The sequence below is a fragment of the Schistocerca cancellata genome, chromosome 4 (genome assembly GCF_023864275.1).
Source record: "Schistocerca cancellata isolate TAMUIC-IGC-003103 chromosome 4, iqSchCanc2.1, whole genome shotgun sequence".
NCBI lineage: Eukaryota > Metazoa > Arthropoda > Insecta > Orthoptera > Acrididae > Schistocerca > Schistocerca cancellata.
The window spans coordinates 96,755,735-96,899,913 of NC_064629.1; the positions used below are offsets into that span (position 1 = coordinate 96,755,735).

At 41.9% G+C, this 144,179-nt stretch overlaps 1 protein-coding gene across 1 annotated transcript; it reads left to right on the top strand.

Annotated features, from left to right (window-relative positions):
• The first annotated feature begins 20,001 nt into the window (after positions 1–20,001).
• LOC126183454 (uncharacterized) lies at positions 20,002–101,982 on the top strand. The gene is made up of 3 exons (XM_049925450.1): positions 20,002–20,198; positions 91,140–91,272; positions 101,423–101,982. Exons 1-3 carry the CDS (start codon positions 20,018–20,020, stop codon positions 101,595–101,597), a joined length of 489 nt encoding a protein of 162 aa, XP_049781407.1. The 5' UTR covers positions 20,002–20,017; the 3' UTR covers positions 101,598–101,982.
• Positions 101,983–144,179: the final 42,197 nt, after the last annotated feature.

Genomic DNA, 144,179 nt, shown 5'->3' on the forward strand with positions numbered 1-144,179 from the left:
GGCCAGCGATGCTTCCATCTCCCGATTTTCCACGAATACAGAGTTCGTAGCTAAGCTGGTCCTTTTTGAGGCAGGCCAAACTCAGGGCTCCATTAAACCAGTGCTGCTACCCTGAAACACAAATTAACAATAGCTTCTCCACCCAGACAAACGCACATACAGAAACACAAACTAATTACGGATTCAACTGAATGGTGCTACAAAATTTAAGTAATTGGCAACCCCTCTCATACAAAACGACACATTTTCCTAGTACTGCGATGGTCTTACACACACTTTAACCAGCCTACTACGCTGCTGAGTGGTAGGACTGCGCCAGCCAACAAGGAACAGCCTTCGCAGTTGGCAACAGCAGTATTATTTTATTCAATAGAACGTTAACACAAAAACTTTTATCACCTTCTACAAAACTTTTAAGCAGAAATATTTTCTCAAATTAACAAAACATGCCCTTTTAGTTATAAAACTTTGCCAATGACTTCAAAATCCCTTCGGTTCAATTTGGATACAACATTTAAATACTGCTATTAAAATTCACCACAAACTGGTAGTAGATACGCAACACATGCGTTACGACCTTTGGTGACATAGGTTTAGAATAAACGAAGATATTTGAATACAATTCAAACCCCGCCACAGGCGGCGATAATCCAACGGACGGGATGGCCGGTGCCGTCTCTCTAGTCACGGCCGTACTGGTAAATGGCCGAGTCTCATACGAGGTCAACTACAACCGACCAAAAACTAACTTTAAAAACTAATAACAGTGCGCTGTTTTTACAAAGGAAGGACACAACTTACAACCCTAATATAATTGATCAAAACATCTGCCCAATGACTACGTAAGTTGATAAACACACTAGCAGTACGTGCAACTCAGAATTGCAATGGCCTATACAATCCTTAACTGGGTAGCATCAGAATTACAGTAGTAGGTGTCGAGACAAGGATTCCGTATCCCAAAATTGTTTTACCAAATGCCTGTCCATAGTAATTGCACTGAAAAGGTTCAAATGCCTCTGAGCACTATGGGACTTAACATCTGAGGTCATCAGTCCCCTAGAACTTAGAACTACTTAAACCTAAATAACCTAAGGACATCACACACATCCATGCCCGAGGCAGGATTCGAACCTGCGGCCGTAGCGGTCTCGCGGTTCCAGACTGTAGCACTGAAAAGGATAGTTCTTATTATTTTCTGTTTGTAAATTCCAGGCAAGGCAAAATGTGAATCCCCAAAAATTGTTTTAGAAATAGTTGCCCATAATAATTGCATTGATAGGGGCAACTGTTATTAAAGAAACCTTCACCACTGAAATAAGCCTCACTTCTTTCGAAATGAATCTTGACAGTCAGGAAATACAGCAGTACGGTTGAGAGGAACCTGGTCGGAGTACCAGGCACATAGTTTACAGTAAGAAACTTATCAAAATATCTGATAAATCAGTAGCTAAGAGGCACTCAAGATTTCCACAAGCTCGGTCCAGGTGGCCGCGCGGGGTAGCTGCGCACTCCAATTCGCCTTGCCACGGTTCGCACGGCTACACCCATCGGAGGTTCGAGTCCTCCCTCGGGCATGTGTGTGTATGTTGTCCTTAGCGTAAGTTAGATTAAGTATTACGTAAGCCTAGGGACCGAATACCTCAGCAGTTTGGTCCCATAGGAACTTACCACAAACTTTCAAACTTCGACTCAGGCAGGTTTCCAGATTGTACCATCGCTCCACAACTGGCCAAAACATAGTCCTCGTACAGATTTCCATCTGCGGAGACAGAGTTTAATATGTCATGGCTGAAAAGCGGTAGAGCGTGGTCGCGCCCACAGCTACTGTTTCCGCCTTCGCTAACAGTTTCCAACTGGCTACCTATGTGCCGGCCAAAGCGCCTGGCGCTGCGTACGACCAAAGATTCCGCACGACTATCACGATCGAGCGATCGATCCGAGCTGGCACGGCTCAGGTATGACAATGGTAGCTTTTGTGTGCTTCAGGCTTCGCTCGTTTTACAGACGCACGAATCTCTACTATCTGTTGCCAGTTGTTAAGATTTCTGCATCAAACCGATGTCACGGGTAAGAGTAATGGCAGAGTCGCAAGGGGAAGACCATTGTGTGTCCTGATACTGATATATTCCAGGCGCTATAAAAGGAGTCGCTGGTGAATTCATGTCGGAATCAGTAAGCGTAGAAAAAGCAGGCTATTAAAGTGAAAACGCTTGATTTTAATTTCATTATGACGCCCCACAAAATTTAATTATGCTCGAATTTAAATAATTCTATCAGATGGGGCAATGCCCAGGGAACTGACCTAGATTAACCACTGCACTCCCGTAGTTACACTTTGTAAATTAGTTTACGGTTTTTACCAACTCAGTACTTGTAGTACACGTTTGTGTAGGTTGCATAGCTTCAGCATCTGCCGCTAGATCGAACCACGAACCTCCAATATCACATATATGCTCCCGCGGTCTGCAAAGGTTAGTATCTGGAAACAGATAATAAATCTTTTAATAAACTGGAGATTATACAGGGTGTTACAAAAAGTTACAGCCAAACTTTCAGGAAACATGCCTCACACACAAAGAAAGAAAATATGTTATGTGGACATGTGTCTGGAAACGCTTACTTTCCATGTTAGAGCTCATTTTATTACTTCTCTTCAAATCACATTAATCATGGAATGGAAACAACAGCAACAGAACGTACCAGCGTGACTTCACACACTTTGTTACAGGAAATGTTCAAAATGCCCTCCGTTAGCGAGGATACATGCATCCACCCTCCGTCGCATGGAATCCCTGATGCGCTGATGCGGCCCTGGAGAATGGCGTATTGTATCACAGCCGTCCACAATACGAGCACGAAGAGTCTCTACATTTGGTACCGGGGTTGCGTAGACAAGAGCTTTCAAATGCTCCCATAAATGAAAGTCAAGAGGGTTGAGGTCAGGAGAGCGTGAAGGCCATGGAATTGGGCCGCCTCTACCAATCCATCGGTCACCGAATCTTTTGTTGAGAAGCTTACGAACAATTCGACTGGAATGTGCAGGAGCTCCATCGTGCATGAACCACATGTTGTGTCGTACTTGTAAAGGCACATGTTCTAGCAGCACAGGTAGAGTATCCCGTATGAAATCATGGCGGTGAATCGAGGAAGTACAGTACATACTGACGAAACTAAAATGAGCTCTAACATGGAAATTAAACGTTTCCGGACACATGTCCACATAACATCTTTTCTTTATTTGTGTGTGAAGAATATTTCCTGAAAGTTTGGCCGTACCTTTTTGTAACACCCTGTATATTGTGCCGACGCGGAGCAAGTCCTGTTCCTGACGAGTGCTTGTAATATAAGGAGCAGTCAAACGAAAACCGAACATCCACCACAACGAGACCATCAAATGGTTTCATTCAAAAGTAATCACCACAGGCGTTAAGACATTTATCCCGGGAGACGAGGCGATCAATTCCTGTTTTGTAGAACACGGTACTCCTTCGTCCGATTGGAACAGACGTCCATGCAGGTCTATCTTCAGGTCGCCAAAGAAGTGCAAATCACATGGTGAAACATCCGAGCTGTTTGGAGCGTGTTACAGTGTTCCACAGCCTAATCGCTGAAGCATAGCCTTCGTCCGATTGGCAGTGTGGGGACGGGCAGTATCGTGAAGCGGGATGATTCCGTCCGACAGCATTCCGACAGCCCGAGAGCAAACGGCAAAGCCAGCAATGGAATCTCCTCACACCTCCGTCGCCAAAGAAATCCAAAGCCGTTCGCACAATTTCTGATTAGGTCATAATGATCTTCTTCGACTGCAGCGACTCTCGACTCGTTGAGTTCCTCGAACATGGAACAGCAATCGCAGTGCTTTCAAGACACTTTGCACAAACTACGACGCGCCATAAAGTCAAAACGCCCAGAAATCCTGTCGGACGAAGTTATCCTGTTGCATTATAACACCCGCCCCCACACTGTGAATCAAACGAAGCCTATGCTTCAGCGATTTGGTTGGGAAACATTGCAACATCCTCCAAACAGCCCGGATGTTTCACCGTGTGACTTTTAGATCTTTGGCAACCTGAAGAAACACATGCGTGGACTTTGGTTTCAGTTGGGCAAGGAGGTGCAAGAGTGGATTCTGTTATGGATCCATCAGCGGTCTACGAAATAGAAGTGATCTATTTCTTATTTGGTAACTACCTGCTACTAAATCGAAATTGCCAATAAATATGCAAATAATGGCAAGAATGATCCTTTTTCATTTTTCCTGAAAGTGAGGCTGACACCCAAACACAAATTAAAATTTGATATTTATATTAAAAAAGTCAATGTATGTTATGAATAGATATCTAGAAATTATATGTTCTGTACATTTTTGCATCTGATTAAAGACCTACGCACAGTCCAAATTTCGAGCTGTCTGTGTAACACCATTACAAGAAATTTTGTTTTCATCACTTCTCCATGTACAAACCCTTTCAGACTCTTACGTTTGGTGATTAAAATGGTTGAACTGAAGACTAACGATATTTGCCTTAGATTTTATTCTCAGACCTTTCTCGTTTCTTTTTCCTGAGCCTTTGAATTAAAACTGGTATTTTGAGAGCACTGACCGAGACAGTGCACCCGTTAAAGTACCTACTCGACTTACATCTGAGGGGACGAGTTCATATTTTCGTTATATTTTATGTGGTTTCCCTAAAATATTTGAGGCGTATACGAAGAAGGTGCGAACGATAAGGACACGGGCGACTTCCTGTCCCATTCTCACCCGTCCTGTTTTTATACTCCAGCTAAAGTGTCGTCATCGTCAATGGGATTTTAAACTCTACATTTCCATTCTTCGTATTTTAAGAGCAAATCGGAACCTGGAGGCAGGTCGTTAAATTCGATGCGGCGCATGTCGATGGACCTGGTTACAGAATTAATAAAAGATCGACAGAGACAGTCAGCTCTTAGGTGGTGGACTAAGTATACATATTTTATGTTAACACGTTGCAGATCAGACGAATGAATCGGATAACGAATGAATAGACACTAAATTAAATCGGAGAGTAAACAGTTTAACGGCACGACTTTATTAAAAAAAAGAGATAGGTTGATAGGACACAACTGAGGCATCAAGGAATAGTTGATATGCTAATTGACAATAAAAAGTGAAGAGAGAGACCAAGACTTGAATACTGTAAGCACTTTCGAATTGATGTAAATTTCAGTAGTCCAGTGGAAATGAAGGGACGTGCCCAGGATAGACCAGCATGGAGAGCTGCATCAAACGGGGCTTCGGAGTGAACACTACAGTACCAACAGATATGTAACTTCTTCTCATAGATGGCTACGAAATCTATGACACATCTGATGCTAAAACTACTTCCCTTTTTAAATTTACACTCATCAAAAAAAGTTTTGGATCACCCCGGTTCCTAGAACTCCTGAAGATAGACGTTGACTGTGGATATGCCGCGCGTGGATATGCCTCCCTCGGACATGGGCGTGTGTGTGTTTGTCCTTAGGATAATTTAGGTTAAGTAGTGTGTAAGCTTAGGGACTGATGACCTCAGCAGTTAAGTCCCATAGGATTTCACACACATTTGAACATTTGAACATTTGTTGACGGTGGATACTGTATCACAGACAAGTCCCTTTGATTGTTCAGAGACGTCACTAAACCCGCCGAAAGATATAAACAAACCATCCATGAGAAGCGCCTATTACACGGAGGGGGTCCGACAGCCGATCAGTTCTAGTCATTCCACCAGGAAGGAGGTACACGGCTCGTGTTGTCTGTAGTTCAACCATGCCTAGACCGTCAATACCGCGGTTTGATCGCTTTCGCGTTGTTACTTTGTGCCACGAAGGGCTCTAAACAAGGGAAGTGTCCAGGCGTCTCTGAGTGAACCAAAGCGATGTTGTTCGGGCATAGAGGAGATACAGAGAGATAGGAACTGTGGATGACATACCTCGCTCAGGCCGCCCAAAGGTTACTACTGCAGTGGATGACCTCTAGCTAAAGATTATGGCACGGAGGAACCCTGACAGCAACGCTACCATGTTGAATAATGCTTTTCGTGCAGCCACAGGACGTCGTATTACGTCTAAAACTGTGCGCAATAGGCTACATGATGCGCAACTTCACTCTCGACGTCCATGACGAGGTCTATCTTTGTAACCACGACACCATGCAGCGCGGCACAGATGGGCCCAACAACATGCCGAATGGACCGCCCAGGATTGGCATCACGTTCTCTTCACCGATGAGTGTCGCTTGTGCCTTCAACTAGACAAACATCGGAAACGTGTTTTGAGGCAACCCGGTCAGACTGAACGCGTTAGACACACCGCCCAGCGAGTGCAGCAAGTTGGAGGATCCCTGCTGTTTTAGGGTGGCATTATGTGGGGCTGACGTACGCCGCTGGTGGTCATGGAAGGCGCCATAAAGGCTGTACGATACGTGAATGTCATCCTCCGACCGATAGTGCAACCATATCGGCAGCATATTGGCGAGGCATTCGTCTTCACGGACGACAATTCGCGCCCCCATCGTGCACATGTTGTGAATGACTTCCTTCACGATAATGACATCGCTCGACTAGAGTGGCCAGCATGTTCTCCAGACATGAACTCTATCGAACATGGCTGGTATAGATTGAAAAGGGCTGTTTATGGATGACGTGACCTACCAACCACTCTGATGGATCTATGCAGAATCGCCGTTGAGCAGTGGGACAATCAGGATCAACAGTACCTTGATGAACTTGTGGACAGTATGCCACGAAGAATACAGTCATGTGTCAATACAAGAGGACGTGCTACTGGGTATTAGAGGTACCGGTGTGTACAGCAATCTGGGCCACCACCTCTGTAGGTCTCACTGTATAGTGGTACAACATACAATGTGTGGTTTCCATGAGCAATAAAAAGGGCGTAAATGATGTTTCTGTTGATCTCTATTCCAATTTTCTGTACGGGTTCTGAAACTCTCGGAATCGAGGTGATGCAAAACTTTTTTTGATGTGTGTATTTTGTCTTCTGACGTATAGCCGAACACCTGTCAGCACAATCTTGCCATCCCTCTTAATCCCCCCCTCCCCCCATATACACAAACTCATGTGTTGGGGACGGAGGGGGGATAGGGGTGAGTGTGTTCGTTTGTTGTTGCATGACAACAATGAGTTAATAGCTGCTGGGCTACATAGCGGAAGGCATTATATACGAGGAAATAGTTTTAACCTCAGTAGTTTTACAGACTGGGCAATAATTTCAGATTATGTGTCCTAAAAGAAAAATCCACGCATATCGACTGAAGCTTTCGCAAGATACGGGCCTACTGCCATGAACGCTGAAGAGTGGCTACCAGTGCAAAAGGGCATGGCTGTGTGTGATGTCCTTAGGTTAGTTAGGTTTAAGTAGTTATAAGTTCTAGGGGACTGATGACCCCAGAAGTTGAGTCCCATAGTGCTCAGAGCCATTTGAACCATTTTGAACCAGTGCAAAAAACTGCAGAGCTATATCTTTCGAGAAAGATACTTTTCGATTACACTATTAAAATGGTTCAAATGGCCCTAAGCACTATGGGACTTAACATCGGAGGTCATCAGTCCCCTAGACTTGGAACTACTTAAACCTAACTAACCTAAGGACTTCACACACATCCATGCCCTAGGCAGGATTCGAACCTGAGACCGTAGCAGCATCGCGGTTCAGGACTGAAGTGCCTAGAACCTCTCGCCCACAGCGGCCGGCGATTGCATTATATAAATTATCTGTGTGTAACATAGCGACGTGGAATGATCATGTAGTTTCTGTTTCGTTGCATTTACTATGCTTTTAATGGTAAGTACACTGTTCCTGTTGCATCACATAATCCACATAATACAGATGTATATGAAAACATGCAAAAGGTTTCACATTGACCAGATAAAACATAGGTGGTTGGATACATATTAGAAAAACGGCTTTTGTGGTAAATGAAGAATTGCTAGTCAGGACGTCGCTCGAAACAACTTTAGCGTCCTGACCGTCTGCTGTGGTGACGCTGGAACAGACTACATGACTGGCAGAATGCAAGAGCCAGGCTCAGCCGAAAGTGAAAGCGGCACAAGGTTGGACTAAGCTCGGCCAGCGCGGGTAACGGTGTGCAAGCTACGGAGCTTATACAGTGTGCTGGCTCATTCACATCCCAGCGTACCAAACAACAAGCAGGGCTGAGTGCCGCTGTTATTTCCCTGGCTACTTGTCAGAGGCTGAACAGAAACGTGAAAACGGGGCCATCGACTTAGCGTACTTTTCCTATTCGATCTTCAGTTCATACTGTTCCTGTAACACATTATACGGTCGTAAGATATATAAACGTATTACAAGTCAGTTTCAAAATTCATTAGTTTTTGTGTTTATGATCTCTCTACGTGCTCTGTAACTAATTATATCTTCCTGGATCTATCTTTTCTGGAACTTGTGATGGCATCACTTGACTCATTCGTTGCTGAAATAATGCAAATGACGATATGAAGGTACGGAGATAGCGGTGCAGGTAAGAAGTTAATTTTTTTCAGCACCTAACTCTAATCCACTGTGGAAATCAAATTCGGAGATATTTTCTCAAGGAGATGACAACTATCTGTTACACATGTTCGAGTTCTTATGGCAAATCTAGTAATCGCCACAATTGTAAAAAGCTTTGATCGAACTGAACATTTTAGCTACATAGTTATGGTTCATTTGCTTTCACTGTCACTCAGGACAATTGTGACGAATCATACTTCATAGTTGATTCTGGAGATCGCGTGTAAGAATATCTGAGACCACGAAAGTGGTACAAACGTATGTAGCTCATCTAAGAATGTTCCTCAGACACCAGATCAATCATTTTTTCCGTGTTCTAAATGCTACGTGAATTAAATTTTTAGTTAAATTTGTTTGGGAACACACTATTAAAAATTTTAGAAGACGAGTGAATATTTTGACATATGCGTTGTAACCAACAAGAATAAAGTTCTCTTCCACGAAGCATTCTTTGTCCTTGATGCTGTCCCAGGTAGACGTGTAATTGAAAGAACACTCGCGGTTTTCTTGCGGCGTCAAATTTGAATTTTAAAAGGTCAAACTCCTACTTATTTACTCAAAAATCTTCGTCTGGGGCAATTCAATGTCACAAACGCACATGACATCGGCGAAATGGAAGTGATTTACATTTCACGTGCTGATGAATAGGGACAGCTTCTTCCCATGCGTATGTTAATCACGTCGATACTCGCAACGCATGTTTGCTTGTTGCGTCACTTCAGACATCAGAATGTAAACTGCTGGGTGTGCTCTTGTCAGACCTCAGTTCACGCAGTCTCTCTTGAAGGTATTACTGCATTTACTATGCAGATGGCCTCTTTTACAACAAACTAGTTCTCAATAATTTGATATTACAGTCACAGTTGTCATTAGGTGTAATAATTAGTTAATCCGTAGTAAGGCTGATAATTTTTGTCTACATATAAGAACAAGTGAAAATCACATAACGCAGTTGACAAACGACTGTTTAATAAGCGTAATAGTTATTAGGACTTCCAAATGATCCACGAATGAACAAAAATTAAAGTCACGTTTCATTTTGTTTTTCCGTGGAGAGAGATACAACCACAACTGCCCCAATAAGGTGTTGCATGAATAAACTGTTATTTTAAATAAGGAGGAAACACTATGCTGTAATATATGCAGAGTTTGATCCAGTTTGTCGTCGAGATGACTTTCTCAATCTCTCCAGATAATTTTAGGTGGAATCCGTTCCTCTTTCCCACTCGACGGCTCAAATGCCTGTCGAGCTATCCAGATTTGGATATTCCGTGATATTCCTAAATCACGTAAGGCAAATGCCGAGATGACTCCTTTGAAAAAATACGGCCGATTTTCTTCTCTATCCTTCCCATATCCAAAGCTCCGTCTCCAATAACCTCGTTATGGATGGGAAGTTAAAAAATAATATTTTCCCCCCCAAGTAAGAAGCAGTAAACCTAAAAAAAGTATCAAGTTACTTTATGTGGATCAAGTGATTCCCATAAGGTCAAGGGTCAACCGAAGTCAGTTATGTTCGAAGTAGAGCGTAAGCCTATCATATTGATTTCTATACGTCTTTTGAAAAAAATACAGATACAAGAATAAGTCTGAAAAATGTAGGGCAATGTACGTGAAATTACAGTGAAGCTCCAAATTAATTATTCCACATATCTACCAATTGCAAAATAAGGATACTGTAAACCCACCAATCACCAATCGTCATTGGCTCACAGAATCAATAACGTGGCTGAGAATTCAGTGGAAGAAGAAGCTATGGGAATTAGGAAAGGAGAACACAGATGGCCAACGTGGGCTACTAACTTCTAATCATAATTTGACCGACGAAATGCAGTGCTGGTGGTCGGCGGAAAAGCGTTTGGGGGGGGGGGGGGCATGGAGGGCGTCGCTTCACGTTAGAGGCAGATGAAGCTACTGTGGTGTCCAGACGGCTAAATGCTGGCCCTTGTGCTGTTCATAGTTTATGGAAACACTTTCTGGCCGCAGGTTCGACATCCAGATGTTCCATCCAAAGCCGATAATGAGATACAATTTGTTACGATGATGATAAAATTGCTGAAAGGTTCAAAGAAAATTTGAGTTTAATTTCTAACACGTACCCGACTCATACAGTTATAGTTGGTGGTGACTTACGTTGGCGAAAATACGTGTTTAAATCCGGTAGTAAGCATGAAGCATCATCCGAAATTGTGCTAAACGCAATCTCAGAAAATTATTTCGAACATGCGAATAGTAAACGGTTGTGAAAACACACTTGACCTCTTGGCAACAAATAGTCCTCAGCTAATAACGAGGATCAAATCGGATACAGCGATTAATGAACACAAGGCTGCCGTAATGGGACTGAATATTGTAACCCCTACATCCTCCAAAAATAAACGAAAAACATACCTATTCAAAAAGGCACATAAAATTCACTTGACACCTTAATGACAGACACTCTCCACTCCTTCCAAATTAAAAATGTAAGTGTAGACCAGATGTGGCTTGAATTCAAAGAAATAGAGTCGACAGCAATTGAGAGATATATTCCAAATAAATTAACAAACGATGGAGCTGAGCTCCCATGGTACACAATATGGATCAGAACACTGTTGCAGAAATAACGAAAAAAGCATGCCAAATTTAAACGAACGCAAAATCTCAAAGACTGGCGATCTTTTACAGAAGCTCGAAATTTAGCCCTGACTTCAATGCAAGATGCTTCTAATAGTTTCCATAATGAAACTTTGTCTCGAAACCTAGCAGAAAATCCAAAGAGTTTCTGGTATTGTGTAAAGTATGCGAGAGGCAAGACGCAATCAAGCTCTTCTCTGCGCGATAGCAATGGAATTACTATCGTCTACAGTGCTGCCAAAGCAGAGTTATTTAACACATCCTTCCGAAATTTTTTCGCCAAAGAAGACGAAGTAAATTTTCCGAAATTCGAATCAAGAATAGCTGCCAACGTGAGTAACTTAGAAGTGGATATCCTCGGGATAGTGAAGCAACTTAAATTACTTAATCAAAACAAGTCTTCTGGTCCAAATTGTATACCAATTAGGTTGCTTTCAGAGTATGTTGGTGTGTTAGCTCCATAATTCACAATCATATACAACCGTTCGCTCGACCAAACATCCGTACCCAAACACTGGTCACACCAATATTCAAGAAAGGCAATATGAGTATTCCACCAAATTACAGGCCCATATCATTAAGGTCGATATGCAGCAGAATTTTGGAGCCTATATTGTGTTCGAACATTATGAATTACCTCGAAGAGGACGGTCTATTGAGTCATAGTCAACACGGATTTAGAGAACATCGTTCTTTTGAAACACAACTAGCTCTTTGCTCACACGAAGTTTTAAGTGCTATCGACAAGGAATTTCAAGCTGATTCCGTATTTCTAGATTTTCAGAGGGCTTCTGACACCGTACTTCAGTAGCAGCATGTAATCAAATTGTGTGCTTATGGAATATCGTTTCAGTTATACGACTGGATTTGTGATTTCCTGCAGAGAGGTTACAGTTTGTAGTAATTGACATAAAGTCATCTTGTCAAACAGAAGTGATTTCTGACGTTCCCTAAGGTAGTGTTACGTCCCCGCTAATGTTTCTTATGTATATAAACGATTTAGGCGACAATGTGAGCAGCCGTCTTCGGTTATTTGCAGATGATGGTGTCGTCAATAGTCTAGTAAAGTCGTCAGAAGATCGAAAGAAATAGTAAAACGATTTCGAAAACATATCCGTATGGTGCAAAAATCGGAAATTGACCCAAAATAATGAAAAGTATGAGATCATTCATACGACCACTAAAAGGAATCCGTTAAATTTCGGTTACACGACAAATCTGTCAAATCTAAAGGCCGTAAATTCAACTAAATACCTAGGAATTACAATTAAGAACAACTTAAATTGGAAATAACACGTATAAAATGTTTTGGGGAAGGTGAATCAAAAACTGCGTTTTATTGGTAGAACACTTAGAAGATGCAACAGGTCTACTGAAGAGACTGCTCACATTACACTTGTCCGTCCTCTTTCGGAGTACTGCTGCACGGTTTGGGATCCTTACCAAATCAGATTAACGGAGAACATCGACAAAGTTCAAAGAAGAGCAGTACGTTTTGTATTATCTCGAAATAGTGAAGAGAGTGTCACCGACATGATACAGGATTTGGGTGGACATCATTAAAACAAAGGCGTTTTTCGTAGCGGCGGAATCCTCTCACGAAATTTCAATCACCAACCTTCTCCTCCAAATGTGAAAGTACTTACTGACGACGATCTACATAGAGAGAAACGATCATAATAATAAAATAAGCGTAATCAGACCTCGCACAGAAGGATATAGTTGTTCGTTTTTTTCGCGTGCTGTTTGAGACTGGAATAATAGTGAATTATAATGAAGGTGGTTCGAAGAAACCTCTGCCAGACATTTAAGTGTGATTTGCGGAGTATTTATGTAATTGTGGATGTAGTTGTAGATGATAGCCATTATGCATTCGAAAAAATAGATTAAAACATCCTTTCATCCGCGTTCAGGCTATGCTGCAGCTACCGTAACGATGGTGTAATTGAGTGCGATGCATAGAAGTCTTAATGGACGTGATATATATGTAAGACTACAAACCACAACGGTATCTGTCGCCTTTCGAAATAGGTGACGGCATTTTCAATTGTCACTGGACTCTAGATCAACACAGGTGCATTCTCTTCACGAATGATTCCCGTTTTAGCTTGCAAACTAACAACACACATGCTTCTTCATTTGGCGAGAAGGCAGAATGCATGAAACATCTCTGAATGAGATATCCTAGGATGAAATAGTGTCTGCGTGTTTGTTGCTATATAGTGAGATGAGATTTTGAGAGTACAGGATTACAAGTATGATATCCTTTATGCTCAAGTTGGTTCCTTACCCGGTGATTAGGTACAACACTACCCTCTCTCGATTTTATCCAACAGAGCATGTTTGTGATACTGTCGGGGGCCGTGCTGCTGTTCCCAGTTATCTTCCCCAGATCCTCACATGCGACGAACAGTTTCCGAGAAGACCGGTAATCAAGTTCTACGAAGCTCACAGAATCCATCCACAGCAGGTTTTATTGCATTTCGTACTGTTTTGCCTGCTGGGTAGTTATCCTCTTTCATGGTATTGCTCGTGCTTTATCGAACTGAAAATTCGTCTAGAACATTTATTAAGTGTTCTGGGTTCGCATGTAAATGCTTTCTCTTGATTATGTTTCTATGTTTTATTTAAACCGTGTTATTGGTTTCACATATTGGCCAAGTTGCGACACTTCACCTACATCAAAGTTTAATTTGTTTGTAAATTAGATAAATTGTTTATGGAAGAAAGTGAAATTTCGGTACCCCCAACTATTCCATCGTGTGATATGGACATGTCACAAAACGAGCGGAAGTAAAAATGGAAGATTAGCGTTTAACGCCCCATTGACATCGAGGTCATTAGAGACGGAGCACAAGCTTGGATCACGGAACGATGGGGAAGGAAATCGAGCGTGTCCTATCCAAAAGAACAGTCCCGGAATTTGCCTCGAGCGATTTAGGGACCTCACGGAAAACTGAATCTGGATGGAAAGACGGAGATTTGAGATGTCGTCGACCCAAAAACGAGTCTAGTGTGCTAACTACTGCGCCATCTTGCTCTGTCAAAACGACCAGAGGTAAAAACTATGACATCCAACTCTATCTGAGAGGTGGTAAAGTGTCCAATACTCTGCAGTAAAACTATGCAATGGCGTATTTAATGGCCTTATTCAGCACAATGTTGTCGATTATGTTGCCACTAATTTGTGTTGCTCACACAGAAAATCGCTTTACCAGCTCATTACAATATAGATAGCATCTAACTGATGAGTCCCAGTACTCATTACTATTCTTGTAAGGAAACTGCAACATAATACAAGATCTTTGATTTCGAATGGCTCTCTTTCAAATTGCAGCACACATTCCGAAATTTTAAATGTCCCTGTCCACTTAAGTACCACATTACATATGATTACATCAAAAATTCCCAATGTTTTGCGTCATGTGAGATAAATGGTCCTTGGATGTTGGATCTTGTTTGAGTTTTTTCCATTTGGGAGATCAGATCCTAGCTGTGTGCTTCAGACAGGATAACCCCCGTTCAGTGGGCAGATGGCACCATCATGTGGTGGCAGTTGGCAGATCTAGTCATCCGCAGTTAAAACCCTGAGCGAGAAGCATGTGATATCAGGAACCGAACCAGGTATCAGTAATAAGTATATTGGTTAACTAGAGGTGCACAGCGATTGAAAAGTGGGAGGGAAGAGGAGGTGGTGCTAGAGGTCCATGCTAATGACTACCGTAAAAAGCCTGTGATAGTAATGGCTGCATCGCAGCTACGGGAATCCTTTGCTACACTCTTTGGATCTACAGCTACATCTATGTTCTGCAAACCACTATATGGTGTGTGGTGCTAAAATCACCCTCCTTCCCCTTCCCCCGACCCAAAACTTTCCTGTGTTAGCTAACGTCGTGTGCGAAGAACGATTATAGCTAAACCCAGTATTAGCTTTCATTTCTCTGATTTTCTCGATGTGGTCATTTCGAGAGGTATATGTGGAAGGAAGTAATATGTTGCGAGACTTACTGGAATGCAGGCTCTCAAGAATAAACGTCATGTAGAATCTGCCTCTGGCATTGTTTGAAAATCTCCGTATAGCTCTCGCTCCGATAAAGTCCCGCAACGAAAGGCACCGCTCTTCGTTGTGTAAGATGCATAACTTTACATGAACGTTGTTTATCCTCGTGTAAGTGTCAGGTTGTCAGTGCATCTCTCGACAGACAATATCTGGCTAACCAGCTTAATACTGGAAAAATAATAGTGGCTGGAAACGTGAAACACGAGTTCAGTAGCTACATTGCCGGGTTAAACAACAGCCCCGATGGAAGTTTTGGCAGTTGATATAATCGTTCAATTTGGGGTGGTATTCTGACAGACATATGAGAGAGGCGAAACACCCTCAGACTTCAAGAAGTATGTAATCAGCGAAGAAATGTTCCTATTAGAGCCCAAAAAGGGGATACGCTGCTGTTAAATGACTGACTGAAAAGTGGGGTACCAGCTGCCTCATTGTACCTTCTTAAGCAGTTCTACAGGTGTGATTACTATCTAATCATAAATTTAGTAAGTTATATTTACTAAATACTGACACTAATTATTTACAGAGGAATGGAAAAACTAATAGAATCTGGCATCAGAGAAGATTAGTTTTGGTTCCTGAGGAATGCAGGAATACGAGTGGCAATACTTACCTTGCAATTTATCTTATAAGATGCTTCGAAGAAAGGCAAACCTTCTTTTGTAGTATTAGTAGATTCAGAGAAAGCTTTTTACAATGTTGATTGAACTACACTTTTACAAACTTTGAAGATAACAGAGATTCATTTGCAGGGAACGAAAGGCTAGTTATAACTTGTGTTGAGATCAAGTCGTACTTACAAGAGCCGAAGCACATGGAAGGGAAGCTGTGGAGGAGAAGGGAGTGAGACAGTGTTGTAGCCTATCGGCTGTGTTATTGAATCTGTACATTACGGAAGGAATAAAGGAAACCAAGGTCGAATCTGAGAAGGGATTAATGTGCAGGGAGAAAAAATAAAATATTTCAAGTTTTCCGATGACACTGTAGTGGAGTTGAAAGAACAGCTGAACGGAAAGGGCAGTGTCTTGAAAAAAGGTTATAAGAGAAGCGTCAACAAAAATAAAACAAGGATATTCGAATGTAGCGAATTAAGTCAGGCGAGGAATTAGGTTGGGAACTAAGACGCTAAAACTAGTAGATTACTTTTGCTATTTGCCGACCGGGGTGGCCGAGCGGTTCTAGGTGCTACAGTCTGGAACCGCGCGACCGCTACGGTCGCAGGTTCGAATCCTGCCTCGGGCATGGATGTGTATGATGTCCTTCGGTCAGTTAGGTTTAGTTAGTTCTAAGTTCTAGGGGACTGATGACCTCAGAAGTTAAGTCCCATAGTGCTCAGAGCCATTTGAACCTTTTTTTTCCGCAGCTCGTGGTCGTGCGGTAGCGTTCTCGCTTCCCACGCCCGGGTTCCCGGGTTCGATTCCCGGCGGGGTCAGTGATTTTCTCTGCCTCGTGATGACTGGGTGTTGTGTGACGTCCTTAGGTTAGTTAGGTTTAAGTAGTTCTAAGTTCTAGGGGACTGATGACCATAGTTGTTAAGTCCCATAGTGCTCAGAGCCATTTGAATCATTTTTGAACCTTTTTTTTTTTTTGCTGTTTCTGGGGCAAAATAACTGATGATGGCTGAAACCTTGGAGTTGCGATGCTACAAAGGAATGCTGATGATTAGATAGGCAGATCTAATAAGTAATGTGGAGGTACTAAATCGAATGGTGGGAAAAAACTATGACACGACTTGACTAAGAGAACAGATCGGTCGACAGGACACACGTTGTGCATCATCGAACAGGCAGTTCGGTAACGCAGAGAAGTGTAGGGGTGTAAATATCGTAGAGAGACGTCTAGGCCTTTCGATGCTTCTATGTTTACGGCTTCTACATATTCTCATAACCGGTTCAAAGTCCTAACAGTCATCACTAACGCCGGTTGACCTCTCTCTTGGCCCAAGGATTAATGATCTCGCTGTTAGTCCCTTAACCGCAGTCAATAAACCAGTCAACAGACCAACCAGTAATTACTGAACAATATGAAAAAAAAATACATTTGTTACAAACTATGACGTGCACATGCTTTATTCAACATGTAAACATCACTACGGATATTTAACACAAATGTTCGATATGCTTGCCATCATTGGCGATGACGTGGTGCAGACGAATAACGAAATTCTGCGTGACCCACTGAAGTGTCGGAACATCGATGCCGTCGATTACGTCTTGAACAGCTGTTTTCAACTCAGCAATGCTTTGGGGTTATTGCTGTACGTCTTGTCTTTAATATAGCGCTAAAAAGCGGAGTCGCAAGTGCTCAAATCCGGAGACTATGGCGGCCAGTCGAGGACAATGGGAGTGGCCTCTAGGGAACCTCAGAGCCAGAATGCAGTCCCCAGACTGCTCCTCCAGGACATAAAATACTATCTTGTTTCGATGGGTACAAATGGCTCTGAGCACTATGGGACGTAACATCTGAGGTCATCAGTCCCCTAGAACTTAGAACTACTTAAACTTAACTAACCTAAAGACATCACACACATGCTTGCCCGAGGCAGAATTCGAACCTGCGACCGTAGCTGTCGCGCGGTTCCAGACTGAAGCGCCTAGAATCGCTCGGCCACAACGGCCGGCTTGTTTCGATGGGGTCGAGATCCGTCTTACATGAACCGTATCTTGTCAAAATCATGGTCACTTTGGATAATGGTGACGAAATCATCTTCCAAAACCTTCACATACCGTTCGTTAGTCACCGTGCCATCAAGGAATATCGCACCGATTATTCCGTGACTGGACATTGCACACCACACAGTAACCCGTTGAGCGTAAGAGACTTCTCGATTGCGAAATCCGGATTCTCAGTCACCCAGATGCACCAATTTCGATTACTGACGAGTCCTACCAAATGAAAGTGGGCTTCGTTGCTAAACCGAACCATGCATGCGCATACGAATTCCCGTCATACCCCGCTACCAGCCGTGCAGTTTGTACAACCGTTCAGAAGTTATAACAATTTTATTTCATATAGTTCAATAATTGTCACCCTGTATATTTTAATGACCGTTATTTGAGTTGTTATTCAGAGATAAAGCGGCCTACACAAGACAGATTGGCGTGGAGAGCATTGTCAAACCACTCTTCGGGCTGAAGAGCATTAGATTAGATTAGATTAGATTAGTTTTTCGTTCTATAGATCCGTGTTGAGGAGATCCTCGTGGATGTGGAACGTGTCAATTTTTTTAAGCTGAAATAACGATACTAATAGTATGAATATATACAATATATCATTTGTTTCTATTAAAAAATTCGTCAATGGAGTAGAAGGAGTTGGCCACTAGTAAGTCGTTCAGGCTCCTTTGAAACTGATATTTATTTGTAACTAAATTTTTTATGTTTGCTGGAAATTTATTGAAGATGAGTGTTCCTGAGTAGTGGACCCCTTTTTGAACTAAAGTAAGTGCTTTTAAGTCCTTGTGCAGATCATTTTTGTTCCTGGTATTGTATGTATGAACTGAGCTGTTTGTTGGAAAAAGAGATATATTATTTAGGACAAATTTCATTAAGGAGTAAGTATACTGAGAGGCAGTTCTTTGAAGAGGTTTCTACAACACGTCCGTGAGTTTACTCCACAAATAGTATGTATTACACGCCTTTGGACTCTGAAAACTTTTGTTTGACTTGAAGTGTTACTCCAAAATATTATACCATATGACATTATGGAATGAAAGTAGGCAAAGTATGCAAGCTTTTTCACTTTTATGTCGCCTATGTCTGCTAACACTCGAACTGCAAATACAGATTTGTTAAGGCGTTTCTGCAGTTCTGTGGTGTGCTCCTCCCAATTGAATTTATTATTAGGTTGTAATCCCAGGAATTTAAGACTGTCAACCTCTTCCATCTGCTCTTCTTCGTACTTTATGCATATGCTGGGTGGAAACCTCTTACAGGTTCTGAATTGCATATAGTGAGTCTTTTTGAAGTTTAATGTCAGTGAGTTGGCTTTAAACCATTTATTAATATCCACGAAAATATCATTAGCAGATCTTTTTAGAACTACACTCGACATACTATTTATTGCAATACTTGTGTCATCTGCAAACAAAACAAACTCTGCTTCTGGCAGGGTAACTGATGAGAGATCATTAATGTACACAAGAAAAAGCAATGGCTCTAAGATGGATCCTTGTGGGACACCACATGTAATTTCTTCCCATTCTGATGATGACAGATGACTTAATTCACTAGTCCCTTGCACTGACACACTTTGTTTCCTGTTAGCTAGGTATGACTTGAACCATTTTGCAGCACTGCCCCTGACACCATAGAATTCTAATTTATTTAAAAGGATGTTGTGGTTTACACAATCGAATGCCTTTGACAAATCACAGAAAATACCTGCTGCTTGTAACTCGTTATTTAATGAATTAAGTACATTTTCACTGTAGGTGTAAATAGCCTTTTCGATATCAGAACCCTTCAGAAATCCAAACTGTGTTCTTGATAATATGTTATTGGTGGTCAGATGGTTGAGAAGCTGCCTGAACATTACTTTTTCTAAAATTTTTGACAATGCTGGCAAAAGTGAAATCGGTCTGTAGTTAGCTACGTTTTGATGAGAAACGCAAATCTTGGGGCATCCCGTGGCAGGTGATGGGTCGAAAGGGAAGTGGTACAGCAGCAGTGGTTAGCGCGACGGCTTAAGCAGCAGAGCGCGAGAGGCGGGTGCGGGGCGGCGGCGGCGCGAGACGGCGGCCGGCGGCTTTCACCGCGCCGGGTAGTCGGTGTCCAGCGCTCAGCCATGGAGGCCGGCGTGCTGCGCGTCGTGGTGCTCGTCGCGCTCTTCCTGCTGCTGACGGCGGACTACTCGACGCTGCTGGCGCAGCTGCTCACCGTGCTCGGATCCCCCGCCGTGCCCGCCTTCGACACCAAGCCTGCCGAAACGGCGCTTGCCGCAGAACACGAGTCCTGGGAACTTTATCGTGAGTACAGCTCGCCAGCTGTCACAATGTCAGCAAACAGAAACCGTTCTCCCGAACAATCGCATTTTTCCCCCGTCGTTGACGTCGGGGATCAGGTAAATATGTCGAGAAAAGCTGACTCGTCCGAGACTTTTTCAAATCCTAAGGACCGAAAATCTCGCTTCATTATTAATACTTTTAGTACATTATTTTGGCGTTGGAAACTTCGCCTTTACAGCCGTCACTAAGTGGTCAACGCTATTACTGAACAGACTTTAAAGGAAAGTAATAAAAAATTTTCTTATTCCCTGTCGTGACCTTACGACACCGAGAACACACGGAAACTAATTTAGCTACTCTTCCCTACTTTTCACATCTAAGTGTTTATCGAGAAATGCTCAGCAGTCCATTATTTCTGTCCGACATATACGAGTCAGTAGCCTAAATAAAGTATCAGAACCGTCAGCCAACAAATATTTTGCTCTCATTATAATTTTGTTAAGAGCAAAAGCCACATTCGCGTTTTATATTTTCTCTTTCTGAGAGGAAAAAGTAAAGCGTTCCTAAAAACGCTCTCGGATGCGAACCTTTTCCGTTCTCAGCATTCAGTTGTAGTAGTTTACCTAAACTTTAAGTGAAGATCGCCCTACAAGAAACAATTGCATTGCCACTTCACACGACGAGCAAATTCTAGGTGTCGTTAATTTTTTCACATGTTTATTGCAGTAGAGATAACGCCTTTGTTATGCTCTTCCAGTGTCAAGCAATGGCACTACCCACTGACTCGATTTAATGCTAAACAGCAAAGCGAAACAATACTGTTGTCTTTGACAGTATGTACTTTAAAGACACTGAAGGCCGGACCACAGCGTTTATTAATGTTATATGACTTCAAAATGTTTCTGAAATAAATTCGTATAATTCAGTTTCACTATCGACAAATGTATTACAGGTAACTATTTTCGTCTTCTAGACACCGAAATGAGAGTAAGTGACGACATACTTAACATCTTCTCACCGCAATTACTAAAAATTAAAGTCATTTGTGCTAATCGAGGCCATGTTGTATTTGCGATCAGTAAATACAGCCTGCAGAAATATTTTTTTCAGATCGTCCTTCCAAACTTCACGAATACTCATAGACAAGACTCGAAAGTAACTAAGTAAAGTACCGAAATTATAATTTCTCTCGAAACGTGAGTGCCATATGCAATCGTAACGCATTCGCTGTTTTAAATAACCGATGTTCGCTGCTTCAGTCATCTAGTGACACTTGAAATACATCTCATAAATAAAACGAATTAGTTAGGGGGTGTTGTACTAAATTCTCTCTCAGGTGCTTCTGAATTTCAAACTGGGAAAATATATTTGTTGGTGCATCACCAGTCTATACGAAATATTACGATAGTTTTGTAATAAAATCCAAATAACTCTCAAAAATATCAAAACTAAACAGGAACTGTTTATGTGATGATGCAACACTAGGACTGTTTTAAGCTACAAGGTCTTTCTCTTTTTCTCTTAGTTTCACTTTACACTCAAATTCAGGACAAAAATGTACGAAGTTATCTAAGACATGCAATATAAAGATGCACGTAATAGATGTTTATACACAGTTTATGTCGGAGACACGCAGAGCTACAGACGGCAGTGGAGTGTCAGATAGATCTCACTGCCCAGTGACATTACTTTCTATTTTTTTGTGGCCACGATATACGAGACATGTGCAAAACAAAGTGAAGTTTCGATTTCAGTAAGAACATGGCCGCCTTATTGCTATTCCCCGGGAGTGGAATCGCCGACCTTGACGATGTTGTTGAACAGGATCAGGCAGTGGAAGGTCGGCATCGCAGGCTGTCTCAGCACACACTGAGTGGCCTGCTTGGCTTGCTGCGTATTCACTAACCAATCTTTCACCAACAGACCTACTTAACGAACGAAAAATTTGGATGGTACTAATTGCGGTATCGAAAATCAGTTTACTATATGTTTGGTACATAGCACACAGAAGAAACTCTGAGTTCAGCGGTGTGTATTACCATATGCCATAATACAAAAATTCACGAATAATTCATTTATTGTTCTCACATTAATTTAGAATAGCACTTTCAGCATACCAACAGTCAGCTAGTTAAATCATATGTGTGATTTTATTCTATCATAAAATGGAGCAAGAACCTTCTGTCCACAAACTAAGTGTTCAAATGTAACAACATTTATTTCTTCCAAATAAAGTAATCTCTATAATTTCAACATCTTCGTTTCTAAGACGTGTAACTGGATTTAGTAAACGAAATAAGACAGTTGTGTTGAGAACTTTTCCATACTAAAGTGAACAAATGCGTCGTCGTTTTGGAAGCTATAAGGAAAGTATCACTAACTATATTAACCGCGTTCGATGCAGCGCTCCAAAAATTTGGGTGATATATTTTTTGGCCACCTAAATTTTAAATTGAACATCAGTTGTTGCTTACCTGTATGTATATTTCATTTATTCTTGCTTTGCGTATTTGTTTAATCCACACAGACATTATAATTTCACGGAATTCCTGCGCTCTGTATTTTGGCACTGTACACCGTAAATTAATTATTAGCGTCCACAATAGCCATGGAATATATACTGGTAGTAGTAACACATGTAGTAGACAATTATAGAAATTTTGTTCTGGTCAAGCTTCATGAAGTAAAAATTTTGTCAGTAAGGCTTTAAAGGAAATTGTGGGCTCACTTCTAGCAACATTCTCCACTGATATATATTAATTACACGTTGTCTGGTACCTAACCACCGAATTCAGTGTCCCCTTAAATTTAAGTTACGACCACAGAATCTAGGAATCATCAGAATAAAAAAAAATATCATGTGCCAGTGGTTTCATTCAACTTTAAGGAAACAAAATTTTCTATTATACAAGGTGAGGCAGCTAAGTCATAAAACCCCTTGTATCTCCCTAACAGTAATAGATACAAAGATGCCGTTTGGAAAGTGAATTTCAGGGACAAGGGCTACCTTAATACATCACATTTCATGTTTGTGCTATTTTTTATTACAGAGATATGAGGCCATCTTTGGTGTCCTTAAATGGAACCTTATGTTAAATTTTAGCGTAACATGATGGGCTTAAAAAGACGGTTTCAAATATGTGTATATCATAATATTTTGGCGAACAGTTTTTGAGACACAGATATGTTCCCGTATCGTATTCGTCCTTCGAAGCGGCGTTGTCCAATGCGACCTTCCCTGTTGACCACCGAAGAACGTAACAGGGAAGGCGTCGTTTTCCTGCTTCTCGATAACGCCGCAAGGTGACGCACGAGGTAGCTGGAGAGAATGGTGTAAACGTGCTGCTGGGGTAATGAGAGATCGCATTTCTGTCACAGTTTCTTTGAGCAGGCATGTACACCAACGAAAAAAGGTTAGATATGCTTCTAGTGTATGATGAAAACCAGAAGAAATGCTATCAGAGTAATAAAGCGATATGAAGAGCTGTATCCTGATCGTGATCGTCCTACGCGCCAGCTTCTTGCACGTATTTGCAAGAAACTACTTGAATCGGGATCATGGAACGTCATACAGAGGACAAGGCAGGAAACAAACTGGCGAAGTACGTGAAGAGGGCGTTCTAGTCTCGACGTATCGCCTCGGAATGTGATATAAGTCAGAGAAGTGTTTTATTGCATCGGCCTAGATTTCACCCGTTTCACCTCTTATTACATCAAGCAGTCTTCGGTGTGGATTTCGAATGGCGCCTGGAATTTTGCCGGTTTGGTCTTCAGCGCGTACAAGATGATCCAACTTTTTTCAACGGGTACTTTTTACTGATGAAGCGACTTCCACTAACCACGGTAATGTGAATTTGCATAATATGCATTACTGGTCAGTAGACAACCCTCATTGGCTTCGACAGGTACAGTATCAGAAACCGTGGAGCGTTAACGTGTGGTGCGGCATCGTCGGAAATGTCATTGTGGGGCTGTACGTCATTCCGGGTATACTAAATGGCAATAACTATGCGCAGTTTCTGCGAAACGTTCTGCCCATTTTGCTGGAAGAGGTACCACTAACTACGCGTCAGTGCATGTGGTTCCAACATGACGGCTATCCTGCTCACTCTTCCCGTGTGGCTACAGAGCTGTTAAGTGAAAAGTTTCCGGATTGTTGGATAGGACGACGTGCTGAAGAGAAGTAGCCAGCCCGGTCTCCTGATTTGACCCCTCTTGATTTTACTCTGTGGGGAGCAATCAAACATAAAGTGTATGCTCAAATACCAACTACGCCAGACGATATGAAGCAACGTATCATCGAAGCGTGCGCTGATATCTCACGTGACACCCTGGCAGCCGTTCACGAGTCATTCGAACGGCGACTACAAATGTGCATTGCAGCAGAGGGGAAGCATTTTGAGCACATGCTTCAGTAAAGTTTTGCATCATGTACGGTATGTATTTTGCATCTTTGTGTGTATTTGCTTCGTATTGTGATCAATAGTAAATATTTTCAAGTAAATAACAAATACGTACTAAATAATTGTGACCAATAAGGGCCTCCTCATTTACATTTATATTTCAGTTACTTATAATGTATTAACATCTTTTAGCATTTAAATACTGTGTGTTGTTTACAATTTTGGTATCACAGTTGTCAAATAACTGAATAATATTTGCGTGACATCATCAGTTAATTTTTGCGCAAAATATCGCAGTATATATTAGTATTGTCAAGTAAATGGGCGTGTTTGTGTAAGGACGGACTCGCGACGTTTACCATGTACTCGACACAACAGGTAAGGTCGCATTGGACAACGCCACTTCGAAGGACGAACACGATACGAGAACATATCTGTGTCTCAAAAACTATTCGCCTAAATATTATGATATACACTTATTTGAAACCGTCTTTTTAAGCCCATCATGTTACGCTAAAATTTAACATAGGGTTCCATTAAAAAAAAAAAAACAAAGATGGCCTCAAATCTCTGCAATAAAAAATAGCACAAACGTGAAATGTGATGTATTCAAGTAGCCCCTGTCCCTGCAATTCAGTGTCCAAACGGCGTCTTTGTATCTATTACTGTTGGGGAGATACAAGGGGTGTTATAACTTAGCTGGCTCACCCTGTATGTTTGTCTTCACTATCACACTAGTCGACATATAAGCGATAATTCTGAGAAATCTGTGCACGATAGAAGCCAAATCCCTCGACCTAATATACTTTATTTGTATTAATTTCATTTATTGTAAGGGCAAGCGCTGTAACAGCAAAAAAATTATTCAGATCAGAAGTTGACGTATCTGTTAAATACTGTTTAGTGTCAATGGAATTTTGCCAGTGTTTTTCCAAAGAACACATCCATCCATGAACGGCGATTCTGGAAGTATTTCGTATCGATATTCGTCGTGCAAGTTCATCGCTAGTGCTCCCTTCGCAGTCATATATATCCACCACTTTATTCTGTACCGCTGTCTAGAAAGAGGATTCTCAGTAGTCTGTTCCTTTTTGCCTCCAAATTACTGGAACACACTATAGTGAAAGGCGGAAGCTCCAGTCTTTGTTAGCAACGGTTGCGGTCATATTTATCAATAGACGTTTCATTCTTCGTTTGAGATACTAAACTTTTAACCTATTTAGTGTTCCGTAACCTGTAGATGAGGATGTAATTTACCAATCCTAACTAATAAAGGCAAGAATGCATGAATCTACCGTAGTCCCGTTGATAAAGATTTGTTAAGGCAGACCTACCACCAGCTTTCTCCAGCCTTGCTGTACGTTACGTGAATTGCGTAAATAGTCTGATAAACTGAAACATTGTGACCACTGCCCACTGCCAGCTTGTATGCTGCCTGATGACGCTGAGGGAACGTGGCACGGTAAGAGAAGTGTATGAGTGGAGCAGAGACGAATGGGGAATCATTCTAGAGACGGTAAGTGGCGCAAATTCGGAAATCCGCCGGCTTAAGCGACTTTGACAAAAGCCAGATTCTTGTGGCCCTGCGCATGGGAGAGAGCATCTTATAAACAGCTAAGCTGGTTGCCTGTTCACGTGCTACTGTCGTGAGCATCTATGGAAAGTGGTTGAGGAATGCTGAAACCAGGAGTAGGCGACAAGAAGTCGAACGTCCATACCTCATCACAGAACATAGGGACCGCAGGCTTGCCCGCTCTCTAATGCAGGATAGACGCTGATCTGTGGCAGATTCTACGACACTGTACAGTGAAGGCGCGGGCACAAGCGTTTTGGAACACACCGTCCAGAGCACAGTGTTGAACATGGTGTTCGGCAGCCGAGGATCCCTACGTGTGTTCCCATAATGAGTCAGCAACATCGTCAGTTGTGATTACAGTGGGCAGGCGATCATCGAGATTAGACCGCGGATCAATCAAATCATGTACCCGGTCGCATGAAACCCGTTCATTGTTAAACCAGGTCGAGGTCCTGTCCAAATACGCTTTCATCCAGACAAACGGCTGCTCGAAATGTGCAGCGCGCCAGGGACGCAGGCCGGTGGGAGGAGTTTTACGTTATAAGGGACATTCACCTGGACTTCCATATCACCTGCGGTAGTAATCGAAGGTACCATGACAGGTGCGGACTACGTGAACATTATCAGGCACCACCTGTATCCACCTACGCTTAATGTCTTCCCCAACAGCGATGGAATTTTACTGCACGATAACTGTCCATCTCACAGGGCCATAATCGTGATGCAATAGTTTGAGGAGCATGATAGTGAACTGACGTTGATGTCTTGGGCATCAAATTCACCCTATCTGAATCCGATGAAACCCAAATGGGACGCTATCGGACGCCAGCTCGGCGCCCACAAACCAACCGCCAGTGAATTACTGGAGGTATGTGACCTGTGCGTAGGCATCTGGTGCCAAAAACCTCTGGAAACCTATCGAGAACTTGACGAATGCATGACACGCAGAATCACTGCTGAATTGCGTTACAGATGTGAACGAACACGCTTTTAAGTAGGTGTTCATAATGTTTTGGCTCGTCAGTGTATATTGTTTGGATAACTCTAAAGGGTAGCAGGTATAGTTTCAGTTGGAGTGTAGTCCTGTCTTACTATTACTACGTATGAGTTTGGAAACGAAAAGTATTGCTTGAAACCTACGTACCTTAATTCTCATAGAAAATACCGAAGGAGCCAAAAACTTTAACTTTATTCAGTAGATAGGGAACATTAGCCACTTCTTAATTACTCACTTCAGCGACAGCTGTGCAGTCCATAATATGGCCTTGACACTCACAAGGATCCCCTTGAGTGCGAGGTCACAAATTCAATCTTTAGTAAGGCTCATGTGAAAGTTTTGTGTTAACAATTATGACAAGAAAAATATTAGATGCTAATGGGCTTCAGGAGGGTGACAGAAACTGAGTGTCAGGGAGGCGCATAGATCAACCTTCTATGGGATGGATGTATAACACTTAACAAAATGGACATTGTCGATATTCAAGAAATGTTGAAAATAAACCATTAATTTGCACCATGAACACTGAATGAAAAGCGATGTGACACAGTGACCACGAAGGTTCGCTCCACCAAGATCTAAGACGAACTGCTTGGGAGTTACAAACCATGCAGAACGTTCAGCTAGGTATTCACTCTTAAATAATACATATAGAATCATATTCGTGTCGCATTGTGATGAAAACTGATGGGATGTGGTGGCTTGCAACCGAATGTGAAACAATCTGTCGCAGAGTTTGTCATGGAACTCTGTATGTCCATCATTTTAGCGATGGTTGCGGGACTCGGCTGTTCGATAGAGGATCTCAAATTGAACGCCTTCGAGCCATAAATTTTCAACCTTATTTTATTTGGCAACCAGTTTCAGCGTTTTACTACTCCATCTTCAGTCCTCTGACAGACGTGTAAGAATAATCTACCTCGATTGTGATCAAAACAGGGGCCAGCAATACTGGTATTATTAGATATTTGTTGCAGTGACCACTTTACCTTCACCTGACATTCCCGACGAAATGTCAACTTCAGCAACTATTGCTGCAGATGCAATGCAATCCTTGCTTTATTCATCGTTGCCATTTCTCTGTTCTGTGTTAACACCAGGGGTCAGCAATACTGGTATTATTAGATATTTGTTGCAGTGACCGCTTCAACATGGTGGTGGTTGAAGTGGTCACTGGAACAAATATCTAATAATACCAGTATTGCTGGCCCCTGCTTTGATCACAAGCGAGGTGGATTATTCCTAAACATCTGTCAGGGGCCTGAAGATGGCGTAGTAAAACACTGAAACTCGTCATCCAAAAAAATTAGGTTGAAATTCGACGGTTGAAAGCCGTTTAATTTGACATCCTCTATCGTGAAACTGGCTATACTTCAAGGCGTTGCTGCGGATACTGCGATAATATGTTTTATAGGCACAGAGGAAATAAACATCCAAAGGCTGAATTTGTTCAGTGGTTCCAGGTATTATGAATTGCAATATCACAAACTTTTCGTGAGTGATAGTTTGACTGATGGTGTATGATTTTTATTCGAAGACCAGTAGTCAAGCAAAATTATGTTATTTTGATCACCTATATGCCAAAAGCAGTGGTCATACCGTGGTTGTAGTTCTCTTAAGCCCATTTGCCCACTTTCCCTTGCTGGGCCGGTCGATCTGGCCGAGCGGTTCTAGGCGCTTCAGTCTGGAACCGCGCAGCTGCAACGGTCGCAGGTTCGAATCCTCCCCCGGGCATGGATATGTGTGATGTCCTTAGGTTAGTTAGGTTGAAGTAGTTCTAAGTTCTAGGGGACTGATGACCACAGGAGTTAAGTTTCGTAGTGCTCAGAGCCATTTGAACCATTTGAACAAATTTTCGGGCCTATTCCGCAGTTTGCTGCGCGTTGTCGAGTTGACGCTTTATTTGAAATTTCGTTATCTGACCTCTTCCAGTTCTGTAGCACTGTTTGAAGTTGTACAATCATCCACTGCTTCCCTTCAAATCTCTGTAATTTATGTCATGCGCAATGTCATGTGCATAACGTAGTAGGTCACTATCATACACATCCTGTAAATAGTACCGAGCATCCTTGAAATGCAAAAACACCACTTTTTGCAGCAAGTGCTCCTTGCTCTCCTTCGAAAATCTGTAGTTTTTCTTATGCACTACACGGTTGTATTGTTACGGACTTAGTTGAAATCTGTTCGTAATTGCGTTTTTATTATGCTGCGGATGATTTTCCACGTACGTAATTCTGTTTAGCACCCGCTCCTGGGACAGCAGTTGCACTTTACTGCGTTTCACTGGTGACGGAGAGTGATGAGCTGCATGTTTCAGTATCACTTTCACTTGTTAAGCGCGTATCGTCGTCATTGTACTCCTCGTGTACATTGTCCGCACAGTCGAGCGTATACTACACTGTACATTCCACTGACTCATCTTGCGGAAACGTTAATATTTCATCTGCCAGTTCTTTCTCACTTTACCAGATTCCATGGGTTCCTTTCTGATGAAATGTTGACTTCGGCAACTGTTGTTGCAAATATAATGCAATGTTTGCTTTGTTTGTCGTTGCTCTTTCTCTGTTTTGTGTTAACACCAATCACTAGCACTGTAGTACTGGTGTGAGTTACTCGTACTCGTCGACTAAGCAGTTCAACTACGCTCCGTCACCTCATACTGCGCTGACCACTGGATACGTCCAGCCCCGACACCTGTTGTCATTAGCATCCAATATTGTAGTTGTATGGTAGATAATATGTAGCCGTTGAATGCTGTAATCAACACTGCCCTTTTGTGACCTCGCACTGAAGGGGTTCATTGTCAGTGCATCGATCAGCAACTAAATGCAACATAACCTCCTCTTCTTTGAGACCTAATCCCACCAAATGGAACGTACTCTATTATCGAGATTCGACTTGATCGAATCGACTGGTATCGCGGTGTATAATTTTTCTACCTATTCACAGAGAAAGTACACGATCTCAATAACTTGGCTGAGATTCCCTTAATACCATCTGACTGGAAACCTGTTTACTTCCCCTCTCTTGTTACATTTATTTTTTACTGTATGTACGGCCTTGCACTTAGTGTTCAACTGCCGTCTCTACATCCTAAATAATCAATTACGCTGAGAGCATCACTGGCCTATATTCAGGGTTGTAGAGCAGCCTCTAGAATTGTCTGTCACCGACAACCGCCTTGTTCTTTTATTTTGGGCTATTTGTAGGTTAGTAATATTACTAAGACTTCTGTTTCGGCTCCACCCCGATGAAGCACAAACTTTTTAATTGTGTGGAGGTACGGGTCACAGATGCCTCTAAAGTTTATGCGGGTAATGAATGATATTTATGAAATAGTAGAGGGTTTGTTGGTGCAGCGTGTTAGCTGTTCAAAAATGGTTCAGATGGCTCTGAGCACTATGCGACTTAACTTCTGAGTTCATCAGTCACCTAGAACTTAGAACTAATTAAACCTAACTAACCTAAGGACATCAGACACATCCATGCCCGAGGCAGGATTCGAACCTGCGACCGTAGCGGTCGCTCGGCTCCAGACTGTAGCGCCTACAGCGCCTGTAGCGCCACTCCGGCCGGCTCTTAGCTGTTCTCAGGACCTTTGAGTCAAGGTTATTTAACTGCTTTCCTGCCTTACACTGGGTATTTCAACGCTTCATATGTGTCACGAAACGTGTGTCCTCACGAATCCATTTTTCATGGGACGAAATGCTGTCAGCGGCTTTTCTACCGCACGCTCCCAGAGTTAAGTTATACAGCATTAGTCATATACATCTACATCTACACTCCGCAAGCCACCTTCCGGTCTTTGGAGGATGGTCCTTCGTGCACCATTGTCACCTCCCCTTTCCCGGTTCGTCACGAAGGATTTGCGGTAAGAACAATTGCTGGTAAGCATCTGTGTGGGCTCAGATCTCTCTAATTATATCTTCGTGGTCTTTTCCGATATATACGTTGGAGGGAACAAAATACTGACTGACTCTCTTGTATACGTACGCTCTACAGCAGACTCTACAGACATGATGCAGAACTCGTCTCTTGCAGCGACTGACAACAGTGTTGGCTGAACATCTCCGTGACGATTTCTTGATTAGTAACTGAACCTGTAACGACACGTCCCGCTGTTCTTTGGATCTTCTGTATCTCCTCTATCACTTCAACCTGGTACGAATCCCAGATTTACGAACAATATTCAAGTATTGGTCGAACGAATGTTTTCAAAGCTACCTCTATTGTTGATGGACTACACTTCTTGAGGATCCTTCCATTGAATATGTCTGGCATCTGCCTTACCCGTGTTTAATTTTATGTGATCGTTCGACGCTCCGTACAAATATTCACAGAAAAAGAATGGAAATGAGCGTATGGCATCGTTGGCCGGGAGGCGCCTATTCGGGGTAGTTCGGCCGCCAAGTGCAAGTCTTATTTCATTCGACGCTACATTGTGCGACTTCCGCGTCGGGGATGGGGATTCAATGATGATGACGACAACGCAACACCCAGTCCACGAGCGGAGAAAATCTCCAACCGGGGCGGCAATCGAACACGGGCCCGCTTGCATGGGAGGCGAGCACGTTACCACCCAGCTAAGCAGGCGCACGTTTTCCTAGATATTCCGTGGAAGGGACAGCTTACAGTGTCTGGTCTGTAATGTGTTAATCATACAGTAGAGAGTCTTTCTGTCTGTGAATTCGCATTACGTTACACTTGTTTATGTTGTGCGTCAAGTGTCAGTCTCTGCACCAAGTGTCGATCCTCTGCAGGTGTCCTCAACTTCACTATAATATTCTAACATTGCGATAGCTCTGTACACAACGTCATCCGTGAAAAGTGAAAACAAAGTGCAAGAAAGACATGCAAACCTATGAAGAAAATCGAACTACTTGGGATCAGAAAAGCAAAACAGGAGTTCAACAGCATCAGTAGCACACCTATATACCATGTCCGTGTGGGAAGGCTTTATAGAAAAGATGATCCATCAACACAAGGGTTTTTAAGCGTAAACAGCATTCCTCGAAGGATGCACGAAGATATCTAGCGTGGATGAGTACGCACTATCAACGACCACAAGCATAATGTAATGAAGCTACAGTCAAATGCTTGCTAGAAGAGGAACTGTTACGCACATTTATTCAGACAAGGTATTGAGTTTTACAGGTAGCAAACTTTATGGACAGGTTCCTTATGCATAAATAAGTAAAAAATCTTTAATAAAGATGGGCTCCAAAATATATACCTTAAGATCTGTGAGCACTTGTTCATCTTCGCTCGTGTGAAACACATTTCTTCTACTGAACAAGTGCTCATATCTCATAAGATATGCGCTCTAGAGCCCTTAGCCCTTGTTTACTAAACATTGGTTCAAATGGCTCTGAGCACTATGGGACTCAACTGCTGTGGTCATAAGTCCCCTAGAACTTAGAACTACTTAAACCTAACTAACCTAAGGACATCACACACATCCATGCCCGAGGCAGGATTCGAACCTGCGACCGTAGCGTACTAAACATTCAAATGGTTCAAATGGCTCTGAGCACTATGGGACTCAACATCTGAGGTCATCAGCCCCCTAGAACTTACAACTACTTAAACCTAACTAACCTAAGGACATCACACACATCCATGCCCGAAGCAGGATTCGAACCTGCGACCGTAGTAGCACGCGGTTCCAGACTGTAGCGCCTAGAACCGCTCGGCCAACCCGGCCGGCTGTCCAGAGCAGTTGATACATTTAGCTAGAGACGAACAACCATATATTTCATGAGTGGCCTTACCACAGTTTCCACATGTCGCTTCTCCTTTACACCCCAGGGTTTTATGCCCATAACAGTGCATTGGGTTTGGGACATCAGGCCGTACGTTTAGACGAAGAAAGCCTACCTTGACGTGCTATGGGAGTTTGGGGGTGTTGAAGGTAAGAATGAATGAGTCAGGTGGTTGCTGCAGATGCAAAGAGCATTATTGTTGATTTTAATTAATCTTGCGGGTACACAGCAGATACGCCTAAATTTGAGAACGAAATGCAGACTACAACAACTTTCTCATTCAAAGGTGGAAAAACACGCAAAGATGACTCCAGGGTACATGTCTGCAACTACAAATTCACACACAATAATATCCATGATCGATATGGATGGTTCATTGTTATCTGTGTTCAAGAATCGACCGGAAACTTTGCGATTCGTGTGGAAAGAGCGTTTTTTTGTAGCACACACATCAAAGCCTGGAAAAATGGAGAATGAAAATTTTACATTTTGTAATCGTCACAATTTCTTCCATTTCATGAAAACAATTCCCTACTCCTTGTCGATTGTTGTTTAAATCTGAAAAATTCTGAATCATTATCAGCCACATTTTATCGAGCTCAGACTGACAAGTATGTACTGGTATGACTGATGTACTTCAGCTGGTTGAGAGAGAATTTTTTAATCAGCGGACTGCATTTAGCAGAACATTAACGAGGTAAATTATTATGGACAGATCACTACACTTTTAGTCTTGCAACATGAAAAAATTCTTAAGCTGCAATCACAAGCACATGTATTACATCCCTCTCCGCTTTCAAAATGTGATTAAATATGCAGAGCATTCTTCAAAATACGCTGACATTAGACAGAACTGATTTCAAATCGTGGCCCCGTTTCCTTTGAAAACGTTGAAGTCTGTCTGCTACTGAGAGGATTGTAAATTATCGTAATTAATTAATATTCATTTAGCACAAGAAAATGTATGTTTGGTGCACTTTATCGGTACCTCACATTCTCGCAGCAGAAGAAATAAAATTAACGGAGACGTGTTGAAAATTTCGTGATTATAGGCACGTTTCCCATAACAATGCAGTAAGGAAGTTATAGATAAAACATAGTTGTATTTCTCTAGAAATGGTTAGTTATCGTTCGATCGGTTTCAATTGCGAATCAGCACTAGCATCGCTTTGCCGAAGCCAGTGCGTAGTCCCTGGGTGGCGATGCCGTAGCGCAGCAATAAATTTGGGGGCTGTAAACCATGCAGTTTAAAGAGCAAAGACCAAGCGAAAAATGTCATATTTCATAATTAGTTTGACTGACGTCCAGTTCTTAGTGGCAGATAAAGTTTTGCTTACAGACTCTTTTCGAAGCTGAGCAACGGTGATGAAAGAAATCAACACATTTTTCGACATGAGTCTGATCATACCCTTGTTAAAAGTAGGAGATGTCAGCCAACCGGCGGATAAACTTTTTATTTTTATAAGGCGGTTTACTTGACCGAAGGAAGATGTCCAAGTAGTGAAGTGGAATTGATTTAAGTTCTCTTTCAAGGGATTTTTATAGTTATTGAGGTAATTTTGGTAGTGATAATTGTGGTTGTGCCGAAACAGGACTTTGTTTTCTGGGAGCATTCGAATTCATTAATAGTCTTTTCTGTATATATATTGTCACGTTCTTTCAGGTTTTCTCGGCGTGACTTTTTAATGCTGTACTTTCGTGTGTACGGCCTAGTTTTTGATTGCATTTATTCGCAATAATTCGATGACTGACCCTTTCGTTCTCCTCAGCTGCTGGCAGTTTATTGTTATCACTGCCTGGACAGAGTGTAATACGTAACAACATAACAACGTAGCACATGAAAAAAACTGGGTCGCTGGCGAAATATTGCGAATGAAATGTAAAATGGAATCGACAACTCTGCCCTAAACACGAAAACACGCCATTTATTTTCTGTCTTTTCGTGGCTTACGGCTACTATGGTACCTGACAGGCGTTTTGTCTTCTATCTGGCAGGTGTATAGGGCACTGGCTGACCTTCAGTGCCGCTAAAAGCTGAGCCTCGAGGCTTCATTCGAAGCGGTGGAATGCGCAGCAGCTGCCGGATTAGGGCGCGCCGAGCTCCAAGGCAGGCTTTCGCTCGTGACGCAACGCTTTCGTTTTCCGCCGCCATTGTGCTGTCGCAGGCAGCCACGCCGTCACCTTGAGACACTTCAGACGAGGCGGTAGCTCTGGCTGTAGGCTGCGAGCCGTTTCCTCCAGTGCTTATCGAGAACTCGTTTTCCAAACTCCCTCCGATTACAAGACGAAAGCGGCAGTTTGTTTGACCAATACTCATCACGCATAGTCGAATTGGTGTTACACACTATTTGCTTAAACCACATATGTATTAGTTTAGCTGGCTTACGTGCAAAGTACAGCAGAGTTTCGAGCGATCCATGATGCTGTGACCACAAGCTACACCCTCACCAGACTTAATATTAGTGACCCCGTTAAAAGTGCACACTGGAGCACTGCAATAGTGACATAGTAACGTCACTATACACAGCTGACACAAGTCGTGGCAGTCGATTGTATGGGATCAGCGCAACAAAATTGGCCAGTATGGAGACGTGGCAAAACGACAGGAAGGAGCCATCGCGTTCCGATGTGCTCACAACCACACCGACGATGCTCAATAATACGTGGTATACCACCAGACGCCATGTAACACGGAGTAAAAACAATGCTCATAAGATAGATTCCAACCGACAGAGACCAGAGACTGTGTCACACCTTGTGAGTGACAATCGGTTTCAAAACCCGTAGGAACTGATGCTGTTTCTGAAAACTGGTCCTTCTCAACAAATTTTCCAGGGAACGTAACGAAGAAAACTGCATGCACTGAACAATAGCAGTCGAGTACCTTGCGAAAGGCGATGTCTCAAAATGGCTCTTAAACCTGTACGTCTTCAGAGGACCAAACAAGTCATAAACTAGACAGTATCTGACTGGAGACATGGAGAACAGTCCGACGGTTACCGCTTTTCCTATTTTTCAATTAAGCAAGGCGCCAAGTGCACGGACGACCCGGTGAGGCCTTTACTTACAGTCTGTGGAAGGCTTACTTCTGATCGAAGGTGGTTATGTGATGTTTTCGGGGTGTTTTACGTAGCACGACGTGGGCAACAGTCTTTCATCTTACCGTGAACGTCCATCAGGTTGCTTATTTCGATACCCTGGAGGGGCCAAGTGTTGCCCTCCCTTCTACATTTGGCCGGCCGGAGTGGCCGTGCGGTTCTAGGCGCTACAGTCTTGGCCCGAGAGACCGCTACGGTCGCAGGTTCGAATCCTGCCTCGGGCATGGATGTGTGTGATGTGCTTAGGTTAGTTAGGTTTAATTAGTTCTAAGTTCTAGGTGACTGATGACCTCAGAAGTTAAGCCGCATAGTGCTCAGAGACATTTGAACTTTCTACATTTTCATGAAGAGTCACTGTGGACACTCGAATCCTCTAAGTTAACAGCCGTGTTGAAAGGTCTCAACGCATACGTTCCCGTACGTACTTCAGGCTTCCCGTCCTACCTCGACTGACTCATTAAATCGTCCAGTTTTAATACCATAGAAAATTCCTAGGACTATCTGGATCATCGGGTGAAACTTAGCAGTTAACGTCTCAGTAATCTGGTAATTCTATGGAACCCAATCATCAGTGTATAGGTTCAAGTACATATTACATGTGTTAAGGCTGGAGTGGGGGGGCGGGGAGTGGGAGGGGGCGTGTTACAGTGTATCAGTGTCATATCTTCTGGGTGTGACTACATTTTTTGTCTGTTGTGCTTAGTTGCTGGTGGTTGTCCCGGCCGCAAACACTATTCGTGTGCTATGAACGCTGTGATAAGTACCTATCACGATAGCATATTCGACTGTGAGCCTTCCCTAAATACTCCAAAAACGACAGCCTTTCTCATGGGTCAGGATAGGGGTTTATTAAACAAATAAATTGATTTAGACTTTATGGAGAATTGTCGAGTTTAGTTACCTGAACATTACAGTGCAGAAAGAGTTAATAAGACTATAACACTCCTAGCGAACCTCACCTAAGCGTATGGAGACCCCCAGTGTTGAAGCCCAAGACTGCACCAACCATTTTGCTGGTCTCTTGATAGTTTATCTACACCCCAGATCTATTTAGGACGACCCTACAGTTTTCAACACTGGCGTATGTCTACAAAATTGCAGACTAGCTAGTCACAAAACCAGATCGTGGAACTCCAGTCACCTTCATAAGTACCACGGTTACTCATCAACAATGGCAATTCAGTAAAGTTACTCACATTATTTAGTTTGTTATCTGTGAGCCTCACCAGGATATCTCGCAAGGAAATGCTTCCACTGATACTCACAGTTTCAATTACGTTTAGCATGCGTGGAGACCCGTGCCTCTCTCGTTAAGTTTCAAGCAGTGCAGAGAATGCCCTCATGAATGCTCATACCAAGTACAGGGAGTTCTGAACGGCATCCGCGCTATCTGTCAATTTAGGCGTACTTTAACACGATAAACATTTCCTGATGATACCTGTACACGATATTGTGCTGGCTCAGTCGTAGCACAGATTAAAACAATCTTACAAGAAGTCGTTCCACACTGAAGTGAATGAAGTAAAATAAGGCAGAAGTAACATCTGAATTCGCTTGTCACAGAATGCACTTTCTAATATTAGCGCATAAGGAGGCGGGACCGGAACTGTGGCTGTTTTTATTGTTGTTCTCAGAAGAGTTAAATGTTCATTTTTCCTGCGTGCTGTTGGAGAGTGGAACGGAACAGATGGAGCTTATAGGTGGTTCGATGAATCCTCTGCCAGGCGGTTAATAGTGAATTGCAGAGTAATCACGTATATGTAGACATTTGATTAACCACCAATTATTTTTATCATTTTCTTTGGCCCTTTGTCCCGCTTCAATGCGGGGCCGGCCGTGTTACTATGGATTTGGCGGTGTTAGTTGCAGAGGGTGGCGGGATGCCCTTCCTGTCGCCACTCCAAACCACCTGGACGGAATTAGTGTACCACAGCTGTCTGTGTCTAGCGTAAGCCATGAAATAGTGCGAGCGTGTTCAAATGTCTGCGAGTGGTGTAACTGAGGTGGAACGTGGGGACCAGCCCGTTATTCACCTAGAGGGATGTGGAAAACGGCGTAAAAAGCACATCCAGGCTGGCCAGCAGACCCGCCCTCGTCATTAGTCCACCGGGCGGATTCGATCTGGGGCCAGCGTGCCTACCCGAGTCCAGGAAGCAGTGCATGAGCGCCCTAGGTTACCCTGGCGGGTAACCGCCAGTTTTTTTTTATATTCAAACTAAAATCTTCATCGACTACTCACGTTTCTCTTGCTTTCCACATTACAGTGTTTTTGATATAGGATTCTTCGTCACTTTATTCGTCCTCTGAAGAAACCTTCAAAACAAAATTCCAATAAATTCCTTTGCCAAAGTTCCACATAATTCATATTTTCGTACGATCTAGATAACAAATAAATATAATGTTGGTGCACTAGAAAATGTACTAATGATATCAAATCTAGGTAGTAAAAAACTGAATTTTGAAAAAAATTGTCATAAAAAGTGTATACCAGTCTAAATTATTACAATGTTTCACCAAATACCCCTAATGATTTCAAATGAGAAAAGAATTTAAATCATTTCCTAGATCTTGAAGAAAATTAAAATAAATAACTATTCTTACAAGGCAGAGTTTATGGTTTCCTTGGCGCATTAACCGTTCATTCAGAATCTTCTCGGGTTTACAGCCAGTTGATGATCAAAAGAGTACTTGATGTTTCGCGGACAACCACTCGCTACGTGGCATTCCGAGGAATAACTACAATGAATATGAGATTACAATGTGACATTAGATGTAAAGCGATGATGAGCAATAGAATTTCAGTGCGAAGTTATTTTTAACGTTCCCTCTAAGGTTTCCTCGAAAAATATTGTGTGTTTTTTCTTTGTTATATCCCGTGATTCTTCAGATTTGATTACAGGATGCCAACGAGGAGGGACAACAACACTTAAAAATTAAAACGTTATTTTTCTTCTTTTCAAAATAAACCGACAGCCTGTTATTCGATCGTTTAGTTTTATACTAAAATGGGAGTACATAATGAAACGATAAGTAGAAAGCGATTTATCATAACTTCCTACTTGATGCTCGACCGTACTTGCTGGAAATAGCAGTTGTTCGAACTGGTTACTACAATACTGCTGTTTTTCTCATTACGGTACATAGGTAGGTGAGAATTGAACGTGTATTTAGTAACTGTTTGGCACGAATCAAAACTTCAGTTTATGCACGAAGCGACCGGGGTCTGTTGAGATATATGCCGCAGATGTATTCGAATAACGACTTAAATCTTAAACCAGGTTTGCTGGATGAGGATTAAAACTCAACTCTTCCTGACGACAAGTTCAAGGGCATAATTATATCACTGTACAGAAGCAGTGAAAATACTCGAAGGATGAAGAAAGGTAACAAAATGGCTCTGAGCACTATGGGACTTAACTTCTGAGGTCATCAGCCCCCTAGAACTTAGAACAACTTAAACTTAACCAACCTAAGGACATCACATACATCCATGCAGGATTCGAACCTGCGACCGTAGCGGTCGCGCGGCTCCAGACTGTAGCGCCTAGAACCTCTCGGCCACTCCGGCCGGCGAAGAAAGGTAACATTTAATTTTGTTGGGTAGTCGTCATACCCTATCCGCCAGAATGTCAAACGGCAAAGTTGCAACCGAGAGGTATAACATACTAAATGTCTTTAATACTTTGAACTGTTCAGCCAATGAAACGATAACACTATAAGACTTGCTGCGCAAGGGCATTGAAACATCTGACGTCCTCAGTTTCCACAGAACGGCCCATTCTGCTTTCTCAAGCTGTCGCATTGTGCCCATACGTGCTACGCTCATACAAATCCTCTCGACGCTTCTGGTGATTTCCTTTTGTTACCAAGAACTGTATTTCGATGAAATTCTATGTATATCGTGGAAAATATCATAGCATGTGTTCCCCACTGGTCATCCCTTGTTTTTAATCAGTCACATTCCATAAATGGCGTTGTTCATTCGATATGTCTGTACTCAATTTCTTTTCCTCGCCTTAGTCAAAGTTTTGAGGACCTCGAGTCCGAGGAAACGCTACGGGCTTTCAGGACGAATCTTATTCACTAAATATAAAAACGTAAGGAGCTGTCAAATGTAAATGACAATTTTCTAACACCGTTGTGTCACGTGCTGGCAGCCTGTGTTCTTTTTAGTAGGTCCTCACTCTTTCTGTTGTCCGATTGTTTCTGCGGTCATGTGTTTACGAACTGTCGCAATGAATCATCTTGAAGCCCGCCTCTAAGTTGCGCAGCTCTTGTTATTGGTTTTTAGACCTCGAATGTGTTAAACGTTTGCACAACTGTAGCGCACTGTTCGGTAGTGATTAGCACTACCTGCTTGAATGCTCAGGTGGTGAAGTCCCTGTCTTATACTGTCAAGGTCTACAAACTGTTAGGCACCCAGTTTTCCACACGAATGGCCGTTATTGCATATTAACGTGAACTACTCGGTTTCAAAAAAGGATATCGACGTAACTGAAGGTTGTATTACACAACATTTTACTGATTTTTATTCTTGTGTTTAAGTTAAAAAAAAAAACAGTGATAAGAAACTGGACTCGTATTCGGGAGGACGATGGTTCAAATCCTCGTCTGCGACCCAGATCTAGATTTTCAGCGATTTCACTAAATCGCTTAACACGAATGCTGGGATGGTTTCTCTGAAAGGCTACGTCAGTTCCATTGCCCAAGCTGACTTTTGCCTTGTCTCTAATGATATCGTCGTCGACGTGACGTAAATCCTAATCTTCGTTCTTTGTTTGGGCTAAATAAAATGGTATTACAAGATTTTCGCTTTAGTGAACCCAATCTGTTTCATGACCAGCACTGAAACTCTTATCTTTTAATCATTACGCTTTTCCAAACGAATCTCCCGAACTATCTTCATAATTGCTTTCATTATCTCAGGAATATTATTTGTAAAAGAATCTTAACATGAAAAGATGTTGGCAAGTAAACAGTGTTTAATAAGCTCTGAACTGAAATGTTGCCCCAGTTTTGCCCGAGGAATGCAAAGATTTCGTCTTGTACCGTCGTGGATAAGATAGATGCAATATCTCAGAATGCTTCAGTTGCTAAAATAATTTATATTTCTTCATTGAAACATAGCTCTGAGGTACTACAGGTTTTTCAGTACAACGATCTCCAACGGACGGCTTTCCTGACTGCGATTTACCCCCGGCGTGCAGTGGTTGATCCGTCTTACATTCATATCCACGCAGTGACACCAAAATTCGAGCGGACTATGCTTATTACCAAATGACTGTTTCAGAATCATCTGTGGTGATGTAGATCCACAAACGCGGTAACTGTAACGCATATTGTTTCTTCATATGCAGGACTTCATTCAGAATGTTATGAATCCGTGTATCCTTACCATCTCAACACGCTCTAGAATATTCGTTCATAGAGCTTCGGTGACTATGCCTTGATTTTTAGCAATCATTTCGTCAGAAAGATCCTGAATTGGGTGTCTGAAAAATGCAGTACCTACAGCACTTAACATACAGTGTTTAGGCACAGTTACTCAGGTGTAAACAGTATTGAGAGCTGGGCAAGAATGCCCGTGTGTTTCTCTCAGCCGTGCCATAGTCTTAGCTTTAAAGTCGAAATGTTTCATCATTGCAAGATACTGTTTTTTTCCCATTTCTGTGGTGCACGTGTCACCCATTATTTAAGATAGGTGTCACTTACCAACTACGGGTTGTTCCAGAATCTGAAAAACAGCTTAAGCTACTCACCACCCAATCAACCAGTCACACACTCCCAAACCACAATCCCAGTGATCACATTCATATCCACAAAAGAATTTCACAACAGAATTTTCATTGCAAAGTACTTTGTTTTCCTTATAAAATTGTAGCTATAGGTTCATATAACTTGTATATTTTACGTTCTTATTTACTATGTTCGATACTACCCATCTTGTAAATTGCAATTTAACACGGATGCTGCATAAAACGCGTGATGCGCACACGATCTGATATTTCTTACCTAACGTAATGAACAAAGTGTGTGTGTGTTTGTGTGTATGACGTAAACATTTACCAGAGATACGCCCGTCTTGCAATTTCAAAGCAATTATTCTTGATTTGCACTACGATATCTTACGATCGACCGTGAAATCCAAACTCGAGCTTCGACGGATAATGAGAAGGGATGCGTTACTTAATTTTGATGCAGTACTTCTTTTGTCATTTCAGTGCCGAAACAACTTCCTCATTTTTCTAAGAGCAGCATCTGGGATAAAGACGTACTCCAGAAAACAACAACCTGAAGTGATTTGTTTACATATTTTGAAGGAAAATTTTTACAGAATGAAGTGATGCAACTTTAAGACTTTATATTCACCCTCAGGATATAACCGATTCTGTAAGTGTTCTGGATTCTGTTTCAAAAAAGTTTGCTCTACGCTATGACCGGTTCATCAAAAACCAACTACACCGTCTTCACTTATTCCTTTCACTGTGACCACAAACACTCTTTGTGGATTAACATAACACTCGAAATGTAAAGGAAAGGTGCAGTTTTAAGTCTCATTTCTGCACGTACTTTCTAATTCTGATAAAAGTAATGTTTCCATTTACTATATAGATTAGCACAAGAGATGGTATTCGTCTCTTGACGCACAATATGACACTGTAGTTAGCACTTGATACGTAAACGCAAACTGGCTTCTGTGCCCAGAATCGGTAAGTCACCGTAATATGCTTACAGTCTTCCTTACTTGATCTTAATAGTGAGCTGCGCAGAATTGATAAACGGTAGGAGTATTGGCATGGCAGGTCTGTGATACGTACGCTATGCCACGCAGTACGATTGGAAAATTTGTCAGCTAACGAGATGCCAAAACGTTTAATAAATATCTAGTATTCAGGAGGATTTTCAGCGTTTCAGTGGTTACTCCGCAGTTCTCTTTTACGTTTACGGTAGTATCTCCGAATCACTTCAGATTATTTATGCGCTAGTTCCTTCTACAAGGTGTGGAATAGTTTGATCCCCCATCGCTATTCAACTGAACTAGTCCTCTGAATTTTTCTACACTTCGGCGACTCGTTAAACTCCATCCCTTCGAATCTTTTTCAAAACTCTGGCTGATAGTTATGAGTAAACTGGAACTTCATATACTTGAAACTTCCTGACAGTTATAGGCAATGGACAAAAATATGAAAACACCAAAAACAAAACACATTACCATACCTAATAACGAATATTAAAATCAAAAAATGGTTCAAATGGCTATGAGTACTATGGAACTTAACATCTGACGTCATCAGTCCCCTAGAACTTAGAACTACTTAAACATAGCCAACCTAAGAACATCACACACACCCATGCAGGATTCGAACCTGCAACCGTAGCGGTTGCGCGGTTCCAGACTGAAGCGCCTAGAACCGCTCGGCCACACCGGCCGGCTATAGTAAAATCGTTTGGATTCCAATCAACTCGCCAGTCACCAATGAAAGGACAAATACAGGTCCTGTATGGTTTTAAAGGACACCTTATACCATACTTCCTGCAAAGTAGTGACAAGTTCAGATAACGCTGATGGAGGATCTGGCGCCTTTTTCTCCAAAGCAGACCCCAAATGGTCCATAATATTGAGATCTGATGACTGTGGTGGTCAGGGCAGGTGTGGCAGTTCATCCTCCTGCTAAGAAAACCAGTTCTGTATAATGCGACCTGTGTGAAGAGGGCTCTGGCATCTTGGAACAGAGCATCATCACTGGAAAACACACATTGTAACATCTTATGTACAAGATCAGCCAAAATGATCACTTAATCATTAATGCGACCTTGCAGAGTAACCATGGAGCCCATTGAATACCACGATGTGGCTCCCAAATCATCACTGAACCCCTTCTTTCACTCTTGGGACGTAAACTCAGCCAGATGATGGAAATAATGTGAAGCAAGCCTCTTCTGACCAAATGAATTTCTTCGAGTGTCCCATAGTACATGTTTTTATGGCTTCGGCGTCACGTTTTCCTATCACAGGCATTTGCATCACTGTTGAGTGGTTTTGGAATTTCAGCTCGCCCCACAGTTTCCTGCTGCTGGAGCTCCCTCCATGTTTTTGTGCTGCCAGAGTTCGCGAAAGGGAGATTCAGCTCCACAGTGACTCTTGCAGCTGTCGCTCTGTTCTTTTCCATCGCAATCCTCTTCAATGACCGACTGTTACGATCACTCAACACACACTTTCTACTGCGTTGTGGATTAGCGGATCATGTTTCACAGTTTTATGTGTACGAGGTATAAATCTTCGAAGCACTTGTGCTCCTTTCGTTACTGAAAACTCCTCCTCCCGAACAGGCTATGAAGGCCCAACGGTACTGATCGGCCGCCGTGTCACCCTCAGCTCAGAGACGTCACTGGATGCGGATATGGAAGGGCATGTGGTCAGCACACCGCTCTCCCGACCGTATGTCAGTTTGCGAGACTGGAGCCGCTACTTCTCTATCAAGTAGCTACTCAGTTTGCCTCGCAAGGGCTGAGTGTACCCCGCTTGCCAACAGTGTTCGGCAGCCCGGATGGTCACCAATCCAAGTGCCAGCCCAGCCCGACAGCCCTTAGCTTCGGTGATTTGACGGGAACCGGTTTTACCACTGCGGAAAGGTCATTGGCCTTGGTTACGGAAGCACCCACCAAAAGAGCACCAACAACTTTTCCGACATAATGCACTCACAAGTACACAGACCACTGTTCTGATCAAGACTGACACTTAAACGTATAGAGGACATTGCACAGTTTCCCTTCGTAGTGAAAGACAGCAGCGTAAACTGCAGGCTTGGATATCATTTGCATTTACGTTCAAGGATGCATTTCTTTCTGTGCATCCATTTTTTTGTCAAGTCCTTGCGCATACTGCTGCCAGAACGAGACATCAGCCTAGACTCCCGCTTTTCACAATTGGTCGATCTGTGTAATGGCCCGACTCACAACTCTCCTTTACAACTTCAAATCTATGATTACCTTTCTTCTTCGCCTCTACCCCGTTCAAGCTGAAAAAGCACTCCAGGAAGAAATGACAAAAGAGAGAAATACCTTAGCTACGGTGTGGGAATAGTTTCCTTTCTTCTTTAGGGGAAAAATTCTTTTTCAGTATATTTTCTTGAAATGCGACATCTCGTAAAAAAAAAGAAAAAATAGCTTTCATACTGCCTAAAATGTGTATCCATCACTTCATTATTGACATATTGACAAAGGGAACTTTTTTGCGGGATCAGGGCTCTACAATGAATTTCCCGATGTTATTGAGTAGCAGCCTCAGCATTTTCGTTATTCGGTAGTACCTTCTTGCTTGACTGGAAATATCATTGTCTGATGATATAACTTGCTGGAGAGATTATGAGTTTTAAAATTCGTTGTTATAGGTACTGATGCCGTAACCTGCAGAACTTTGCTGGGGGTTACCGATGCTAATGACAGCCGCATGAGTTCATGTACAATGGCTACCTGAGGGCTTCTTCGCAGCCATGCGGTTTTCACGCACCTGCATTCGCTTGCACATAGGTTGCGAATTTGCTGTGTGCGCATGCGCGATGCTCTTCACTTAGCTCCAGACTTGGCGAAATTTGTGCGAATGGCGAATAACAAATAAAGATATAAATCACTATTAGTTATTCGTGACACCGTCATAAATCATCTGAATTAAAAGTGCTAAGAAAAATAGATAAATTTGAAATCTAATTGTATTTATTGCTCCAATTCATTGGCATTTATTAAACGAGTGTAATTTTCGTTTCTTTTAAGTTAGTTTTCAGGACTACATTTTTTTAACGCCTCATAACAACCTTTATTTGAAGTACGGAGATCTACCATTGTAACACCAAGGAAAATACGTTCTTCTCGTGAAATGCACTCATGAATTCGTCTTTGATCATGACTTCGAGCATGACTTTCAGCTCACAACCTAGTTCAGCAAAAATTGAGAAATCATCAGTTGGACTGTAATTTTTGGCAAATAATTTGATTTTATGCCACTTTAACTTCACTTCTCAAATCACATTAAAAAAAATATTTTTACGTTATGATGACATTTGAAACTTGCGACCCGATTTTTCTGACATTTCTTTGGCTGTTATATGTCTGAAGTTTGTTGTAAGCCTCCCTTGGTCATGGACAGCAATAGAAATGAACTGCTTGGGTTTAAAGAGTAGGTAAGACTTTGCTGCAAGTGTCTCTTGACACTTTCACGATACACAAGTTGTACGTGTGCTAAAATATTACGAACTCTTTTATATACTCGAAACTAGTTTCTCTTCCGAAATTTTTGACTCTCAGAGTTCTACGTAATTGCATAGACGAATGTCGGTTAGTAAAAATATTCCATATTCTAACGGCAAGCTTATTCAGAGTTAATCTGAAGCACTTTGGATGTCCAGCAGCATTTCAGTAACGTGTTACGAGACTTTAGATTAAAAGTCTGGTGATGTTAATAGTTAGTAACCACAGAGTTCTTACTTCGTTCACTCATTTTGTAGCACTACAACCACGTATTGCGTAATTATATTAAAACAGAAGGAAAGAAAATTGTGTTAAACATACCGTCGACATCTAGGTCATTAGCAACGGAGCAAAGGAACTACTTCGGCATTTGCCTAGAGCGATTTTGGGAACACACGAGAAACCTAAATCTGCATTGCCGGACGCGGGTATGAACTGTCGTCCTCCCGAATGTGAGTCCAGTGTGCTAACGACTGCTCGACCTCGCTCGGTGCCAAATTATATTACGGGGATACGCATATCCGATAGTGTTAGCAATGTAAGGAAGGTACTGAAGAATAAGAGTTTTTGTGAACTCGAGCGGTTCTAGGCGCTTCAGCCCGGAACCGCGCTGCTGCTACGGTCGCAGGTTCGACTCCTGCCTCGGGCATGGATGTGTGTGATGGCCTTAAGTTAGTTAGGTTTAAGTAGTTCTAAGTCTAGGGGACTGGTGACCTTGGATGTCAAGTCCCATAATGCTTAGAGCCTTTTTTTTTTGTGAACTGTGTTCTCATCGTTGACTACTTAGCTAGAGTTCTTGCGCAATGTTAGTAGTGGGAGGGGAAAAGTATTGGCAGGTACAGAGACAGTTGAAGGGGTACGAGTCAGTGGTAACGTCTGTTAAGCATTAGGCAGGCCGCCTGCGACATTCAATTAAAAAATGACTTGCATTGTAGCCCGCGCACTGGGCCTCTGCTGCATACAGCTGGCTCCGAGTTGCCAGATGTGAGCAGACTGTCTCGTGCAGACCGCATGTGGCTGCCTAAGTCTCCGTGCACTTCTCGAAGCAGGCAGACCTTGTTTGCATCTTGAAACAAATTTCATAACGACTTTCGACAGATTTTCGGATCTGTGGGAATTTCCAATGCTAGAGGGACGTACAATATGTCTTCAAATTTGTAGTCATGGTTGTGGCACATTGTTTTGTAAAACACAGCATGCATTTGTTATGGCAATTGTAAATTCTTCTCGAACATCCACTGGGCTGTGAAAAATTCTCCGTTCTCTATTTATTGTCCATAATCCCAAAAGCACATTAATAAACCGCGTAGTCCTAGACAGTAGGTTTTTAATGGTTCGTTTATTGTTTGCTATACGCCTTCCTCCATAAGGACTCATTAAATTTTCAGATATACCAAATGCCTCGTCTCCGATTATGACGTATAGCTTCCGTACTCCCTCTTTTGAGATGTGGCTTTCTTTCGATATTCGTAAATTTTTACTACCGAAATTCTCATGCAAAATTGATTGCATAAAAATAGATCAGTCACTATATTATTCGTTTGCTCCAACTTCTGTGTAAGCGAACATATTATCGGCAGAGCTTAAAGCAAGTAAAACGACGGAAAAATATTTTTTATAATTATAGTAATGTAAGTCTGTTATGAGAAAAAAAGGCATAACATATATCATGTCCGTCTCGCTCTGCTGATCGGTCACCACTGACCGTAGGCTGGCTGACTGAATTTGCTGCTGAACATTCCGGCTGCCTAGTGCGTTATAGTCCAAATTGCTGAAGCCGTCCGCCTATAAGCATTTTATGTTTTCATTGGTTACGCTGCAGATCAAGTAAAGCTGTGCTCAATTTGAAGGACGGTTTTAAGAGCTGCAGAGCTTTACTACGCATACTAGGCATGGCGGTGTGCCCTTTACTTCCTCCGAACTCTGAACAGACTTACACAGCCAGTTAGAGGAGGATCTACATTTCAACACGTACTCCGAAATGCCGTGCACCTTGACTTGGCATTACTGTCAAGCGATTGCAACAGAGAAAATCGTAGGAGCAACCAGGGATGAACCTTTAACCTAATTTTTTGGAGTCTGGAGCTTAAGCTGCAGAGCCACAAACATTTCTGGTCAAACCATTAATACAAGTAAGGTATTTATGAAACAGAAAATGCACTGAGGCAAGGGAACAAATACTAATTCTGGACAACAAGTAAACAAAGAAAATACGGAGGCATTATATGTTATTCGTTCTGTAATTTACACATAATTTATTGGTGAACAAATTTGGCTGATTACTCTACTTATAATAATACCAATCTCTATCCACCGCTACACCTTACGCTTCCTTTCTCATCCTGTTCATATTATCAAATTGATGAGTCCTAGTACTTCATTTGCTGGATTGATTCACGAAAGCCTACGGTGTATATGAAGTTTTTTTGTTAATTTTAAACGAACATCTACATCTACCTGATCTACGTATAATCGAAATTTAGCGGATTTCTTTTAGTACTAATGTGAATAACTTCACACCTTTCACCGGCCAGAGTGGCCGAGCGATTCTAGGCGCTTCAGTCTGGAACCGTGCGACCGCTACGGTCGCAGTTTCGAATCCTGCCTCGGGAATGGATGTGTGTGATGTCCTTAGGTTAGTTAGGTTTAAGTAGTTCTGAGTTCTAGGGGACTGATAACCTCAGATGTTAAGTCCCATACGCCTCAGAGCCCTTTGAACCATTTCACACCTTTCTTTATTCAGGGAGAATTGCCACTTTTCGCACCATACAGATATCTTATCTAAATCATTTCTCAGTTCGTTTTGGTCATCTGATGACTTTTAAAGAAGGTAAATAACAGTAGCATCTGCAAACAATCGAAGACGGCTACTCAGATTTTCTCCTATGTCGTTAATATGGATCTGGAAGAATAGAGGGCCTATAACACTTCCTTTGAGAACGCCGGATATTACTTCTCGATGACGTTCCGTCTATTACTACGAACTGTGACCTTTCTGACAGGAAATCACAATCCAGTCGCACACCAGAGGCGATATTCCATAGGCATGCAATTTGGTTAGAAGACGCTTTTGAGGAACAGTGTCGAAAGCCTTGGGAAATCCAAAAATATGGAATCAATTTGACATCCCTTGTCGATAACATTCATTACTTCATGAGTATAAAAAGCTAGTTGTGTTTCGCGAGAACGATATTTACTGAATCCGAACTGACTATGTGTCAATAAATTGTTTTCTTCCAGGTACTTCATAATGTTCGAATACAGTGTATGTTCCAACCCTAGTGAAAATTGACGTAGTGACATGGGCCTGTAATTCAGTGGTTTAGTCCTACTTCCCTTTTTGGGTATTGGTGTGACTTGAGCAATTTTGCAGTCTTTAGGCACGGATCTTTCTGTGAGCGAGCGGTTGTATATAACTGCTAAATATGGAGCTATTGCATCAGCATACTCTGAGAGGAACCTGACTGGTATACAATCTGGACCGGAGGCAATTGTAGACTGTTGTCATACTCTTCGACAGAAATCTTTTTAATTTATTGTGTTAAAAATACAGGGTGTCCCATAATAATGTATGCACTCTCTTGAGCTGAATACCTGTTTGATTTCAACAGATATGAATGAAAAGTTTTTGATGTTGCCTACATTAAGGCGTACCTTATGGGGCCTGCTTCAAGTGATCATCCTCTACCGCAACGCATCGTCGACAGCGAATTGGAATACAGCGATACACCAGTTGTATAGTTTCTAATTGATTAGCATCGTAGGCTTGCTCAATTTGCTCTTTTTCACCATACAATGTTTGTGGGTTTGCGGCGTGCACTGTGTTGTTGGGAGTATCCCAAAGATAGAAGTCAAGAAGATCGAGATCGATACTCCATAACACTTCCTTTAGTCCTACCCATCTCGAAGGGAAAATGTGACTGACAACTTCCCTCACATAAAGTTGAAAGTGTGATTCCGCCAATCATGAGAAAGTAATAATCTTCATGTCAAAAATGTCGGTGAGGCCTGGAGTTATCAAGAGCAATAATTCTGGTAAGAATCACCTGCGACGGCCCCTTCGAAGAAGTACACCACCATTAGCTCTCAAGACGACAGAGTACACCAAACAGATACTTCTGTCAGATTAACATGTGTTTCATTAGCGGAGTACACACAATTGCGGCTGGTAATTGTTCCGTTAAGTTTAAAAGTCGCTTCATCCGACCGAAGAATTAGATTTTGGGAACATTATCTTCCTCACACATGTTGATTAACAAATTACAAAAATCAGTTCGCATATGGGGATCATCTTGGTTCAGGGCAAGGAGAAGTATTTGAATTTAATGCTTCCATATCTCATTCCGCGAAAGCCTGTAAACCGGTGGTTTTCTGAGCGCAGTCTCACACGCGCATGCCTCGCATTCTTTTTCGGGACTGCCTGAACACTGCATCAAGCCTTTTGTTGTCTGTCGAACAACTCTTTCTTCCACTACGCCTCTTCTCCACATCATGCATATAGCATCAACTACAAAAAGTCTCAGAGTCTTTTAATTGTTAATTGTGAAGGTGGAGATGTTCTTAATTAGTCACTTCAACGTCGTCGAATCTTATCGACATTCTCTTTTTTTCCTGCAACACTTTAGCACTCGCTTCCGTTCTTCAAACGATAACGCCATGTTTATTTCCAATTCTGCAGCAAATTGAAGCATTGTCAAGCTTCTGAACTACTACCTACAAAAAGTTATTTCTGTCTGCTCTAATTAAAGACAAATTCAGTTTCGAACAATGTATACTACATTATTTTGGGACACACCGTATAGCTAAATGTCAGTGCGATTTTAGCAGCTGAAAGCGAGCGCTAATTCATCAGTTATTATTTCATGGAAATGTACAGTTCCACAACTAGAACTACATTCAATATTCGGTTATCACTTTTTTTCTTTCTACTGTGGTAACACTTGATGAATTTCAGGTATTTAGCACACATTTTCACCACAGAAAACGGAAGGTCGACAGATAAAACGAAATTCTAATTCGAAATACATTTTAACGCTTGCCGCGCCTATTAATGCTGCTACGATGTGTCGAAGTTGTACATGCAGAATCTGTGTTTCCTTACCCGCGGCCGACCGGTGTGGCCGTGCGGTTCTAGGCGCTTCAGTCTGGAACCGCGTGACCGCTACGGTCGCAGGTTCGAATCCTGCTTGGGGCATGGATGTATGTGATGTCCTTAGGTTAGTTAGGTTTAAGTAGTTCTAAGTTCTAGGGGACTGATGACCACAGATGTTAAGTCCCATAGTGCTCAGAGCCATTTGAACCATTTGAACCTTACCCGCGTGGCTGTGGTTCAAATGGCTCTGAGCACTATGGGACTTAACATCTGAGGTCATCAGTCCCCTAGAACTTAGAACTACTTAAACATAACCAACCTAAGGACATCACACACATCCATGCCCGAGGCAGGATTCGAACCTGCGACCGTAGCAGCAGCGCGGTTCCAGACTGATGCGCCTAGAACCGCTCGGCCACACAGGCCGGCCCCGCGTGGCAATGACATGCGACTGTTGCTCGTCACTCCGTGAGTGAGCACCACGTGGTACCGAGTGAGCAAACAGCCAGCCTCCTGGTTCCACGTGTGAGTGCATAACGAGTGATGTAGACGGGCACTACTGACGCGGATGTACCACGCGCGTGCAGTGCTCTAACGGATCCACTCAAAACTCTGCATACAGCATATGAAATGGCAAGATTGCCACCGGTTCCCAACCCAGAATGGACAAAGCTAAGTCAGGATGAGACTGCTGTTTATTACAATTGTTTCACAACCAACGACATTAAATTACTGATCTACTTTTCAGAAGCACTTTTTACATCTTGTGATGATTATTTACACTAAAATGGGTAGGCCACGAATGGTTCGTGGTTAGCGAAAAACGAATAGTGGAGGAAGGTAGATAATCCCCATCATATTACTAATGTTGTGCACCACTATAGTCAACCCATCCGCCAGCTCAGGCGTGTCGATGAAGTCTTGCGCTTCCACCACTCAAGAGCACCTAGGACGAGGTGTCCTTTTAGAGTGGTATCGTCTCTATACTGATGTGTCCAACAAATGTTTGAGTCAGCCAATCAGGAGCCGGTATATCACTTCAAGCTACTTAGCTTTTAACGTCATTTTATGATATCTACAGTTTTAAAGAAGTAATTATTCTTTCCAGACAATTTGGTTTGAAACTAACCCTCTTTGCCTTTTTGTCTTGAATTTAGTAATTGTTTTCACAGAAGAGAGGGCAAACACAAGTTAAAATGATTGGCTGTGATTTGTTGGCTTCACTTTGTGGCAGACACCAGAATGTTTTAGCGGAGCAAGGTTGGCTGGATCGCTGACGTCTACCCCCAGTCAGACAACGGCTTCGCATGGCGCCCTCCCGTCTGTGAAGTTCGAGGGACCGCATTCCACCTGCCCAATTACAAAGAGCCCTTGAGTATATTCAAACAACCGACAAGACTGGCTAGCCGCTTTCCTGTCCGACATATGCCCTAGCTTCATTTCGTAGTAAACTACAGCACCTGATAATTAAGTTGCTGTATCATTATAGCCTATATGTACTCCGCTCCATAACAGTTGTCACTCGATTGTTCTCTCCCAACTTCTGAATTGTTGTTGTTGTGGTCTTCAGTCCTGAGACTGGTTTGATGCAGCTCTCCATGCTACTCTATCCTGTGCAAGCTGCTTCATCTCCCAGTATCTACTGCAACCTACATCCTTCTGAATCTGCTTAGTGTATTCATCTCTTGGTCTCCCTCTACGATTTTTACCCTCCACACTGCCCTCCAATGCTAAATTTGTGATCCCTTGATGCCTCAAAACATGTCCTACCAACCGATCCCTTCTTCTAGTCAAGTTGTGCCACAAACTTCTCTTCTCCCCAATCCTATTCAATACCTCCTCATTAGTTACGTGATCTACCCATCTAATCTTCAGCATTCTTCTGTAGCACCACATTTCGAAAGCTTCTATTCTCTTCTTGTCCAAACTAGTTATCGTCCATGTTTCACTTCCATACATGGCTACACTCCATACAAATACTTTCAGAAACGACTTCCTGACACTTAAATCTATACTCGATATTAACAAATTCCTCTTCTTGAGAAACGCTTTCCTTGCCATTGCCAGTCTATATTTTATATCCTCTCTACTTCGACCATCATCGGTTATTTTACTCCCTAAATAGCAAAACTCCTTTACTACTTTAAGTGTCTCATTTCCTAATCTAATTCCCTCAGCATCACCCGACTTAATTTGACTACATTCCATTATCCTCGTTTTGCTTTTGTTGATGTTCATCTTATATCCTCCTTTCAAGACACTGTCCATTCCGTTCAACTGCTCTTCCAAGTCCTTTGCTGTCTCCGACAGAATTACAATGTCATCGGCGAACCTCAAAGTTTTTACTTCTTCTCCATGAATTTTAATACCTACTCCGAATTTTTCTTTTGTTTCCTTTACTGCTTGCTCAATATACAGATTGAATAACATCGGGGAGAGGCTACAACCCTGTCTTACTCCTTTCCCAACCACTGCTTCCCTTTCATGCCCCTCGACTCTTATAACTGCCATCTGGTTTCTGTACAAACTGTAAATAGCCTTTCGCTCCCTGTATTTTACCCCTGTCACCTTCAGAATTTGAAAGAGAGTATTCCAGTTAACATTGTCAAAAGCTTTCTCTAAGTCTACAAATGCTAGAAACGTAGGTTTGCCTTTTCTTAATCTTTCTTCTAAGATAAGTCGTAAGGTCAGTATTGCCTCACGTGTTCCAACATTTCTACGGAATCCAAACTGATCTTCCCCGAGGTCGGCTTCTACCAGTTTTTCCAATTATTGCATGCAAATAATCTCCCATCATGAGAATAGTACCACTGTAAGGTAATTGGACGGTAGGTCTTTTATCCCATGTAATAAGGATATGTTGTGTATGGACATTCAGTAAAAATTCCGTGAATAAATGAGCCATTGACTGCCAATGCAAATTTTTTTTGTCCTGGAAACATGCTTGAATTAGCTACTAGTTATCTGGCTGTTCGTAAAAAGCAGGAAATCCGGTTTCGAGCCTTGATGGTGACACAGTTCTCAGGTGCCAGTTTAGATGTAATCAACGCGGTTGCTGCGATAAGTGGCGGAACAAGTACCCTTCAGACAATTAGGACATCAACTTTGCGCAGGCCACGCATAAAGCTTTCTTATAGTCAGATTTCCGTTTACCAACCAGCCGTATAGCGATGGAATGTCACTTCCTTGACAGGTAACGATAACAGTTCTTCACATTGTTGTGTCAAGAATTCACAGTGGACTGTGATTCGTTGTCTGTTCACGTCTCTCATTGGCTGCTTGTTAGCGCGTCCCTGCGATACCTACTCAGTGTTTTGACTTTCGCCTTTAAAGCCGTCTAGTAAAGAAATAACAGGAATTTTATAATTGCCATCGGTGTGGTCATTAGAAACGTAAAACATATTCAGTTTAACAAGAGTAGAGAAATCAATCGAGTGTTGCGTTTCCAAAAGAACCATTTGCCAGATGTGTTTTTGTGATTTATAAAAACTACAGAAAATTTAACTTAATTGACATGACGAGGAATTTATCCGACCAAATACGAGTACAATACCTTAATTATTGCCCAACTCGCTTCAGCTTAGCGTAAAAGAAGATGTCATCTGTTTTCTTTGAGTCTCAATACAATATTTAATTTTTTTTGTCTCAAAGATAGTGCAGACTCTCTCTTGATTTGTCAGCTGCGATTGTATATGTTATTGAATTAGTTGTGTCCAGGAGTATCGTAGAGATAATTTGCTCTTACTTATCCTGTGTATAGTTCCTTCAAAAGTACATTACTATAATTTATTCTGAAAGTGGGACAGTTAGTGATAACGATCTCCTGTCATGAGCGTATCTTGGCTTCTTCACTTGCTGATAAGAGTCTCGTTGTCACGACTAAACAACTTTAAGTTTTACGGAGATTAGGTGCTTTGTGCAGCTCCTGAGGACTGATCACAGTTACTGGTGGATAACTCATCTCAGCAGTGAAACAGATACCTCCTGAAGATTTGGTGACCCTTGCATCAACCTTTGGGGATATTTCACTGTACCTCATTTTCTGGCTGACTTGCAAACTCTTTATTGCCCAACATGATACACACTAAGTAGCAGCATAACCACGAAAGTATCTGTTGCTGTAAGAATCCCTTTTAAGAATTTAATATGGGAAGTCCATGTAAAATAACAAATTAACCACTAGTGACTCACGTATAAATTCAAAAGGCACCCGTTCGAAAGGCCAGATCTGAAACAGAGGCTAATAAATGAACAGTGACGCGTTAGAGGCGGGGCAATGTCACATGGCGTCTGATTTAGGTTACATATTCTCAGAAACACAGATCTTAAATTCCGCATTTGATTTCAAGTAAGACCAGTTGTCAGTGAAAGGTTGAAATATTTTCGTAAAATTCAGATTAACTTCCGCAAAACTGCAAATGAATCCCTCGCAGCAATGTTCCCACATGAATTAAGATATATTCACATATTACATAGGTTGTTTGGCGTTCGGTTGTAATCAAAGCGTCGTACACCGAGGTACTGTTTGTCTTGGTCAGTAATGACAGTATCCTATATAGTCACCTCTAACTATAAACAGTTCTGCGTTAGTGCATAGACGATCGCAGTCATGTCGAGTGTTATCATGGGAGATTGTTCCATGGTATTTCCGTCTGTTGTCCCAAGTTAATCAAGAGGCGTTGCTGCTAATGCAGACTAGACCAGACTATACACTAACTCATTTTATTCCATACATCCACAATTTGGAGGAGGGGGAGAACAGTACTGATAATGAAAAGGCAAGAGCTGATTAACAACTCGAAGAGTTCGTGGCTAAGGCGAGAAATTGATCCAACTGAACCTACAAATACCGAATATCTGCTCCGTCCCATGACTAATGATATGGCGCGTAGTGCCAACATGTGCACATTCACTATCCTACTCGAAGAGCAAATGTCCCTGGAAATGTAATAACGACAACAAAATGGATAGGGTGTTACTTTGGCTCTGTCCTACACGGTTCGAAATGTCTTCATTGAACACTTGTGGTTTAAAGTTGTTGACAGTTATGCCTCCCCAAAACATAATGCTCAGAAGTGTACATATGCGTGGCAGCCTGACACACTGGTAATTTCAGCTATGCTGACCGACGCCACATTCTGAAAGACCGTATCTGACACCAAGCAAACAATCCAGTCATCTCTACCTACAATTTTACACTATCTTTTCCGTCAGTGTTTTCTTTCGCTAAATAGGACGCGAAATTTCTAGCTGACACCTTGTGTTCAGCAACGTCTCAATTTGTGATGTTAGCTTTGGTTATATCAGTATCTGCTATTTTTATGATGTGAAAATCCAGTCCCGATTCTGTTTACCCGCGCAGTCTGGGACCAGGGCGAGGAGGATTTAAACCTTTCTCTGTCCGCCAGCACCGACACTGGTACACAGTTGCCACTCAACGTACAACTCCCAAGGGTCTCACCACTCGTTGGTGAGTACGCGCTTGGGTGCCACTTGGCCCCAGCCTTTGCACCGCTACTTCCGTGCTGCTCGTCTATCCTGCTGCTTTTCTTTTTCCCTCTTGGCTAAACCAAAGTTGTTGGTAAAACTGTGCATGGATTTGTCCTGTCCTCTCATTTCTCTTTCCCTGCCCTTCCTTTCCTTATCCTTCCTCCGCTTTGGCGTTTAAGGTCTCTCTTTATCCATTTGTTCTTCTTCATCATCTCTGTGCTTCCCTGAGAACCAGACCACGTGTTTGACGAAATAAAGGTGACCGGGTAACATGTAATTTCCGGACCCAGACAAGTAGGCCTCATATGTACCCTCTGGTAAAGACCACGCCCAAAAAAATGGTTCAAAAGGCTCTGAGCACTATGGGACTTAACACCTGAGGTCATCAGTCCCTTAGAACTGAGATTTACTTAAACCTAACTAACGTAAGGACAACACACACATCCATGCTCGAGGCAGGGTTCGAACCTGCGACCGCAGCGGTCGCGCGGTTCCAGACTGAAGCGCCTAGAACCGCTCGACCACAATGGCCGGCGACGACGCCCAGGTAGCGGTGACTGCCTTAGCTGGTACCTTTCTCTATGCCGATTGATCTCTCTGGAATCCGGAAGATGTGACCTGAGATGTGGATAATTACCTAAGGTGGGTGACCCCCCCCCCCCTGAGGAGGGGACCCTAGCAATTCCTTCCAGCTACCGCGCGATCTCCCTAATCAGTAGAATCTGCCAGCTGACACTACACATGATTAATGCTCACCTGGTGTACTGGCTCGTGTCTCGGAATCTCCTCCCTAACGCCCATTGTGGATTCCGTAGGCACCTTTCTGCAGTTGATTATCTCGTCATCTTGTCAACTCATATTATGAACAATTTTTTGCGGAAGTGCCAGACTGTGACCATGGTGAAGAAAGTGTATGACACCTGCTGGAGGACTGGCATCCTCTGTATTATGTAAGAGTTGGGCTTCCAGGCTAGCCTGCTCCTTTTTATCTGGGAATTTTTAAAAGACCATATTATTAAAGTACGTGTGGGGTCAGCTCTGTTGGATACTTCTATTCAAGAGAACGGGGTACCTCAAGCCATTTACCTTATTATGGATTGTCTCCCGCCAGGTACGCTGGGGGCCCCTCCTGAGGGGGGGGGGGGGAGGGCTCACCAACCTTAGGTGATTGTCCACATCTCAGGTCACATCATCATTGCTTATGAATTTCTAAAATACACACAATTGAATTGACTTCCTTCTCGACCGACAGAGCGAGGTGGCGCAGCGGTAAAACCCCGGACTTGTTTCCAGGAGGACGTTGGTTCAAATCCCCCTCCAATCATCCAGATTTAGATTCACACTGACTTGACATCATCATGTATGGTTAATGCCGGAATGGTTCCTCTGAAGTGGCACAGCATATTTCCATCCCCATACTTCCCCAATTCGAACTTGTGCTTGCGTCTAATGACATCGTCGTTGATGGGAAAGCAAACTATAATCAAACCTTTTTCCTTTGACATTGAAAGTGAAGAGTTTCCTATCTGACTCTAAGGACTCCCTTTCATTAAACGTACTTAGGACTGTTTTCGTATGACATTATTGGACACTGTTTTGTATGTACACTACTTCTTCTTCTTCCTCTTCTTCTTCTTCTTCGGCCCTGCAGTGCTTGATGGGCATTGATCTCCTCAACAATCTGTCTCTTCCATACGACTCTGTTCTTTGCTTCTCTCTATCCATCTTGGTAATGTGAGTCAACACATTGTCCAGCCACGTAGCTCTTGGTCGGCCCTTCTTTCTGGTGGAATACATTCTACCTTTCATTATTCGTTTGGGCATCCTGTCATATGCCATTCTCTCCATATATTCTAAGATGAGAATTCTTTGATGCATAATAAATATTATTATGTATTTATTTTGTATAAGCTGTTGTATTTCGTGACTTTGCCTTATTCTCCAACCCTCTGCTACTCACAAGCCCATTAATATTTCACAGAATATTTCTTTCAAATGCCTGAAGGTTACTGTTACCCGCTTCTTTCATTGTCCGCATTTCTGCCCATATGTCACAACTGCTCATAGAAACGAATAATATACTCTTAACTTCGGTTTTCTGGAAATAGCAGAATCCTTAAATACAAAAATTTTCTAACGTGGCTATCTAGGGCTGTTAAGTATTTTGAAGAAATCATATTTGTACCAGCAGTTGTACAATTGTATATTTATTCTCTACCGATTTCAATTATAGCGACCATCTTGACAGGAGAAAAACAGTATATATCAATAGATCAAAAACGCTTTTTTGTCAAATACGCACAACCAAATGTATAACATACACTGAGGTGAAAAAAGTCATGGGATCCTCCTAACAACGTGTCGGACGTCCTTTTGCCCGGCATAGTGCTGCCAGTGCACGATTTTGTGCTCGAATTGATCTCTCGATTACGTCCTATAAATGTTCAATATGATTAATGTTGGGAAGTCGGTGTCGCCAAATAATGTGATCGAACCGACCAGAATGTTATTCAAACCAATCGCGAACACTTGCGGCCCGGTGATATGTCGCATTGTCATACATAAAAACTCCATCGTTGTTTGGCAACATGACGTCCATGAATGGCTACAAATGGTCACCAAGTACCGATCATAACCATGTCCAGTCAATGATTGGTTCGGTTGGACCAGAGAACCCAGTCCATTCCAGGTAAACACAGCTCAAACCATTATGGAGCCACCACCAGCATGAACAATGCCTTGTTTAGAACTCGGTCCACGGCTTCGTGGGGTCTGCGCCACACCCAAACCCTGCCATCTGTTCTTACCAACAGAAATCGAGACTTGTCTGGCCACGGTTTTCCGGTCACGAGCCCATGAGAGGCAATTTAGGCGATGTCGTGCTGTTAGCAAAGGCACGCGTGTAGGTCGTTTGCTGCCATAGCCCATTAATTCCAAATATCGCCGCACTATCCTTACTTTCGTTGTGCGCTACACGTTGATTTCTGAGTTTATTTCAAGGAGTGCTGCATGTCTGTTAACACTGACAACTAATCGAAAAGGCCGCTGACCTCGGTCGTTAAGTGAAGTCCGTTGACTGCTTCGTTGTCAGTGGTGATAGATAATGCCTGAAATTTGGTATTCGGCACACTCTTGACCCTGTCGATCTCGGAGTATTGTATTCTCTAACGATTTCAGAAACGAAATGTGCCATGCGTGTAGCTCCAGTTACCATTCCGCGTTCAAAGTCTGTTAATTACTGTCGTGCTGCCATAATCACGTCGGAAACTTTTTCAAATGAATCACTTGAGTACAAATGACGGCATCACCAATGCACTGCCGTTTTATACCTTATGTCCACGATACTAACGCCATCTTATATGTGCGTGTCGCTACCTCTTAACTTTTGTTACATCAGTATTCGTAACTGTCCCCAGAGTCTGTCTGAATCATAATGCACATAAACGAACTGTGCATTGCCAGTTACAACACGTTCATATGGTTTATGTTTTGACACTCTCTTGTGACAGTTATGTATGCTCTACATATGGTTGTGTCATATTTGACGAAAATGTATTCTTGATCCAATTATATATACACTATTTTCCTCCTGCGAAGATGATTGTTGTAACTGAAACCAGTAGACATTAAATATACAATTGTGCAGTTGAAAGTATCTATGATTTGAAGGCTCTGATAACTTTTCTGTCTTATAATTCCAGAAAATCTGTGACAATTTATCATCAACATAAACAAATGGGATGTATTGTGTATACACAGTAAGACCGATTATTGTATGATTTCACGACTGCAGAACAGTCACTGGAAAAGTTACTTCCATAAAATATGTGTGTATGCGTATTGAGCGATTTAAACTAATCGCAGGAAATGCAGATTCCCAGCTGTGATTCATTGGAACTAACCTCAGGAAATGTAGTCCGTCAACAAAAGAGGTAGATGACACAACCTTCGTTCAACCAATACTTAAATATTCCCCGTCTGTATGAGATTCGTAGCCGATAGGATTGATAAAAGAAATAGAGAAGATCAGCATGTTTCGTTAGGGGTTCATTTAGTGAGCGTGAAACCATCACGAAAATATTAATGCAATTCCAGTGGCATATGCTGGAAAAGAGGGTTCTGCATCACAGTGTGGTTTACTGTTGAAGTTCCAAGAGCGTACGTTCCTAGAAGTGTCAACGAATTACTGCTTCCTCCTACGTATATCTCGCGAAAATATAATGAAGAGAGATATTCGAGCACACATGAAGGCTAACCAGCAATTGTCCATTCTGCGAACCATTCATGACTGGAACAGGAATACGGTAATGTGGCAGTGGTACACAAAACGCCCTGCGCCACATACCTCAAGGTGACTTGCACAGTACAGATGTAGACCTATTCATTTTCCTTCTAATACCGTCGGTTGTTACAATACATTTGTGTGTAGTAAATCGCGTGTCGTTCCAAATTCTAATTCATAAGTAGACAAAGCGGATGTGCTGCATGCAGGGAGTATCATAGTTAATAGACTAAAGGCATACAGATGAAAGTATACGACACTACAAGCAAAATTCAGAGCAAACATAGCTCTGCAAGAAAACTGTTTGGAAGATAACTGTGACTTTGTGGTTACCACCCAACAGTGACTTGTTTTTGTGCAAAGACCCCAGCTAGGAAAAGTCATTAGACATACTTTGATAGAAATACAGTTGTTTTAAAAGAACATGCCAATAGTTACATGACTGTACTCTTAGTTAAACGAGATGTTCAAAGAGTCATCCTAGGACCTAGATGCTAGCCTGTACCAGCCGCCTAAATGAGTTTGGAATCCTTACAAACACGACTGGAATATTTCGAAAATTTTGACAATCACTGAGAAGTCTCTGCTCCACTTCCTCAAGGGTGTTAACTGGAGTGGCGTTCACTACACGTTTAAGATTCCACCAAACACAAAAGTTCATAAAGTTCAGATAAGGTGACTGGAGGCCACGGTAGATGTCCTCCCCTCCCAGTCCATCTTTGGCCATATCGGCGCGTTAGATGTCGTCTCATTATAGCAGCAGAAGGTGCCGGTGTTCCATTCTGCATGTAGCACAGCCTCTTAAGTTCCACGGTGTCAAAAAACTCGATGCAACAGATACACCCCACCAGGCGGAGGAGGTCATGGCCATCTCACGAACATTTAACGACTCTATCAGCTTCATTTTCATAAATGATCAATGTTGCCTACAATTGTGTCCTTTCCGAGTTATAAGGGAAAATTCCAAAAAAATTCTCATTTTTCCCGTTTTTCCCATTTTGACCTATTTTGATGAGACTTAGAAAATTTAGGATTCAGCATCCCCGACAACATACAGAAAATCTGGCAAAAAAAGAAAAATTGGACTAGACTATATCAGCCAAACGGCGTAGCTTGTGCAGAACTGGCAGAGGTCGTTGCAGCGGGTAGTGACTAAATAGTAAAAAGTTCTTAATGGTTTTGAACCACAGTCATTCAATACTTTTCAAAGGTTAAACCACGATTTGACTATGTGTTACTATATTAATCTTCTGTACAATCCAGATTTCGGTTTTTATGATACTGTATCACCAAGTACAATGCTAAAAGCTGTTAGACCATTAAAAAATTAAGTCATATCTGTTAAGGCAGCCGAAGCAGGTAAAAAAGGCTATAAGACGTTACTTTCAAAGCTTAAGCCATGTGTTACCCTTGTTTACTTGCTTTGGACTGCGTCAAGAGATAGGACTTTATAACTGTCTAACAACTTTTAGCATTATACTTCATAATGGCGTAAAAGCCGAAATCTGAAGAGTACAAAAGATGAATATAATAATACGCAGTCAAATGGCTGTTTACTCTTTTAAAAAGACTGCTTTAGTGAAGATATAAAGCGATGGCTACTGAGATCTGTGCAAACCATGGCTACTTTATTTCCTTGAACCTCAGCTACCTAGCGTAATTTACACTAATTTCTTCTGGAGTAAACGGGAAATTTGTACATTTGAACTAAACCTGGGACTTGTCGAATGTACCTGTTGTGAGGCAAGCACCTGTTGAGACTAGCTTTCTGGCTCACATGTGGGAATATATCATGGACATTTGTATTACTGCCTCAAACATCTGAGATGTGAACTACCCTATAACGAGGAGAGAATTTTGTGTCAATAGCAATTTTAGCATAGCGCACGAATAGTTGCTCAAAAGTCTCGCTGATGGTGCAGCGTCAAGCAGTGATGGGCCATTGAGTCGTGGTTTTGAGTTTTGGATTGTACATCCCAGAGGGTTAGTGAAACCTGAAAATCATCTGACGGTGTGAGATGAGAAGTCTGGAGTCGCTTGTTAGAACAGGATAAAAACTGTAGAGGAAAACAGAGACTGGAATACATCCAGCAGGTAAATGAGGACGTAGGTAGCAAGTGCTACTGTGAGATGGAGAGGTTGGCACGGGAGAGTAATTCGTGGCGGGCCGCGTCAAACCAGTCACAAGACTGATCACTCACAAGACTGATCACTCAAAAAAATAAAAGTTGTAACTGAGTTACACTTCGAATTCATAAGGAAGAATGAAGTGCTCAGATGAAATGTAAAAGAATGTTGCGTAAGTGTGCGGCACTAATTGTTTGCATCGTAATGAAAATAGAGAGAGCTGACAATTAATGAAGATGGTGATTAATACTTCTGAAAGAAATCGCTCTGTTTCACTTACAACAATTTCTGAGAGGCGTAGAATCTCAGATTGCAAGGAAAGGAAGTGGACCAAACCTAGAAGCACAACATAAAAGCAAGTTAATGTATGATCCCATATAGAACAGAATATACAACGTACATGATTTACGAACCATTGATGTGCTTCCAAATTGAGATGACGTCCTGGTATCAGAGAAGGCACGCGACAGCAGAAGCAAATAGCAGGTCCTCCAGTGGACGGATAATTCCACGGAAAAATTGAATTCGTTTCTAAAAGCTGACGTTGTATCTCCTCAAGTAGCGGGGTTAACGCAGCTTCTGAAAATATAATGGTGTCAGTAAGTATTGCAGAATTAATAACGTAGGGCAGTTAAGTGCTACCAGTTGTTAGATGTTAGTGCTTTTCTCTTAAGTTTTGTCTTCCATGATATGGAGACATCAAATAATTATTTTAACGTGGTGCAGTAAAATGTGGAATCTGCAGTTAAGTTGTCAGACACATATAGAACAGACACGTATGGGGCTGTGAATGATAGTAATAATATTTGCGTATCTAAATGTCAATAATGAGAGGGGATTGCTTTGTGAGCAACAGCAAGGCCGAGTGCCATTATGAACGACAGACTCGTAGCGAGGTGAAGGAGACGGATTTGGCGCTAACGTGTACTTCCTCTCAGTTACGCGCCACTGCGTGTTACCCTGTCCTAACAAAGAGGCGACCTTGCAGACATTGCAGTGAACCCTAGAACTTGCCGACTGGGATCAACAGCCGGAATTGCAACGAAGCAATTTGCTCACAACTTTATACGTAATTGCACGGTGAGAGTATAAAAACAATTCAACAAGCGTTTTACACTTCCTGCATATTTGCAAACGTGTTTGGTCTCAGATTCAAGAGGAGCAATGAATGAAATAATAGGCCTTATGAGACAAAAAATAAGTATAAAAAAATGTCGTCTGTTTGAAAGTGCACATCTGCGAAATCAAAAAGTGCATCTGTGTAACAGTCAGTTCCATGTTCCTCTACTCGGTGAATTGTAACATGCCTGAACTGTCACTGGCATTCTTTACACAACCTGGCTGACAGGTAGCTGTTAGTCTGTCCCGCCCTTCGACGACATTCCACATGAGATCATGAGTGCGAGTGGGAGTCTCTGTGACGACGCGATACAGCTTTCAAATACTCCCAACAATTCTCAATCTGATTCATGTTAGCATTCAGAGTAGGCCATTCTGTTCGGTTGCGTCATGCTTTCTGGGGGAAGATGTTCACAAATTGGACGCGGTGTGCTCGCGTATTATTATCTTCAAATACAAAGACGTCGCCGAAATATAGACCGTAAAGGTGAGCAGTGGGCAGGAGAATCAAGTCCAAATATTGCGCAGCCCGCAGATTACCCTTGACAGCAAGGAGTGAAACGTCCGACATCCGTACATCATGCCGGCACTGAGTATACTGGGCCCACGAGCCTGTTGAGTACGTGGATTGCATGCACACCTAAGCTATGATTTGATACCTAGGCGCCTTAACACTGTTAGACATAAATTTTGGATTCGTCGGTGATGATAACCTGATGACATTGATATAGATTTCACAGGTTTCAATTCGGGTGTTCCCACATTCTTCGGGCTTGGGGTGTTAGTCCTGTTGTCTGCAAAGGATGACTAGAGGTTACTTTGAGTATGTGAAGACGGTTGCGTGCTGTTTGCATGGGTACAGCCCTCCAGTCTGCCTCCAGTTAGGCGTTGCATTGTCCTAATGCTACTTACGGGCCACAATTCTTACAGGTCAGTCAACTGCAATTTTTGGTAATGAGAAAACACTATGAGGCGGATCTTCACTGTTGTGTGTCTCGCGATAGGAGTCGATTGTTCGAAAGATGTCGCTGTGGTGTACTTAATTTGGCACGCTACTTCCTTTTCTGAGAACCCTTCTTGTCGCGCCGGCCAGAGTGGCCGTGCGGTTCTAGGCGCTACAATCTGGAACCGCGAGACCGTTACGGTCGCAGGTTCGAATCCGGCCTCGGGCATGGATGTGTGTGATGTCCTTAGGTTAGTTAGGTTTAAGTAGTTACATGTTCTAGTGGACTGATGACCTGAGAAGTTGAGTCCCATAGTGCTCAGAGCCATTTGAACCATTTTTGAACCTTCTTGTCGCAAAGTGACAACGTGTGCATCGTCCAGGCTTAAAATGATCCTCCGAAGTAAGTTGAGAGATGAACAGAGTACTTCCGTTCACGATTGTAGACGCTGTGTTGAATGACACTTAGGTAGTAGGGTTATTGTCAGTTCCATTATGCAGCTGGCTGTACGCAGCGGATTCCTATGGTCGAACGAGTATTGAACAAGAGAATTATGATCGAAAAAACATAAAAAATGCATTTAATTCGGGTGATGCGAAATTTGCATTTTCTTTAGTAGAATAAGATCAAAATTACAGCTACGAATTTCGATACAACATGCGCCTATGAAAATACACTTTGTTCTACACTAGAACAGTAACTACTGACATACAGTATTCATTACACTAATAACATAACACCTTGCTGGTTCACGTTATTGGCCCATAGGCACAAAACCTGAACAGCAAATGGTCTTTGACGGCCACCGCTATTTTGGGTAAAATGCAGGTTAAAATTCAAAATGTTGTCGGCTGAAATGTCATTAACCACTTAGCACTGGGTCGTTAGGATATCGGTTGGGAGAGCTGTCAACTGTGACCTGTTGGAGTAAACGTCCTGATATTGGCCAGACAGAAATTAGAAAGCCCACCTCTCTGGACACGAATCTGATGTGTAAAACATTATCTCAGTTTTGGTCAGTGCAGTAAATGTAACACAGAATGTTAAGGTTCAAATGGTTCAAATGGCTCTGAGCACTATGGGACTTAACATCTATGGTCATCAGTCCCCTAGAACTTACAACTACTTAAACCTAACTAACCTAAGGACAGCACACAACACCCAGCCATCACGAGGCAGAGAAAATCCCTGACCCCGCCGGGAATCGAACCCGGGAACCCGGGCGTGGGAAGCGAGAACGCTACGGCACGACCACGAGATGCGGGCAGAATGTTAAGGATATCAGTGCTCCTGTGTACATGGTGTGGAAACAGCTACGAAATTCTTCCTGTGTCAGTATACTGACATACAGTCATTAGGCTTCCACATTGTTACCGTCATTTCAATGCACTAGAATTTATGTGGGCCTAAATTAAAGGTGACATTGTCAGCAATACAACTAATACTAATACTTCTATATACTAATACTATACTTCTATATTCTTCTCCTTTTCAGAGTGAAGAAAATATCATTCGCTATTCTCTGAAGTTACCTAGGGAAACCACGACAAAACTGTCAGAAAGATGGGATGGGAAATTGAGGCAGAATCTAATACTATTGTCTGTTGCGTGACAGTGCAAAATGTTCGTCATATGTTATTAAGTGCAAATGTTAGACGTCGCATCCTTGGCCAGTGAATTGAGATGCGAGGTCAGTCGAGGTCAATGGTTTGCGAATTACGTGACTAAGCCGTCAACAATTGTTCTTGATAACGCGCGCAACATTTCTGCTGCTGTTCACAAGACCCTCTACCAACTAAAAGTAAAGGGAGGATATGACTAGCTTCAGTGTTAAAATGTCGAAGTAAGTGGTAAATTTAAAAAGGTGGAGCTTAGCGACCTATCTCCATAAACCGCAGTACCTCACATACGAAATCGACGAGCTGGAAAAAGTATACTGACATACAGTCATTAGGCTTCCACATTGTTACCGTCATTTCAATGCACTAGAATTTATGTGGGCCTAAATTAAAGGTGACATTGTCAGCAATACAACTAATACTAACAATACCAATAATAATACAAGGTTTGGTCGGAAGGTAAGGAACGATCAGTCGCGAAATGGAAACCACAGTGAAAATCAAAACAGTTTTCTTTGCACAATTAGCTACACCTTCCAGTAACTTCTCTCCATAGTAGCCGCTCCTACTTAGGCATTTGTCAGAGAGTTATACCACATTTCCAACGCCACTGTCATAGAAGGCAGCCGCCTGTACTTTCCGATAATTCTCTACGCTGGTCTATAGCGCGTAGCCTGCGCCCAAGTGGTTCAAATGGCTCTGCGGACTATGGTACTTAACATCTATGGTCATCAGTCCCCTAGAACTTAGAACTACTTAAACCTAACTAACCTAAGGACAGCACACAACACCCAGCCATCACGAGGCAGAGAAAATCCCTGACCCCGCCGGGAATCGAACCCGGGAACCCGGGCGTGGGAAGCGAGAACGCTACCGCACGACCACGAGATGCGGGCTGCGCCCAAGTGTTGTCTTCGTATCCAGCGTTTCATGTGAATGGAGATGATACTCAGGAAAAGCTGGTTAGGGCTGTGTTGTGGGTGGTCGAACACTTCCCATCGAAAAAGCTGCAGGAGCGTCTTCACTGCCCCTGCAGAGTGCGGCTGAGAATCGCCATAAAGAAGGAAATGGGTGGCAGTTGTGTCAGGTGGGCTGCATTCATTAAGGCGAAGCCTCTCAGCAGGCCCTCATACGTGGCGGGAGGCATTGTTGTTCTAGGCACCTTTACTCGCTCACATTGCGCTCACAACTGAAAAGAGCGTCTTGATGCGATCGAATGGCATACTAGAGACACTGCCCTAAACGTCTGTGAAAAGCCTCGTTGGGTTTTCACAGTGGTTTCTATTTCGCGACCGATCGTTCCGCACTTTCCGAATAGTCCTCTATACGCTCTCTGCAGTAGAGGCGCTCTACAGCGAAGCTGTTAGGAAAGTCATTTCTGAGAACTGAAAGAATGCCCTCAATTATAGCAGTGCCTCATCGAAAAACCATGGGAGAATGAAACTATTTAAAAATTTAGTTACAGGAAAAGACAATGTCATTAAATATTGGCAGTGAGAGCCACTTCAGTTATTTGTGATAGCTACGAGAGTAATTTTGATAGAGTTTTTCTCCGTTTTCACCACAAAAAGGAGCACAGATGTATTCAGCTGGACGTATGGTGTGTACAGTTTAAGTACACGCAGAGTTAAAATAATAAATCATTGTAAATTTTGACGATTAAAAAGAAGACCCTTATCAATAACCAAGCCCGAATGAAGTTAATCTCACTTCAATATTAATCACACAAAAGAAATCCCTCGTATTGTTTCAAATACTGAGGCTGAGTATTTTGTATCACTATTTCTCTATCTCCTAAACCGATAGTTCCCTCACCACCGTTAACAGGACGAATTTTTTTGTTTTTTACATATAATTAGAAAGTTTCACCAGAGGATGTAATAACTGGTTAATTTAAACCTAATTCTGTTTCTCGAATTAACCTGATGGGCAGGTGCTGAGGTTTTCAGGTGAGAGTGCTGCATCATAGGTCACAATTAACTCAAATTGTGTCGAGTTCGAGATCTCCGACATAGTGCTGGTTTGGAACAAGAACCAAAAGTTTCCGTCATTTATAAAATTTGTATAACTTTGTTTCTTAAGCTTTTGGCTTAAAAAATTGGTACCACAAATAAAATAAAAACGTGCTGCAGCTCTTACAGTAGACAGTTATGCCAGTCCAATATTTGTACATCGAATAGTTTGCGAGTTGAATGAACTGCAAGATCACGAGTGTCTTGTGTGTAGGACGTGCAACTCAATTGGTTTATTTAGAAATAACTTCTCTGCCAATAATCACAATTTTCTTCTATTTCTACTTCGCACGGCAGGTTTCAGGAAATGATTCCCATTTTCCAGCGCGTTCTTCTCTGTCTGCTATGCTATTTTTGCATAATGTTTTGATGTGTACGTTCTGCTTTGTTCTGTTAACTTCAATGCAACATTAAAAAAAAAAAACAGTTTTTAGTTGATTATCGACCTTTATACGTAGTTAGTGGTGAAATTTGAAACAGCAAGTTATTGTTTGTTCTCCTATTCTTTGGAAGAACTTATCCTTAAAATTTCGCCGCTCACTTCATATAAAGATCGATAATCAACTAACAATTGAGGATTTTTTATGTATTGCAGTAAAGTCAACCGAACAAACCAGAACCTGACACTTAAACAACAGTACGTAAAGATGGCACGGTACACAGAGAAAAATGCACTAGAAAATGAGAATCATTTCCCGAAAGGCGTCGTGTAAAATTTAAATAAAGGAAAATTGTGACTGGTAGTAGAAAACGGATCAAATCAGACGTGCAACTCAGTTCGATGCCTCCAGATTTTCCTACCCAAGTGTGAATCCTATAAAGTAATTTTGAACAGGCCATAATTTCTTACATAAATTAGACGCTAACTTAATGCGTGAAAAAGATTACCGTGGCCTTAGATTACATCAGGATTCCTCCAGCCTTCTCAGGGACAACGGTAGTATTCCTATCGTCAAAAATTCGCTGTTGAGACACTACATCCAGTAAAATTTCACAACCCTGAGAGCCTCCCTCCACAAGAAAATACCGTCGTTCCCTCCGCTGTAGGAACGCAGTGAAGAGGCAGATACGTTCGAATCTCGCCAGCGCGCCAGCCAACTTGAGGCGGAGGCCGTTACTTACGGCGGCCTTGTCTTACTTTCGTAGCACAGCTGGACGTGACGGTCTGCCGGCCACGTCCGACTTTGCGTGCGCCTGTTGTGAAACGCCGCCACAATGAAACTGCCTCTCTCAGCTGATCGTTACGCATGCCAGACGCCTACAGCTATCGCTTTCTACTGAGACGACTGTGACACTTGGAAAGAAGAGTATTATACCCCTGCCTCCCGTGTTTTTAGTACACGAGACTAGCAATAAATTTGCTGTTTAACGATTTCGCGTACCATTTGGCGACAGTGCAGTAGAAAGTTTCCTGCGGTAAAGAGTAACTGCAGATGTGTGTCTGCTACATAAGATATCGGCCTTTCACGCAAATAAAACGAAGAGTCGAAAGTTCCCCGTTGGGACATCGTTTCCAGTAAAATTTATCAGACCGGACTATCGCGGCTTTTACAGGATGTTCTCAAACGCATCCTGTCGACAAAAATGGTTAAAATGGCTCTGAGCACTATGGGACTTAACTTCTGAGGTCATCAGACCCCTAGAACGTAGAACTACTTAAACCTAACTAACCTAAGGACATCACACACATCCATGCCCGAGGCAGGATTCGAATTTGCGACCGTAGCGGCCGCGTGGTTCCAGACTGTAGCGCCTAGAACCTCTCGGCCATCCCGGCTGGCATCATCCTGTCCACAGGTTTCATTTTTATCTCCATATGTATATTATGTTTTCTGGCTTACATATGTTATTGATGCACTTTCCTATAAACTTGTTAAGTGTATGGTGAAGAATGCTGCGTTCCTTCTGGCCCGTACACCGAACGCCGTGCTGCTCGGCTGTCTCCCGACCAGTACCTACTCCCACTCAGACTTCACTGAGAGCAGTTGCGGCGACAGATCTTGGCTGTACTGCGTACTACGCAGTCTCGCTTGCGCGATTCAATTTACTGACGATCGGCTTCGAATGGCAAGCATGCGTTATAAAGTTTCCTAACAAAAGACAAAATCTAAGGTTATTAATAATGTTCAGAACAAAGAGAAAGCTACTTCCAAAATCGATTTCGTAAACTGCCTAAATTAGTGACGAATCTATCATTTTTTCACAGATATTTCACAAAAAAAATTGAGAGGTTGTCTCGCTAGTTACTTATGTGATCTTCTTGTGGCTCATATTTGCGAACTGAATCCTAAGGCCTACTTACTCCTGCTTCTTTAATAAACTTTGAAATGCGGAATAAAAGCCAATTCATTTGGTACTCGTACTGTTAATTGAGTAGTTATTCCGGTTCCCTCCTTTTTGGCAGCAAAGATTTTTGTCTGCCCAGTTGCATCATCTAGTTCACCTTTTCCTACTCTGTGCCGTACTTTTAAACCATTCTGCACGCTTTCACTGCCGTGACATAGGTTTTGGAGATGCATACCATAGTGCATCTTTCACCTTTAGTACACTCTGTGTACTCGTTATATCGTATATATTTCTAAATCTCCTTCCTGTTAGGCCAATACTCATTCATCAATACCTTCAGTTCTACACTATACACACCTGTTTGTTGAAAAGGATCCTCATTTCTTCTCCTCACAGCATTCCTTAAAACGGCACTTAATTAATCTGATGAGAAAAACACAATCTTCACATCTATATTTCTCGAGATTTTGGCTATATTATTGGATACTTAGCCTTTCTAGGCCAGCTTTACATAACTGTCTTCCACTCTACTTTATCTGCACATCTGCGACTGCGCAGTTTTCAACGTTATTCTAGCAACAGACATTTGTTTAATGATCTGAATCTCTCTCTGTTTCTGAGAATCCAAATAGATAAATTTTAAATCTATTCAGGGCAGTACTGAAGGCGTCTTCATATTGGAATGAACGTTGTAATGCGTTACCATACTTTGTCCGAGGTAGTTGTTAGCTTGCGGAAGAGACGAATCTTGTGTTCACCACTTCTTATAACGCACAGTTCTAGAAAATTTATGGTATTTTCAAGTTCATATTTTGCTTTGACGCATGATTTGTGAATGAATGCTGCTCATCATTTTAACCATCTGCTGCATCTCGGATTTTCTTTTTCTTTATGAGACCATAACGTTGTCCACGTACTTTGAACACTGTGTCTCTCAATAATGAAAGACTACTTTTTAATTATGTAAGTACACATTTCACATCCGGTTCAATGCCAAATTTTTCAGATAACAATGTTCGACTATGTAACATACAGCAGAGTGAGGCTCAAGTAGTAAATAACAGTTATAAATTAGAAAAAGAAAGTAATCCGAAACATGTTTATCATTGGTGATGAGAAACAACAATGTTAATGACGGGCACAAAAGCACTCCACTCTGATAAATGCAGGCAGTTACGAAGATTTTCGTCACTAATGCTCGATCGAAACCTTGATTTATTCATTCTCATTTTGGGGAAAAATCTGTCACACGCATTAGTAGATCCGAACGTGGACATAACTCTTTCACCTTCGTGATGCAGGCGTGGAAATTCATGCTATGGGAAGTTTTCGTAGAATTATTTTGTTCTTCTTACTGCAAAGAACTTGTGCTTTAGCAGTGTATCGCTCTGCAGGTCGATCAGTTATATCTATAGATGATTTGGAGCATGTTCAAATGATGCTGAAAACGACCGTGCAAAGCCACGAGTGATAGGAGACACACACGTAGCATCTTCATATCGTGCTAGAAATTGCTCCTTGATTTTTATGATTATTGACACGTATTCTTCAAATCTAGCACTTTCGTGGACCAAACCAAGACAATAGTTGGCTCTCCCAAAGAGCAAACTTCGTTTCAAAATCATTTACTTCTTTCAACATGTCAGAAATTAAATCATTTTTCCCTTACAAACTGACGTTCAGGCTGTTTATGTGAGACGTAATGTCAACGAGAAACGCGTGGTCTGATATCTAGCAAGGGTCTTTTAATTTCGGTTCACTCTCCCTTCTCATGTCTGAAATGTACTACGGCCAAACATAAATCAAAAAAACTTTTCAACATTTTACCTTGACTAAACCAGCGTACTTCGGTATAGTACGAAATGTCGCCGTACTGCTCTCTTGAATCCTCCAGCAACTGCTGAAACTGACTACGCGTAAGCCCATGTGTTTTCTGATAGTTTGCAGTGCGCACAACAATTTACATGACATTTCTAACGTTACTGATTTTGCACAAAGCGCCTCTCGATGCAGAATGCTGTGAATTCCATACAGCGTCTGTTCTGTGCGTCCAACCATTTTGCACATCAGTGTTATGCGTCCTCTCTGATGGCCTCGCATTGCTGGTGCTCCATCCGTGGTCACTGAGATTAACCGATTCCAATCCATACAATTCATTGCTTGCTCGACAGCTTGGAATAAGTCTACACCTGTCGTAATCCCCTTCAAAGGAACTAAGTCCAAAACGTCCTCTGTTACACACGGAGCGTTATCGACACCTCGTAAGTATATCACTACCTGAGCTGTATCTGGAAGAGCTGTTGCTTCCTCTCACGCAATAGAGAAAGCAACAAAGTCCTTAGCCTCATTTACACTACTCGCCATTAAAATTGTTACACCACGAAGATGACATGCTACAGATGCGAAATTTAACCGACAGGAAGAAGATGCTGTAATATACAGATGATTAGCTTTTCAGACCATTCACACAAGGTTGGCGCCGGTGGCGACACCTACAACGTGCTGACATGAGGAAAGTTTCCAACCGATTTCTCATACACAAACAGCAGTTGACCGGCGTTGCCTGGTGAAACGTTGTTGTGATGCCTCGTGTAAGGAGGAGAAATGCGTGCTATCACGTTTCCGACTTTGATAACGGTCGGATTGTAGCCTATCGCGATTGCGGTTTATCGTATCGCGACACAGCTGCTCGAGTTGGTCGAGATCCAATGACTGTTAGCAGAACATGGTGGGTCCAGGAGGGTAATACGGAACGCCGTGCTGGATCCCAACGGCCTCGTATCACCAGCAGTCGAGATGACAGGCATCTTATCCGCATGGCTGTAACTGATCGTGCAGCCACGTCTCGATCCTTGATTCAACAGATGGGGACGTTTGCAAGACAACAACCATCTGCACGAACAGTTCGACGAGGTTTGCAGCATTATGAACTACCAGCTCGGAGACCATGGCTGCCGTTACCCTTGACGCTGCATCACAGACAGGAGCGCCTGCGATGGTGTACTCAATGACGAACCTGGGTGCTCGAATGGCAAAACGTCATTTTTTCGGATGAATCCAGGTTCTGTTTACAGCATCATGATGGTCGCATCCGTGTTTGGCTACATCGCGGTGAACGCACATTGGAAGCGTGTATTCGTCATCGCCATACTGGCGTATCACCCGGCGTGATGTTATGGGGTGCCACTGGTTACACGTCTCGGTCACCTCTTGTTCGCATTGACGGAACTTTGAACAGTGGACGTTACATTTCAGATGTGCTACGATCCGTGGCTCTACCCTTCATTCGATCCGTGCGAAACCCTACATTTCAGCAGGATAATGCAGGACCGCATGTTGCAGGTCCTGTTCGGGCCCTTCTGGATACAGAAAATGTTCGACTGCTGCCCTGGCCAGCACATTCTCCAGATCTCTCACCAACTGAAAACGTCTGGTCAATGGTGGCCGAGCAATTGGCTCGTCACAATACGCCAGTCACTACTCTTAATGAACTGTGGTATCGTGTTGACACTGCATGTGCAGCTGTAGCTGTACACGTCATCCAAGCTCTGTTTGACTCAATGCCCTGGCGTATCAATGCCGTTATTATGGCCAGAGGTGGTTGTTCTGGGTACTGATTTCTCATGATCTAAGCATCCAAATTGCGTGAAAACGTAATCACTTGTCAGTTCTAGTACAATATATTTGTCCAATGAATATCCGTTTATCATCTGCATTTCATCTTGGTGTAGCAATTTTAATGGCCAGTTGTGTATTAAGCCGGCTGCTGTGGCCGAACGGTTCTAGGCCATTCAGTCCGGAACCGTGCTTCTGCTACGGTCGCAGGTTCGAATCCTGCGTCGGGTATGGATGTGTGTGATGTCCATAGGTTAGTTAGGTTTAAGTAGTTCTAAGTCTAGGGGACTGATGACCTCAGATGTTAAGTCCCATAGTGCTTAGAGCCTTATTTATTAACTGTCTGTGCACATCGCTTTCCATTACACCCACACGATGTTTCTAAAATTAGTTCTCTTGAAACTTGCTAACGTTAGTGGGAGACAGAAGCTCTGCAGCATCAGTGAAAAAGGCTTTTACAAACTCCCTTTCGGAAAACGGTTTGCCGAATCTTGCTATTCGTCATACAATTTCGAAACTTGCTCGCAGCGCAGATGTATTGTGATTGTCAGTACAGAAGACTGAAAACACTATGTTGTGTAGTAAAATTGATGGAAATGTAACACAAGAAATGAAGAGTTCAAGAGGTATCAATTATTATGACTTACAGTAAAAACTTGTTGATGGGCCTCATTCATTTTCTCAACCGTGCTTAATTTGGCTTGTCGTTCTTCAGTGTTCAGTTTAGGTTAGGTTAGGTTAGGTTAGGTTAAATCCACACTCGTTCTCCCCTCAGGGGCTCAGCATTCATTTGCTGAGTACGGGCTTGGCGACCGCGCTGTTTCTGAGCTGAGGACTGGTAAGCGCCGCCAGTCCCCTGTCACTGTTAGCTCTGGGTGCTACACCGACCACTGCACGGCACGGCGGTGGAATATTGTTGCCTCGTGAACGGGGAGCTTGGCCTGACCGCTCGGATCGCGAGGTTGGAATAAACCTCTATAAAAACCCGCAAGCTCAAGGAGTGATATCCGCTGGCGCTAATGAGGTGTTTGGCTGCTAAGATGAACAGTCGTTATCAGGCAACCTCTAGGGAACCTGGCGCACCTCAGCTGTGTAAAGCTTACTCAGGCCCAGGAGGCTCTGTTTGAGTGGACCCTCCTTTCCCTAGCTGGTCGTGGGACCGAAAGGGATCCTCCGAAACTTTCTTTTCCCAACCCAGCAGTAAGGGTGTACCGCTGGAAGTTAACAATATCTAGTCTATCAAGAGGGCTCGTGTAACCAGTCCTGATTCAGTCAGTAGTAACAGAATGTTTGCTGTTTCGCAGACTGTGTTTCTTATAGTTAAAAGAACAGAGAGTGGTTTTGAGAAACTTTCGCCTTTTTACACACGGAAAGGCTTAGAAGACATTACTAGCACCTTAAAATCTGCTAAGCGCTTGCACAATGGCACTCTGTTGGTTGAAACATCTAGCCCCCAACAAGTAAAGGACCTTCAGAAAGCTCAATGCGTGGTGGAGTATGAGATAGAAACTCAATTGCACAACACCTTGAACTACAGCAAAGGTGTTGTGACCTGCAGGGATCTAGTTTACATTCCCTGAGAAGAACTGAAAGGCGGGTAGCCCCGGGAAGGCAATGTCGAAGCGCAAACCGTTCTGAAACGGGTAGATGGTCATCTTGTAAAACCAGAATCTTTTATCCTCACTTCTCTCTAACATTGTTGTAACTACTGTTAAATCTCTTTCTGACACTGCAACAGATGAACTGACAAGTTTCATCTCTTGCAAAATGCGCTAAGTCTCTACCATATGGCAATAACTGAACTGTAATGTAGAGACATCTCCTCATATCAAGAACAGCTCTACTATATATACCGTGGGTGGAGAAATATTGACTTAAACTTGAGCTACAGTTCTTCTGCATGTTTCTGCCCATAGGAAAATGAACTGACTAGTTTCATCTCACGTAAAATGCGCTAAGTCTCTTCGATATAGCAATAACTGGACTTTAAAGTAGACACACCTCCTCATATCAAAAACTGCTCTACTATATATACCGTGGATGGAGAAATACTTAAAACGTGAGCTACAGTTCTTCTGCATGTTTCTGTCCATAGGTCCTCCTTGCTTAATAACTCTGGACTGCCTCTTTGTTTAGATAACCGAATATGTAAACAATTTTTTTGTCATTTGCACTTCAGTCATACACTGCCGGAAAGAGAGTACATCTGGAAAGACTATGTAGATTTTGATCCGATGATGGCATATGCCACCTGAGGAATAGTAGACGTATTGATAATGGTTTCTGCGCCGTCCGCCAACAGGTAGTGTATTGGCATACTTACCAGAGCGCCATGTATGTCTACCCTGTAATAGAGAATGCCCAGTGCTTGAAGGCTCACTGTGGTGCAAACGTGTGAAGCAAGCAGGCAATTGTGCCACTGAGACGCACTCGTGCTTCCTACAGCCAACTGTGCGAGTTTGAAAGGGTGAAATTGTGACCTTCTGAGTGGCAGGACGGTCCTCTCGGAGAATTGTCGCACAAGTTTGACGTGCTGCGTCAGTTGGGCAACGGTGCTGGTATCAGTGGTCACTTGAACATTCTCACACCCTTAGACGAGATTCAGGACGTCGACGCAGCACAGACGCCAGCCCGGATCGTCGTATCGTAAGGGCAACAGTGGCAGATCGTATAGCTGCCACAGCACAGATTAAAGTGCTTGTGAACCCAGAGGTGTCAACACGAACTGCTGCGAACTGGTTAATAGCAGTGGACCTATGAGCGTGCACACCTCTAGCCACAGCATCGACGTGCACGCCTCAATTGGTGTCTTCAGAGGGTCGTTGGAAAATGAAATGGCCCAGTCTGGACTTCACCAGTAAGAGCAGATACGGCATGCATGCAAGTGATGGTCGTAGACCTGTTGGGCGCTGTCTCGTAGAGTGCATTCCTCCAAGACACAATAGCCCCGCCCGAGGCCTTTGGGTCAGGGATGCGGTAAGCTACAACCCTCGTTCACCTTTGGTATTTCTGGAGGGGGTGCTAACCAGCACTCGGTAAGTGCAGGATGTTGATATACCTGTTCTGGCAACAGAGAGACGATGTGGTTTTCCAACGGGATAATACTCGCCCACACACTGCCCGTGAAACTCAATGTGGTCTGCAAGCACGTTCTCTGGACTTGTCTCCAATCGAGGACGTGTGCGAGAAGTGACTTGTGAGACTGGTCAACCTGCAATTCTTACAGAACGACGTAACTATGTCGAGCAGTCTTGGATTAACATATCCCAGGACAGTATTCGCCATCTATACGACGGACTGGATGCCAGAGTCAGCGCCTGCATTTCCACCCGTGGACGCTACACCACGTACTAATATGGATGCTTCAGCATGGGTCGATACTTGGTAACTTAGAACTGTTTGTGCTATTGATCTGTAAATGTAATCATTTCATGCAGTCCATATGCACTGTTCCACAATGTGTCTTAAGTGGATTGTAGACCTGTAAAAGGATGTGCCATTTTTTTCCGGCAGTGTATTAACTATATATTCTGTTCATCATGTTTGAAGTTTATTAATGAAATGAAACATGGTAAAGAGTGACAAATACTCATTTATTTTCAATTTTTTAAAATGTGGTTTAAAATAGTAGAGTACAGGTATAAACATAAATATCCACGTGATTCCCTAGGAACGTCAGGTAGTGATGATGATCGTACATACTGCGGACTGAAGCACAGCAACGAAATTCGTAGCGAAGGTTTCCTCTGAAGTGTTCCGTTGAATAAGCTCTGTAAGCGCATGCCAGACATTTCCAAAATATCGATATACACATGGGCAACATTTGCCACCCTCACACACTACACTCTGGATGGCTGAAATAGTTAACATCAAGTTTCTGAACGTAGATTCCTGAAACTGAAAGCACAGTGTGGTATTCTCGTCGTTGTATATTTTCACTGCTGTTGTATAGTCCCCTACACATATTGTATGGAAATCTGGTAACACTGCAGGTGTTCGAGCATTGAACGTAGCAGTTATTTTCGTTGAATTCTGACATAACTGATACCGTTCACAGTCTGAAGGCTCTACATTCATGTCAGTAAATCGTGGAATCTCAAAAACTACCATTACGTTTAACTCATGATATGAGGTAATGGTTACAGTTAAGCGTTTACTGTCACTAGCATTGAATTTCTATGTCGCAGCGAATAATACCGTTTTCATAGCAGCACTAGACAGTGTTTGACGCACGTCATGTGGTTCGGACCATGGTGATAGTGAACACTGGAAGACTGGAAACATTTCTGCATGCTGTCGTGATTTCCACCCCAGCAAGTCGGGAGCTGCTCAAATGGCTCTGAGCACTATGCGACTTAACTTCTCAGGTCTTCAGTCGCCTAGAACTTAGAACAAATTAAACCTAACTAACCTAAGAAGGGTACCTCCCCATCGCACCCCCCTCAGATTTAGTTATAAGTTGGCACAGTGGATAGGCCTTGAAAAACTGAACACAGATCAATCGAGAAAACAGGAAGAAGTTGTGTGGAACTATGAAAAAAATATGCAAAATATACTGAGTAGTCCATGAGGCAGATAGGCAACATCACAGGTAGTTCTGGGTCCAGGAGCGCCGTGGTCTCGTGGTTAGCGTGAGTAGCGGCAAAATGAGAGGTCCTTACTTCAAATCTTCCTTCGCGTGAAAAGTTTAATTTTTTATTTTCAGACAATTATCAAAGTTCAGGCACTCACACATAATCAACTTTGCTCTCCAAAATTCCAGGACATGTTCAGATTTGCTTGGACATATGCAGGATTTGACGGTCTACACACGGAAAAATTTGAAAGCGTTAAAAACATATATTTTGGCAGAACACAGGGAAAACTGTGCGACTGTGAAACTGTTGCATTCATTTGTTGCAGTTTATGTGACAAACTCTTATGTTTTCATCACTTTTTTGGAAGTGATTATCACATCCACAAGAAAACCTGAATCGGGCAAGGTAGAACAATCTTTTTACCCATTCGCCAAGTGTACAAGTTAGGTGGGTCGACAACATATTCCTGTCATGTGACGCACATGCTGTCACCAGTGTCGTATAGAATATATCCGACGTGTTTTCCCGTGGAGAAATCGGTTGACCTATGAACCTGCGATCAAATGTTTTCGATTCCCATTGGAGAGGCACGTCCTTTCGTCTACTAATCGCACGGTTTTGCGGTGCGGTCGCAAAGCACAGACACTAAACTTATTCCAGTGAACAGAGACGTCAATGAACGAACGGACAGATCATAACTTTGCGAAAATAAAGAAAGAAAAATTTTTCACTCGAGGGAAAACTTGAACCAAGGGCCTCTCGCTGCGGAGCTGCTCACGCTAACCACGAGACCACGGCGCTCCTGGACTAATAATAACCTGTGATGTTGCCTATGTTGCGCATGGACTACTCAGTTTGTATATTTTGCTTATTTTTTTCATAGTTCCACACAACTTCTTCCTGTTTTCTCGATTGATCTGTGTTCATTTTTTCAAGGCCTATCCACTGTGCCAATTTATAACTAAATCTGAGGGGAGTGCGATGGGGAGGTTCCCTTGTAAGTACATCACACATCCATGCTCGAGGCAGGATTCGAACCTGCGACCGTAGCGGTCGCTCGGCTCCAGACTGTAGCGCCTAGAACCACACGGCCACTCCGGCCGGCTCGGGAGCTGCATCAGGGAGCATGCCTGCATGATGATTTCATTTCTGCTGCTTTTCAGATATAATTGATTTCCAATACAGCGTGTTGGGAAGTGCATGCTGGCTTGATAGCTCCTGCTGCTGGTCCAATAATGTATCAGACACTGCAACGTCTGCATCAGGGAGCTCTTGAAATGGGGGGGGGGGGGGGGGGAAATAAAAGAAGATTATGAAATACACACACAAGTAATAAACTTGGAGAGAGAGGAATGGTTTAATACTTACTGTCCACTGTGCAAGTCAGTTTCATCTGTGTAGAGGTGGTAGATCCCGCGCCCGGGTTCCCGGGTTCGATTCCCGGCGGGGTCAGGGATTTTCTCTGCCTCGTGATGACTAGGTGTTGTGTGATGTCTTTAGGTTAGTTAGGTTTAAGTACTTCTAAGTTCTAGGGGACTGATGACCATAGATGTTAAGTCCCATAGTGCTCAGAGAAATTTAAAAATTAGAGGTGGTAGATCTCTGATGACGCTTTATGACGAAGAAGATCGGTCTTTCAATATGGGGTACAAAGCACAAGTGGTGTGTTCGCTTTGTGGCTAGTAAGCCTCCACTGAGGATGAATGGTGCGGGTAGACAACCGCAGTGTCATTCGATTTGGAACAAGTATTTTAGACTGCATTCACATTACTTGGTCAGACATCTTGGACTCTGACGTCATCGAAGACGTAATGGATGCTAAACTTAGGACCTTGCAAGTTAGAACCTGCAGGTTTACATCATAGATATAGTGTTATTCTTCTGTGTGGTTTCCTTTGTTAAAATATCAGATGTGAATAACATGCTGAAGATTTGTAGCATGAACTTCTTTATTAATGGGTAGTCTGCCTGGACGCTAAAGGTGAGTAGTGAATAGAAATCTGCTGGAAATCTTAGATGTGCTATGTGAAAAGTAAAGCTCTTATAATTTATGTGAGCTATCACTTAAAATGCGGTGCCAACGCAGACATTAGATCACATTCTGTTAAGGATGGCTGGAGTTGAACATTTCATCAACATCGATATCAAATTTGCAACACACCAAGGCGTGTTCACAGCAAAAATCGACGTTAGTTACACTGCCACCCATCTAAAGATCGTTTGGGTCTCTACGGTGCAGCTGGCTGAGAATCCTGCAATTTGTTTGGAACCTATTATGAATGGAATTCCTTGTTGTGCCTGCTGTTTAAATCTATTGAATCGATTACTACAAATGCTAGTATGGTGCTAATCGAAAGTGGAAGCGAAAGCAACCCACACGTCTGTATGAATTATTACAGCGCATTATTCTGTACAGTGCCAGCATTTTAGAACTTGGATTTATGACCTCATAGATCCTGTCTCAGGATTCAGAATCTGAGATTTCCTCCACAAGTACTCCAGGTCGGCCATCTTGCATTGTCATCTTGTATTCGGACCTCACAGACAGATGCACCAGTATTCGAAGTCTTTATTGTGATGTCATCTTAAAAGTAAAACATAATTCCAGCTTGGCCATCTTCTGTCGCCCATATTTTATTCAGGTCAGCCTTCTTGCATAACCACCTTGTGTTCTGACGTCACAGAGCCTGTCCCAGTATTCTAATCGTCAGATTCCCTGTGTCAGTATTCAAAGTCAACCAGTATGATAATGCACCGTTTTTAATTTCCCGCCAAGTTATGCTTAAGACAAAAGTCCTACTTCAATAGGAAAAATAGAACCACAATTTTGCTATTTTTGAATTTCCTGTCAAAATTTGAACTCCCGCAATATTATACATAGTGCAGTTCTTTTAATCCTGATCTTAATTGTATGTTGTAATCTTCAGGTGTCACTTAAATTTCGACTATGCTTGGGCGACGTGAACAGTAGGACAAATCTCGCGTGGTGCCAGTCCTGTTAAGCAGTGGCATTCCAGAGAGTAAATTTGCAGCTTGGCTCACCACAGCAGCGTCATTTTATTGAGGAGTTTTCTGCTGCGGGCTACATGCAGAGCCCCGCCCGTAGAAACCGGTTTGGAAACGGCACCAGACGTCGAGTGGCCTTCACCACCATCCTTGTGACTCTGCCCGCCGCGCCAGCACAAATAGAAAGCGATACTCCTCAAACAGGCTGCCTGGCCAAGATCAAACAAGCATGTGCCTTTCACGACAAACTACGAAAGCACTTTTGTTTATTCAGAGATAAGGGAGACAAATTAAGCCACTGGCATCATTCTACACAGCTTTGTGATAACGAATTCTGTGTGTTTCGTCTCCTTTAATATCCTACGTAACATAAAACATTATTGTTTCTTCTATAATCGCTTTCCCTGTCATTCGGATAGTAGGAAAATAAATTAGATCATCTCGTCATATGCGCCACAAATCACTTAACGTTATTTTCTGAAGTATCGTATTTTGTTAATCAACTGTGAAACCCTCAGGAAATACAAACAGTACTTACAATGATAACATAGATCGCTTGATCACTTTCCACAGTAGTGATTACTTCTGTGCATTTTATTTTAAACATGTGTAAGTTGTTTGCATGTAGTAAATAATGGTGATACATTTTACAAGTTAACTGCAACACGTATAAAGAACTATGAAACATGTAGGACTGTCAACAAAGAAAATGAATTTTTTTTTTGTCGCCTGGGTTATGACACTCCTACCGGTGTTTCCTCGTTATCAACTGTTATAGTCCAATGGGTGAACTGAGTAGATGAGAAATGATATGAGGAAATGTAGGTTGTGTCGAAGTGGAGAGTCCGCAGCTCGTGGTCACTTTCTCGTTTCCCGAGCACACGGTCCCGAGTTCGATTCCCTGCGGGGTCAGGTATTTTCATCTGCCTCGAGACGACTAGGCGTTTGTGTTGTCCTCATCAGTTCATCATCATTCATGAAAGTGGTGAGGTTGGACTGAGCAAAGGTTGGAAATTAGTACGGGCGCTGATAACCGCGCCCCACAAACCAAACATCATCATCATCATCGAAGCGGAGAGAGGAAAAAATAAAAAAGAGCTCGAATTCAAAGAAAAGGTGAAACATTTCCTGCGGTGCGGAGCAATCAACTAGCTTGAGTTTAGTAGCAACAATGCACGATCACACCTGACAGAGCCTAAAACAGAGGTTCGACTGAGAGCATTAAAATGCTCTTGAGATAATACATATTTGATCCAAACACACGGTGCGTGCGGTATTACGTCCCATCCACTCTAAGCATCCTTTCCAGGTTTTTCTATGTGTCATACACATTACGATAGCTGTCCATCAGTTTCGACTCTATTAGTCGAAGCACTACCCATAATAAATTGCCAATAAACCAACCGGTAGAACAAGCAGAGGATATCATTACATATCTCAGGTGAATCTACGTTAATTCATGTGAAATTACACCACTGTTGAAGGGCGTTAATATTAATTTTAAAAAGTGGTAAAAAATTTTCTGAATGTATTTGTGTAAGCGTGAGAAATAAAATAGATCAGAGAAAGAGTTGACGCGCCTTTGGATGCTCGACAGCATGAACAACAAATGCGGTGCCGAGTGAGAATTTGAAATACAACTTTTAACTTAAAGTTTGTAAGGGTGCTAGAGGCTATTTGTCTGGTGGATTATGTAGAATGTGCGGTCTGTTGTTGTGTGGCCTTGACACACTATTTCTACGTGAAGTCAAGCAAAATAAGTATTTCACAAGTTGAGATAGTGTTGCTATGCAAAGTGTAGTGGTTAACTAATTTACCAACAGTTACTATTGCTATGCAAATAGTTAGGAGCTTAGATGTTCATACGATACGTCGTAAGGAGACCACTGGATGAAATTCGGCAAAGGATTCTAATCGCTGTCTGGTCGAAGGTTCCACTTTCATTCCATTTTTTTCAATTAACCTTCGTCTACTGATAAACGTTAGTGAGCAAGAATAATGTTGTCAGACTGCAGTGGGCAGTGACGCACTACTTCATTCACCACAGGCAGCCTTTTTTCTAATATTTGTTTGGTTCTCTAGTGAAAAATTTTTCAGGCTGTAATATAGTTGAAGCTTTTACATCTATAGCTACATGTTTCAGGAATATGTCATAGCCACACAGCAGCACTGAGAATTGCGCGCAATATTCACCAGGAAAATATTTCCTAGACCCCTTGAAAATTTCTGTTCAAACATGAAAAAAAATGTGTTTGAAATTGCTACACAAAATCAAATATTTTAATGTTTAAGAACAAGGAAAGTTAATGGTAGCAGCTGGAAAACTTACACTTTAGTGACGTAGAAAGAGTACTAAGTAGAATCCGCAGTTCGATTATAACTGTTTACAGTTCCAGTTTTATTGAATGTCTCATTTATTTTTTATCGGGAATAGTGAATGAACAAGTTCAGTGATGTCGACAGCATTTGTAAGAAATACATAACGTCCTGCATCACATGCATTCTCCCTCCTGATATCTGAAAGATTCTCTAAAACCAACTTCGTGAGACTGAAAAATTGTTGTAAGTTTACTACACTTTGGGGCATAGATAATAGAAATACGAGTATGTCAAGTGCACGCTACAGCAGACAGAGGGATCTGTGTAATCCACCAGACAAATATCCTCCAGTACGTCCTAAAACTCTAAGTTCAACACTGAACTTTGAATTCTCAATTGACATCTCATTTGCTGTTCATGATTTAGAGCGTCATTCAAAGGCAAGTAAGATGTTTTTCTAATCGATTTTATTTCTTACTATTTCGCAAGTCTGTTCACAAAACATTTGACGGTTTTTCTTCTTTCAAATTTTTTGTTTTATGTTCAAGTTATGCTCAGAAAACATGAAATATGTATTTGAATATCGATCGTGTTTTTTATCATTATTAAGAGGATATAGATAAAGAGAAAGCATAGCTATCAGCAAGTGTTAATGAAATGTTCAGGTTTTCCCTCAGATCACTAAGTTTTCCTTACTTACCATGATTATTCGGAAGTAAATTAAATGTTTGTAAAGCTAGACCTCATGATAGTCCACTTTATACCCCATCTGTCCATATCCCACTCATCGGACAAAAATACGTTATGTAATTACTAGGGAGTCTTGTTTCTGCTCTGCTCAAACATTTGATCAAAAAGGTAATGTGCGACACATGAAATAATAATGAGTCAGTATAACAACTAATGTCTGCAACGGACGTACGTGCTGTTTATAAAATATAGTACAGATTGACAATAGTTGTCATTTCCTTCTTTTAATGACTCGAAAAAAGAATTCCTTCACTTTTTCTTCCACCCTACTAAACTTCATCTGCTGCACTGACCAGTCGTTGTAATACAGGACTGTACTGAGGTGGCGCATTGGATAAAATGCATGACTCATTTTTAGAAGGATCAGTCTTAAGGCCATACATGGTTATCCAGATTTACAGTTATCTTGAATAGGTCACAATCAACTTTCTCAAATTCGATTTTCTGCTACCTTCCTGATAACGTCGAAGTCGACAGGACGTTAAAGTGTGTCTTCCTTTTCAGAATACAACGCCTTCTCTGAGAATGAGTGTATCGAAAAATTTACCATCGTTAGTAGTACTTTTCGCTGCACATAGAACCCATAAATTTTCCATCTAAACTTCTTGGGAGTATCTTCCGCTAGAGATTACCCTTGATGAAATAAAAACTCAATTACATCGCAAAAGCTCTCACTTTCTTTGTGTTGTGCTGGCACGACGATCGTTTGTTTGGTTGGCTCCAGGAGGATAATAAATGGAACTGCAGCACACGAAATAGTAGTTCACTTTATTACAATATGGATATGAAGTTTTATTTAAATGTGTACAGTCCATTTCCACAGGAAGGTTCTGAGTATTTACAACTGTCCCTGAATACTAATGTATGACTTTATACAGAGAGATTTACAAGACTCTTCAATTGAAGAACATCTGACATAATGTTCAACTAACAATGAACCCCATTAGTGCGACGCCTCAAGTTCAATCTTCAGTAAGGCTCATTAGAAAGTGGTGTGTTAACAATATTATGGACAGGAAATATATTAGCTGCTAATGACACATGTGCATCAAGAGGGCGACACAAATGAGTACCCGGTAGGTACAATGATCAACACTACAGAAAATGGACATCGTCGACTTTCAAGAAATGTTCAAAACAAACTATTAACTTGCACCACGAACACCGATTGAAAAATGGCGCGCCACAATGATCACAGAAGTTCGCACCATCAGCTGCTTGGGAGTTACAAAGCATGCAGGATGTTGCGCTAGGTACCCACACTTGTAGAATGCATAGACAATCGTATTGGTGTAACGAGATAATTAGAATTGATGGAATGTGATGGCATGCAACCGAATACAAAGAATTTGTCGTAATCGTGAAATTAGCTAACCTTTAAGGCACAGCTGCAGATAGCGCGATAATATGTTTTAGAGGCACGGAGAAACCAAACATCCAAAGGCTGAATTTGTCCAATGGTTCCAGGTGGTATGAACTGCAATATCACACACTTTTCAGGAGGGATAATTTGCTCTAAAGGAGCATGATTTTTATACGCAGACCAGGAATCAAGCAAAAGCATGTTATTTTGACCAGCTACTGGCCAGGGGCAGTGCTCATACCACATTTGTAGTTCTGTTACGCCCATTTCCCCACCCTTTCTTGCTGTGACGTAAATATTCCTTACTGCCCTTGCAAGGTCACGCGGACGAGAAAGAACCGTAAGGGGGCAGAGCATCTCCAACTTCTCGCAGCGCAGTAAATAACTTTTCAGTCTATTTACCATCCAGATTCACTTCGTCTCCAAACTCCGGTTAGTCGGAGTTGATAAAAAATTCCTTTTTGAACGATGGGACAAGTTTGTTTACTTCATCTACAAATTTTCGGGCCGAATCTGCAGTTTGCTGTGCATCGTCTAGTTGACACTTTGTATGAAATTTCGTTATCTTACGTCTTCCAATTCTGCAGCACTGTCTGAAGTTGTACAACCGTCCACTATTGTCATTGATATCACAGTAAGTCATACCACGCTCAGTTTGATGTGCATAACGTAGTAGGTCACTAGCATGCACGTCCTGTAAATTGTATCGAGCATCCTTGAAAAGCGTTAACACCAGTTTTTATAACAGGTATTCTCCTTTGAATACTCGCAGTTTTCCTTATACACTGCATTGTCATATTGGTGCAGACTTATTCGAAATCTGTTCATAATTGCTTTTACTACGTTGTGGATGGTCTTCAATGTACGTAATTATGTTCAGTACCCGCTACTTGGTCAACGATTGTCCTTTACTTCGTTTCACTGATGAAGGAATTTGTGGCTCCCTGTCCGAAAAGGATGATGAACCACATGGATCGGCAACTGTTTCAACATCGCTTTAACATGTTAAGTGCGTATTTACTCCTTATGTACTTTGTCCGCACAGTCGAACGTATACGGCACTAAACATTCTACTGACTCATCTTGCGGATACGCTAATGTTTCATATGTCACTTCATTCTCACTATGCGAAATTGCTTGCGTTCCTTTCCGACGAAATGTCAATTTCGGCAACTGTTGTTGAAGATGTACAGGGCTATTACAAATGATTGAAGCGATTTCATAAATTCACTGTAGCTCCATTCATTGACATATGGTCATGACACACTACAGATACGTAGAAGAACTCATAAAGTTTTGTTCGGCTGAAGCCGCACTTCAGGTTTCTGCTGTCAGAGCGCTCGAGAGCGCAGTGAGACAAAATGGCGACAGGAGCCGAGAAAGCGTATGTCGTGCTTGAAATGCACTCACATCAGTCAGTCATAACAGTGCAACGACACTTCAGGACGAAGTTCAACAAAGATCCACCAACTGCTAACTCCATTCGGCGATGGTATGCACAGTTTAAAGCTTCTGGATGCCTCTGTAAGGGGAAATCAACAGGTCGGCCTGCAGTGAGCGAAGAAACGATTGAACGCGTGCGGGCAAGTTTCACGCGTAGCCCGCGGAAAATTGGCTCATGCCAGAACTGGAGACCGACAGCGCCGACTTCATCTTTCAACAGGATGGTGCTCCACCGCACTTCCATCATGATGTTCGGCATTTCTTAAACAGGAGATTGGAAAACCGATGGATCGATCGTGGTGGAGATCATGATCAGCAATTCATGTCATGGCCTCCACGCTCTCCCGACTTAACCCCATGCGATTTCTTTCTGTGGGGTTATGTGAAAGATTCAGTGTTTAAACCTCCTTTACCAAGAAACGTGCCAGAAGTGCGAGCTCGCATCAACGATGCTTTCGAACTCATTGATGAGGACATGCTGCGCCGAGTGTGGGAGGAACTTGATTATCGGCTTGATGTCTGCCGAATCACTAAAGGAGCACATATCGAACATTTGTGAATGCCTAAAAAAACTTTTACAGTTTTTGTATGTGTGTGCAAAGCATTGTGAAAATATCTCAAATAATAAAGTTATTGTAGAGCTGTGAAATCGCTTCAATCATTTGTGATAACCCTGTAAGGCAATGTTGGCTTTGTTCATCGTTGTCATTGCTGTGCGTTGTATCAACACTACTAGCATCTTAGCGCTGTTGTGGAAATGAAATGAGCGTTTGGCGTCATTGGTCTGGAGGCCCATTGCGGGGAAGGTCCGGCCGCCTTGGTGCAGGTCTTATTACATTCGACGTCACATTGGGCGACCTGCTCGTCGTATGGAGATGAAATGATGATGAAGACAACACAACACCCAGTCCCTGAGTGGAGAAAACTTCCGACCCAACCGGGAATCTAACCCGGGTCCGTAGGACGGCAATCCGTCACGCTGACCACTCAGCTATCGGAGCGGACATAGCGCTGTTGTGAGATATTCGGACTGGACTACCATTTGGCCGGAAATCGGCAGCGGCATCTTCCTTCGCATGAAGGGATTTAGTGATGCCATAAAAATGATAATGCGAGTCATTTGCCTCAATTACTGAACAACTTGACTCAGCAGCATTTTTCGTCGTCGTAATAAGCAATCACACTCCATTTTCATCAGCCTCGTCCAATTGGTGATTACCCTTATGTCCTCGCTATCCTCACTATTGGATACATCCAGTCCCACCCCCTGTTGCCCTTAGCGGCCAATATTGTGGTTGCATCATAGACAACAGGTGGGGCGTCGGATGCCGTAAACATCATTGGCCCTATGCACATCGTACTAAAGGAATTCCTTGTAAGACATTTAACACGCTGGTGGACTACCCAAGACGATGTTGCCGTTTTGATCGTTGAGTGCGAACTGGTCCGAGTGTTCCTCTGCTCAGCCGGAAGTGGACCATCGATTACGGCGGCTATAAAATCCTAGAGCTGTCTCTTCCTTTTCTTTCTTCAGTGTTTTTGGTAGTTTTTTCGAAGCGCTTGTGTCGTTCGGTCCGTAGGTCTTCAGTTCTTCACTGAAGATAGATTTCTCCCGTCTCTCAAGTCTTACATATCGTTTGTTTCTGGTAGCTTTGTAATGCAACGTATACAGTGCTAGGCTCTTGCTGGACTCAGATTTTGTGGAAACCTTTGGGCCCCACCAATGACTTTCGACTTGTTCCTGTGCTGGTAGGGCAATGGCTGCAGCACAGTTCTTGCAATAGATGCATACATGTTCAACCAGCGAAACTTATTAGTGACCCATTATTTCGATGCAGAGGTGAGCGGGGTTACTGTTTGCTCTTTTAATTATAACACAATCGTGAAAAGCGTTACCACAGTAGCCCACAGCAAAGTTAAGCTTTGGCAATATTTTCCGGTCTTTCCATTTGCGTGATGTTGTCTACCAAGATATGTTAATGATCATATAACAAAGTCGTTATACCAGTGAGTTTTCCTTTCGTGGAAAAAGAACGATTAATGTGTAAGTCTCGATGATGATGGAGTCATTAAAGACCGGATATAATTACACACGGACTGGACTACCATTTGGCCGGAAATCGGCACCGGCGTCTTTCTTCGCATGAAGGGATTTAATGATGCCATAGAAATGATAATGCGAGTCCTTTGCCTCAATTATAGAAAATCTTGGATTAGCAGCGCATTTTTTGTCGTCGTAATAAGTAATCACACTACATTTTCATCAGCCTCGGCCAATTAGTGATTACCCTTATGTTCTGAGTACAAATCTCAAACGATCATCCTTTCCTTTCTGATCATTTACTGTAACAACCGTTTTAATTCTCTATATTTTAACTGAAAAATCTGCTCTAATAATTTCTTATATATTCATGTCTAATTTTGTGTCATTTCGATACATAATTTATGGCATATCGTGCAGTTCATGGATTTCGAACATTCTGTATCATAGTTGTAGTTAAATTTAATTCTCGCCAGAAGTTTACTTACAGAAGTATGTTTATCATACATTTTCCTTCTTTTTTTAATCTGATTCACTTGCTAATAACAATCAACTCACAATATTTCACCACAGGCTACACCAGCTATCTGCGACAGAAACTACTTTTTAGTAATGGGCTACTTAAATGAGGCTTAAGTATAATACTGAACGAAACTAATATAGAATTATAACTACAATAATTGCTTCTAACGTGCAAGTGCCACTAATAACTATATGCTGAGGTTTTGTTTATAGTCTAAGGTTCTGCTTGATTCAAGCACAAATACTTTATTTGTTCGCAAATTTATGCCCACAGCAAGCTCTACACGCGCCAAACTGCTGTCAACGATCAAAAACTCGTGTCTTCCGAAGCTGATATGTGAAATGAATGCCATGCCGTCCAAGGAGAAACTTACTGAGTCCGAGAAAGCCCTCTTAAATCTTATCCGGTAAGTACAGTGAAGCTGTATTAGCTGAAAGCATACACATTTCGTACAGATAAGTACTGAAGAGTATCAACACAGTTTTCTAAGAGATCATTTCTTTTGTGAGTTATGTTACATTACGACTACTGTGACACTGTTCATTCACGGTAAATGTAATGTTTACATGCCTGTTTCACTGAGAAATCAAAATAAAGCTTCATATGAGATTTCCTTTCATCACTATAACTGAAAATCTTGTGATGAGAGAGAAGATAATTTTCATTCAGATGAATCAGGTAGATAGTGATGCGTTAGTAAATAATGACGTTGTACATGGTGGCTATGTAGTATAATAGGAGAATGCAAGGATCAGCGTTAATACTCTCCTCACACTGTCTCATAATTATCAAGCATACAAATAGGGCTGTACACTCAAGTCAACTGATGACCTATACTACAATTACTTATATAGAAACAAAAACGCAATTAGCGAAGGAAAAGATGTACAGTTCCCGGAGAAAGAAACTTTTTCCAATTGAGTATTGGAACTGTCCTTCGGAATCTCACAACAAATAACACCACACGACTGTACGTTAGATTAACCAGAGAAATTCCAAAGATTAAAGGACTGACGTGAAGCTATAGCTGTGCCATCTCGCGCAGTTTATTTCTACCGAAAATCACCAGAAACGAAACTTTGTTCTTTAAGTGTTAGACTGAAATTCAGTACTATATTTTTATCGAATTTACAAGACTCTTTCCCAGCTCGCCAACATAAATGTCTACTTAGTGTTTACGTACATGTGCTTTTAAGAAAAGATTACCCCTATTACACACCATATTGTCTAGTACACTACAGAAATAAAACCTTGTGTCAGAACGAGACACGGATATTTTCCTTTCAATGTCAAATGTCTTCCATCTGCACTAGTCTCATGCCCCGAATAAGAAGTTCAAGCAAACCCAGCTCGGCAAGCATCGATGGCCTTCATGTAGCCTAGGACTAGGTCCCACATAAAAATTTCACACTACAACGGTGAGAACTCCAAAATGAATCTTTCTCGAAGTTGAAAATGGCGCAGTACACTAGATAACTTACCATTAAGGCTCATTACAGAACGTACTCCTCATCGCCAAGGCAGCGATTACGTCATTATTTACCCTAATTGCTGCACCAGTTGCAGGAGCCCGTATGATAAGCAAGGAACATGTTCAGACTTATGAGAAGCAAGAGAGCAGTTAAGGCTGTCTAAAACTTTACGCGATTATGGCAGTATATTTTGAATCTACCAATCGTACTGTACACATTTTAAATTAATTTCAGTACTTTCTCCACTGCACTTTGAAAATTTATTTCTAGAAAACGTAAAACAGTTCGTTTCCTCCTTCTTCCTCGGAAATCCGTGTTTGTGTGACTTACCTCATACCAACACGGTTTTGTAAATTTGGTGTCCTAATTCCTTTAGGTAATTTTAAGCTTATTTGTGTCAATCGGTTATGGTAATATTTTCTTCGAGAAAAAAAGGGCAAGATACAATAGGCAAACACTTACTCGTTACTCATGAAAGAATACCGGACGAAAAGGAAGGCAAAAAATGATTATTTCGCCTAGTCGTAAGTGACTTATTTGCGAAAAAAGAAATTAATTTCCATTACTCCCAAGAAATTCATGTGAAACTGCTAGTTGAGTGGACATTGGCAAGACACATTAAGGATATCTAAACGTGTGAAACTCTCTAAGGTATTAAAACTTTTAGTTTGTACTTCCTCACAAGAGATGAGTTTATCTTTGTACTGTCTTTGGTTCTGGGTATGTCCATAATGCCATCAATAAGAGGGTAATTACCATCCCACAGTTGCTTTTCATTCATAAATGTTCAAAGCTTCTTTGCTCAGAACTTTGTTACACAACTACTTCAAACTTCTGTTATTCTTTATTTAAATCTAAAATTTACATTTTCTGATAGTCGGTTCGGCAAGTGCAACCGCCTTCAGATCTGTTGAGTTTGTATTGCATTGTTTATGTATTTAACTCGTCAGTTTCTGTCACATATGTAAGAAATTATGAGCAACTACGAAGGCACACTATCAATCAACGTTTGGTGAAAGTATTATAACTGCCCACTGTAGTATTCGACAGGCATTATATCAATGTTGACGAAGCTAAACATTCTGTGCATTGGTCCTGCGGTTACTACTTTTCGTATTTAAAGTAACTTTTACCTCTGGAAATGTTTTACATTGTCATTAGCCAAGTATTATGGTCTTCACACAAGTCTTAGCGTTTGACGCCTGGCTTTTGTTTATGTTTTTCATAAATTCCTTACAGCTATTTATCTTTCCTACTACACGCTCTGAACGAGGGAGATTTGTCATAGCACGGAAGAGCAAGAAATGTTCTGGTGAGCACGTATATCCGTTGACGGGTTACACGAAACTGAAAAATTGCCACGAGCTTACAGGAAATTAAATACGAATTACTTAATGTTAGTAAATTGTTCATCGAACTAAAGCTTCGTTTGAACACCATGGTGTTTTCTTGGGGAAATCCCTATTGGAGATTATGTGCATTGCCTTCCTCTGAGCCGGCCGAAGTGGCCGTGCGGTTAAAGGCGCTGCAGTCTGGAACCGCAAGACCGCTACGGTCGCAGGTTCGAATCCTGCCTCGGGCATGGATGTTTGTGATGTCCTTAGGTTAGTTAGGTTTAACTAGTTCTAAGTTCTAGGGGACTAATGACCTCAGCAGTTGAGTCCCATAGTGCTCAGAGCCATTTGAACCATTTGAACCTTCCTCTGACCTGTGAACTGGGTACCAGCCCTTTATAAGGATATCTGTGGTTCAAAGTGCAATACGAAGCATGGTGCGTCCGCTCTCACATAAACAAAATGTTGGATTAATCAGAAAACGTCCTAGGATGAACAGCAGCATGTTTTAACTGTGGGAAAATGTAAGTTAATGAAGATCAGTATGAAAAACAATCCTGTTCTATTCGAATACGGTATAATTGGTGTGCTGCTTGACAGTCACTCCTATTAAATATCTAAGCATGACAAAGTGACTTGAAATGGAACGAGCGTATAAAGTAGGTTGTAGGGGAGGCGAACGATCAAATTCGATTTATTGGGAGAATTCTACGAAACTGCATTCATTTATAAAGAAGATCGCATATGCTCACAAGTGCGACCCGTTCTTGGGCACTGATCGAGTGTTCGTGATCACCACCATGTCGGATTGAAGGAAAGACATCGAAGCAGTTCAGGGGCATACTGTAAGATTTGTTACCAATAGATTCGATCGAAAACAAGCGAAAAATACCGAAATGCTCCGCTAACTCCAACTGGAATCCGTGGAGGCAAGAAAAGTTCATTTACGAAACACTACTGACAATGTTTTGAGAGTCGATATTTGTGACAGACTGGAGAACGTAGCTACTGCTAACACTATATGTTGTATAGCTAGAGAAGGCCGAAATGCACGCGTTAAAACCAAGCAGGCTGGCGTGAGGTCTGAAACAGGATACATAATGAATGCTATAAAGAAAAGTACGTAGCTTCTGGAATACTTAACTTTAATCCACATTTGTAGAACATTGCTCTTGATGATACAGAAGTATTATAGCAATTGAATACGGCGCCTTGCTAGGTCGTAGCAACTGTAGCTGAAGGCTATGTTAACTATCGTCTCGGCAAATGAGAGCGTAATTCTCAGTGAACCATGGCTAGCAACGTCGGCTGTACAACTGGGGCGAGTGCTAGTACGTCTCTCTAGACCTGCCGTGTGGTGGCGCTCGATCTGCGATCACTGACAGTGGCGACACGCGGGTCCGACATGTACTAATGGACCGCGGCCGATTTAAAGCTACCACCTAGCAAGTGTGGTGTCTGGCGGTGACACCACACTATACATCTCGCGTAAAGGCCACGATCACCGGAAAGAGAAATCAGTTCTCCCATGGAACCACACAGATGGTCGATTTTCCCTCGCTACCTTTGCGAGTGGAACAGGAAACGGTGTAACTCATACTGAGACAAGGTACTAATACATTTAATTAAGTCTGATTGATGAGATGTTATGAGATGATGCCTTACTGACACTGAAGTACTGTTCTTTCACTATGTATGAATGATAGACTAACTGCCACTGTTATTAACCAACATATGAACAACTACCTCAACAATTGCTACTATTTTATCGAAATAAATCAGAACCAATACCTACACTTGAACTGACAAGTGGAAGCATCTCACGTCTAGACTTGCAAAACCTACGTACACGCACGCACACACGCACAGACAATTGTAACATTACAATAGTTATTAATATTTAAATAGGTAAAGTTGATTACTTGTCGTCTCATGCAAAGCTTCACAGAATTAATGTCAGTAATGCAGATTTCCCTTCGCGAAGTTATAAATGTTTGATCTACTGTGACTCCTTTGAAGTTATATTAAGCAGTCGGTGCGTAATTAATCACAACGAACAGAAATTGTATGAGAAATAGCTAAAGAAATGTTACTACTGATTTGTACGTAATTTTGCGCGGTTATTCTAAGTGATGGAACTACTTTCAAAACTTCAAAATGAACAAGCTTTGTACCAATGAAAAGAGGAAGTTTGAAAATTTTTTTCGTAATGTTTGACATCAATTTAATTAATTTAATAATTTTAAATAATTTGTAATTTATTAGTTTTTAATAATTATTTAATAATTGGAAGTGTGATAAATGTTATAAATGTTCTATGTTGTCACCGTTGGCTGCACGGCAAACATCGACGCTGTAGACAAACTCGCCCCACACACACGAAAGCATAACTGCTGTTACTGAGTGCGCAGCAGCAGTGATCCTTTCCGCAGATCGTTCAGAGTGAGAGTGGTTCGTAGAGGCGGGACGTAAACAGCTTCCTTCACATAACCCCATAAGAAACAGTCGCAGGGCGTGAGATCAGGTGATCTCGGTGGTCAGAAGTGCAGAGCCAGGTCCTCAAGTCCCTTGCGTCGACCCAGTGCTGAGTAAGGGAGTAATTCAAAAAGCCTCGTACATCACGGTGACCATGGCGCGGAGTTCCATTCTGTTGGAAAATGAAGTCCTAGGAATCTTCCACATCTTGAGAGAACAGCCATTGTTCCTACATGTCCCGTAATGAGTGCTGTCGACAAGGGATCTCAGATCGATTCCATATTCCTAGATTTCAAGGAGGCTTTTGATACCGTTCCTCACAAGTGACTATTAATCAAATTGCGTGCATATGGAGTATCGTATCAGTTGTCTGACTGGATTCGTGGTATCCTCTCAGAGAGGTCACAGTTCGTAGTGATAGACGGTAAATCATCGAGTAGAACAGAAGTGATATCTGGCGTTCCGTAAGGTAGTGTCATAGGCCCTGTGCTGTTCCTGATTTACATAAATGATCTAGCCGGCCGTGGTGGCTGAGCGGTTCTAGGCGCTTCAGCCCGGAACCGCGCGACTGCTACGGTCGCAGGTTCGAATCCTGCCTCGGCACGGATGTGTGTGATGTCCTTAGGCTAGTTAGGTTTAAGTATTTCTAAGTTCTAGGGTACTGATGATCTCAGATGTTAAGTCCCATAGTGCTCAGAGCCATTTCAACCATAAATGATCTAGGTGATAATCTGAGCAGCCCCCTTAGATTGTTTGCACATGATGCTGCAATTTACGGTGCAGTAAAATCGTCAGACGATCAGTTCCAATTAAAAAATGATCTAGAGAGAATTTCTGTATGTTGCGAAAAGTGGCAATTGGCACTGAACAAAGAAATGTGCGAGGTGATCCACATTGGTACTAAAAGAAATCTGATAAATTTTGGGTATACGATAAATCGCACAAATCTAAGGGCTGTTAATTTGACTAAATACCTGGGACTCACAATTACGAACAACTTAAATTGGAAAGACCACATAGATAATATTGTAGGGAAGGCGAAACAAAGACTGCGCTTTGTTGGCAGAACACTTAGAAGATGCGACAAACCCACTAAAGAGACAGCCTACATTACACTTGTCCGTCCTCTACTGGAATATTGCTGCTCGGTATGGGATCATTACTAGGGAGGATTGACGGAGGACATCGAAAAAGTGCAAAGAAGGGCAGCTCGTTTCGTGTTATCGCGCAATAGGGGTGAGAGTGTCACTGATATGATACGCGAGTTGGGGTGGCAGTCACGGAAACAAAGGCGGTTTTCTTTGCAACGAGATCTATTTACGAAATTTCAATCATCAACTTTCTCTTCTGAATGCGAAAATATTTTGTTGACACCCACCTACGTAGGGAGAAATTATCATCATAATAAAATAAGAGAAATCAGAGCTGGAACGGAAAGATTTAGGTGTTTCTTTTACCCACACGCCATTCGAGAGTGGAATGGTAGAGAAGTAGTAGGAAAATGGTTCGATGAACTCTCTGCCAGGCATTTACGTGTGAATTGCAGAGTAATCATGTAGATGTAGATGTAGGTACGTGATTCCCGTTACAGTTCTTTCCGTAAAGAAAAGTGGTCCATAAACCTTTGTACGGGATACGGCACAGAACACGTTGATCTTCGGTGAGTCTCTTTCGTGTTGCAATGGTGAATATGGATTTTCCAAAACCCATGTGCGAACATTGTGGCTGTTGACTTTTCCACTAAGAGGTGGAACGTCGCTTCATCGTTAAAAATTACACGCTGTAGAAATGCGCCATCTTCCATCTTTACTAGCACATAACCACAAGTTTTTGTCAGGGGTTGAAAGCCTGCACCAGTTGTAATCGCTAGGGCTTATACAGCAAACGCCGTCTCAGAACTTTCCATACAGTTGGTTGGGGTATTTCAAGTTCTCAACTGGCTCTGTTGGTAGACTTACTGAGGCTGCGCATAGATATTTCTAGAATCCGTCGGACACTATCCTCTGACACACGCGATCGGTCTGTGCTAATTTTCCTTTGCCCACACTCTCAGTTTAAATTGCTTAAACCAACGACTAAAGCTTTTACGAGTTGGTGGTTAAATACCGAATTTGATACTAAATACCCGCTGCACTACAGTTTGCGACTCACATTTCGCGAGCTAAAAATCGCAGAAAACCTTGTGCTTCACAGTCGCCGTCTGAGTCACAACTGACAGTGAAACGGAATGACGGCCCTATTGCGGCACCAATTCTACCGGCCACTTCTGAAACCATCACTTCCCGTCAAAAACTTTGAAACTTCCTCTTTCCATTGGTATAAAGCTTTTTCATTTTGGATTTGTACTTGAATACATACGATTTTTTGAAAATGGGTCCATCATTTAGAATAACCCTGTGTATGCGAAGTGTGGTATTATATTAATGTATCAATGTTGGGCTACAATCGTGCACGTCCCAAAACAAAGTTATGTTGTCAGATAACTGAATTTTTTTCAAATGTTTTAACACTTCAAGTCAACAAGGCTCTCTTACAAAGGCTATATAGCGATGCAAATTTCCCAACTGCGAGTAGAATCTTAACTGCCAGATTTTGTAATGCGCCTGATTGTTACTGATATTAAAATACTCTGAGTGTTATGTTGCAGAGTTCACGTGCACACACCCGTCTGTTTGATATAAAAACCGTGTCACCAGAGTGTACAGCTTGCTTTATTCCTCAACTGAGATTGTAGTGATGGCGGCGGCCGAAGATGGCTGTTAATCTGGGCTGCTGCAGGTGTGTCCACTGACCTCGGAAGCTGACAGTGTGGCTGCCGACAATTTCATATTTGAATAAATTACCTGAGGAATTGTAACGACTCATACTATGGCTTCTCCACACTGTCTCGCTGATATATCATTACCAATACGTTTAAATAGCACAAAAGATTGCTTAAGACACACTTGATTTTGTATTGTCAGCTGTCGCTATAGTTTGCCATGTCTCTCCTCCTCTTGATGGAAGGAAATGGCCATTATTTTCCCAGACTCAGTCACTTTTATTGTTCCCTACACTCGAGCTTCTTTGATGAGGACCCACAAAATTCTCATTCGTCCGATATCTTGAATTCTTCAGTCTTCTGCCGACTTCTGTGTCGATCTTCTTGATGAATCTTCTGTCTGCTGCTATTCACTCTCGATTCTTCTGTCTTCTCCTTTCCGCCTTCTACCTCGTTAGCCCTACCTTTACGTCGAAACTTAAAAACCTTTACGTTCAGTCTTAATGTTTATTAATTCATTACAATAATAACGCAGTCACACATCTCTGGCAATTTCTTCATTCTGCTCGTCATCGAACTTCGAACAAGCGCTTCCTCTGTCTCAATGGTTCAAACCTGCTTTCGACTCTGTTCCATCCTACCGCTGCCACGTAGAAACTACTTCCCTTTCAGAAATTACATTTCTTACACCACTAACAAACTGCCATGTTCTCTCCGTCTATCGTCCTATTTCTAACTCCCATCGGCAACTCTCTTCCTTCTCGATAATATTACAGAGGTCAGTTTTTGCCTACTGGACCAAAGTACTTCCTATTAAACGTGCCTGGAATTTATGTTTGTATGTGCAGGAAATATAGTAAACTTACACACTGACAGTAAAGGAATCGGAACACCAAGAAGGAGTTGTGTAACATAAACGAAAGTTTACGATGTCTATTTCAGTTTCGTTCCAGTCGCGTAAGAATGGCGCTAGTAGTGCCACTATCAGGATGCAAATCAGGTTTGCTATAAGTACACGCAGTAACGGTCGTGAGCTTTAAGTATCTTCGAGATTGGACGTGATGAGTCGATGTTAGTCAAAAATGCCTTTAAGGCGACAAAGACGCCATTATCAACACCTCGCTGAGTTTGAACTAGATCGTGTAGCAGGGCTAAGAGAAGCAGGATTTTCTTTCTGCGCTATTGCAGGAAGACGAAGACTGACATCCGGCACCTGTACAACACAATACATGTACGTTTGCATGCTTACATTCAACGCTCTGGCGTATACATCGGTTATTAATGTACCAGCGTTTCACTTTTGCAATGGCTCATCCCGCTCTTACATTATCATCGCCGCGCGGGATTAGCCGAGCGGTCTGAGACGCTGCAGTCATGGACTGTGCGGCTGGTCCCGGCGGAGGTTCGAGTCCTCCCTCGGGCATGGGTGTGTGTGTTTGTCCTTAGGATAATTTAGGTTAAGTAGTGTGTAAGCTCAGGGACTGATGACCTTAGCAGTTAAGTCCCATAAGATTTCTACATCTACATCTACATCTACATCCATACTCCGCAAGCCACCTGACGGTTGTTGTGTTGTTTGGTTTGTGGGGCGCTCAACTGCGTGGTTATCAGCGCCCGTACAATTATCCAATCTTTGCTCAGTCCAATTTCGCCACTTTCCCGGATGATGATGAAATGATGAGGACAACACAAACACCCAGTCATCTCGAGGCAGGTGAAAATCCCTGACCCCGCCGGGAATCGAACCCGGGACCCCGGGCTCGGGAAGCGAGAACGCTACCGCGAGACCACGAGCGGCGGACGACACCTGACGGTGTGTGGCGGAGGGTACCTTGAGTACCTCTATCGGTTCGCCCTTCTATTCCAGTCTCGTATTGTTCGTGGAAGGAAGGACTGTCGGTATGCCTCTGTGTGGGCTCTTATCTCTCTGATTTTATCCTCATGGTCTCTTCGCGAGATATACGTAGGAGGGAGCAATATACTGCTTGACTCCTCGGTGAAGGTATGTTCTCCAAACTCACACACATTTGAACATTTTTTGAACATTATCATCTGGTCTTGCAATGGTGACCTCTTAAATATGTTACCTAGGCAAGTATATTCCCGAAATTTCATTACATGAATTATTATTTTTTTTTTTTTTGTATTGCGACTTTTTTCCGTCAGTGTTTTTAGATGTAACATTGAACTCTTGTACAATTACGTTTATGCTATAATTTGGAATTTGGGTAGAAATATGTGAAAAGAATCAGTAAAGTATAAATTATATTAAATCTGTGTTAAATGCATAGCCCATGACTGAAAATCTGTTGTGCTAACTTACAGTAGAGAAACTGTCACAATACTCTCCGCCATGCACCGCAAGGTGGCTTGTGGTTTACGTATGTAGACATAGACGGACTGGAGATCTGATCTCGATCCTTATGATGTGAAGAATTAGGTTTTGCTTGTCTAGCCTTTAGTGATTTTAGCTATGACAGTGAGGGTGAGTTCCTGATGTGTGCTGTGTTTCAGCGACACGAGCATCAGCGTGACGGCCGAGGTGACGTCGCGGTACCACTTCGCGGCGCACATGGGACAGCTGATTGCGGGGGTGGACGGCGCGGGCTGCCACAACTTCTACCCCAACTGCCCGTTCCCTGGGCTCACTGCGCTCCAAATGATCAAGAGCGCTCGCGCCAAGCGGTAGTCGCTGCTCCCCGCACCTTTTAGTTTTGTGCACCGACACGGCTTGTGGCTAGTGCCGCCAAACTGCTGCCACTTCACGTAAGACGTACTAGTGGTACAATTCAGAATAGTGCACAAGCGTGGCCAAAAGATAACTCTATTACGAGCTGTGATGTGCTTTCGTGTTCCATGTTTTCTTACTTTTATACTGACGATTTTCGAGGAAGCCACTAAGACAGAATAGCTCATTTTATCTATACACAGTGAATAATTATAAGGCTTGTGCAGTAGTGGAAATGGATACTAATGTTCCTCATCTGTAACAAATTTAATGAAACTGAAGACCTGTGACGTTTATGTTCACAATTATTTCACATGAAATACAAGTGTATCGGCGAACTGATGAATCTGGAGTACACTAAATCAATTTCCAACTTATTGAACTTCCAGATATCGAAACATGTTAGAGTATCCCGGTGATGTGTAGTTCTCTAAACAGGGTGTTGCCAAGTTTTTGGACGTAAGTTGCCAACAGAGTTTGCTTGACAACCTTTTTCGCAACTGACCGTTTGAATAACATAGTAACATCAACAAACATCGCTTTTTGGCAATCTTGACTTGTTTACGGTGCCATTTCTAACATGAAGCCGTAGATCGCTGAGCACATTTTATGGGAAGCTCTGTGTCTTTCAGTACTACTTTAAACTGCTAAGCCGGGGGTATTCCCCCTCTGTGGCTGAGCACTCAGCATGTCTGGGCGACACACAGAGGAACGAAAATCGAGCTCAGTTATTTTTCCTTAGTGAGAGGACTGTAACGTGGCCTGTTCAGTCTGGTCAGAAACAGTGGTTTCACTTTTGAAACCCGTCATTAATTATTTGAAGCACAAGGTGCTGACCACATGCTCTTCCAATAAAGCCAATGTTTCACACGACTACAGCTCTATGGTGTTCAAAAAAAAAATTACATGGTATTTATCCGTCATTTTGGTGTACGATGTTGTGAAAAAGTGAATTAAGCTGTAACGGAAATTATTTCAACACTATAAGAATGAACTACTTAGGGATGGGATTATTGTGTAAATTACTCTAGCTGAACTTGGCTCGTAAACTGGCATAAAAGTTCAAACATTCTATGGTGTCACACATTTCCTTTGTCGGAGGAGCAACTGACTGTCACTGAGATGGCGGGAATTCAGAGGTATAGATGACGTGAGGTGTCTCAGCGACCGCTGATTCTTGCCACGACAAATATGGATCAAAAACTTCTGTAGTGTGTCGGCATCAAATGCTGGCTTCTTTGCACTGTGTAGGGCGTAGCCTGTACGTCTATTAAAAGCTATTAATGCACTTCATTTCCCTGATTATCTTGATCACTGAATCCTAGTAATTTGAAGCGCGTCCCAGAATCAGAGTATACACGAAAATGTCTTGTTCTTAATGGATAACTTTATTTTTGCCTGCCACTAGGTTTCCCAGATATCTGTCCTTCGTCTTCCGCTGATGTTCGGTGCTGCATTGCTAATTATTTCGAACTGACAGTCCCACGTAGCTAATCTCACATCCACACATCCTGTTACAAATCGTCGGGATATAAGAACATGATAATCCTTCACAGGGTAGATCATATGTTAGATTTTCTTACGCGCTCGAAAAACTGTTTTAATCCAATTACTGTTTAAAATTAATCTCATTTTTCTTTAAATCGCTGTACATAGGAAGAAACGCAAGGTACTGATTGTGTTGTTGATTGACTGGGTGTACGTTTCGCGTTTGTCTGAAAGCCGTAATTTGTCACATAGCTGTTTCGTTTCAACGTATGTCTTTTGCTTTATTTCAGCACCTTGATGCTTACTGTCAGATATTATTTCAGCTCTGGCTATCATCATTGTGCATAGCTCTCTTTCTGACAGGATGATATGTCTGTTGGTTAAATGCCAAATTACTATTCCAAAGTCTAATCATAATTATCGATGAACTAGGTATACGTTTAAGTTATTGTAACTTCATCCTCTGTCAAACATTGATGAATCTGAAAAACTGTTAGTAGTGGAATATTATGGTTGTAAGCCAAATGCAGGTTCATTATTATATTACATGTGAACTAGTTCGCAGGGTTCAGAAAAAAAAGACATGCCTCCTCCGGGAAATCTATTCAAGTCGATGACTGATTTAGGTCGGTAATCTTCGTACAGTTTATCGTAATAGCTTCCAAGCTACGAAATAACGTTTACGTGGTTTCCAATGTTTCTCTGTAAAAAGGAAACACCGTGATGCATATCCTTTCGATGATCGACTTCTGTAGCAGTTCACATCCGAAGCTAGTAGTTGCAATTTCTTTTTCGCTTTCTACAGTCCAATTTGAATTTTAATAGTCGCCAGTATACAGTCCCGTCACTTCAGTGCAACACAACAGTACTCCATGTGAACTTACCAACAAGGATCCTTAAGTAATTTTACTAACGTTGAGTATAGTTGTTGACGAAATAACGTGATGAGCACTTACGTGGACTTGATATCGACTATGATGAGGAGTAGCTACGATTAACGTTGTACTTGATATGTGCAACGAATATGAAATAGATTCATTGCTTATGGATACAACACTGTATAGTTTGGTTCATCATTTAATTATTGTTTCCCTTTGCTTCTTTGTTAGAAATGCGACAACGGTAGAAATCAGAAAGCCTCGGATTTATTCTATTTCCCTTCTAACTAGGCTGTAGACATTCTCCAATCACATACTGATTAGAACGGAGAGAACTTTTTGTTAATCCGTTAAACGCTTAAGAGAGTATCGCAGATATTAATAAACAGACGGTTAGTGATTACTGACTTCATATCACCCAACGTTCATCTTGTATTTAAGCAGAGAAGCTACTTCACATCACTTTTGGTTTGATCTGGGAAATACAGTTTTAAAACTATAAGTCAGTAACATAAAATAGAGTGTTCTCTAGCATAATAGCTGGCGCAATAACGATATAGACAGCTCTGCGTTTCGTACTGTGCAGAAGTTACACATGAAACGTATCGGTGCTCTTTAGCATCCCTTAAATAAATCCGTATGGAGCAACTTATTTCAGTCTGTATTAATGTTTCCATTAAGTTTGTCTGTTTTATAGCCTAGTGGAAAAGTATTTATGGTAATTAACACACAATACTTGAATCCAAATTTATAGTGCTAATGCAACCTGCGAAGGCTCACACAATCCGATTTATGTGATTACTGTTTATTGTGATAATGGATATTATGTTTATTTTCCATGTGTTCAATAAAATCAGCAAATACTTAAAAATATTAAAATATTAAATCATTATTGCTTTATAAGCAGAAAGGTGTTGCGCATTCCATATGCCTCCTAAATCTAAAAATCTAACTATTTGCGTACGGGGGGGGGGGGGGGGGGGGTGGAATGTGCGTTTGTGGCAGAAGAATATGCTGTGTCTTTGAGAAAAACAAAATTTATGGTCGGAATCCATGTAGTTCAGGTCGACAGATCAGCATACAAAAATGCAAGTCTTGAGGAGACTGCTGAGGAATTTTCTGGCGCTGGGAAGAACACAAGCATGACAATGCACTAGTCCTTACCCATGTTACTGAAAACCTAACTTGTACTACAGTATCAGTGTAACTGAAGACAGAATATATTCATAAGGAATCGATTTTTATTATCCAGAATGAGATTTTCACTCTGCAGCGGAGTGTGCGCTGATATGAAGCTTCCTGGCAGATTAAAACTGTGTGCCCGACCGAGACTCGAACTCGGGACCTTTGCCTTTCGCGGGCAACTGCTCTACCATCTGAGCTACCGAAGCACGACTCACGACCGGTACTCACAGCCTTACTTCTGCCAGTACCTCCTCTCCTACCTTCCAAACTTTACAGAAGCTCTCCTGCGAAACTTGCAGAACTAGCACTCCTGAAAGAAAGGATATTGCGGAGACATGACTTAGCCACAGCCTCGGGATGTTTCCAGAATGAGAGTTTCACTCTGCAGCGGAGTGTGCGCTGATATGAAAATTCCTGGTAGATTAAAACTGTGTGCCCGACCGAGACTCGAACTCGGGACCTTTGCCTTCCGTGGGCAACTGCTCTACTGGTAGAGCAGTTGCCCGCGAAAGGCAAAGGTCCCGAGTTCGAGTCTCGGTCGGGCACACAGTCTTAATCTGCCAGGAAGTTTCGATTTTTGTTATTGTTGTTACTCTCATGCTTAAGGAACCTTCATCTACATCGACATTCCGCAATACACGTCACAGCGCGTGGCGGAGGGTACCCCGTACCAGTACTAGTCATTGCGTTTCCTGTTCCACGCGCAAACAGAACGAGGTAAAAACGAATATCTATATACATCCTTATGAGCCCTAATTTCTCGTTTCTTATTTTAGTGATCTTACGTGTAATGTATGTTGGAGGCAACAGAATAGTTCTGCAATCAGCTTCAAATGCCGGTTCTCTAAATTTTCTCAATACTATTCCTCGAAAAGAATGTCGCCTTCCTTCAGAGATTTACCATTTGAGTTCCGGAAGCATCTTCGTAAGACCTGCGGGTTATTCGAACCTCCGAATAACAAATCTAGTAGCCCGCCTCTAAATTGCTTCGATGTCTTCCTTTAATCAAACCTGTTACGGATCCCAAATACTCGAGCAGTACTCAAGAATAGGCCGCACTAGCATCCTATAAGCAGTATCCTTCACAGATGAACCACACTTTCCTAGAATTCTCTCAATAAACTGAAGTCGACCATACCTCTCCTACCATAATCCTGACATGCTCGTTGCATTCCACACCGCTTTGCAGAGTTACGTCCATGTATTTAAACCACCTGATTGTGTCAAACAGGACACTACTAATTATGTATTCGAATATTACGGGGTTGTTTTTCCTACTCATCCGCATTAACATACATTTTTCTACATTTAGAGCCAGTTGCCATTCATCCCACCAACTAGAAATGTTGTGTAAGTCATGTTGTATCCTCCTACAATCACTCAACGAAGACACCTTACCGTACACCACAGCATCATCAGCAAACAACCGCCGATTGCTGCCCATCCAGTTCGCCAAATCATTTATCTATATAGACAGTGATCCTATCACACTTCCCTGTGACAACCTTGTCAACGATCATACAGAAATGTAGGAAAATTGTGCACGTCTATTTTCTCATTTTATAAATATGAATGACAGTGATTCCAGATCTCAATCATTGAACATGTCCGTATAATATGAAAAAAAACTCCCCTCTCTTTCTCAATTTATAAGACTCTACAGTGTGATCTGTTCACTTCCAATTATAATCCACATCTGTACAACTAACTGTTCAGTACATGGCCAAAGGGAAACTGATTCTTGTGGTTTTATGTACAGTTTTATCGATATATGTCATCTGTCTTCAAAAGTTTCCAGTTTTATGTTTATCAAAATTTTAAAGTAGATATTTCGCAAAACATATCTCAACTTCTCAGACATTATAGGCATAGCTTTCTAAACAAGACTGAGAACTTTTGACTTTCAAATCTAACTAAACATAAAGGTGAATTTGTGCAATGCCTAAATTGTATCAGTAATCTGGAATGACAGATTCATCTTCTGGGCGTAATATAATCAGTCAGAGAGCGTCACTAGGATGAAAACACGGTGGAATGATGTAAATAAAGGTTATAGTAGTTTTAAATGGATAAATATGAAAAAAATGACATAACTGATAGCGAATATTTTAAACTCCTCAGGTATTCTTAAACGGTACTGCTTCCTTGCAAGTGACTTAGCGATGTAGTTTCTTCCTCACTTACTCTGCAGCCATGCTGTTACATAAACATAGATAGGAAACATGACATAATAAATATCAGGAAAACTAGAATGTGACTATCCGTGCTCAAAGATTACAAAACAACATACACGAGACCCAATTCATTCCATATTCAAAACAAATTTACAAATGATTATACTTAATGGTTTTCTGTGGTTAAATTTTAGCTCATATTGCTTGTCACTCGACCTTTAATATCCAGATATTGAGTATTAATTGTCAAAAACGTATATATAATACAGAACAATTACCATTCTGCTTGGAGGATTATATAGTAATGTGTTCGTGAACACTATAATACGTAATGGGTACAGGGTAGTCATTGGCAGAATAAGGTTATAGAGTAGTCACAGACACAGGAATAGAGAGAGATGGAGGTCAAGAAGAGAAGAAAGTAAAAGAGTAGGACGACATCTGTAAGAAAGTGTGGTGTGTTGTTGTTGTTGTTGATGTGCCGCCGAATTTTTACAGTCTTTTCATTCAAAATGAACTGAAGTGCGACATGCTTATATAGTTAAATGATTTTTGGAATCTATAACCTGTGTGTCTTTTTCTGGCATACATTACCTTTCAGATACAGTGCGGTCCACTTTATGACCAGTTTGGAGAAGATGGAAAGCTACTGCAGACTTAGTATTTTGATTTGGATGGAATGCCACAACGTGTTCCACAATGGCATACGTAAAAGGAGTCACAATTGTGCGAGTTGATTTTTTTCAGTTCAGGCTTTAGTCATAGTAATTTGCTTCATGCTTCATATGTAAAACATTTTTTTGGTGTAGAAAATTAATTGATTTTGTATAGTTTTAAATTATTTACTGTTTTATAAGAAAGTGTACTGACAAATCTAGAACTATAATACTTACCCGTTTCACTGTTTGAGTCACGTACAAGTGTGCTGCAACAATTTGCTCGTTATGTATTTCTTGAAATGACAGTTCCTCAACTAAATTTCTTTTCAATTTCCTTGTTCCCTGCTATTTTCGCTTTTCCAGACCACGTCTCTACATTCATTCTCATTCATACCAGCCAAATTTTCAAGCTGCTACCTGGCATCATCACTACACACAATTACTAGGGCGAGCTAGAAAGTAATGCCTCCAAATTTTTAATGTGAAAACGCTTAATCTTTTGAAAGAAAAAAAGTTTATGACCTTAGAAAGTAACAGTAACAGTATAGATCGCAATGCACATGTATTCAAACGTGACCGGGTTTGATCATTACATGATTATCTTCAGACCTAGCCATTTTGATGGACAATGGCGATGTATGGAGCAGGAACCGATGAGTGACGGTAGTCATCTGCAGTAGTCAACTGAGCAGCTGACTGTCGTCATTCCGCAGTTGCTGCTCCATACACAGCCATTGTCCATCAGAATGGCTAAATCTGAAGATTATATAATCATCGAGACGGGTCACCTATATATACACTCCTGGAAATTGAAATAAGAACACCGTGAATTCATTGTCCCAGGAAGGGGAAACTTTATTGACACATTCCTGGGGTCAGATACATCACATGATCACACTGACAGAACCACAGGCACATAAACACAGGCAACAGAGCATGCACAATGTCGGCACTAGTACAGTGTATATCCACCTTTCGCAGCAATGCAGGCTGCTATTCTCCCATGGAGACGATCGTAGAGATGCTGGATGTAGTCCTGTGGAACGGCTTGCCATGCCATTTCCACCTGGCGCCTCAGTTGGACCAGCGTTCGTGCTGGACGTGCAGACCGCGTGAGACGACGCTTCATCCAGTCCCAAACATGCTCAATGGGGGACAGATCCGGAGATCTTGCTGGCCAGGGTAGTTGACTTACACCTTCTAGAGCACGTTGGGTGGCACGGGATACATGCGGACGTGCATTGTCCTGTTGGAACAGCAAGTTCCCTTGCCGGTCTAGGAATGGTAGAACGATGGGTTCGATGACGGTTTGGATGTACCGTGCACTATTCAGTGTCCCCTCGACGATCACCAGTGGTGTACGGCCAGTGTAGGAGATCACTCCCCACACCATGATGCCGGGTGTTGGCCCTGTGTGCCTCGGTCGTATGCAGTCCTGATTGTGGCGCTCACCTGCACGGCGCCAAACACGCATACGACCATCATTGGCACCAAGACAGAAGCGACTCTCATCGCTGAAGACGACACGTCTCCATTCGTCCCTCCATTCACGCCTGTCGCGACACCACTGGAGGCGGGCTGCACGATGTTGGGGCGTGAGCGGAAGACGGCCTAACGGTGTGCGGGACCATAGCCCAGCTTCATGGAGACGGTTGCGAATGGTCCTCGCCGATACCCCAGGAGCAACAGTGTCCCTAATTTGCTGGGAAGTGGCGGTGCGGTCCCCTACGGCACTGCGTAGGATCCTACGGTCTTGGCGTGCATCCGTGCGTCGCTGCGGTCCGGTCCCAGGTCGACGGGCACGTGCACCTTCCGCCGACCACTGGCGACAACATCGATGTACTGTGGAGACCTCACGCCCCACGTGTTGAGCAATTCGGCGGTACGTCCACCCGGCCTCCCGCATGCCCACTATACGCCCTCGCTCAAAGTCCGTCAACTGCACATACGGTTCACGTCCACGCTGTCGCGGCATGCTACCAGTGTTAAAGACTGCGATGGAGCTCCGTATGCCACGGCAAACTGGCTGACACTGACGGCGGCGGTGCACAAATGCTGCGCAGCTAGCGTCATTCGACGGCCAACACCGCGGTTCCTGGTGTGTCCGCTGTGCCGTGCGTGTGTACAGCCCTCTCGCAGTGTCCGGAGCAAGTATGGTGGGTCTGACACACCGGTGTCAATGTGTTCTTTTTTCCATTTCCAGGAGTGTATATATGTGCCTTGCGATCTAGACTGTTAATATTATTTTCAAAGATTATAATTGGATCGCTGATACCTCCAATAATGTTTTCAAGATATACTTTATTAACAATCTAAATTTTTATTTTGTATATCTACATACTCGTATGTATTTCTCCACATAGTCATCTTGGCGACGAACTCATTTCCCTCAACATTTATAAATGTTAACATCTTCTGACGGAAGAAATTTAAGTTTCATGATAGATAGATATTTTTGTCTACAAGCAGTTATTACCTACTGTGTTCTGAGAACAGTTGAACATTAACTCCTGTAATTACGTTTTAAAGTACGTATTTAGTTGACATATAACCTGTGATGCAATCATTGAGCAAGGAACATGTGCGCGCACATCACTATGTTCTCGAACTTACAATATAATTTGTGGAATCAATGTGTACAACACATTTTTCCTGTTGTGTAAATAACAACAGGAAGAAACTAATATGCGATGAAAGGCTTCAGCAAGGAAGCTGTACCATACACTCATATGTTTAATTTAAAAATTCCCTTTATCTATAGCATAGATTTCTTGCATCTGTCTATTTAAATTCATAATAACCTCCTGCAGATATGCTTCACCACTAAGTTTGCATTGAAATTAAAGTCTTCCAGTAGCTGTATGAATCCATGAACACAAAACAGTGGTCTGTAATGTGCGTTTACTTCATAATTATTTTATAATTATTCTTTTGTGAAAAAGTACAAGGAGTATAACCTTTATCTCAATATTTACTTCAGTGTCTTGAGTTGTCAAGCAAAGACCCTACAGATACTGTAACTTACTCTTCCTGTGCTAATACTCCATAGGTTTCCTATTTGTTTAAGACGAGAAATAGGGCCAGGAGTTTGCCCCATGTACTTTTTGAAGTGTACTAACTTAAGTTTGGTTTGGTTTCTTCAGCTTTATTGTTAGTGTCAGGAAACAGTGATTTATACATCTATTACAATGAATTTTATTCAATTGACATACATCCATTAGGAGATCAAACTCAATGTAAATTTCTTCCGTGTTTACAACGAAATAGATTCCCTTTTCATCAGAAGTAACGGTGACAAAGATAGAGCATAAGGTCAATTTTTATACTGCTGATAGATTAGGTGGAAGATCCGTTGTGTTAACATACTGACTGACAACTTCAGAATCCGAAATTCTGGTGAAAGCGTTGGGACTGCAGCCCGTTTCCTCGTGAATACCACACCAACACTTTTACATTGATCATGAGGTATTTCGGTTTCTGAAGGTTCCGAACAAAACTGTTGCAGTACTTTGTTGACCTGCCAACACAACATTTTAATTAAAAATACCCGTGTACCTACTGTACCAAATGGAATCAAGGACATTGTTAGGCTACTGCATGGTGTTTGCCACTTCCCTATTTTGTTAATATGTTATTTCTAGAACGATATAATTATAATTGTGTGAAATAACAGTGTTGTATACAGACAAATTTAATAAAATGGATGATGTGTTGTGAGAACCTGGATTCTCATTTTCATGTACACACTCCATATATAGCTGATATACACAACTATACTCATAAAAACACGGTTATTTTATTGATACGTGATATGAAAGTTAGTTATCATTATCATCATCATCCAATTCGATCACTTCAAGATGCGTCCTATTTGAGTCGACGGACAACATACACGGGATCCCAGCAGGTTCTTTTATTTCTGCCGATCTTGAGCTTCCCCTTTCCAATTCAATCCGGCTGTCTACTTTAAGCCTCTGTCCCATCTAGCACCTAGTTTTCCGCTTTGTCTTTCTTAGTAAAGTGGGCTCCAAACTAGCAACTGTCTTTTTTAGGGCTACGTGACCATCCCACTGCTATTTCAAAGTATACTCCTCCCCGTATGTCACTGACATTTCTTGCCCATCTGATATCTACGGGCTGTTTTCTTTCTTTCATTCGTTCTTTCTTTCTTTCTGTCTGTCTTTCTTTGTGCAGCACATCATCGATCTTTGTATTCCTCTTTGGTTTACCATTCGTTTTCAAAAATAAATTCATTTAATGTCCAAGTCTCACAGCCATAAGTTACTACTGAGAGTATACATCAGTCGGAAATGTTTTCTTCAGCTCAGCCGACATCTTAGACTTCAAAAAACTGAAGAGTATCTTACACTTTACCCTGATACACGTATTCTGTGAGCGTCTGCAGTTGTGTACCTTTTACAGATATTGCACTCCAGTCTCAGTTCATTCATTATGATGTTGATTGTATAATATTTCACTTTTGGACAAACTTCACAGCAGACTAATGCAGATTCGCTAACCAGTATCTGAAGTTTTTATATATTGTTTGCAAACAGAACAACTCTTTGTTTATTTAATTTCTTTCCCAGAACGTGGATTACTTTTGTTTTCCAATTAAATTTAGACATTGCGTTTTCTAGGACTGCTGTAAATTATTTTGGACATACATAGTCACCTAGTTTCTTCAACAACTGTCGCAGGCTCTATGTGGATTTGTATCTGTTATATATGGACCCGTCCTACTCCTTGTTTTGTTAGAGCCTCAATCACAGCTGGGTGACTGATGGAACTGAATGCCTAGTCTAAATCTATGAAACAAAAGCAAAGAGGTAGATAGTACTCATTTTTTCTACTAATTGTTTCGTTTAGAGTGAGGATATGATGAACTGCACTAAATCCTTTGCGGAACCCAACCTGTACAGTGGTTTGAGCCAGGTAAAGTGTAGTGGTCAATGTTGTAGTGAAAATTCTAGTAAACATTTTGTACTTTATGGACAGAAGGGTGATACAGCAATAGTTCTTTACGTCTTTAGCACTACTTTTATCATGTATTAGGATTATTTTGGCTTTATTCCAGTCACTTGCTAATTTTACATTGTGCAAACAACTGTAAAACATCTTAGGTAAAAACTTTATAGATTCCTCGTCCATCAGCTTTAAAATATCGATTGAGAGATCAAGCAGTTTTACCTCCGAGGGGGATTATTTCTGGGATTTGGGAAACAGAAGCTACTAATTAATCTAGGATTAATATATCGTCGTTGACGTTACTGTATACAGGTTACTATAAAAATTCCAAATATATTTGAGTATTTTTTTCTTGTCTATAATTTGGCCTTGATCTGTGTTCAACACTATTAGCTGATTCTTTCGAACCATTATCTTCGTCTTCGCCATCTTTAAACTAGATTTATTTTCAAGACTGATTTTTATCATATCTTCTTCATATTTCTTCAGGCCTTCTTTCATACTCTTTTCCATCTTTTCCATACCGTTCGGTAGTTATGTACTTTGCATATTACCTTAGATTGTTTCTCCTGTCATATTTCTTCTTTTGTCCATCAGACTCATCGTTTCATTTGTCAGCTTCTTTGATTGGTTTTGAGATTTGTAATTCTATCTTGAAATTCGTCTTTCTGTTCTTCTAATTTTATTAAATAAACATTTTATTTTTCCTTTAATTAATTTTAATCTTTCATGGTGTGCATTTAGTTTTAATCTTGCACTTATTCATGGATGACCACTGATTTATTTAACCCGTTCAGCACAGAGATATCTAACGTTTTTAGATCTCTTGCTAAGAATGAAGTTTATTTCATTTTTCACATTAATCTTAGGGCCCCACAAAGTCCAATTGTGACTAACTTGCTTCTAGAAGAGCGTATTCATAATGGATGTCAATATAAATTCTGCAAACTTAACCCATCTCTCACCTGAGTCGTTTCTTTCAGCTATTTCACATTTGCCAATAACTGAATAACCTTTTTACGTTCCAACTTTGGCACTAAAGTTAGCAATTATTATTTTATAATTGCAGGAGTATATGATGACAAACTGAACAAATGAAACACATGTCACAGGTAAGTGCGCCCAAACAATCCCATCAGTACACAGTGTACCCTACTCTGACAATAACGCAGAAGTGTATTCTTGCATGCAAACGATTGTAAAGGTGCCATATAGGCTCATGCAGTAGTGGGCCCCAAGCATCTTGCATCCTCTGTTGCAGTTCGGCATGATTCCTGTAGCTTCAGTAGGGCGACTAAGTTCCCACCTCATCACGTCGCAGATATCGTCAATAGGCGAGAGATCTGGTGCTCTTTTTGGCTAGGGCTGTTGTTGTACACCTCAAAGATCACACTACGTTGCAGCAGCCATATGTGATCTGCTGAAAAAAGAAACATTACCCTCCTGTCGAAAAAATGGCAGTAGCACTGGGTAACAACCTGTGCAGTGTAATGGCCATTGATTATTTTACCCAGCAGAAACATCAGATGTGTCCGTGAGCTGTAACTGATGGCTCCCCAGGCCATGAATCATGGGGTATGGGAGCTGTGTGTGGTGGCCGAATGCACTCCAGAGTAGGCTACTCACCAAGTCTACGCCATGGACATGTACGCCAATCACTCTCATATATACCCAACCTAGTCGTCACTGAAGACGACAAATCGCAATTCCTTACACCAGTCGACTCTTTCATGACACCATAGTAGCCATGCTTTGAGGTGTCGTGATGTCAGTAGCTGCTTGATCACAGGAACACGTGACCTTAATTCTGCTGCAAGCAGACAGTTCCTAATGGTCCTCGGTGACATAGAGTATGGAAATGTGCCCGAATTTCTTCCCGGGATGATGTTTGGTCGGCCATTGCTGCTTGAACAACGCATCGATCTTGGCGGATGTCTATTCTACGTGGTCGTTCAGAACACGGTTTACGGATCTGGAAACGTTGCACTGACCACTACTGAAAGCAGTGACTCACCACCGATACACTTTGCCCAAGGCGCACAGGAATAAGTCGATGCCTACAAGCCATCCATTCAAATGGCTGCAGTTGCTCAACAGGAATATGCACTCGTCAGTGGGACACGGATGTACACTGGAATGAATACTTCAGTCATTGTTTTCCCCTAAACTCAGTACAGCTACTGTCTGCAGAGAAAAAATAGAGGATGCACTGACAAAGCTCCTGAGCCCTAGCTGATCGTTGATGGAGGTAGAAATGAAACACAAACACTACAACCCTTAAGTTCGCAAATGTTATACGCTGGTGCCGCTGAACACAGACTAAGTGTGTTGCATTTTTACCGACAGCGTATACCAGAAGTTACACAGCTTCGGGCATTGACGTAATATATTTTCAATAGCAACATCCATACATCAAAAATGTTTTGCATCACCTCTGTTCCGAGAGTTCCCAAACCTGTACAGAAAATTGGAATAGAGATCAACATAAACATCATTTCCGCCCTTTTTATTGCTCATGAAAACCACACATTGCGTGTTGTACCACCATACAGCGAGTCCTTCAGAGGTGGTGGTCCAGATTGCTGTACACAACCGTACCTCTAATACCCAGTAAAACGTCCTCTTGGATTGATGCAAGCCTGCATTCGTCGTGGAATACTATCCACAAGTTCACTGTTGGTCCAGATTGTCCAACTCCTCAACGGTGATCCCTCAGAGTGGTTGGTGGGTCACGTCGTCCATAAATAGCCCTTTTCAATCTAGCTGGCGAATGTTCGATAGGGTTCATGTCTGGAGAACATGCTGGCAACTCTAGTTGAGCGATGTCGTTAACGTGAAGGAAGTCATTCTAAAGATGTGCACGATGGGAGCGCGAATTGCCGTCCATGAAGGCGAATGCCTCGCCAATATGCTGCCGATATGGTTGCAGTATCGGTCACAGGATGGCATTCATGTGTCGTACAGCCATTACGGCGCCTTCCATGACCACCAGCGGCGTACGTCGGCCCCACATCATGCCACCCCATAACAGTAGGGAACGTCCCCTTGCTGCACTCTCTGGGTGGTGTGTCTAAGGCGTTCAGCCTGACCGGGTTGCCTCCAGACACGTCATCGACGATTGTCTGGTTTAAGGCATGTGCGACACTCATCGGTGAAGAGAACGTGATGCTAATCCTGAGCGGTCCATTCGGCATGTTCTTGGTCCCATTCATATAGCGCTGCATGGTGTCGTGGCGGCAAAGATGGACCTCGCCATGGACGTCGGGAATGAAGTTGCGCATCATGCAGCCTATTGCGAACAGTTTGAGTCGTAACATGACGTCATGTGGTTGCACGAAAAGCATTATTAAACATGATGACGTTGCTGTCAGGGTTCCTCCGAGCCACAATCCGTAGGTAGCGGCCATCCACTGCGGTAGTAGCCCTTGGGCGGCCTGAGCGAGGCATGTCATCGACGGTTCCTGTCTCTCTGTGTCCATGTCCGAACAACATCGCTTTGATTCTCTCCGAGACGCCTGGACACTTCCCCTCTTGAGAGCCCTTCATGACACAAAATAACAATGCGGACGCGATCAAACCGCGGTATTGACCGTCTAGGCATGGGTGAACTACAGACAACACGACTAGTGTACCTCCTTCCTGGTGGAATGACTGGAACTGATCGACTGTCGGACCCCCTCCTTCTAATAGGCGCTGCTCATGCATGGTTGTTTACATATTTCGGCGAGTTTAGTGACATCTCTGAGCAGTCAAAGGGATTGTGTCTGTGATACAACATCCTCAGTCAACGTCTATCTACAGGAGTTCTGGGAACTGGGGTGATGCAAAACATTTTTTAATGTTTGTGGTTGGTGTTCCACTGTTACCACTGTTACCCTCCTGGAAACCTAGTTCACGGCATCAGTGTCTTTGCAGATAGATAGTAAGTAGGATCTTACTGATATAACAGTACTAGCATTCTTACAGAAACAAGTTAAATAAGTATATGTATCACTAGAAAGAAGATGGCACTTGATCCACTTGTACCGATTTCACTATGCCATTTACAACAGTGATGTTCGGCAGCTTGCTGAGTATCCTATTTTACTCGAACCAGGCGAAGGACAAAATGTAGAAACTTTTCTGTATAAAAAGTCGTCGTGAACGCTTACGCACTCTATATACCCTTATTAATAATTATATACATAATACTTAGAATAGTAGGTATTTTAATGGCTAAAGCCCAGAAAATATTATTTACTGCGTAAGTATGGACAGTACATGACTAAATACCAATTCAGTTCTTTTTCTGGGTGTGGTTGTCTTTTCTGTGTATCTTATTTTAATTTGCATAAAATAAATAAATAGGCATTTACAAAACCTGTTCCAACTAATTTAGGCCTATCAACATAGTGAAACTACAAGAAAATGGAGAGATGTCTATCTGATTGTTTTCAAAAATAGGTATAGTTTATTTTTATAATCAAGTAGCTTCATATTCATGTCAAGAGGGGACAGCTCCTAACATTTCTTTCTGCAGTGTTGTATCACAGACAATTGCACTGTGCACCTGATAGCCTTCTTCCGTATTTTCACTGTTCATCTTTTATCTACTTGGGCTTCATCTTTATATATTATGGTGTAGTATGATAAATGAGCGGACATTAGGCTCTAGTAAAGTTTTAATCATGTACATACATTTTGCTGTCAAACATATTAATTAGTATAGTGTACTACCAGCTCATTTTTGAAAAAGTTTGTTGATTACTGTTTTGCTCGGTTGAACAAGTAATGGGATGAAGGGGAATGCAAATAAGTTTGTAGATGATGTCATAAACTGCTCGTGCGCAATATTTTACTCATAACACCATTGTTTTCCTTGTAGATTCTGGAAATGTCATAAAAATTATGAAGCCAGTATTTCAGGACTGTGATAGTACAGTAATGTAATTTTAGACGATCTGTGATATCAAATAAACATAATGGCTCTATCTGCTTGTCTCTCCACCACTGCAGTATTGTGTTAGAAGAAAACTGGTTTTGTCAACAGAAAATTCATATTACTTTCTACATCTTTAGCATTACGTGGAACAGCAACTGCCTACAATGAGAGTCAGTTTCCTGTTCCACATCATTTTTAAATGTCTGAGTGTGTTATTATAGTGATTTCTCAGTGCATTATAATGCAGTATTTCAAGTATGGCTCCCAATAATAGTAATAGAAAATCTTTCCTATAATATTGTTGGAAATGAATTCTGTTTGTTGGTTGCAAAATTTTTTTTTATTAATAAATATTTGTTTTAAAAGCTTAGTGTTATAATTCTGTGTTCTTTTTCTCCATGAATAAAAATCTAGTTTCAAGTCTGTATTACAATTAAAGTTGATTCTTTTATTCAAACAAGTTTACCTGTATGATCTATTTTGCACATTCTTTTGGAAACAGGTTGTGGCCAGAATCACTGATGACACAGTAATTATGTTAGGGGTAATATTACAGTGTACCATACACAATTCTTGTCAAGTCTTTGATGTTGGGATAATGTGGGATTTTAAAATTTATGTGTTGTTTACCATGAAAAAAATTGAAATACATGACCATGAGACATTTCAGAAGTTACTGATTCACTGATATATTATATACTGTTGAGGAATATATTTGTCATATCAGCAGGAGGACATCCGTTTAGACTTTTAATATCTCTTAGTTGGCCATCCTAAATTTTTTTATTTGGCAAGCTGTTTAATCACACTTTCTATCTGAAATAGAAAGGATAACAAAACAGAGATGGAATTGTCAGAGCATGTGCTTCGATAAGTGCCCAAGTGATAAGGAATACCTCTCACTCCATGATAAGAAGATTGCAGCACCTTATTGATACCAATGGTCATCACTTCGAACACCTTCTGTGAATGGACATTCATGCCACCTTTTTGACCTTCGTTGACCTTCAAAGGCCTTACTGTTACACATCATTGGATTCGTCCCGATAGCTGCTATCAGAAATAAGTACCCAACTATAGCAACCCACTTAAAAAAACAAAGTTGACCTTCGTATGTCTGACGGGACCTCACCTAGCAACAAAAAACCAACGTTATATTATGGCCCCCGTTGTCCCATGCAACATTTGTCTCTCAAACTTTTCAGCTACTATCATACTTTCGGAGTTGTTCTAGGCGGCAATAGTTAGTAACTCACCCTGTATTTAGTGTTAGAAGTGTACGAAATTTAATTCTGTTTTTATGCCCAAGAAAGGCAAGGTTGAAATAATTATTAATTTATTACTGTAGCATTTTTATGTTACATGAAATGTCACTATCATTTGTACTGAGGAAGAGAATATTGTTAATGTAATACATTTTAGAAAGGAAAGTTCACTGTATCTGCTTTTTTTTATTTTATGGGTGTTAAGCTTAACTCCTGTTAGAAATTAAGTGTAATGACTCCCTATTAAGCGAAAGTGTCACAGAGCAACAGTTAAAACGACTTGGTTTTGATTCAGCAAGGTTACGCGTTAAACATCTCACGGTTATTGTAGGTGAAAGCATTTGTCTCCCAAATGGAGGAAATAGGGTCATTGCATATGCAGAGTCCAGCTGAATGGTGGATTTAGGTTACATCTAGCATTTTCATATTCGCACAAGGTCATGGTGGTATTGGTTACATAATTCTGTTCCTGTACTTGGATAACCGTCAGCTACAGACTTTGCCAGCTCGTGGTGGCTTTTGTCCCTCAGTGATACAGATAGCTGTATCGTAAGTTAAACCACAATCTGTGGAGAGATCAGATTAACCCATGGATCCCTAAGAGTGGCAGCAGCTTTTTCAGTAAGTGCAGGGGCAACATTCTGTATGATTGACTGATGTGGCCTTCTAATACCAGCAAAATATCATTGGTCTGCAGTTACAGTGAAGCTGCTGTTGACAGCTGAAAGCATGGGAAAACTACAGCTGTTACTTTTCCCTAGGTAATGAAGTTCTACCGTATGCTTAAATCATGGCTTTGTCGTGGGTAAAATATTCCAGAGGTAAGAGTCCTTGTTTGTATCTCCAGGCAAGCCCAGTGAGGAGGAGGTCATCATCACAGAAAAATGAAATTGGCATTCTGTGGATCAGAGCATGGAATTTTACCTCCCTTAGTCAGGCTGGTAAGTTATAAACATTCAGAAAGGGAAAAGGAAACGTTAAACTTAGAAGTACTGGGAATTAGTTACGTTCAGTGGCGGATTGAACAAGACATCTGGTCAGGTGAGTACTGGATTTTCAAAGCAAAACGAAATAGGGAAAATGTAGGGAAAGGCCTAATAACGAATACAAAATTAGGAATGCAGTTGAGCTACTATTGTGCAGGCAGAATAATTTTATTGTTCATTTTCAAAACTTTTGAAGAAGACTAGCTATGGGTTTGTGTGCCAGTGTCAATGTCAACGAGATGTCCTGTCGATGTAAAGGACTTCGGGGTATGAAGAGAGCATTGCCACATAACCTCCGAGCGAGGAGAGCAGTAACGCAAGTCGCAGTGCTACATAACAAGATAGCTTTAAGTACCACTTCCTAACTTCAGCGTCAGAGCTCCACTGCAATGCCAGAAGTAGCTAGAAAGACCTGATTTCGGTGGCCTAGAATACTTACTGAAATACCACAGTGAGACAAAGAGTGCTGAAGGGACTGATAAACCGGGCCAAATGCGTTCATAAAACCAGTTCTTTAAATAACGAGGCTTTCGGGGCTTAAAAGACATTGTCATGTTGCCATTCTGTCCCTGTCACTAGAACCAGAGAGAATGATGGTCTATAGAGTTTCAGTGAAACCACAACAAGCTGATCAATGATTGTCTGCCTAGTACCTGCTTACTGAATTCAATAAGGAGACGTAGCCAGTCTGATTCATACCACATGCGGTCAGTCATCGCTGCCTACTGGGACGTCGTGGATGAGGAGAATACTGGAGTTTGGCCAGTCTTCCTACACTATGGGTCATTGCGGATGATCTTCAAGCTGTCATCTCCACACCACTCGGAGGTGGCGCGTTCATGTAGCCCCCTGGTTGACTCATGAACATCTTCTGCCGTCTTCATCGTACCAATCGTGGAGGACCAGGGTATTATAGTCTTCACGACAGCTGACATCCTGGACCCCACTTGGCTGTCCTCACCTGAGTGCACGACAAGCTGTCTATGAGAGCACTGAGGTGGGAGCAACACTCTACCGCATGACGTCTGTGTGCAGGCGACGCCTTCTCGTCCGCATGCTGCTGCCAGTACATCCGGCAATGACCCACTGACGTGCGGGGCGACGTCACGTCTTACTGACGATGGATCAGCACTTCTTTTCAGCATGCACTTATGCCCAGCCGCCGCCCACTACCTTGAAGACACTTTATAACTCTCTAAACTCAACACGAGAAATACTGTGTCACTGACTCCCTTAGGTGTAAACTATACCACTCATCCTCACTCAATGCCTGGCCTCATGCACATGTTGCGACTGCAGCTCTCTGGGTCGCAACATTAGAGTCAGGATTGCTTGTCGACGCAGGACTTCAGTGATAGTGGAGCTACATCTACAGTATCGATCGTCGTCAAGCAGTACCAGCACAATGTGGTGTGGTGAGATGTTTTTCTTTGTTGATGGACATTTTAGTGTATATGTGTATCTGTTTCAGGTTTGTCAAGTCGCAGAGGCACCCTTAAGGTGCAATTTGTGAAACCACAACAGATTGTGGATTCGTCATTGTTTAAATGGAATGTTAGACAAAAGTACTTAACACTCGTTTGATGCAAGTTTGGTAACCTATCAGGGCATGGGCATTTGGCATGGGACTGTTCTGAGTCCCATTGGGCAATAATGCGTCGAAAGGATTTGTAGTCCGCAGCTCGTGGTCGTGCGGTAGCGTCCACGCTTCCCGCGCCCGGGTTCCCGGGTTCGATCCCCAGCGGGGTCAGGGATTTTCTCTGCCTCGTGATGACTGGGTGTTGTGTGATGTCCTTACGTTAGTTAGGTTTAAGTAGTTCTAAGTTCTAGGGGACTGATGACCATAGATGTTAAGTCCCATAGTGCTCGGAGCCATTTGAACCATTTTTTGAAAGGATTTGTACATATTTATTGTTGATGTGGTGGAGGTACAGTTTTTCTGTTCTTACTTCTTGTTGTTATAAACGGCGTTGGTAGATTGCGCAAAACGCCAGGCACGCGTTCTGCTACTATGAATGAGATAGTTGGCATTTGGACGGAGCAGGTACAGGTACTAGCAGAGCTGAATTCCCAGCAGCATCAGGAAAACGGGGAACTACGTACGCAGGTCGAGCAATTGCAGTCGCAGGCAGATTAAGCCAACGTAGTAGTGTGTGTACCCTCCCATCTTCATCTCGATACAGCGGCAGTTACTTTATTAACGCGTTTTTCTGCCAAATCAGCGGAGAACGTAACTGCGTCCATTGATAGTGTTGACGCTGTCACTGCGATGAGTGGTTGGTCAGACGAGATTACTCTACACGTGACTAATTTACAATTGATAGGCGAAGCAAAGACGTACCTTTGGTACCAAGAAGTTCTCAGCAAGGCAGAAACATTACAGTAGTGAAATGACGGTTTACTACAACGTTATAAGAAGCAAAACAACAAACTGTTTTTCCGGGAAAAATTGAGTACCTTAACGAACAACCGTAAGGAATCAGTGGAAATCTCTTCAGATAGGATCCAGAGGATTAAAAGATAATTAAATCAAGACCCTAAGAGTTCGGACATGTCCGAAAGAAGAGATACCATCTAACTGGCCATTGACCTTCTTCTCTGCTCGATTCACACGCATTGCCCGAACTCTTACGGGACTCGGTGAGATTGTCTGCCGCGAGTAATGAGTGTAATGGGCAGGGGCACTACGAATGTAGTGTGTGGACTTTAAGTTGGGAATGTGGATCTCACGGGAAGCGTGCAAGGGAGCGTACCCTCGGTGGCTCAGAAGGATAGAGCGCCTGCCATGTAAGCAGGAGATCCCGGGTTCGAGTCCCAGTCGGGGCACCCATTTTCAACTGTCCCCGTTGATGTATATCAACGCCTGTCAACAGCTTAGGGTCTGGATTAATTATCATTTCATTCTAAGAGAGCTGCATGGTCACCAATGGTATCTGTTCATTCGGACGTGACCGAAAGAACAGATACCATCTTCATATATCTAGAGGATTAACGCCCAGACATGCCAGCTGATGCAAAAAGCAGAAGAGAAAAGTCTTTCTGCGAGAAGCTGAGAACAGGGCTTTGAATGTTTCTCTGCATGGTATCCCCTCCAATATGTCACATAGGTTAAGGATGGAATATTCTGGGGCTCGACTGTGAAATTAGAGGAGGTCGATATTCCTACCAGATTACGTACAGACCATGTTTTTTTGGTACAGAAGTGTGGTAGATGTGGGCGTAAAGGTCACATATGGAAACGGTGTCAGTAATCTTAATGCAGTAAGTGTGGCGAAGGTGAACAGGAGCAAAGGATTGAGGGAGGTGAAGGCAGGGAAAACGTCAGCAGAAGCATCCGTTAAACACAAACGGGAGTGCTTCATGCGTCGTCAAGCATTTCCAATAGGACGCAACACCACACAAATAAATGCACAGAGGGACTGTTGCTTGTCAAGCTTTGTGAGAGGCCAGGAACATAAATATCCGCTAGTCACAGTTTCTCACTTGTCATTTGTCAGTCTGGACCTCGTAGGCAAGAGACTGGGGCCCCACGTCACAAATAGCGTGGAGTGGGTGGTGATAATGTAGACTCGTTGCTCGGTTTTAGGATCGGAATTACAAATTACAATGAACATATGGAAATATTACAGTGGATGGGTGAAGGGTCTTTAGCAATTCCTGAGCTAGATTTTATCTACAAACGTCATGCAAAAATCGATCTTCCGCAGTATACGCTAGAACTCAGTGGGATTGTGTGTCCATTGGGGGATATAATAGCAAGTGAAACAATGTCACAACACACACTCCTCATGAAGGTGTTGTCGACTAAAATGTGAACACATACACTAATGATTGGTTCCCATGATAAAAACACCCACGGCTACGTTGACGCCGATACACCACATGAAGCATCGTATGTCGTAGAGCCACAGATGGAATATGAAGAATTAGACAAAGTGCACTGTTTAGCGCACAGAAGTAAGTGGGAGTGATTTCAATTGTGGTTCAAATGAGGTTGGTCAACTTCAACATGGAATTAATGAGTCTGTCGAAGGACTCCGCATGGTACATTAGAGGAATTATATAAAGAAGATACGGATATATAATTTGCTGATAAGAGCCGTAAGCAAACTATCACTGCAACAGCGTCACGTGAAATACTGGGTCGCTTACGAGGCAGTGATTGGCAAGCACTACAAGTGTTGCTACTACGGTTTATGCATTTATTTACCACTTGTTACGCAGCACTGTATACACGCAAGTAATACGAGATACATTCAAGTTCTAAGGCCTCCGATTTTTTTTCTAATTAACTACTCACCCGAAATCGATGAAACTGACGCTACTTCTCGACGTAATCACCCTGCAGACGTACACATTTTTCACAACGCTGACGCCATGATTCCATGGCAGCGGCGAAGGCTTCTTTGGGAGTCTGTTTTGACCACTGGAAAATCGCTGAGGCAATAGCAGCACGGCTGGTGAATGTGCGGCCACGGAGAGTGTCTTTCATTGTTAGAAAAAGCCAAAAGTCACTAGGAGCCAGGTCAGGTGAGTAGGGAGCATGAGGAATCACTTCAAAGTTGTTATCACGAAGAAACTGTTGCATAACGTTAGCTCGATGTGCAGGTGCGTTGTCTTGGTGAAACAGCACACGCACAGCCCTTCCCGGACGTTTTTGTTGCAGTGCAGGAAGGAATTTGTTCTTCAAAACATTTTCGTACGATGCACCTGTTACCGTAGTGCCCTTTGGAACGCAATGGGTAATCATTACGCCCTCGCTGTCCCAGAACATGGACACCACCATTTTGTCAGCACTGGGGGGTTACACGAATTATTTTTGGTGGCGGTGAATCTGTGTGCTTCCATTGAGCTGACTGGCGGTTTGTTTCTGGATTGAAAAATGGCATCCACGTCTCGTGCATTGTCACTACCGACGAAAAGAAAGTCCCCTTCATGCTGTCGTTGCGCGTCAACATTGCTTGGCAACATGCCACACGGGCAGCAATATGGTCGTCCGTCAGCATTCGTGGCACCCACCTGGATGATACTTTTCGTATTTTCAGGTCGTCATGCAGGATTGTGTGCACGGAACCCACAGAAATGCCAACTCTGGAGGCGATCTGTTCAACAGTCATTCAGCGATCCCCCAAAACAATTCTCTCCACTTGTCGATCATGTCGTCAGACCGGCTTGTGCGAGCCCAAGGTTCTGTCGGTTTGTTGTCACACAATGTTCTGCCTTCATTAAACTGTCGCACCCACGAACGCACTTTCGACACATCCATAACTCCATCACCACATGTCTCCTTAAACTGTCGGTGAATTTCAATTGGTTTCACACCACGCAAATTCAGAAAACGAATGATTGCAAACTGTTCAAGTAAGGAAAATGTCGCCATTTTAAGTATTTAAAACAGTTCTCATTCTCGCCGCTGGCAGTAAAATTCCATCTGCCGTACGGTGCTGCCATCTCTGGGACGTATTGACAATGAACGCGGCCTCATTTTAACACAATGCGCATGTTTCTATCTCTTTCCAGTCTGGAGAAAAAAAATCGGAGGCCTTAGAATTTGAATGCACCTCGTAATGTGTTGATTTACAGAACTGGTACCACATAGCGAAGAATCTCCAAGCCATAATGGAGGAGTTTATGGATCAGCAGTTACTGGAAGGGATAATACAGTTAAAGCCCATGGGGTAAAAATGTTGTCGGCATGCCGAAAAAGTCATCCGATGGTACTGTAAGTACAGTTTCTGTCTCATTTACAGCTACCTGAACGCGAAAACCGTGACTGATGCATATCCCATCCCTAAACTTACGGGAACGTCTTGGACAGTGTCACGACCTTAAGACAATGGATTTAAGAAGCAGATATCTCCTGCTAGATGTAGTTTCATTAGATAGACCAAAGAACCCACTCGTGGCCCCATGGGAACTTTACCAGTATAAAAGGAAAACACGCCAGGCGCACTCCACATGTCATTAGGTGCTGTCTTGGTTTAAAGCTGAAAACTTGCAGGATGTATTTGGGCAATATCATCGCATTCTCGAAAAATAAGCCAGAGCGTGTGAAACGCTTGGAAGACAAATTCAGTAGGCTACGATCAGAACATCTGACGCTTAAGAGTGGAACACAAATGCCAGAACCAGATTTCGCAGAAACTTCACTCGTGGAAGTGGAGCCAAAGTAAGCGAACAAATGTCTCGCCTTATCCGTCGGTACTCGGACCGTTTCTGAGGAAACGAGTGTCAAAGTTTTCGAAGTACGGTACATGTCTTTTTGAGAGTCTAACGGAAGTGGGACACAGTGGCTAACGTCGGCGTTTTACCATTTTGTGCCCCGTGTGCGGGACCGGATATTGTTTTTATTTTTGTTTCGCATTTATCTACCCATGTCCGTAAAAGATTAAGACACGAATGTTTTCCAATGAATATTGAAATAACATTGCACTTTTTCTCCTACTGACTGTATGTGTTGTGAATAAATTAAAAATAAATAAATGAGTGGAAGAACTATCTGAAATTGTTTTTCGTGGAATTCTCGTTGTGTGTCTTGAATTCACAATCAGTTGAAAGCGCCACGAAAACGTGATCAGTTCGTGTGGTTTGCCAAACGCTAAATTATGGCCAGCATGTGAAATCTCAGCAATGGCAACGACGTTTCTTTCCCGAGTGAGATTCGTACTGAGAAATTTCGCCGAGGCAAACTTGCCTTCACGCACTGCTCCTGGTGCCTGCATTTTCTACGTTTCAAATGTTCCTACAATCAGAATCATCCAAGGTAATGCACCAAATCTTCGTGAAGAAGAAACATAGGAATAAAATATATGAATTAAGAACTGATATGAGAATTAAATATAGGAATATGAAACTTTAAAATGATTGTAATCACTGTAATTACCATACACACATACATTATATAATGAATATATGATATTTATTGTGAATCCCAAATGTAATTTTACAATAAAGATAACCTCCTTCTTTACCCTAATTTGATAGGTAACATTCTTGTAGTAATCTTCTACGGGCGTGGATAGATAAAAGAAAAAATTACAATAAAATAAAGAGAAATAATCGGGTTTCGAACATGGGACGCAAAACAGAAAATCTGCAACTCTAGCCACTATGGTACCAGTTGGGCTGAGCTTCCTATGCGCTAGCTCACATCTAAATTACGCCAAAAATTTGAGAGTCATTTTCTCAGAAACCGTCGAATTTCTATGGATAATCCAAGACACGTGTTCACTTATTTTGGCTCCTCTTCCACTGAGGTAAGTTTCTGGCAAATGAGTTATGGCACCTTCCATGTTCTCCTGGTTAGCACATGCAAGTGCTATTTTGCGCAAACTACTTCGGGCATTTGATTAGCAAGAAATGTTTTAAATCCGTCCTAGCCTAACAGATGCAATCTGTAATTTCGCAGCACCGCAAATTGCAAAAGAGCTGCAGTCATTCCTGGGTGTATGCAATTATTATTGCAGATTTGAAAAGAATTTTGCACTGATCACAGAACCTTGAATGAATTATTGAGGAAGAGCTTGACATTCCAGTGGTCAGCAGAATGTCAAACAGCTTTTGAAGCACTGCAGGCTGAATTAGTTTCTGATCCAGTAGTAGACATTCCCGATATTGAGAAGGAATTTATCCTTTCATGTAATGCCAGCAATGGAGTGCTTAGTTATACTTGCTACCAGAATAGCATAGTTTAGTTGTTATTTCTGCGGATGGAAGTGTAAGACTGTCACAGGCCATGCAGCAATGAAGTGTTGGGTTTGAAAAAAAAACAATGAGTAGTTTAAGGAGCTGGGCACTTAAACATGGCGAGTTTGATTAAAGTGTATAGGAAGCTCACAAGTACAGACACACTGAAGAGGAAGGTTGCAATGCTGAATGCTCTACGCATATGTTTATCAGAGTGGCAGAGAGCACAAGCGACTGACATACTGAAATGCATTCAGGTCACAACCACAGTTCAGGATGCATGAGGGCTTCCTCTGCAGAATGACGAAATGTTGACCGTGCATAGTGACTCCGTCTGTGCCCAAGGACGAAGTATTGCGACAGGCGCATGACCATGCGTTGTCAGGTCATTGAGGACAACGAACAGTAGACAGACGAGCAGTGAGAATGTTTTGGTGACGAACAAGAAAGTGTAACGTCGAGCAAGAAACGTAAAGAACTGTGTTCCCTGCCGGACAAAGAGTTGATTTTAGTGTTCAAACAACCCCTGTGCAAAGACTATAACAGTCGTTTAAACTCTTTCAAGTGACTGCACTTGATACCGTAGGACTCTTTAATAGAACGCCCACCGGAAATAAGTATGTACGACCAATTATAGATTGTTTCAATGTTACTGATAGTAGTGGCAATTTCGTACCAGCAGGCTAGTACAGTAGCCCAGGCTTTAGTTAACAGCTGGATACTTACGTGTGGTCTACCTTACACCTTAGTTACTGATCAGTGTACGAATTTTGTATCATATTTAATGAAACAGTTACGTCATTTACTTCGTATCTGGAAGATGTTGACAAGCCTTTTCCACCCACAAACAAATGGCACAAATGGAAGACTACAAAGTACGATCTCTAAACATCAGATAAGATCAGATTACATGTGTTTTTCGTTCCAATTGATTCACAGTGAGGAGATCCTCTGGTACATGGAGTATGTTAGAAAACAAGAATACACAATAAATAAAATGCTAATGTACCTTTCACAGATCCCAATTCCGAATGAAATTGGTCTTATAGATGTGGAATCGGTCAAAAAAAATCATATTAACATTTAAAAGAATAGAAAACTTGTCACCGAATATGAAACACCCAATACAGTCAGATGCATATGACAGTTCTTACGTAATTGTAGCCACACATCCTCAAATAAAAGAAAATAAATTATAAAAAAGTTAACAGCACTTATTTAGAATGATCGTATTACTGTACAAAATTTGTACAGAAGTAAGATTGTACGCAATATTCACATTATATGAGATTATTAATAACATACACACTTCAGTCGGTTATGCTAAGAAACTCATCAGTGTAATAGGAGAAGTTGGCCACCAATAAATCCTGTAGTCTCTTCTCAAACTGATCTTCATTATTATTTAAGTTTCTTTATGGCTGCTGGAATGTTAATGACAATGTGTATAGCTGAATAGTGGACACTTTTCTGAACCAAAGTAAGTGGCTTCAAATCTTTTTGAAAGGTATTCTTATTTTTATCATTGATTGCATGAGCTGGGCTGTTGGTTTCAGTAAACAAAAATACATTTTTCATGACAAATTTCATAAAGAAGTAGATATATCGGAAAGCAGTAGTCGGTATCCCCGATTCCATAAACAGCCCTCTGCTCCACTTGCTTGAATTCACCCCACAAATAGTTCGTAGTGCACGTTTTTGGGCTCGTAAAACTTGTAATTGGCTTGATGAGTTACCCCAGAAAAAAGTCCCGTATGACATTAGAGAATGCTAGCTTCTTTTATTTGTACATAACCTGTGCCTGACAACATTCGGATAGCAAGTAGAGATTTGTTTAGCATTTCAGCAGTTCTGTGGTATACTACTTTCAGTTAAATTTATTTTCAATCTGTAATTCCAAGTATTTAACACTATCAACTTCTTCTATATATTCGTTATATTTTAGGCATATACTGACAGGAAACCTTTTAAAAGTTCTGAACTGCATATAGTATGGTTTTTCGAACCTTAGTGGCAGATAATTGGTAGGAACCTTTTATTAATGTCCATGAGACTTTCGTTAACCGACCTTCCTAAAGCTATACTTGATTTACTCTTTATCTGTAATGTTTTTGTTATCTGCATGCAAAACAAACTTGGCGTCTGGTAATGTTACTGATGAACGGTGACTGATACACACAAAAAAATTAAAGGACCTAAGATAGAACTTTGGGGGATACCACATGTTTCAGGTTACCAACCGGATAATGCCCGATACTTTAATACACGTCGGTTTCCCATTGACATCCTTTGTTTTCTATCAGAGATGCGGGATGTGAACAGTTTTGCAGCGTTTCCTGTTACACCGTAAAGTTATAATTTACTTAAAGGCATATTGTGATTTATACAGTCAAATGCCTTTGACAGATCGCAAAATATACAAGTAGCCTATAATTTGTTGACTAATAAATTATATCCATTATAATTATCCGGGCTGTTAAGCCGTGGTCGGTTGATGAATTTTGTCTCAATTCCCAACGTTTTCGTCTCCGACTGCGGGAGACATCTTCAAGGGGGTCCGTAGGTCGATGGAACGTCCAACACACCCACTGGCTCGCTGAATTAAGTACATTCCCACTGTATGTGTAGATAGCTTTCTCAGTATCAGAGCCCTTTAGAAATCCGAATTGTTATTTAGATAATATTTTATTTGTGGTCAAATGGTTAAGAAGAGGACTGTATATTATCTTTTCTAAAATTTGTGAGAGTGCAGGCAAAAGAGAAATTGGACGGAAGTCTGGTGGTATTTATTTATCTTCTTTCTTATACAGTCTTAACTTCAGCACTAAGGAAACGTTTCACTGATAAGAAGACTAGTTACACAAACAACTTAAAATGTCTGTAAACTCATAGGCACACTGTTTAATCAGCTTTCTTGATATATTGTCATAGCCCCTAGAATTTTTTTGATTTTAAGGATTTTACGGTTGATGTTACCTCTACTGCTGTCGTAAGGATCACACTTAAGTTGTAGTAGTTACTTGTAGCGACTCGGATGAGATATTTCATGGCAGCATCTACTGAACCTGACAACGCCATCACAGTTATGAAGTACTTATTGAAAGTTCAGCGACAGTGCACACATCTGTTAAGCTTCTACTATTAATGCTACATGCTCCTCTTCATGTATGGTTCTACCAGTCTCTTCCTTCACTATATCCCATACTGTCTTTATTTTGCCATCCGCTGTGACTGCCCTTTTTCTGGTAATACATATGCTTTCATGTTGTTTGGTAGTACTACGCCAGCGAGTAGCGCGAGTTTTGTGCTTTCGTACACATAAATGATTTAGAATGAAATAAAAGTTTAACACCGATAACTGATGAAATAAGTGTATTAATATTTTTTTCATGCTTACCAACTTTTCTTTGCGTATTATTCAAGAAAATGCGAAAAGATTATAAAGTAGGGCTACAGTTGTATTTTTGTTTACGTTTTGCAGCAGTAATGTTGAAGAATATCATTTAACTGTTCTTTTTCTTTTCCAGCAAGTTAAATACAACATATCCATTTATTGTTTTAATTCGTATCAGCAGAACGCAGGCTATGTTTCAGTTACTGCATCTCTAAACTATGCACATAGTGGCTTTGTTTACATACAGTTGCGAGTATATGTAATTTTCGTAAATGCGTTTTCTTGATTTTCTGTAATTTAACTGACTTATTCTCACTAAATTATTGTTTTTACCATGAGTGAAAAGTGCCTGACATGCCGCAGAATTGTTAGCTCAGGGTTGTTTGGTGCGATGGATGCAGTAGTTTTTTTTCCATTGGGGTGACTGTAGTGTTATGGGAATTGGGGACGTGAATCAGAGTTATCAATATTTCTGTAGGACAGGTGGTAGAGATAGGAATGTAGTGGAACAGTAGGGGAAAATCACTGCCCTGCAGGCTCAGTTAGATCATGCTAGGACAGGCTAAGGAATGATGAGGGTATAGAGAGAAGTGGGAAATGGCAACAGGAAACATCAGGAACAGACTTAGAACTTCCTCAGACAGCTTTGTGGTGAATGAAAAAAATAGCTTCGACCTGTTGCTTCAGTTAGGGACTGATGGGCCTCATTCAGAGGTAGGTGTAGACAGGGCACAAGAAATTTTCAGTGGAAAATTGGTTAAGAATGTAGGGAAGTCAGCAAAGAGAAAGAAAGTTTTTTTGTTAGGTAGTTCTCATGCCAGAGGTGTAGGCCAACTTATGTAGACTGTATTAGCAGCAGAATACCAGGTCGCCATTTCTTGGTTTAAGAATCATGATAGAAGGTTGTATACATGGAAGAACCCTGGAGATACGAAAAGGTATCAGATAGATTATATAATGGTAAGACAGAGATTTCGGAACCAGGTTTTAAATTGTAAGACATTTCCAGGGGCAGATGTGGACTCTGACCACAATCTGTTGGTTATGACCTGTAGATTAAAATTGAAGAAAGTACAAAAAGGTGGGAATTTAAGGAGATGGGACCTGGATAAACTGAAAGAACCAGAGGTTGTACAGAGTTTCAGGGAGAGCATAAGGGAACAATTGACAGGAATGGGGGAAAGAAATACAGTAGAAGAAGAATGGGTAGCTTTGAGGGATGAAGTAGTGAAGGCAGCAGAGGATCAAGTAGGTAAAAAGACGAGGGCTAGTAGAAATCCTTGGGTAACAGAAGAAACACTGAATTTAATTGATAAAAGGAGAAAACATAAAAATGCAGTAAATGAAGCAGGCAAAAAGGAATACAATCGTCTCAAAAATGAGATCGACAGGAAGTGCAAAATGGCTAAACAGGGATGGCTAGAGGACAAATGTAAGGATGTAGAGGCTTATCTCACTAGGGGTAAGATAGATACTGCCTACAGGAAAATTAAAGAGACATTTGGAGATAAGAGAACCACTTGTATGAACATCAAGAGCTCAGATGGAAACTCAGTTCTAAGCAAAGAAGGGAAAGCAGAAAGGTGGAAGGAGTATATAGAGGGTCTATACAAGGGCGATGTACTTGAGGACAATATTATGGAAATGGAAGAGGATGTAGATGAAGATGAAATGGGAGATACGATACTGCGTGCAGAGTTTGACAGAGCACTGAAAGACCTGAGTCGAAACAAGGCCCCCGGAGTAGACAACATTCCATTGGAACTACTGACGGCCTTGGGAGAGCCAGTCCTGACAAAACTCTACCATCTGGTAAGCAAGATGTATGAGACAGGCGAAATACCCTCAGACTTCAAGAAGAATATAATAATTCCAATCCCAAAGAAGGCAGGTGTTGACAGATGTGAGAATTACCGAACAATCAGTTTAATAAGCCACAGCTGCAAAATACTAACACGAATTCTTTACAGACGAATGGAAAAACTGGTAGAAGCCGACCTCGGGGAAGATCAGTTTGGATTCCGTAGAAATACTGGAACACGTGAGGCAATACTGACCTTACGCCTTATCTTAGAAGAAAGATTGAGGAAAGGCAAACCTACGTTTCTAGCATTTGTATACTTAGAGAAAGCTTTTGACAATGTTGACTGGAATACTCTCTTTCCAATTCTGAAGGTGGCAGGGGTAAAATACAGGGAGCGAAAGGCTATTTACAATTTGTACAGAAAGCAGATGGCACTTATAAGAGTCGAGGGACATGAAAGGGACGCAGTGATTGGGAAGGGACTAAGACAGGGTTGTAGCCTCTCCCCGATGTTATTCAATCTGTATATTGAGCAAGCAGTAAAGGAAACAAAAGAAAAATTCGGAGTAGGTATTAAAATCCATGGAGAAGAAATAAAAACTTTGAGGTTCACCGACGACATTGTAATTCTGTCAGAGACAGCAAAGGACTTGGAAGAGCAGTTGAACGGAATGGATGGTGTCTTGAAGGGAGGATATAAGATGAACATCAACAAAAGCAAAACGAGGATAATGGAATGTAGTCGAATTAAGTCGGGTGATGTTGAGGGTATTAGATTAGGAAATGAGACACTTAAAGTAGTAAAGGAGTTTTGCTATTTGGGGAGCAAAATAACTGATGATGCTCGAAGTAGAGAGGATATAAAATGTAGACTGGCAATGGCAAGGAAAGCGTTTCTGAACAACAGAAATTTGTTAACATCGAGTATAGATTTAAGTGTTAGGAAGTCATTTCTGAAAGTATTTGTATGGAGTGTAGCCATGTATGGAAGTGAAACATGGACGATAAATAGTTTGGACAAGAAGAGAATAGAAGCTTTCGAAATGTGGTGCTACAGAAGAATGCTGAAGATTAGATGGGAAGATCACATAACTAATGAGGAGGTACTGAATAGGATTGGGGAGAATAGGAGTTTGTGGCACAACTTGACCAGAAGAAGGGATCGTTTGGTAGGACATGTTCTGAGGCATCAAGGGATCACCAATTTAGTATTGGAGGGCAGCGTGGAGGGTAAAAATCGTAGGGGGAGACCAAGAGATGAATATACTAAGCAGATTCAGAAAGATGTAGGTTGCAGTAGGTACTGGGAGATGAAGAAGCTTGCACAGGATAGAGTAGCATGGAGAGCTGCATCAAACCAGTCTCAGGACTGAAGACCACAACAACAACAACAACATTTTTTTAAACCTAGTGCTCGTCTGGGTCGGATGACAGAGGACATAGGGTCACTCTGTAAAGCCTTTACCAAGCAAGAAACAGTGGTTACTGTATGTGCGTTGGGAAACAGTACTGATAGAGATCCTGATTACAGTATAGAGTGTGACCTGGTAAAGATTGCATCAGCATCGAGACATACAGTGTGGAGTTACTGTCTGTTCTGAGACGTCATTTGAACCCTCCTACCAGGGGAGTTAATTTGGAGTTGGAACAGCCTCTTGGGTTGGGTGCATGATCAAATATTGATGTGGTTCCTGGTGATTCTCTCAGTAGGTGGGATTATACTAGGCATAGCCGACATCTCAAGAGGAAAGGGAATGGTAAACTGGTTGGGCTAATAGCAGGAAACAGAAGGGGGGAGAGGGAGGGGGGACAGGCACTGCCATGAGTGATAAAATACCAGTGGCTACAGTTGTTGAAGCTGCAACTTTTTTAGGATAGATAGGACATAAAAATTCTAGTTCTAAGAGAGGTCAGGACTAAAACGAATATTTAGATTGAGAAAGAAACTAAACGGCACAATCCTGGCACATAATATCAGCAAACACAGCTGTTGATGATAACTTTTTACTAATCAGCAGAAATTTTATTTCCACCTAGTTTTATCTCAGTCAATATTAAATGGCAGCTATCTTTAGTGCATAAAATATTCGAGGGCTAAGAAGTAAAATTAATAAACTACTTATCTGCATTGATGAATTAGTCATTCAACCCTGCTAACATAATGTGCCTCTCTGAACATAATATGACCGCTGGTATAGATTTGTTAAGTGCCGTAGAATTTAGGTTAACTTCTCACTTTTGTAGTGCAGGAATGGAGGATGGAGGAGTTGCCACATTCATCAGGGATTGTCATAAATATAATAAAATAAATGTTCATAAATGTACCTACAGCAGCAAACGGAAGCATGTGCAACAGAAGTAGGATTCCATATGTATATTTAGTACCGGTAGGTATTTTTAATCTGTTTATAAATCACTTTGAAACTCTATTGGGCTACCTGACGACAAAAAAGAAATACAGTTTTGAACATGTCTACCTTCCAGCAACCGTATGTAAGTTTCAGAAGAGAAATAACACGGCCGTCCGTTTGCAAATAATTGCTAAATACGTTGACATAGGTTTCGACTCCTCAGGACATGCGGGGACCAAGCAGCAATCGGTATTGTAATTGTAAACTGTCGAAGCTGCGTTGGTAAAGTACCGGAACTTCAAGCGCTGATAGAAAGCACCGAAGCTGAAATCGTTATAGGTACAGAAAGCTGGCTGAAGCCAGAGATAAATTCTGCCGAAATTTTTACAAAGGCACAGACGGTGTTTAGAAAGGATAGATTGCATGCAACCGGTGGCGGAGTGTTCGTCGCTGTTAGTAGTAGTTTATCCTGTAGTGAAGTAGAAGTGGATAGTTCCTGTGAATTATTATGGGTGGAGGTTACACTCAACAACCGAGCAAGTTTAATAATTGGCTCCTTTTACCGACCCCCCGACTCAGCAGCATTAGTGGCAGAACAACTGAGAGAAAATTTGGAATACATTTCACATAAATTTTCTCAGCATGTTATGGTCTTAGGTGGAGATTTCAATTTACCAGATATAGACTGGGACACTCAGATGTTTAGGACGGGTGGTAGGGACAGAGCATCGAGTGACATTATACTGAGTGCACTATCCGAAAATTACCTCGAGCAATTAAACAGAGAACCGACTCGTGGAGATAACATCTTGGACCTACTGATAACAAACAGACCCGAACTTTTCGACTCTGTAAGTGCAGAACAGGGAATCAGTGATCATAAGGCCGTTGCAGCATCCCTGAATATGGAAGTTAATAGGAATATAAAAAAAGGGAGGAAGGTTTATCTGTTTAGCAAGAGTAATAGAAGGCAGATTTCAGACTACCTAACAGATCAAAACGAAAATTTCTGTTCCGACACTGACAATGTTGAGTGTTTATGGAAAAAGTTCAAGGCAACCGTTAAATGCGTTTTAGACAGGTACGTGCCGAGCAAAACTGTGAGGGACGGGAAAAACCCACCGTGGTACAACAACAAAGTTAGGAAACTACTGCGAAAGCAAAGAGAGCTTCACTCCAAGTTTAAACGCAGCCAAAACCTCTCAGACAAACAGAAGCTAAACGATGTCAAAGTTAGCGTAAGGAGGGCTATGCGTGAAGCGTTCAGTGAATTCGAAAGTAAAATACTAGGTACCGACTTGACAGAAAATCCTAGGAAGTTCTGGTCTTACGTTAAATCAGTAAGTGGCTCGAAACATCATGTCCAGACACTCTGGGATGATGATGGCATTGAAACAGAGGATGACAAGCGTAAAGCTGAAATACTAAACACCTTTTTCCAAAGCTGTTTCACAGAGGAAGACCGCACTGCAGTTCCTTCTCTAAATCCTCGCACCAACGAAAAAATGGCTGACATTGAAATAAGTGTCCAAGGAATAGAAAAGCAACTGGAATCACTCAACAGAGGAAAGTCCACTGGACCTGACGGGATACCAATTCGATTCTACACAGAGTACGCGAAAGAACTTGCCCCCCTTCTAACAGCCGTGTACCGCAAGTCTCTAGAGGAACAGAAGGTTCCAAATGATTGGAAAAGAGCACAGGTAGTCCCAGTCTTCAAGAAGGGTCGTCGAGCAGATGCGCAAAACTATAGACCTATCTCTCTGACGTCGATCTGTTGTAGAATTTTAGAACATGTCTTTTGCTCGAGTATCATGTCGTTTTTGGAAACTCAGAATCTACTATGTAGGAATCAACATGGATTCCGGAAACAGCGATCGTGTGAAACCCAACTCGCTTTATTTGTTCATGAAACCCAGAAAATATTAGATACAGGCTCCCAGGTAGATGCCATTTTCCTTGACTTCCGGAAGGCGTTCGATACAGTTCCGCACTGTCGTCTGATAAACAAAGTAAGAGCCTACGGAATATCAGACCAGCTGTGTGGCTGGATTGAAGAGTTTTTAGCAAACAGAACACAGCATGTTGTTCTCAATGGAGAGACATCTACAGACGTTAAAGTAACCTCTGGCGTGCCACAGGGGAGTGTTATGGGACCATTGCTTTTCACAATATATATAAATGACCTAGTAGATAGTGTCGGAAGTTCCATGCGGCTTTTCGCGGATGATGCTGTAGTATACAGAGAAGTTGCAGCATTAGAAAATTGTAGCGAAATGCAGGAAGATCTGCAGCGGATAGGCACTTGGTGCAGGGAGTGGCAACTGACCCTTAACATAGACAAATGTAATGTATTGCGAATACATAGAAAGAAGGATCCTTTATTGTATGATTATATGATAGCGGAACAAACACTGGTAGCAGTTACTTCTGTAAAATATCTGGGAGTATGCGTGCGGAACGATTTGAAGTGGAATGATCATATAAAATTAATTGTTGGTAAGGCGGGTACCAGGTTGAGATTCATTGGGAGAGTCCTTAGAAAATGTAGTCCATCAACAAAGGAGGTGGCTTACAAAACACTCGTTCGACCTATACTTGAGTATTGCTCATCAGTGTGGGATCCGTACCAGATCGGGTTGACGGAGGAGATAGAGAAGATCCAAAGAAGAGCGGCGCGTTTCGTCACAGGGTTATTTGGTAACCGTGATAGCGTTACGGAGATGTTTAACAAACTCAAGTGGCAGACTCTGCAAGAGAGGCGCTCTGCATCGCGGTGTAGCTTGCTCGCCAGGTTTCGAGAGGGTGCGTTTCTGGATGAGGTATCGAATATATTGCTTCCCCCTACTTATACCTCCCGAGGAGATCACGAATGTAAAATTAGAGAGATTAGAGCGCGCACAGAGGCTTTCAGACAGTCGTTCTTCCCGCGAACCATACGCGAGTGGAACAGGAAAGGGAGATAATGACAGTGGCACGTAAAGTGCCCTCCGCCACACACCGTTGGGTGGCTTGCGGAGTATAAATGTAGATGTAGATGTAGATAAGGGTGTCTTCATCAGGATGAAAAGCATTCCAGCATTTGGTACTTATACCTTGCAAGAACAATCAGACTAATCCGCCCAGTGGCTTACATTGCTGCTCTAAAAGCAAACCGTTAACTGCTCCGCCTATCGGGGATGGACAGTAACATGTCCCCATTTGAACATTATAACAGAGATAAACGAATTACGCAACAATTAATTTAAAAAAAATTGAAAGGGTGAGAACTTAATTTTTGAAAACACAACGAAGTCAAGTAAATGAAGTACAACTAAGAGTCATCTATAGGCCTTTCCAGAAATGCCCATTTCGTAAAATACAGACTATTGTAGAATATTTACACGAACAGCTGCACAGTCCAAGATAACATCTACATGAAGGAACTTTAGTACTACGCATCTATATGAGATCTGAATAAAATGAAGTTTGAGAGCTAGAGGCAGGAAACCATAGTAAAAAATAAAGAAATCAATCTTCCGCCAGTAGTAGATTAAAGGCATTAAAAAAAATTGTTACGTAATTGTAACTCTTAACTGAGGATAAGACCATCGTTCTTAGAAACATGCTCGAAAATCTCCACCTCTTCAAGTACGTCGAGGCTGTGACCTTTCTTTTCCCTGTATAAAATGAAAATTTGTTCAGCACTTTTCTGTTTGTGACGGAAATTAACATATGATCAGCCAAAGTAGAACTATGTACATTAGCGCCTCTGTTTCTCTATAAATGTTCCTTATGCCTGAAGTTGGAAGCTCTTCCAGTTTGTCCTCAATAATAAACAGGACCTATATCGCAAGCGATTTTATAAACTAATGAACTGTGTATAGGAGCTATTGTGGACTTCAGATTGTGAATAAAATTTTTCTGCACGTTATTGTTTGCAGAAAAGGAAACTTTCTATCCATATTTTTTAACTGGAAGACGGTTAATTCTATAAGAAAGGGCTTAAAACAGAAGTGAAAAAGATTTTTATACTCGTTACTGTCAGTAACAGCACTGATGCCCAAAGAAGTCACTTGAGTGTCAGTTTTAACTGTGAAGATGTTTTCAACTAACGAGGGATCATAACCGTTATTTACTGCAATAAGTTTTGTTAAATTCATCTTATCATTAAGATTATAAAGATGTTATTCACAAGCTTATTCACAATCTCAAGTTCACAGTAACTCCTATACGGCTCAGGAGTTTATAAAATCCCTTGCCATACGTGTCTTGTTTATTATGTAGGACAAACTGGAAGATCTTTCAGTGTCAGGTATAAGGAACATTTTTTGGGGAAAGGAGGACTAACGCACGTAATTCCACTTTTGCTGATCATCTGTTAATTTCCGTCACAAACCGAAAAGTGCTGAAGAAATTTTCATTTTACACAGGGAAAAGAAAATTCACAGCCCCGAAGTGCTCGAAAAGCTGGAGATTTTCAACCATATTTCTAAGAGTGCTGGCCTCATCCTCAACGAAATTTTACGATTACGTATATATATACCTAATGCTGGAACGTTTTAATTTTTAGTTTTTGACTTGAGCAAGTCTGTTCTAAACTTTAACTATTGCCTTCTCGTATTGTAACTTTACATAAGTACCATTTCTATGTCATGAAATTTTTCATGTTGGTTAATGTTCCTATCAGTCTTATTTTTCTGTGTATTATTTTACAGAGTATTTAAAATTTCATTCTGATGAAGACATCCTCAGAGGTGTCGAAACGTAGGACAACGTATTTAACAATTACTTGCAACTGCTTGGCTGTGTTAATTCTCCGTTGAAAAAAGAAATAATTAGTGATTGCTGATGATTGTAATTTTCAGGAAATCTTCTCCAGTAAGAGCTTACTGCAGTAAGTATCGTTGTTAGCCAACTTAATTCGTACTGTTGACTTTTGAGCTAGATTAACTTAGGGCTCAAAGACGGCCATTGATGATATGTTTATAGAAATGTCTAATTACCAAAATTATATTATAAAATCGGTAATAAGTAGCCCCTCTGACTATGACTTGCAGTTCCTTTTGCTAAGTGTTAATACTGATCAGGACAGAAAATCTACTAAATATTAGTTCAAGAGGGTTGTCAATAAGCCAATAATTGACTGTTTTTGGAAACTTCTCAAAGACATGATTTGGAGTGACGTGTACAATGGCCGCAGCATGAATGACAAATACAGTACTTTTATTAATAATGTCCGTAACTTATTTGAAAACTGTTTTCCCCAAAAATGATACAGGTTAGACCCAAGTCTATAAAAATCCATGGATTCCTCATGGAATAAAGGTACCCTATAAGACAAGAAGGAAGTTCTGTCTATCAGTCAGAAACAGCTCTGACGTAAATGTTATTGCAAAACACTGAATATCGAATTATTAAGTTAACAGCCCGCGTAGTGACTGGAATACATATCTACAATATGTAGTATGCGCATATAACTCTAATGTACATACTGGTACAGGTTCGTCACCTGTCGAGGTGATGCACGCTAGGGTAGTGCAGTCCACCTTCGATGTCATGATTTCGAAATTAGGACCTAACTGCAAATCGATCAAACAGTTGCAGAAATTCGTGGGATGCATGGTACAAAGTAAATCGAGCCAATACTAAGGCTTTGGAACGACCGAAACTGTCAGCACAACGTGTAGGAAAATTGTATCAGTATTGAGTGGATCAGTTGGTGTTAATCACGAAGCACTACATGCCTCAGGGAAAGGCAAAGAAATTCTTGACCAGGTGTCGGGGTCTCTATGAGATCATCGAGACGACTTCTGCAGTGAACGTGAAAGTGCAGTTTCTGACTAAAACGCCTATTGTCCATGTAAGTAGGGTAACCGTATTAGAGGGATGGCGGATAGATCGCCCCAAGTCCTGACGGTGGGCTTAGGGTACATGAAAGCGCCTAATTTAAAAAAGCATATACTTATAAACAAGCACTTTCTGCATAATGTACCCTATATATTGAGGTCAAACAACAAGTGAATTTAAGTTAAGTTGTGTTGTTTCCAAGAGCTGTTCAGTGTGTGTGTCATTCTTGTTGGAGTGCGTTGTTAATTTGTAGTAGTTACCATAGTTTGTGGCAGTTGTATATTGATTATGTAATATTAGTTGTTTCGTTTTGTATACGTACTTTCGAAGAACGCAGGGAATGACGAAAGTTCCTTTCCTCAACTAACAGTAAAAGTGTTTCCTCCAGAGCTACGACACGTCACAAAGGTGTCTGAAAAGAACTTAGCGATATTACACCACAGAGCAAATTTGTATGTATTGGTCTGACTACAGGTGGTACGGATGACGTGCAGTATCGGTGTTATCCAGTAAGACGAGGAACGATAGGTAAATGGGTACGACTAAGGATGCGAGAGGTGTTAGCAATTTCTCAGCATGAAAAAGCTCACACTGTTATGGCACCTAGGGACCTATAAGAGATGTAAACGAAAATATCACCATTTTTCCAGCCACAGAAGCGCAAATAGACCAACAGACATCCAAAGTTCAACTGTTCTGGGAGAAAGCAGAGGCAACGGAATTTCAGAAAGAAGTATTAGCTCCACAACTTCATTTGCATAAGGTTGGTAACATATTGGATCTACTCAGCTTTTGCAAACTGTGACCATTAACTGCTAAAATTATTGGAAACCTCATCCAGTGGCAAGTTAGAGTCACTCAGTAGTGATATTTTGGTTAATGGCATAACTGGTGAGACTGTCGGGATGAACTTCCGCCACCCAGATACATTCACGGGTATTGCTGTACTTCCATTTGGTTAGAGAAACCGTTGGAAGCACTGCCAACGCAAAATCTAACCTACCGTAAGTAGGCTTGCTTAGATTTTTATGTTGATAACGCCACGTAGCGCACTGTATGAAAATCACTGACTGTGCTGTGTGAAGTCAGTGGCTGATTTGCATTGTTGGAATATTTTCTATTGTAATGTTCAGCAGTTGGATGTGAACAGCTCGTAGCGTTGCGCAGTTGGAGGTGAGCCGCCAGCAGTGGTGGATGAGGGGAGAGAGATGGTAGAGTTATGAGAGCGGACGATCAAGACGTGTGTCCGTCAGAAAAAGGAACTTTGTAAGACTGGATGTCATGAACTGATATAAGGTAAATACATTGTTTGTTCTCTACCAAAATCTTTTATTTGCTAACTATGCCTATGAGTAGTTAATGCCTTCAGTAGTTAGAATCTCTTATTCAGCTGGCAGTATTGGCGCTCGCTGTATTGCAGTAGTTCGAGTAACGAAGATTTTTGTGAGGTAAGTGATTCATGAAAGGTATAGATTATTGTTAGTCAGGGCCATTCTTTCGTAGGGATTACTGAAAGTGAGATTGCGTTGCGCTAAAAACATTGTGTGTCAGTTTAATGATAATCAGAATAAGTAAAGAGAGAAATGTCTGAGTACGTTCAGTTTTGCTCAGCTGTTTGAAAATCAAATAACGTAAGAGGTTTCATCAGCACAGTCATTCATAATTTTCCAAAGGGGACGTTTCACAACACCTGAAATACTGATCTCAGAAACTTTTTAGATACACTAACTGCGTCTCAGCGAGACAAAATTTCCTTGGGACAAATGTAGCAACATATTTAGTAATGTCAAGAGAGCAGACACCGCACTGTGGTAAACACAAAAATTATGGTCACCAGCATTGCCGTGTTTCCGATAGCAATTAACGCAATTTACTTTTATTTTGGATGTAGATGTAGCCATTCTCCAGACCTACCGACAAATCAGATATCCTGTCGAGTGATTAACTATCATAACCCGAGAAGCGTAAACTAAGAGAACAGTAAAATTATTATAGCTTGTAATTGTTGTGTCGGCTACTGTGGGAGTCAGCACGGACACAAATAAGGAAGGAGGCAAGTTGCGACGGTGGTAGCACGAACCCAAATTATCTGTACGAAACACTTGAAGATTAATGTAACTCTTTGTTTGTAAAAAGAAATAAAAAAAATAACAACTTGAGCTGCTGCTTGCGCCTCTTACAAGCAATTACTGTTCACTGTTACTACTCGCAGAATGCAGGCTAGGTATCGTTTCCCTAACACTCAACATTGTGACCGAACCGAGGCGCGGCTGGTTAAATCAGCGTTGACAAAGGTCACTGTGTTCCTGGTGGTGTGGCGCTGCCTGCTCTTCCCACTGGATCGCGGTTCAGTGCTTTCTTGATGCCGTTTCGCATCGCTACGCTGGTCGGTGTGCAATGGATGCTTTAGGACTACACGGCAATGAGGGAAATAAGAGTTCAGCAAACCAAAACTTACAAATAATTGTATGCAACTGGATAAAAAAGAGAACATCCATGTGAGCCATTTCTCACGGGCAGAAAAGTTGGTGAAAGCTCAAGGTGTACAATTATGCGAGTGAGATTGTTGCAGAGGATAATGAAAGGAAAAATTTGGGTCAATTTTTTTTCAATTTATTTGAAACAAGAGAGGAGTAATCTGAACACACTTATTGTTCATGTTTAAGTCTTTTTTAAAGTTCTGCCAGGTGAGCTCAAAACAGAGAATACTAGCTCTGGGCTGATGTGTGCGTCGGAATGTCAACAAGACGTACAGTTGATGTAACAGACGCGAGGACATGAGGTGAGTATTGTCACACAACCTCCGAGCAAGGAAAGCAGAAACGCGAACGTCACAGTGCTAGGTAACAAGGTAGTGTGAAATAACAGTTCACAACTTCAGTGCAAGAGCGCCACTGCAGAGTTAAAGTAGGCAGGAAGACCCGAGCTTGGCGACTCGGAATAATTATTGAATTA

What these genes read in the sequence shown, in the direction of transcription:
- LOC126183454 (XM_049925450.1), top strand. Translation starts at nt 20,018, where the DNA reads ATGGAGGCCGGCGTGCTGCGCGTCGTGGTGCTCGTCGCGCTCTTCCTG. An exon ending in CGAGTCCTGGGAACTTTATC is followed by an intron (nt 20,199 to 91,139) that starts GTGAGTACAGCT and finishes TTATGCCCACAG; the next exon opens with CAAGCTCTACACGCGCCAAA. An exon ending in GCCCTCTTAAATCTTATCCG is followed by an intron (nt 91,273 to 101,422) that starts GTAAGTACAGTG and finishes GCTGTGTTTCAG; the next exon opens with CGACACGAGCATCAGCGTGA.